At 43.1% G+C, this 144,179-nt stretch overlaps 1 protein-coding gene and 1 long non-coding RNA gene across 4 annotated transcripts; one reads left to right on the top strand and one right to left on the bottom strand.

Annotated features, from left to right (window-relative positions):
- Positions 1-15,571: 15,571 nt before the first annotated feature.
- Positions 15,572-84,905, top strand: LOC311013481 (uncharacterized protein). 3 transcript variants are annotated; one of them, XM_084009583.1, is made up of 4 exons: positions 15,572-15,832; positions 16,279-16,293; positions 84,294-84,387; positions 84,512-84,903. In XM_084009583.1, the coding sequence occupies exons 1-4, from the start codon at positions 15,740-15,742 to the stop codon at positions 84,670-84,672; spliced, it is 363 nt and encodes a 120-aa protein (XP_083865709.1). In that variant the 5' UTR covers positions 15,572-15,739; the 3' UTR covers positions 84,673-84,903. The 3 variants fall into 3 exon arrangements, 1 of the variants encoding a protein (XP_083865709.1); XR_014597134.1 differs by lacking the exons at positions 15,572-15,832; positions 16,279-16,293 and adding an exon at positions 83,306-83,847 and having other exon boundaries at positions 84,292-84,403; positions 84,529-84,905; XR_014597135.1 differs by lacking the exons at positions 15,572-15,832; positions 16,279-16,293 and adding an exon at positions 83,306-83,847 and having other exon boundaries at positions 84,292-84,387; positions 84,512-84,900.
- LOC311013485 lies at positions 84,892-86,031 on the bottom strand. The gene is made up of 3 exons (XR_014597139.1): positions 85,709-86,031; positions 85,117-85,171; positions 84,892-85,037 (listed from the first exon to the last, which is right to left on the bottom strand). It is a non-coding gene; the product is annotated as an uncharacterized lncRNA (long non-coding RNA).
- Positions 86,032-144,179: the final 58,148 nt, after the last annotated feature.

The raw sequence follows: 144,179 nt of genomic DNA on the forward strand, positions 1-144,179 counted from the left end.
TGTTATGGATGACTACCGGAGTTAGCGTGCTCGTGGGACTAAACGAAGTGGCTACTTTTGTTCGTTGGACTCTTACCGTTCTCTGGATATAAGGATTAGCATGCTACATGTTGTTTTTGGACTTCCAGACAGCTCGAAATGTAGGGAACGCTTGGCTTGTTGTTGTTATTTTTCTGTGCACTCCTTGCACACATGCTGTGTTTGCTTTTGATGTGTTTTCCGTGAGCCTAAAACGGCTTACTTTGTTCGATTTGCGAGACTCGTAGCTTTCAAATGATGTGTAATATGACGCAGACGCATTTAAAATAATATGCGATTAAACGGAATGAATGCGAAACTAGTGCAAAACGGCCCGCATGAGGGTCCTGGGATAAACCCACAAACACACAAACATAAAAGTACAAGTTCCCCCAAGGGGAAGGAAAGAAAGACAAGGTAAATAATATGTAATAATATAATAATAAATAATAAAAGAATAAAAGAAGAAAGAACGAAAAATAATGAAAATAACGAAGATAACAATAAAAATAATAGAAATAGTAGCAATAATAGCAATAATAATAGTAATGATATGGAGCAGCAATATGAATGTAAGCGTCAGCAAGGTGATGCGTACAATAGCCTAAATGACAGTAATACAATAATACAATAGCATACAGCATTTGGTGTACAGGTTCATGCTCTCGCCATGCCTGAGAGTATAGGACACCAGAATTCCATAAAGAGATGGCCACGATTATATTTCTCCAAAGTCAGTTTTTCTAAAGGTAAAAATAAAGACAGCTGATCAAGGAAAATCTTAAAAGATGGGGAATCATTCTTCCAAAATAAAAGTATACATTTCTTTGCGAAATAAGTTATCAAAATGAGTATCCTGCATTTTTTATGATCTAAGTGTAAATTATTTGTGTCATTTAATAAATATAAGCTGCTGCTTGAATCAAATTGTATGTTCATAACTGATTGAGTAAAAGAATGGATTGAGCTCCAATAACTTTTTAAATGGACGCAGTCCCAAAACATGTGCAAGAATGTCCCCTCCACCTTTTTGCATCTCTGACATACTGCTGAAATGTCTTTTGATATTTTATGCATTTTTATTGGAGTTTAAGTGTTGGTGTAAGTTTTATGAATGAATTTGAAATTAGCTTCCTTGATTTTATTACTTGTAAATGGAAAATACATTTTATTACAGATATTTAACCAGACATTATCTTCAAAGGTTCTCCCCAAGTCCTTCTCCCATATCTTCTTTAGCAATTGGAAAGAAGAATGACCTTCTCCTGTCAGAATATGATAAAATTCACTAATCTTTCCTTTTATTGTGTCTGAGGATAGCCCAAGCCGTAATTTTGTTTCCTTAATGAGAGCGGTTGTAACGCTTCGAATTTGTAGATATTTAAAAAAGTATTTATTCGGGATGTTATATTCTGATCTTAAATCACTAAATGATTTTAACTGCATGTTTATATTTAATAAATCTATAAACTGTATTACCAGAGTAAACCAGAGTCTGTAAACCAGAGTCTGTCCATTGACAAGTGTTGACCAAAGTGATTTGAGTGTTAAGGTCTGGATTTTGAAAGATCGGGGAGTGTATAGAGGTACAAGAAACAATTCCAATTTTTTTTCTACAGTCTTTCCACGTTTGAAGGGTGTTAGTTACCGAGAAACATTTATTCATATTTTTTATCTTTACAAAGTGGTTTATAAATAAGAGGGCGATGAGAGGCAGTGGTTCGAATGGTTTTGATTCCATCTGCACCCACAAAGACTCTTGTCTATCCCAGTGTTTCCCCTACCATTGTACAGGCCTGGCGGGGCGCCAGGCCAAGGAGACCTGCCGCCAGGCCAAAAAAAAAAATCAATACGCCAAAAATAAGCTACCTATTAATTCATTCATAAATCAATCATCATTTACATTAGGAGCGCCTCCGCGCAGCACAGTAGACATGCTCCGCAAGACGCGCGGCCGCAACAATCCTCCCGCTACGTTCTGCTTCGTGTACTTTACATGCTTGATGTTGTTCTGATGCCGCTCTGCCTCGTTAAACCACCACGATGCCGCTTTCTACTTTGAAAACACGGAAAGTTGACACTGTATTTTGATAAGCTGTTGCACTCTTCAGACTCGTGGTGTGAGCAGAACCGGACCGGTACCGGAACCGGACCGGTGCATTTATAAGAAAAATGCCGCTGTGTCTCCGTCCAAAATCCGCTTTCCTCGCGCTGCCTGCTCGCACAGATCCGCTCGTGCGCACATTCGCTGATGCACGCAAGTGTTGTCAAGAAATATATGCAGAGACGGCGCTCCTTAAACAACATCAAGCCATAGGCAGCCTAATAAAATAAGGATTGTTTTTTGATAAGCTGTGGAACTCTGAGTTAACCTATTTCTACCTGAATTTCTATGAACTATTAGGCTGTTGAGTAAACCTATAACTTATATTTTACTTGATAAAATAAGACAATATATGCACTCATATGTCGTTGTAGTGTTTTATAACGTATAAAAGTATCTGTAGCTATTAATGTGATGCTCCTCATTTTCCAGCCATATTTTTCCGGCCCCTAATTTTGGATCATTTCCATCAACCGGCACCTTAATAAGTCACTCTCTCCTTTAATCCTTGAAAACCTTGAATACACTCAGGTTGAACAAAAATGTTGAATGCAAATATAATAATTGCAGAATTGCAGACTGCTTGCTGTGCCACCTGACTTAATCCAACTGCACCAATACACCATCCCACGCGTCTTGTCTGTTTAGGGTTTTTTCGGTGGGTACCACCGGGCCTGAAAAAAATTCTAGGGGAAACACTGTATCCATTGACCAAGAAATCAGGTTCCTTATTTGGGCCGCCCAGAAATAGTATTGGAGGTTGGGTAAACCCAGTCCTCCCATAGCTTCGGGCTTCATAAGAGTCATTAAACTGATCCGAGGCTTTTTATTTTTCCAAATAAACCTTGAGAGACAACTATTAATTGATTTGAAAAACTCTACTGGTACAGAACATGGAAGCATCTGGAAAAGAAAAATGAATCTTGGTAGAACATTCATTTTAATTATATTTATTCTACCTTAGAGTGACAATGGCAGAGAGGACCACTTAAGCAGCTCTGATTTAACTTTAAGTGAAAGGAGGGTGTAATTTTCTTTAAATAATTCATCCAAATCTGGAGTGATGAATATACCTAAATATTTGAAGCCTTTTGGAGTAGAGTTAAAACCACAGAATGAAAGCATTTTCTCAGTTGGTGTCATATGCAAGAAAACAGCACAGACCCCACATCTTTTACAGATTGTAAACACATCTCTTCTGTTGGGGTAGTAGCAGGAGCAGATTTGGTTATCAACAGCTAATTATTAATGTCAATACGATTATCGATATTAATAATTATATTTAATATATTATTATGACATAATCATGAATATACGGGGCACCACCCTGGGATCAGGGAAAAGATAGCCTAAAACTGTATTCAGTCTCAATATAAAGGTTTTATACTCACATGCCAATCATCGTGATCATTAGCATAGAAGTATAAAAACAATCGAACAATTAAAAAGGCGTGAAATTTGAGCACTAGCCTTCACAACCTGCTGTTATCCAGTGACATATACACAACAAGCACAAGAGACCGCTAGTTATAATATAATAAAATGTATTAAAATCAGTAATAATGATCACAATCAATAACACTGCAATTAACAAAGCCTTATCACCTAACTACCTAACACACAAAGCTTAGCTAAACAAGGAAGAGACACACGTGGAGTGTGTGTGCGTGCGTGTGTGTTACGGCCTAAAAGCCGTCAGTGGTTGTGTGTGGTTGTGTGTGGGTGTGGCTGCTCTCTTCTCTGTGCTCCTGTGTCCTCCAGGTACTACCCTCCCCCGCCGAAGCAGGTGTGCATGGCTGTCTCCAGTTGTTAATCAGGGGAATGATTTAAGCTGGGGCCAGAGCTGTGGCTGGAGCCAGTGGGTCATCCAGCAGCGTCCATGCTGCATGTGTCTTTCGAGAGCGGGAGCAGACTGAACCTTCCAGTGTTTTTGTTGCTAGTGGAAGCTTACTTGTGTGGTGCCACCGGCTTCCCTGTTCTTTTAAAGGGAAGCTTGTTTTCTGTTTGTGTTTTCACTTTGCGTGCTCAAAGCGTGGGTGAGTGTGTTTTCTTGGCAACATAATAAAGCCTTAAACTGATTTGGGAGTTAAGTTTCCTTTTTTTTGTAATGTGTTACTCCCCACAGCCCCTAGACCTCCCAGGGGACGTAACATATTTTGGGGGCTCGTCCGGGATCCTTTTTTTTGAACCGGTAACTCTACTTTTTTGTAGTTTGTTCTTGTGGTAGGTTGTATCTGCCGTGGTCAGCTTGGCGAGTGCTGTTGTCTTGGTGTCCGCTGTCCAGCCTTGAGTGTGAACGAACAGCTTCCTCAGGTAAGATAGGAGTGTCCAGCTGGGTTTAAACCACCTTTCCCTCGAGCACTCATTTGTTATTTTGCCTTTTTTATTTTCGGGGCAAATCCTGGGCGGGGATATAATTCTCCAGTGGGGGTAGGCATTTCAGGGCTCCGGCCGCTGATGTTTTTGCCTTTCAAGTCGCCTCGAGCCCGGCACGCTCCAGAAGACAGATAGGCTTAGGTTGGGTGAGGCAGGATCTGAGGAGTTGTTGTTGGTTGGAGTGTTATTTGTCTGTATGTGTATGCGGCACCTGGCATAAGTACTTGTTTTGTTTGGTCACTGGTAGGTTTGCTCTCAGCCTTAGGAGCTGTCGGTTAGGTTTAAAGGTAACTGTAGCATTACCGGCGAAATTAGCTTAGCTTGCCCCTAACTGACTGTGTTTGCCGGTCACGTAGCATACAGCTGCGGTGTGTTGTGTTGATTGCCTGTCGGTGAGTATGGCAGCTTTTGATTTGGCTCTGTTTGTGGACAATCCTACAATCAGTCAGTTTGAAGCATGTAGGAAATGTGATTTGATGGAAATTGCAAAACACTATGGCATTTCTGTATCTAGCTCCCTGGCTAAAAAAGAAATCAAAACCACCCTCTTTAGTGGCTTGGTTGGTTTGGGTGTTTTTGAATTAGCCGGGGCTATGGCAGCGGGGTCGGCTCCTGGTGGGGGCGAAGGCCGCTCTCTCTCTCCAGTGGGGGAGGCGATCGGACCGCAGGTGATTACGCCAGCCATTAAGGTAAGGGGTAATGGGGGTGTGGAAAAGCCGTTAACGTTGCCACAGTTTGACCCTTTTTATGTGGAGTCATCTCCTGGTTCAAAACTAGATGCTCGTGTAAAAGTCCGCTTGGCTCGCTTTGAGTTAGAAAAGGAGGAGCGAGAATTCCAGTTCCGAAAGGAGTTGGAATTTAGAAGGTTGGAAGCAGATACAGCCGTTAGGATGCGTCAGTTGGAGTTACAGGTAACTGCCGATCCACCTGCCATAGTTCCTGCTGGTGCAAGGCCCTCGTCGGGTTCCGCCGGCACTTTTGATGTGAGTAAGCACATTTCTCTTGTGCCTGTTTTCCGTGAGTCTGAGGTCGAGTCTTATTTCGGTGCATTTGAGCGCATTGCTGCGGCTTTGCATTGGCCGAAAGATGTCTGGGCTATTCTCCTGCAATGCAAGTTAGCTGGTAAGGCTCAAGAGGCTTGTTCTTCTCTATCTGTGGAAGATGGTCTGGTCTATGAAAAGGTTAAAGGCGCTATATTAAGAGCATATGAGTTAGTGCCGGAGGCTTATAGACAGCGTTTCCGAGGCCTTAGAAAATCAATGAACCAGACTCATGCTGACTTTGCCAGGGAGAAGAGTATCCTGTTTGACAGATGGTGTTCGGCCTGTAAGGCGGATGACTTGGCTTCTGTGCGTGAGCTGATGTTAGTGGAGGAGTTTAAAAACTGTATGTCGGAGCGTACAGTGGTATATTTAAATGAGAAAAAAGTAACCACTCTCCAGCAGGCCGCTACTTTGGCGGATGAGTTTGTGTTAACTCACAAAAATGTTTTTGCCAAGCGCGATTCCTCCCACCGTGAGCCTTATCATAGAACAGGCGAAGTGCAGGTCACACGTCCAACTGAGTCATCGTCAGGTCTGAGAGGTGAGAAAGTCTGTTTCTTCTGCCGGAAGTCCGGTCACTTAATTGCTGATTGTGTGGTGTGGAAGCGTAAACAGCAAGGTCAGACTTCAAAGCAGCCAAAAGGAGTGGGCTTAATTAAGACAGTGTCCCCCTGTAGCCATCCCACCTCTCCCATAGCACCTGACGAATGTTTTAAACCTTTCATTTTTAACGGTTTTGTGTCATTCACAGGAAAGGCTGAGGATCAGCGTCCAGTCACTGTGCTACGAGACACTGGTGGCTCGCGATCCTTTATCCTCTCCAGTATCCTGCCTTTGAGTGCTGAGTCTGCTTGTGATGTGAGCGCGGTAGTTAGAGGTATTGGTATGAGTTTTGTGCCCGCACCGCTACACCGTATTCACGTGCAGTCTAAGTTGGTCTCTGGTTTCTTCCCGGTTGCTGTCCACTCATGTTTTCCCATTGATGGTGTTGATTTTATCATGGGAAATGACATAGCTGGGGGTAAAGTTTATCCTGATCCTGAAGTGGTGGATATCCCTATCTCCGTGCCTGAACCTGATGAGCTGGTTCAGAGTCATCCAAAAGTCTTTGCGGTTAGCGTTTTAACCCAAACACAGGCTCGTAAGCAGGCTCTGGAAGTAGATCTGTCTGACTCACTGTTTTCCTCTGTTTTGTCTGAAGACAGGATGCCCTCTGTTGATGAAGTAGGGAACCGTCCTTCAAAAATGTGTGGGAAGGTAGCGGAGCCCATCGCTGCTCCTGAGGAGACACAGCTGCTGAATCGTGAGGCACTCATCAGCGCCCAGAGGAGTGATCCCTCTCTAGAGAAATGTTTTGCTGCAGTTGTTGACTCTCCTAGCGAATGTGCTAAAAAACAGTGTTTCCTTTTAGATGATGGGGTGTTGATGCGCAGGTGGGTTTTGCATTCAGCTGGGGCAGCGGCTAATACTGGTGAGGACTGGGGTACAGTGTACCAGATAGTTGTTCCAGTTGGATGGCGACGGCATGTGCTAGAGCTAGCACATGAGCACTTGTGGTCTGGTCATCTAGGTGTCACTAAAACATATGACCGGATTTTGAAACATTTCTTCTGGCCAGGCATGAAAGCTGAAGTTGTGCGTTTCTGTAAAACCTGCAGTTCATGTCAGATTGTCGGTAAACCAAACCAGGTCGTGCATCCTGCCCCACTGCGCCCAATTCCTGCTGTTGGTGAGCCGTTCGAGCATGTCATTGTAGACCGTGTTGGGCCATTGCCCAGAACAAAGTCTGGTAACCAGTTTCTTTTAACAGTGATGTGTGTGTCAACCCGTTTTCCTGAGGCGATTCCTTTAAAGAAAATCACTGCTTTGGCAGTCACTAAGGCGCTGACAAAGTTCTTCACAACCTTTGGGCTGCCAAGAGTTGTGCAGACAGATCAGGGTACAAACTTCCTGTCTAGAACTTTCAAGCAGACCTTAGAGGTCTTGGGTGTCTCTCACTCGGTGTCTAGTGCGTACCACCCTCAGTCACAGGGTGCTCTTGAGCGCTGGCACCAGACCCTTAAGTCCATGCTAAGAAAATACTGTCACGACACAGGGAAAGATTGGGATGAGGGTGTGCCGTTCGTTCTCTTTGCCATTCGAGATGCAAAGCAGGAGTCCCTGGGTTTTAGTCCTGCTGAGCTTGTGTTTGGTCACAATGTGCGGGGCCCGATGAAGGTGTTGAAAGAGCAGTTTATGTCTGGCTCTGCAAAGACTAATGTGTTGGACTTTGTTTCACAGTGTAGGGAGCGTTTGCATTGTGCAGCTTTGCTGGCGAAGGAGGCCCTTCGCTCCTCACAAGGTAGTATGAAAAAATGGTATGACAGGAAAGCAGTTGAGCGACAGTTTCAGTCAGGTGATAAGGTGCTGGTTTTATTGCCTATGCCTGGATCTGCCCTCACTGCCCGGTTTTCAGGCCCATATGTAGTGGAAAGCAGAGTTTCAGAGACGGATTATGTCATCCACACACCAGAACGCAGAAAGAAAACCCGGATGTGTCATATTAACATGTTGAAGCCTTATCATTCCAGAGAAGCTGCCAACGGGGAGAGGAAAAGCACTCTGGAGATGGCTGTGCCAGACACGAGCTCGGCTTCCATGGTCTGTGGGGTGCCTGTGTCGGAGGATGATTTGTTGGTGCCTTCTGATGGTGTACAGTGTGGTAGGCTGACTAACTCGGAGTGCTTAGCTAACATGGAGCCACGTCTCTCCTATCTTACTGAAGTCCAGCGAGGTGAGGTGCTCGGCTTGTTGTGCTCATACCCCATGCTGGCGGGTGACGTGCCATCATGTACTAGTGTGTTACAGCATGACATCGATGTTGGTTCTGCTCGCCCAATTAAACAGCATGCCTACCGCTGTCCCATAGAAAAGCGAAAGCAAATGGCGAAGGAAGTTGTCTATCTGCTAAGAAATGGCTTAGCCAAGCCTAGTTGTAGCCCATGGAGTTCCCCCTGCTTGCTGGCTCCTAAATCTGATGGTACACCACGGTTTTGCACGGATTTCCGCAAAGTCAGGTGTCTTCCCACAGGCCTTGAAAACTGATGGTATCAAGCATCAGAACAACAACAATTTAGACACTTCACTAATGAGCAATATCAAACCTCCCATTTCTGAGTAAAATCATCGACAAAGCAGTTTTTAAGCAGCTGAGCGACTTCATGGTAATGAACAACTGTTTTGATGTCTTCCAGTCAGGATTTAGACCATCCTTATTAAGGTCTTCAATGACATCCACTTAAACACAGACAATGGTAGAATTTCAGCCTTAGTATTACTGGATCTCAGTGCTGCATTTGACAAGAGTCGATCACAACATACTCGAACGCCTGGAAAACTGGGTGGGACTTTCTGGCACAGTATTAAAATGGTTTGAATCCTACTTGACAGGGACTACTTTGTGTCTATAGATAATTACACATCTGATTGGGCAACAATTACATGTGGAGTTCCCCAAGGCTCCATTCTGGGGCCTCTTCTGTTCAATATCTACAGGCTTCCACCATCTCAGATCATAAAAAAACAACAAAATGTTACCATAACTACGCAGAAATAAACAAGTTTACATAACAATATCACCAGGGGACAATACTGCCCTGCAAAGCCGAACTGCAGTAACAACATTTTTGGTCAAAATTGAGTTATAACTAAAAATGAACTTCTTGATGTCTGTTTTATCTTGTGACAAAGTTTTTTAGATTTCAATTTTGTTTTATTTCAGAGAAATAATGATATACAAATTGCAGTAACTACTAAATCAAACTCAAAACCAATGCAGACCGCAGTAATTGCACTTACCGTGGTCTGCTTTGGTCTGCTTTACCTCATACAATATATCTGTTTGAGATGGCACTGCCCAGAGGAAAGACGCTGGTGGAGATGGCATTAAAAAGAAAATATCCAGAATATGGTAAGTAACGATCACAATCAGCCAGCTGTCATCATCAGCTGTATATGACTTGCAGGCGATGGTGTTTAGCTAACATAAGCTTACCTGCTCCCTGAAAGCTGTAACGTTATCCTCTGTAACTTCACCAACATCACTGATGCCGTGTCATCTACGTTTTGTCCTTCACATCACAAAGTTAATCCAGCTAGTGGCGGAAAACTATATTAAAAACTCTCCATTTTAGTAACGTGTTTACTGACAGTTTAATGCCGGTAATGTGATAAACTGCCCAGCATCAAATGAGTGTGACCCGATATACCGGGGTATCTGTCACGTTGTTGATGCAGATGCAAGTGTTTCCAAGCACTTTAGGCTGCATGATTGTATGAAAGGTGCTTTATAAATAAAGTTGAGTTAAGTTGAGTTGACTAGTGTGTTTGCAGACTCTCTAAACTCCACCTTCCCCACAGTGGACAGGTTGTAAACGAATTCTGTGACCTGTTCATTTAAAACCTCACAACCACTTTTTAATTGAAATAACTCACCAAGCACTTGCACATACAAATTGTCACTAGTCAACAAAGCACTCTCGACAGAACCCCCCCCCCCCCCCCCCCAACTAACTAACTCACTCACTCCTGAAGGAAACAATATGGCTACTGCATGGCCAGCTGACTCAATGGAAAGAACGAAACTTTGGACTGCAGCTTTTGGAAAACATTAAAAAAAAAAACACCACAAAGAAAAAAGCCTTTGTCAAATTCAAAGCCGCAACAACCAACACAAGAGAGAACTAATTCTATTTTTCAGAGTGTCCAAGCAGTACGCAGCTTCATCACCACTGCACTACAAGACCTGGAAACAATGGACCCCAGTGCACGCCCAGAACTCACCTCACCCACAACAGGAAAAAAAGTGCCACCTCAGAAATTACCCAAACATCCCAAAACTGACCAACGAGCGACCAGTGCACCTAATCCAAAACCCAATCCGTCCACTACTGCGGACCCACCAGCCCCCCCGACCACAGAGAAAATCGACAGTCTCATCATTAAGAATATCTTTGACCAAATCAACCACCTGTTTTCTGAACTCTGAGTAAAGTCTACCCCTCTCAACAATATCACTACTCAGATGCAGGCCACTATAAGCACTATGGAACAAATCCTCCTGAATGATCAAGACCTACCACTCTCTGCCAGCTACTCAGACATAGTAAGCAAAAACATGTATAAATATCAAACCTTCAACTCCGGTACCAGAAAAAGAGCAAGACGGGAATCAGCACAAAACCAAAATATCCTATCTGTTGTCAGAGAGAAACCACAAAAACCCTCCCTCAACAAACCAATCCATCCTTAAATAAATCCAAAGACTCAAATCACAATCCCAATTCCAGAAACTGGTTCACATGAGAAATGGTACATCCTCATCTTTGCCAAGGACATCCCCTCCCTGAACTCCCTGCTCTCACCATGGCCCAAAGGAGCATTCAATTCAATTCAATTCAATTTTATTTATTTATATGGCACCTTTCATGCAGGGAAATGCAACACAAAGTGCCGTACAGAAAATACAAAATTAGAAAATAAAAACAAAACAACAACAACAATAAAAACAACAACATCAGAAAGAAAGAAAGACCCGACCCCCCACCCGGAACACACTCGCACACTCACACTAACATGCACGCAACTCGGGTATGGACACCACACACACACACACACACACACACACACCCACGCACTGCATTGGCTAAAACTGTAGAGACATGGCTCGGCACTGAGACATCGGTGAGTGAAAGGCCATCCACACCATGAGGGACTCTGGTTCCCGTCAGTCGACGGTAAAAGAGATAAAATAATGTAAAATAGAACAAGATAGCAGTAATAAAAATAAATAGCAAAAACTAGACAAAAAGCTAAATAGGATAGAATAAAATCAGTATAAACTACTAAAATAAGCAAACTTAAAATAATGGATTAAAAGTTGGGGAGCACAGTTCTCCTGCAGACTAGCCGGGAAACAAAACAGTAAGCCCCTATCTGAACCTCCTACAAAACTCCTGGTCATCAAAGGCATTCACATCAACATCACCAACACACAGGTCCAAGAAAAACTGGAAAAACAAGGAATCAACATCTCCAAAATCTATAGAATTGTAAGCAGAGGCACTCAACAGCCAACCACCTTCATCAAGATCCCCCTCACCAACCCAGACCTAGCTGCTGACCTTCTTCATGAAGGTTTCTACGTGGATCTTTTCCAATACAGAGTGGAGAAGTCACAGCCCCCACCCTCCATCAAACAATGCTATACATGCCTACAGTTCAACCATATATCCAACCACTGCACCAACCCAGTCATCTGCCTGAGATGTGGAGAAAACCACCACCACAAAACCTGTACGAAACAAAAATCAGATACAAAATATGCCAACTGTGCAGGTGAACACGCCGCTGCCCAGTCTACCTGTCACACATCGACCACCTGCCTAAAAGCCCACCAGCACCCCCAGCCTGCCCCCCAAAGATGGTACCCACCTCACCCAACTGTGTGATGAAAAAACTCACCATGGATGAAACAAAATAGAGGAAATACTCCAAAGCATCAGGAACCACACACATCTCCCAGTGTAGAACCCAGACACAAGACCCCCCCCCCACACACACACACACACACACACACACATACACACACACACTAATATATCCAACATCCTTCGCTATGGCCCTCACAACTTTTTTACAAAGACAAGAGGAGCCAGATCTGTCAGACACACCCAGCTAATGATTTTTTATATTTTGTATCGCCATACAGAGACCCAGTACTGCCTTGTGCGTCCTTATTATCCCAGAGCATGACACAGAGTCACCATCAACAGACATAACACACCTGTTACATGTGCCTTATGAAGCAGAATTTTGACTGTGTGTTTGTGTGTGTGTTTTGTCTTTTGTCTAGCTCAGGGATGCCAGGGTTACGGCCCGCAGGCCGGACCCGGCCCGACTGTACGTCACATCCGGCCCGCGGGTGATAAGGGGAGAATATTTTTTTTATTATTATTTTATCTATTTAAAAAAATAAATAAATATACCGTAAATCCTCTAATACTGGCCTGTATTCTATTACCGGCCAGTCACATTGGCCGGGGCAAGTGTCGTCAGGCAGCGTTATTTCCACCCTTCCCATTCATTGTCAGGTTCGCGTCGCAAAGATTTTGGCTGAGTTCTATATTAAAGGATTTACGGTATGCCCTGCAATGCATTCAACTCACGGCGAGTGTGGACAGACGGTGTGCCGCTGCCTCCCGCAAGCTCTCGAAAATCTTTTAAACTGAATGTTGTCCATGTAAAATCAAGACAGATTCAGCAACTGCATAGCTTATTTCTCGCTTAAAATGTTTTCAGAAACACGTTTCGGTGAACTATTGTCGTAAAATAAGAGAGAGTTTTCAAACAAGCCGCCATGTTGGTCGGTTTGAAATCCGGGAGCAGACAGGACAGCTGTGAAAGCGATCGTCCAATCAGGTGCAGCCATGTAGTGTGCACGTGATTGTATGAAGGAGAGCGCCTGTCAATCATCCTCCTTTGTAATGTATGTAATTTAGGCCTCATTGTGAGGCTATTTTGGTGCCAATGCAATTTCTTTTTGATGTGTAGGCCTTCATGAATAATTTCAAATAGCCTACCTATCCATGTGTTGAGTCAATGTTTGGCCTTTTCAGTCCGAAAGTGTAATCCGGCCCCCTGAGGTCTCACTTGAAAAAAATCAGGCCCCCTGTCCAATTTCACCCTGGCATCCCTGGTCTAGCTCCTGCTATTCCTGCCCATGGTTGCATTGTTTCTAGTATAGCCATCTGCTCGCACATTCCCACATATTGTTTATCCGGCTGTGTTGATTTAAACACCCAATAATAGGGTGGGGCACCAGACCCGCAAACATTGGCTGAGACCGCTGTTGTGCGTCCTGTTTTAACACCTCAATTGGTTCATATATAGATGTGATTTAACCTATAGACCGACTTGCATAACCGGTCAAAAATGTCCTTGTTAACCATTGACAAGTATGTCATTTTATCTAACTGCCAGCCTACCACCACCATCTGGCTCCGTAAGGCTGCTGATATGTTGGTACCATTGGTACCCGCTGTGTGTGTGGTAGAGACAGAGGGAACATCAAATTACCCCCCCCAGGAGGTGTCCCAACGTACAGTATACCAGGGCTGCCAACTTTTCAACAAACCTTGGAGTGAGATTTGGTGGGCCAACCGAGATTTTACCGCATACATGGCCATATTTTGTTTGGCCCATCCAACATCATTACCATACAGCAAAAACATTTTTTAATACCGTTTATCAGTGGTTCTCAATGTATTAGCCTAACTCAGAGTACAAATTGACAACCTATTGACCCAACAGTAAGATACAAGACACAACATGGCTCATTTTGTGCATGTTTACTTTGGGATTCTGTATAAAAAATAAAGTAATCAAATACCAAAATCAAGTCCTTGAGAGCTGTGTGCTCTGTTGTACTTCTGTACTTGTTCTGGTCTCTGCTCTATTGCTTATTTTAATACTACCACTACTGCTAATGCTACTACTACTATACTACTTCCAACACCAAATGCAGTTGGAACCCAAGGGCTGCACCAGATTTCTGCCTAAAAGCCTATTAAGGCAGTTTTTTCTGGCCACTGTCGCTGTAACGCTTGCCCCTGGGTGATGTTGGGACTTTGAAAATATATTGACTCTGAACATCATGAGCGTATTCTAGTCCTGCTCAATGTGTTAAGTGTCCTAAGATGACTTCTGTTGTGATATGACACTATAAATAAAATTGAATTAAATTCTGACCATATTGGTTCCAACCAAAGAGTAGGCTGAACAGGGCGAGATCCGAGCTCCACCCCCTATGAACTATGAAATCTGTTTTCATTTTTTCCAGATTCTGTGTTTATTTTTTCCCAAGTTTCGTGTTTTCTGTTTTATTTTTTCTTAATTCTGTGTCTTAAAATGAGCATTCTTTCCATCAAATGGTGTGTAATCATGTGGTTGATGACTAAAAATGCAATAAATCAATAAGAAAATATGAGAAATGTTTTGAAGAAAAATTCTAGTAGTCCTTATCCCTTGTGATTCACAGACAAATGTGCATAAAATATGTAAGTGTATGTTCAATCATTTATGGAGGAGTCACAACATACCACCCACTTTTTCAAATCCCCACAAGGACTTTCACCATGTCTTAAGTCTGCGCATGTGTAGATCCACTCGCCGCTATTTAAGTTTCACTTTCAGTTGTGAATCAGTTCATTTCTGACGACGTGTTTTTTCTTCTCTTTCGGCTGAGGCGCGGTGACAAACACTTATCATGTAGAGAAGACGCTGATGCTCCGAGAAAACAGATAACACAATAGATTTGTTTTGTTGCTGGATGGAAACTTCAGCGTGAGAAACCAGGGTTGTGGGGTGAGAGAGTGTGAAATCAATCAAATACGTGTGTCTCACGGCCAATGCGTGAGAGTTGGCAGCCCTGGTATACAGTTTACATTTACATTTAGGGCATTTAAGTACATTTGTCAAAAGAAAGAAACCACAACACAGCATTGCTGATAAAGTAAGAGCGGAAAAATATTAACAAGTATTAGGTCCTCGTCTGTTTACCCTAGTGAAATCTCAGGAAGGTATGACCGTATGGGGGGAAAAAAATACAGATACCGTCCAAGTCTAATTGGAATGCTAGCAAATTGATGTTTAGCAGGTATAATGTTTACCATCTTAGTTGTAGCATGTTAGCATTAAAGGGGCCCTATTATGAAAAATCGACTTTTCCATGTTTTTCAACCCTAAAATGGGTCCCTGGGGTGTCAATAAGTCCCCACAGTATCAGAAAAGTCCACCATCTCCCTGTTTCACTTTCTCAGTTTGAAAGAAATCCTCCCGATAAAAGAACCGTATGCAGAATGTCCACTAAATGACGTCAGCACCGAATTTTGCTGTGCCTTTATATGGGTCATCTCGGCTCATTAGAATCGCTCCACCTGTGTGGTCCCGCCCACATAATCCCCATACCTGTTAGCTGTCAGTGTGATGTACATACAAACCAGTTAACCAAAATGCCAAAATCAACGGAAAGCGAGTTGGCAGTCCAACTGCTGATATTTACTGGCATCGTCGGAGCATCTACGATGGAAATGTGCGCACACGCGTCCGTAAATGTGTGTTTGTGTGTGCGACGCACTTCACCGACAGGAGCTTTGACAACATGGGTCGCTACAGCTCAGGATATACCTCTAACCTGAGGCTAAAGTTTGGATCAATACCGACAGTCCGAGAGCCAACCACAGACACAGAAGCGGTAAGTTACTAAATATTATGTAATATGCCGTGTTACAGTTTACTTTGCTTTCTTAGCATTGGTGTGTTAGCATTGGCGTGTTGCGCTAAAGTTAGCATTGGCGTGTTGCGTTAAAAGCTTCCATTGTATTGATATTGAGGACCGTTAACGTTACGTAGTACTGCGGGGGCCCAAACCTGTAAAATAACGCTAGACATCAGTTTGCTTGGGAACGTGTTGTAGCTCGAATGCGGCAGCAAGAGCAGCTGATCTGTTTGTTTATACAGCGATGCAAAGACGACGTCACCAAACGTTTGTTTTTGCACCGCTAACGAAGGGATTTTACGAGCTATTGGTGCGTCACAACATCAGTTATAGTGAAATAGTAACGTGTTCCACATTTCAGATGTAGTTGTAAACTCTGACTGTCTGTCTGACTGTCTGTCTGACTGTCTGTCTGCTTACAGAGCAGCAGCTCACATCAGCGTCCCACAGCAGCTACTGTTGACACTCACCTGTCTAGGAGGACTACAGGCTCCTTACCCAAGTAAAGGTGTGTAGCCTGACATGTGGCCTACTTTAGATCAGGTTTAACAGCAACTACTAGTAGTCGTGCAGATGTGTATTTCTATTATGTGATATCATGGGTTTCATTCCTCCATACAACTCTGTTACAGCTACTGTGTCCTGCAAGGACTTTGGTGTTGGCACAGCGATGGTTCCAGACCTGTTTCACAACCACTCCAATAAGGAGACCATCACAGAGAGCTCGCCTGGACCCGGTAGAGGAGGAGGATACCTTGGAGGGCAGCTCTTCCTTGACTTCAGAAGAGCTTGATATGAACCTGCAGAGTCGGCCACAAACAGTTTGCGTTTGTGTTCTGAGATAACTGTGAATTTCAACTGCTGATTAATTTGACAATAAAGTCTTTACAGTAATTGTAAAATGTGTCATGGTTAATATTACTGAAGTAATGGTCAGGAAGACTGCATAATATGTTGCATAGAGGGATTTATTTTTATAAAACACAATTGATAAACAAACAACAGACTGCTGTATTCCTCTTACGTGTAAAGCACCATAACCAGCTTTATGTATATTTCATGCGTTTTGGAGAGAGAACATTCAGACAGACGGTTCCAACCAGGATGTCCCACCATGCAAGCCTCTTCCTCCTCCAGCTGCTGCATCCGTCTTCTTACCTAGTGTGAATCATGATAATCGTCATGTTATGTGAATAATAATCAACAGACAACTTGGTGTAACAAAGTAACATTACCCGTGGTGTCTCCATGCAGTAGACATGTTCTGTGTCTGAAGGCCCACTTAGTCACCTAGATGAATATAGTACAGAATTTGAGCATTTCAACAACAAATCTTGTTAATATGGTAACCTGACGGACTTTGCTGACAAGCTGAGGTGTAAACCTCATGTTTGAATTTTGTAACAGTAAGTTTGGCACGTAATGTTGAGATGGAGCAAATCACGTTATAAAACACAGCACACAGCCTATAATTCACAATTCAGCACATAATTCTGGAGGACGACATGATACTGACCAAATCCCGTTGCTTGTATATCTTTATGTGTAGAGGATCAAGTTTTTAATCCCGTTAATGTGATGTAAACAAACTGCCCGCATACAGGACGCTGTTTTCAGCGGGTTTTCATCCGTTTAAATCAAATGTTACGTCCCCTTTGGAAAACATGCAACTGTGAACTGTCAACAACACGGCACTACTAACGATATTAATTGTTGCCGAAATAGCTCACAGATACGTTACTTATAGAGCGAAGAACGCAGCATTAGCGTCACTGTGGCTAGCGCTAGCTACGCTAACACACATCGAGTTACCGTCCAAAACGTTACACAGACATGTTTACTAACCATTCAGAAACGTCCTGCTGCGTCCGCGGCGTAGAACTTCTACAGGAGCTGGTCCTGGTTCTGGGTCGGAGTCCGGTTCGGTACGGCTGGACCGCTGTTAGTTTGTAGCGTAGAACCATAACCATGGCAACAGGACGCGGACGGCACGGGGCGGAGAGACACAACCACTTCCTCAGTAGGAGCGGGGTCGGGGGTCATCTCATTAGCATAAGGCTACACCCCGACAGAATCACCCGTTTGAAAAAGTGGGGTAAAAAAGCTGAAAATGAGGAGTGTGATCCACTCAAAAATACATGTTCCGATTGTTTTTTCCAGTTGAGGAATTCAAAGACCAGGTTTGGAGACATCAATAACTTATATTAACTTGTGGAAAAATAGCATAATAGGGCCCCTTTAACATTTTGAAAGTTGCACAGAGTAGCATGTAGCCTGATGCAGAACAGAGGCGGGGTGAGACACCTCAACAGCTAGTAACTAATTAGTAACCTGGCTGTAAGTTACGCCAACTGGGAATCTGGGTAGAGATGGGAGAAGATTCACTCACCCACTTGTATCACGGGATCCTTTAACTGATCCAGGTGAGTCGAGTCTGCTGTCTCCATTCACCCAGGTCACTTGCTGCTAATGCCAGTCAAAATACACTAATTCGCTACTCCCTTTAAAACCTGTAAAATCATATTTTAACATGACCTAGTCCATCAGTTTACCCGAGCAAGTGGCTGCAAGAAGTTAACACGGACAAGAGAAGGTGCTTCAATGACTGCCACAGAGTGAAACTTCGGCCGTAGCTTGAAGCAGCGGAGGTTTTATTATTATGTATGATTACAGAGTTACGTTTACTGTTAGAATACGGGGAGCATATTTCGATCTGATACAATATCTTTATTTATTTCTTAAGGATATTTCATTTTGTTTTGTGCTGCATTATAAATTCACAGCCTATATTTTATCAAAATAAAATAAAAGTAAAATGAAATGAATTGATTAATGTCAGTTAGACCCAAGCCAGGTTCCCGTGTCTTGCTTGCCAAACATTTGCTAAAGGCAGGGTAGGTCATTTGGAAAAACCACAGAGACTTTGAATGCATCACCAAACTGAAAAAGTCCCGCCCCCTTCCTTCAAAGCCGCACGCCCAGAACGCCATACGAGTGAGATCTGCAGAGCATGTCAGCATTTAATTTATTCATTGCTGTCACCAGGATTTCCAGTAATATAACAGAAAATGTTTTTGAATAGAATCACCTACTCAACCTTTACCTCAACAGCTGTCTTTCTTTCATTGCAGGTGTGAATTACAGTTTGTTTTCCATTGCTAACAAGGATTGCTAACATGCCTTTGTGTGCTTTTAATTGAATCGGCTAAACATGACAGATAATAACTGCAACAAATGCTATACAAATTGATACATTTATATATAATACAGTAATGAAACTGTGTTTGTGGTTTGTAGGTGTGTGTCACTCTTGTACTCATCAAGGCTTAGCTATTCACAAAAGTGTGAATGCATGACACAATGGTGCAGCGACTGAATCAAAGTATCAAAGAGAGATATTCATTTTAAACATGTGTCAAAGACTGAATGGGTTACATATATATATAGACATTCAGGTGAGTCCTGAATGACATACTGACAATTGTGGAGGGAACCGCAAACCATTATGAAATCATAATGAAAATACTTTCCTCAGTGGCAATGGCATGGTTTTTTTTTTCTCCATTGATCTTATCTCACCTTTGTTGCATACAGGTGTATGTACATAGATCTTACACTTTTCTTTTATTGTCTTTTCTTTTTTTCTTTGTACTTTTTCTTTCTGTTTTGACTCTTGAGCTGCTCTCATGTGAATTTCCCTGTTGCAGGCTCAAATTGATCTTATTTTTATCATCACTAACATGTTGTTGTTGCATATCATAATTGCCTGCTTACACAACCAACAGGTGACTAACTTTCATCCTCTTGAGAAAAGAATATCTGCTCCCAGCTGCTATGTTTCATCTTTGAGCACTCACAAGCTTTATCTGTCTGCTGTGTGTTGCCAGCCAGGCAGACTGGAGTTGATTAGTCAAAGCTTGTTTGCTCTAATCACAGACTGTATGTCAGAAGTGGATGATGTCACCCAGTGGTTTGTGAACTACGGTTTCGCAGCCTCAAGTTCAGCATTTTGGTCACTGCCATCTTGGAATGCAGCCAGGCCAGAAGTGACCATATTTGGACTGTGGAGGAGCGATGGGTGGATCTGACCAAGCAGCAGAGTGGCACCCTGAGAAACAACATTACTGGATCTGGATCCATCTGGGCTCTGGTGTGAAGCTGAGACTGAGATAATAAATCAAGTGAAAGGTAGGGTAATTTTCTCATAGATTTTTTTGCAATAAGAGGAGTCGCCCCCTGATGGCAGGCAGAGAGACTGTACGTTTTAGGCACTTCAGGCTCACTTAAGGTGGGCTAACGTTTATGGTTGACCAGCTATTCTCAATTTAGTGAAAATATTGACTAAACCAGCATAAACATTTTTAACAAACAAATCTATAATATTTAAACTTCTTGTGTTTGATACATACCAGGTCCACACCTGTACATCCTGCTTCCAGGAAATAGCCACAGCCACGAATGTTTGGCACTGAAAGACTTCTCCTCTTCTCCAGCCGACTCAACATTTGTATATTTGAGACTCACTGTTTGGTTAATAGTTACTCATAGCATACTGTATATTAGTGATGTCAATATATTTGTTTTTGTTTAGTTTTTTGGCACATTGATGGTTACAACCATGTGTTTTTTACTCTCACGCCCACAAATGGTGTTGCTGTTGAGTGCTGCAGGTGTGACTGGTTCCCTCAACAACAAGCCAATGGCATTGTTTCCTTTTGATCTTTGACTATTGCAGAAATTCCAGAAATTATTAAGACTTTCACATTTTGTTCAGAAAGATAATAAATACCAAAAAAATACCATTTAATTATTATCACTGTCCACACACATTTATCAACACAATTCCAATTACTATATGTCTGCATGAAAGTAATTGTTAAATATGCAAATGCACATATCGTTTGTTTTCATGATGGGCCGAGGTGTGCGGGACTTTAAATGTTGCTCTCGCAAAGAATTGTGGGTTGGCGTGATCTCCTTTCCTTTCACATAGGAAGGTCCGTTGCATAAAGGATCTCTGAAAGGAAGCATTGGAGCTCCTTTCCTTTGCATTTAGAGAATCCGAACGGATCTTATCATGGTGGCCACTTGTTTACTTCCGGGTCACTTATTCAGTTAAGAACCTTCCTAAGAGAAATAGGCTATTCCACCGCAGCTGAAGATTACCAATCAGAATGGTCATATCTAACAAAATATGCCAACATTTTCTACCATTTATGCTGTGAAACCTCTTCTCACAAATCCCTTCTCTCTAACATTCTCGCAAGAAAAGAATCATTACTTATGAAATCATTGTCTGATTCCTAAAGCTGTGAGTCCTTAGTTCATTTTGCCTTATTCTTGCTTGGAGTGTTTTGCAATATTTGCTGTATCCTGTATCTACTAGTATAACAACCCGATGTCCCCACAGGGATCAATAGAGTTTAGCTTCATGCTATAATGATGACTAATTCAGCTTGCAAATTACACTAAATTGTTTGTCTGAGTACCCCTTTTATGGGTTTTATAGGAAAAGTAATCAAATGTGACAGAAATGGATGAAGCTACATGGCTGGATCGGAGTATCCCACAGAGTTAGATCCTACATTATATTTAAGGCGTAGAGTTATTTGTAATATATTAGATTTGAAAAGTGGCCTGATAAGAGGTCCATCAGGAGAGCAGCTGACTGAGATAGTGGTGAGAAATGAGTGTGGCATCATGATATGGTGTAACATGACGAGGAAATACATGAGAAGACAGACAGTGTTGTAAGAGATGAGTTTAGAGTTGTCCAGTCCATATAGTCACCACGCCAGCCATCCATCAACTTCTCCATCCGTTGCTTCTGAGCTACTTTTCAGCATCAAATTCAAGGATTTTACTTGAAATGTATGAGACATTCCTACATTGTTCCGTCATGCTGCACATGTCGCTTTTGCTCATTGATAAGCACCTGAGTCTCCCAGTTCTTGGGCAGGGAGTCAACAAACATACCAGAGGGCCCTCTTGTATCCTATTTCCATCTAGTTTTATGTGTGATCAGAATCTGGTCGGTGTTTCTAGCTGTACCGAAGTAATGCACTAGGACACAAACACAGAGTAGGCAGGTGGACGTGTGTTGTAAAGGATGTAATCAAAGTAGAACTTAAAAATCTGCTGCTTCATAATAATAATAACAATAATAATAATAATAATGGACTGGCGACCTGTCCAGGGTGTACCCTGCCTTCGCCCAATGACAGCTGGGATCGGCTCCAGCCCCCCCGCAACCCTGAATACAGGATAAGCGGTAGACAATGGATGGATGGATGGATGGATGGATAATAATAATAATAATAATAACCTATATACTTATATGCTAACTGATATAGCACCTTAGGGTAGGTGGAAGGCTGTGGTGAATAGATGGTGGTTGAGGAGTTTTTTGAATGTGAGTAGGTATGAGGCGTTTCTGATGACTGTGGGGGAATGTTCCAGAGGGTGGGGGTTGTCACACTGATTGCTCTGTCTCTGATGATAGGGGGATGGCCGGAGTCTGGAGATGTTTCTGAGGTGAAAGAAGGCGGATTTGGTGATTGATTCGATGTGGAATTGATGGAGATGGATGGAGCACCCATCTATGTTTATGAGGAGATCTCCAACCTCTTTGCTTAAATAATTATCACTAAAATTCTGTGATTTCCAACAATTTTTCAGGAAAACGTTGGCATGATTATGTTTTATTATATACATATTGTTGGCCTGGTGCCAAAATTATAGATATGATTCTGTACTTTTATTGTTCATGTGGGCACAAACGACATCAGACTCGAGGGGCCCTAGTTTCGTAGACTAGGCGTAGTCAGCGCGCAGCGCACGTGTGCCACGCCGACGGGGTGTGTCCGCCTCGACTTTGTAAGTTTTGTGCACCACGTAGGCTCGCGCAGGCACTCCTCCCGTCACTCCCACCTGCGCAAGTGGGAAAGAGGGAGGAGAAGAAGGCGTGAGTGGGAGACAAGGAGGAGACGAGGAGGAGACGAGGCGTGGACCGGGATTAATACAGCCGATTCAGATCTTCACCAATCAAATGAGCTCCTCTCCTCACCTTTAATGCGTTAGGGGAGGTTCAGTGCAAGTTCCGTCACTTGACAACCCAATGACAGAAGCAGCGCCGCCGCTCCCACCACGTGCATCACGCGCTGTGCGTGCGTATCATAGTAATAACAATGCCGATATTATAAAAAACAGGAGAGAGAGAGGGAGATGTTTTGGTCCGAGAGGCTGAGTTTCCGTTACGCGTGCCATCCGCCTTTGATCTGACGTCAGATGTGACGGGACAATCTATATAGATATAAATTCACGTGTTGATTCAATTAGTTGCATTAAATAGTGTTTGTTGTGATTATTTATTGCATTTAAATGTGCCTGGAACTGTGGAAACCTGCCTGTGAGGTCTCGGTGACGTGTGCGCACTGCGCGCCGGTCAGCCAAACTTCCACTCCGCCAGCTGTAATTCACCTTGAATGAATGGACTTTATTTGCGCCTTGCGCCTTACGCCAAAAGTAGACCAGGTTGGAGTCTCGGCGAGGCTTTTTGCCACAAAACTTCCGCTACGCCAAGCTGAATCTGTGACTGCCAAACTGACCGTGGGTCGAAACTTGCATTACGCCGGCTCCGCCACCCTGCGCTGCGCCAAGAAACTAGGGCCCGAGCAGTCAATCAAGCTGCAGCCTTTCCCCCTCTCAGAGGAAAGGTTGTGAACATTTCACTCATCTTTTCAGTGCTTACTATTGGCTTTTGCACTTTTATATTGTCACTGGAATTGTGTTTATTAAAAATGTTGACTATTTCTAGAGCAGAAAGGACAGAAAATCTCTGTACAAAAGAGATAATCTTCATCCGAACCAAGAGGCACAAGTCTGTTTTCCTCCTTTGTCTTTCTTTATGGCTCCAGGATGTCCCTGACGAGGGGAGAATCTCGACGCTGTTTGGCTTTGCGTCAGAGTGCCATAAGCCATGAAACGTGAGTGATTCGTGTCGGGTGCGTAATTGTGTCCTGTGATGTTTGGTGGGAACGCCCCTTCAGATCCTTAACTGAAAAGGCTGCACTGGTTAGCAACCTACCCATCATAAGCTGGACATGAAACTTGGCTGGACCTTTAAGCCAAAATGGTTTTAGGTGTGAAAGGAGAGGTGGAGGTGTAGCAGCACTCGTCTCTGATCTGTTTCTGTGCAGGCAACTCACTTTTGATGAGTACACTTCTTTGAGTATCTTGCAATGACACAGAGAGAGCTCAACGACCTTCTAGAGGTCTATGGTTTCTCTCGGCATAACTGGACCCATTCTTAACCTGGGCTGTAGACCAATTAAGAGGATCCAATTGGCCCAGAGCAGCGCCTGACAGGCAGTGGTCCAGGGTTCGAATTACACAGTGGCTATTGGGGGAGCCCCATTTTCCGGGGTGCACCACGACTTCCGAAGTCACGCTTTAAGAGGTAGACATACACATTTTTTTTTAAAAGATACACATTTAATACAGTAACTGTCAAACTTACTTATGTGCTATGATACTACCTCAACAGCAGATACACTACTGTACCTTTATAGTGTTTTATATATGTATATTATATTCATACAGAATTGATATTTATTGGCATTATTTTATACTTTATATTTTCATACTTATTTGACTCTTTCTTCTCTTTCTCTTATAACTGCAGCTGTACAATTTCCTGAGGGGTTACTAAATTATTCTTATTCTGATTTCCACAGATATTTATGAACAAATATAAAAAAATGCAATTGTGGTTGCAAACTACAGCTTTTAGGCTCCGCCTCCTGCTGCTCTCGTCTACTTTCCAGGCGAGGCGCAGTTCATCTCAAAAGAGCCTATTGCTACTGGCAGGCAGTAATAATGTTGGTAACATATTTCATATGGGCACAATAATAACATATTTGGAATCAGGCAAGGGTAATGGTCTAATCAGAGCAAACAAAAAGCATAAACACAAAACCGAGAACCCATGTAACATACACTATATTGCCAAAAGTATTCACTCACACATCCAAATAATATAAATCAGGTGTTCCAATCACTTCCATGGCCACAGGTGTATAAAAGCAGCACCTAGGCATGCAGACTGTTTCTACAAACTGTTCTCCCAACTTTGTGGAACAGTTTGGGGATGGCCCCTTCCTGTTCCAACATGACTGTGCACAAGTGCACAAAGCAAGGTCCATAAAGACATGGATGAGAGAGTTTGGTGTGGATGAACTTGACTGGCCTGCACAGACCTCAACCCGATAGAACACCTTTGGGATGAATTAAAGTGGAGACTGAGAGCCAGGCCTTCCTGTCCAACATCAGTGTGTGACCTCACAAATACACTTCTGGAAGAATGGTCAAAAAGTCCCATAAACACACTCCTAAACCTTGTTGAAAGCCTTCCAGAAGAGATGAAACTGTTATAGCTGCAAAGGGCGGACCGACGTCATATTAAACCCTATGGATTAAGAATGGGATGTCACTGAAGTTCATATGCGAGTCAAGGCAGGTGAGCGAATACTTTTGGCAATATAGTGTACATCTGCTTCTCAACACACCACTTCAACAACAACACAAAACTTGAACAAAAATGCTGACAATTATTTCTACTTTGAGGCTAACAACTCCTCTCATTGCAACAAAAACATGGAATATTGAATTAGGGTCGAAAGTATCGACACAAAGCGAGTATGCTACAAAATCGACCCAAGTGACCTTCGTGACAAAGGTTCAAAACCCACAACAGCTCAGGTCTGGTTCGAGGAGACGCTTCTTCAAATTGTCGATTATTGACTGAGTGAACTTGAGACTCTTCGGCCTGCTCTTGATCAGTTCAACATCTTTGAACAAGCCAGCCGAAATTTGTTGCTCACCTTTTTGCATTGATTTCCCTCCTGTTGCTTTCATAGCTGTCAGGACCTCAATGGTCTGGTTAGCGCAGCAGCTCGCATCTACTAAAAATGTGTCTCTTCTTTGCAGTTTTAGCAAGAGGCTTTGTAGTTTGCAAAGAATATTTTTCATACATGCTATATCAGCCAAGAATCCTGTGCCTCTCAAGAGTTTGTGCAGAGTTTGTGCCTCTCTGTGTCACAGCGAGACATATCTTCCATCGCTGCCGTGAACTGGCGTGCCAATGCGGGAAAATCTTTCCATTACGCTTCCATGGTGTTAAAGGTACTAGTTACCCAGCAGATGGTGATGATTTGGCCAATTTTTAGGATTTGTATGCTTAAATCTGGAGCTGCTTTTTGGAGGTTATCCTTCTGGCTGGTCGCTGAAATAAAGGAACCTTTCGTTCCTCTTCTGCAGGCAAACAAAGAATTGCGTGGGTGCGGCGATCTCTCAGGATCCAAAAACGAGTAAAGGAAAAGGGGCGAGTCGCGGAAAACGGGGGAAAACAGTCTGTCGCTCGTCCAGCGAGTTTGGGGAAAAGACTGTGGCCTAAGACAAAGGAAACGCTGCAGACGTTAGAAGTTCGCCTCCTGTTGCAACGGTGTGCTGCGGTGGAGGAGAGAGTTTTTAAGGCGGCGCCAGGTTTTATACCATACGGCTGCTCCCGAGGGCCCCCTGGGGTACCTGTGGTTGTCAGCCAATAGTGCACCAGTTGTGTGACGTTGCACTTCGCACCTTGGTGAGAAGTAAAGCCAAAATTAGCGGTTGTAGTTCTTTATCCCCTTTGTCCCTTTGTTCTGACCGCATGTGAAGGCTTCTGGGCCTCTGTGTAGTCCTGATGGTGAGGTCCCTACACATTTTTTTACATATTTATTTATTTGTGTGAATGTAAAAAATAACGAAGAAAAATTTTGGGATATATAATTGTCCTTGCACACAAAATGTGTATCGAAACAGAACTGAAACCGTAACTCAAGAAGGTACGTATTGAACCATGGGTTAACTGTATTGCATCCGTAGTATCTTGTCAGTTAAATACATTTTCCATGGCTGTAAATATCAGTTAAAACTGTCAAGAGTTTTCAAAGACTTTGTGTGAAAGTATGATGTAATCAGGTTTGCTGAATGTAGTAAAGTGTGTGAGCGAATTTCCGTTGCCACTTTGTGTCAGCTGTGAATGTACACATTTTGTTGTATATTGTGCACTTTTATCAATGTAATATTGTTTTACACTCTTAACTGACTTGTATTAGAGCAGGGGTCTCAAACTCGTGGCCCGCGGGCCAATTGCGGCCCCTGGAACGATATTTTGCGGCCCCCTACCTGAAATCAAAGCTTGGTGTTGGTGCGGCCCGCACATTTTTTTTCTTCACTTTATCTGCGTGAGTCGTTGCCTTGTGCATTTTGTATTTAACACTTGTGAGCTACCATAGCTCAGGCTCGTGACAACAACACAAATTAGCAACGTTGGTCATTTGTAACATAATTTTCCGGACTATTGAGCACACCTGAATATAAGCCACACCCACTAACATTGGTCCCCCTTTTTTGTGGAATACTTGATGTGACCCAGCCTCACCCAGACTCTACCTTTAGCGGCCCACAAGTTAGTTGAGTTTGAGACCCCTGTATTAGAGGTTCCAAAGCTGGATCTACTTTTTGGTGGCAGTAATATTATTGACTGTATACAATACTGTGTATGTACTGTTTACGGAAATAATGATTTTCTGTTGTACATTGAATATTGCTGTACTTTTGTAAAAGCTTGTCATTACAGTAAAGTTCTCACTGAAATCAACATCGCTATCTCACTAGTTATTCCTCACCATTTTTCAGGATTGTAACACAAAGAAAATGTTCTGGTAGGTAATAGTGTATGTCAACAAAATAAAAGCATGGGAAATAGAGACGGTTTCTGGTTGGGGGAACAACTACTCATTCTATTTCTGTATCATCTCACTCAAATTCTGTTTTGACAACAGAATACATTTCTAGAGTGCCAAAGAAATGCTTCAGGTCAAAGGGATACTATTACATTTCCATCCACTTATATGTACGTTTCATTAATGTATAAGAAAACCTTGATGGAAATATCTGTAATTAAAAAAAGCCTCATTAAGAACGACATTGTGGGTCTTGTACTGCTGCTGCTTTGCATTTTATTCCAGTTGAGATGAATCATCGGCATATTGCTGCCAGCCACTATTACAAGCCACCATTACAACTTACAGGGCAAAACAATAAATTAAGAGCATACATGTAAATTCATTAAAATGCCATACAGGAAATGCCACATTAGGTGGAAAGCAGCAGTAAAATGCCAATTTGTATCATGTTTACTTGGCCTCGCTGGAACATTTTTAATTAGGTGAACTTTCAAGAATATTTACTATTTGACAGAAACGCAGACTGATTTAATATCATTTAAATGTGGCCTCAAAATGTTTAACCAACTGTGAAATGCATGTCCATGATGCTGCATGTGTTGCCTCTACATTGTGATTGTGTATTGTGAGCTAACTGAAACATGAATATTGTAATGTATATGGGAGTGAGATGTTCAGATTGATATCAGTTCTATGTCTGTGTGTTAAGTACAGAACTGGAGTAAGTCTGTGGTTAGCCTAGCTTAGCATAGGGACTAGAAGTAGGGGATTCAGCTAGCCCGGCTCTATTCAAAAGTGTCTGTATTTTTTTATGTTATTGGATTGTTATAATACTTAAATGCATTCCATATTACAATAGATAAACACAAACTGGTGAGTTACAATTCAGAACATTCACAGTAAGGCATCATCTTAAAGGTTGTATCAGCGATTCTGGTTGCCCTTACTTCCGTTGCGAGATCCAAAACAAACAGAGCCAGCTAGCCCCTCCCTCCCGTGTTTTGAAAATGATAACGCATTTTCATGAACGTGCCGTGCCACCCACCCCTTGTCACATATAGCAGATTGGTTGGAACACTGTTTATTTTGCTTTTGAGGTGTTGGTAGTACCATTTGTTTTTGTGTGCGATCTCGGAGCCTAGGTTGCCTAGAGAGACGCGTTTTTTGATGGCCTGCTTATGGGGCGGGCAGCTAGCGGATCGTGAGGTAAAAACAGATGAATGTGATCATTTGTTTCGGCCCAGAATCGCTGATACAACCTTTAATATGCAAGACTTTTAATTTTTGAGGAGATTTGGGAGCCGATGTTGAATAGGTCTGCAATTTTGAAGCCCATATATTGCTTACCTGGATTTGGATTGGTTTGTTTAATATGTATGCAAACACAAATGTAAACATATCAATTGGTTTTAGGGGGAGTTAAGTGCTGAAACTATTTCATGACAAACAACAGCAAGAAGCAAATTCCTGAGGTAGAAATCATGCAGGCAGCAATCTAACAAGCCCTATAGCTGAGCTACATATATTTACGCAGGCAGAAATCTGCTGAAATCAAGGTCTGTCTGAATAATTTTGACCCTGCATGAATGATCTGCAGAGGTGAGCAAGCATTCACAACCCACACTGTTTTTAAGTATTTCAATTTACACAAAAATTCATGCTTGGTTTGAAGCAGCTTGACATGATGTATTTTCCAGTTCTGGACAACTGCCAGACTAGCTGCTAATCTGCAGTGTGCTGCTATTTTCCCAACAGTTCTACTTCTACAACATTTACAGTGTTACACTGGCTAACCATGATGCTGTTTTAAAAAAATACATTTAAGCTTATGTTTGACATGTTATACAGCAGGGCTATTCAATTGGCGGCCCCCGGGCCTGCCCGCAAAGGTATATTTACTGGGCCTTTTTGTGGAAAAAATGAAGAAAAAAAAATGCTGAAAACAACATCAAGCCATGCGTGTGTCGTATTAAAACGTGAAGATGTAAGTCCAACAGGCTTTCGGGCCGAGGCCCGTTTGGGCTGGAGCAGAGTGAGTTCAAAGCGGTGGGGAAACACTGTGGGGGGGCAATCATGCCGAAGCACGGTACGGATGGCCCCGGTGTGAGTACGCCCTTAGTTAACACTAGCATTTTCAGATTTTTCCGGACCCTCATTTTGGATCATTTCCATCAACCGCCCCTGATTCAAAACTGATTGAATAGCCCTGGTATACCACATGAAGTTCATATGTGCTAAACAAATAAAATGACCTCCTCATAAGTTATACAATTACAATTCACCAAGCACCTCGGGATGATGTCATGAACCCAGAAGTCTGGTTTCCCAGTGTATCTGGGACTTCAACATGTACAAAGCAGCAACAGTGGTGATTTCTGTGTCTACGTGAAGGAAAGCCCCACCTCTTCTGTTGCATCTAACTGAATACACACAAATAATCCCAAAGTGAAAACATGAGGTGAAAATGCGCTTTGTGTTTGTTTTAACATAGCATAAGAAGCCACACATACCTGCTGCTGGGTGTCCGAACAGCTCAGACACTGTGAGTGCAGGCAGACAGCCTCATCTCTCATGTGAAGCATTAGAATGAAGGCATATCTTTAGGTGGACCTGAACACGTACTGAGCCAATCATTGGCTCTGTACCCAGATCAGGTCATGTTGAGCGTGTATTTGCCTGACGTCTGAGGAGAGGTTCATGTTTCGAAGACTCCAAGTCGATTTTCTGGTTGAGAAAAAGCATGTATTGACATCTTTGCATTTGGCCACTGAATCGTTACTCTAAATCTATATGATGTTTTGCACCTTTGATTGCTGTGGTATTTACTCAGTGTGTTAGCTAGCGTTGGTAGATGGCCGCCAACCTGGCCTAATGGGAGTCTAGCATGAGCAGAGAAAAGCCGACCTCACAAGCCAAGTGTGTAGGAGTCCTTTTAAAGAGGCCACAATGGCCATCTGATAATTGTCAAGCAGCAGACACCGTCTCCATCTCCCTTAACCAAACCTCACCTCTCTGTCCGTCGCTCCTCTCCCCTCTCTTCATCCTCCTTTCTCTCGTTAGGCTGAAGAGAGGGGTCAGGAGTCAGGAGGCGAGGTCAAGAATAGGCACCAGTGCTCCGGGCCAAAACGGGAAAACAGTTAAGATTCCATGATCCTCTCCAATACTGTAATTAAGAAAGGGGGCACCACTCATCACATTTCCCAATGACGGAAGCTTTTCACCTTCCCATTTCTTCGGCTCCGATGAGGTCAAAAGGAAGGGAAAGGAAATGGAGACATCTTGGCCAAGCCACCGAGCAAATATTGACTTCTCCCCACACTGCCGAGCAAACCGGCCGAATTAGATTTGAGCAGATATTCAATTAAAGGTTTCGAGTTAATTTGTTTCTCCGCCACTATTCAAAAAGTTATCAGACATAAATTGAATGTGCGGGGGTTATGCCAACACTGTCGTCTTGATGGAAGAAAAAGAAAATGTCTCATTTCACACAGGGTTCAGGGTTCTGATACATTTAAATATCGTGTTTCTCTCATTACTCTCTGCTTCTCCCTCGCACTAGTGGCAATGTCATCTGTGTTGTCATGGTTAGAATGCATTCTTTCCTTTCAGCAGCCCTAAAAACGGTTTCAAACTCAATAAGCGGTTCAATACATCAATGTGGTAGAAGAAATGTCCTCTCACAAATTTTATGGAAATGTCATTTGTCTGCATAGCATTTGGAGAAAATCAGATGTACATGTGCTTAAAAGTCAGTGGCCATGATTGGATAAGGGCCAAGCATACCTCAGCATGTGCCACTCTGCTATATGTGGATTTTAATTTTACAAGGACAGATCCAAACACAATGACAGATTATAGGCAACTACCAGGAAGTACAGCCACTGACCAGAGAGTTAGAGAAACTGCTCCTGCAGCAAAACCGGAGCCTGGGTTCCATTTGTAAATACATAGAAAGCAGGGACATTTGTGAGGGATGGCTTGGACATAGTTATTGGACTTTTTGAAAGCAACAGGGTAAAAGGTGAAAGGACCAAATCACAAGTCCCTTCATCAAAACACTGGCTCTGTGGGCGTTATTTCTTTGGAAACTAACATGGGAGATGTCAGGAGGCAAGAGCCAAAACTAGTGACCCAGTCCACAACACAGTTCACTGTACAGCCGGGGGCTACTGTGAAGCACACAACGGCTTAATGAAAAAACATTTTTGTATTCTTAACTTTCTCTGACTCATAGTATGAGGTTGCCTTTCTTCATATGACTGTGTAAATGACCAGGGAAAACATCATGAACTATGCCTAAAGGAGCTAATGTTGAAAAAAAATAGGTGAATAAGTAAATACCCCAATAGGTGAGAGTAAGGCCCCTTCCTGTGTTCTTCACAGGACCTTTTTTCAGATAAATGCTTGGTAGTCAAAGGCAACAGACAAATATCCATCATCGTCTACCAGTTATCCTGTATTCAGGGTCGTGGGGGCAGGGTACACCTGGACAGGTAACCAGTCTTTTACAGGGCTGACATGTAGAGACAGACAGGTAACCAGTCTTTCACAGGGCTGACATGTAGAGACAGACAGGTAACCAGTCTATCACAGGGCTGACACTTAGAGACAGACAGGTAACCAGTCTATCACAGGGCTGACATGTAGAGACAGACAGGTAACCAGTCTTTCACAGGGCCGACATGTAGAGATAGACAGGTAACCAGTCTATCACAGGGAGACATGTAGAGACAGACAGGTAACCAGTCTATCACAGGGCCGACATGTAGAGATAGACAGGTAACCAGTCTATCACAGGGAGACATGTAGAGACACACAGGTAACCAGTCTATCACAGGGCCAACATGTAGAGACAGACAGGTAACCAGTCTATCACAGGGCTGACACTTAGAGACAGACAGGTAACCAGTCTATCACAGGGCTGACATGTAGAGACAGACAGGTAACCAGTCTATCACAGGGAGACATGTAGAGACAGACAGGTAACCAGTCTATCACAGGGCCGACATGTAGAGATAGACAGGTAACCAGTCTATCACAGGGAGACATGTAGAGACAGACAGGTAACCAGTCTATCACAGGGCCGACATGTAGAGACAGACAGGTAACCAGTCTATCACAGGGCTGACACTTAGAGACAGACAGGTAACCAGTCTATCACAGGGCTGACATGTAGAGACAGACAGGTAACCAGTCTATCACAGGGCTGACATGTAGAGACAGACAGGTAACCAGTCTATCACAGGGCCGACATGTAGAGATAGACAGGTAACCAGTCTATCACAGGGAGACATGTAGAGACAGACAGGTAACCAGTCTATCACAGGGCCGACATGTAGAGACAGACAGGTAACCAGTCTATCACAGGGCTGACACTTAGAGACAGACAGGTAACCAGTCTATCACAGGGCTGACATGTAGAGACAGACAGGTAACCAGTCTATCACAGGGCTGACATGTAGAGACAGACAGGTAACCAGTCTATCACAGGGCTGACATGTAGAGACAGACAGGTAACCAGTCTATCACAGGGAGACATGTAGAGACAGACAGGTAACCAGTCTATCACAGGGCTGACATGTAGAGACAGACAGGTAACCAGTCTTTCACAGGGCCGACATGTAGAGATAGACAGGTAACCAGTCTATCACAGGGAGACATGTAGAGACAGACAGGTAACCAGTCTATCACAGGGCCGACATGTAGAGACAGACAGGTAACCAGTCTATCACAGGGCCGACATGTAGAGACAGACAGGTAACCAGTCTATCACAGGGCTGACACTTAGAGACAGACAGGTAACCAGTCTATCACAGGGCTGACATGTAGAGACAGACAGGTAACCAGTCTATCACAGGGCTGACATGTAGAGACAGACAGGTAACCAGTCTATCACAGGGCCGACATGTAGAGATAGACAGGTAACCAGTCTATCACAGGGAGACATGTAGAGACAGACAGGTAACCAGTCTATCACAGGGCCGACATGTAGAGACAGACAGGTAACCAGTCTATCACAGGGCTGACACTTAGAGACAGACAGGTAACCAGTCTATCACAGGGCTGACATGTAGAGACAGACAGGTAACCAGTCTATCACAGGGCTGACATGTAGAGACAGACAGGTAACCAGTCTATCACAGGGCTGACATGTAGAGACAGACAGGTAACCAGTCTATCACAGGGAGACATGTAGAGACAGACAGGTAACCAGTCTATCACAGGGCTGACATGTAGAGACAGACAGGTAACCAGTCTTTCACAGGGCCGACATGTAGAGATAGACAGGTAACCAGTCTATCACAGGGAGACATGTAGAGACAGACAGGTAACCAGTCTATCACAGGGCCGACATGTAGAGACAGACAGGTAACCAGTCTATCACAGGGCCGACATGTAGAGACAGACAGGTAACCAGTCTATCACAGGGCTGACATGTAGAGACAGACAGGTAACCAGTCTATCACAGGGCCGACATGTAGAGACAGACAGGTAACCAATCTATCACAGGGCTGACACTTAGAGACAGACAGGTAACCAGTCTATCACAGGGAGACATGTAGAGACAGACAGGTAACCAGTCTATCACAGGGCCGACATGTAGAGATAGACAGGTAACCAGTCTATCACAGGGAGACATGTAGAGACACACAGGTAACCAGTCTATCACAGGGCCGACATGTAGAGACAGACAGGTAACCAGTCTATCACAGGGCTGACACTTAGAGACAGACAGGTAACCAGTCTATCACAGGGCTGACATGTAGAGACAGACAGGTAACCAGTCTATCACAGGGAGACATGTAGAGACAGACAGGTAACCAGTCTATCACAGGGCCGACATGTAGAGATAGACAGGTAACCAGTCTATCACAGGGAGACATGTAGAGACAGACAGGTAACCAGTCTATCACAGGGCCGACATGTAGAGACAGACAGGTAACCAGTCTATCACAGGGCTGACACTTAGAGACAGACAGGTAACCAGTCTATCACAGGGCTGACATGTAGAGACAGACAGGTAACCAGTCTATCACAGGGCTGACATGTAGAGACAGACAGGTAACCAGTCTATCACAGGGCTGACATGTAGAGACAGACAGGTAACCAGTCTATCACAGGGAGACATGTAGAGACAGACAGGTAACCAGTCTATCACAGGGCTGACATGTAGAGACAGACAGGTAACCAGTCTATCACAGGGCCGACATGTAGAGACAGACAGGTAACCAATCTATCACAGGGCTGACACTTAGAGACAGACAGGTAACCAGTCTATCACAGGGCTGACATGTAGAGACAGACAGGTAACCAGTCTATCACAGGGCTGACATGTAGAGACAGACAGGTAACCAGTCTATCACAGGGCTGACATGTAGAGACAGACAGGTAACCAGTCTATCACAGGGAGACATGTAGTGACAGACAGGTAACCAGTCTATCACAGGGCTGACATGTAGAGACAGACAGGTAACCAGTCTATCACAGGGCTGACATGTAGAGACAGACAGGTAACCAGTCTATCACAGGGCTGACACTTAGAGACAGACAGGTAACCAGTCTATCACAGGGCTGACATGTAGAGACAGACAGGTAACCAGTCTATCACAGGGCTGACATGTAGAGACAGACAGGTAACCAGTCTATCACAGGGCTGACATGTAGAGACAGACAGGTAACCAGTCTATCACAGGGCCGACATGTAGAGACAGACAGGTAACCAGTCTATCACAGGGGCTGACATGTAGAGACAGACAGGTAACCAGTCTATCACAGGGCTGACATGTAGAGACAGACAGGTAACCAGTCTATCACAGGGCCGACATGTAGAGACAGACAGGTAACCAGTCTATCACAGGGCCGACATGTAGAGACAGACAGGTAACCAGTCTATCACAGGGCTGACACTTAGAGACAGACAGGTAACCAGTCTATCACAGGGCCGACATGTAGAGACAGACAGGTAACCAATCTATCACAGGGCTGACACTTAGAGACAGACAGGTAACCAGTCTATCACAGGGAGACATGTAGAGACAGACAGGTAACCAGTCTATCACAGGGCCGACATGTAGAGATAGACAGGTAACCAGTCTATCACAGGGAGACATGTAGAGACACACAGGTAACCAGTCTATCACAGGGCCGACATGTAGAGACAGACAGGTAACCAGTCTATCACAGGGCTGACACTTAGAGACAGACAGGTAACCAGTCTATCACAGGGCTGACATGTAGAGACAGACAGGTAACCAGTCTATCACAGGGAGACATGTAGAGACAGACAGGTAACCAGTCTATCACAGGGCCGACATGTAGAGATAGACAGGTAACCAGTCTATCACAGGGAGACATGTAGAGACAGACAGGTAACCAGTCTATCACAGGGCCGACATGTAGAGACAGACAGGTAACCAGTCTATCACAGGGCTGACACTTAGAGACAGACAGGTAACCAGTCTATCACAGGGCTGACATGTAGAGACAGACAGGTAACCAGTCTATCACAGGGCTGACATGTAGAGACAGACAGGTAACCAGTCTATCACAGGGCTGACATGTAGAGACAGACAGGTAACCAGTCTATCACAGGGCTGACATGTAGAGACAGACAGGTAACCAGTCTATCACAGGGAGACATGTAGAGACAGACAGGTAACCAGTCTATCACAGGGCTGACATGTAGAGACAGACAGGTAACCAGTCTATCACAGGGCCGACATGTAGAGACAGACAGGTAACCAATCTATCACAGGGCTGACACTTAGAGACAGACAGGTAACCAGTCTATCACAGGGCTGACATGTAGAGACAGACAGGTAACCAGTCTATCACAGGGCTGACATGTAGAGACAGACAGGTAACCAGTCTATCACAGGGCTGACATGTAGAGACAGACAGGTAACCAGTCTATCACAGGGAGACATGTAGAGACAGACAGGTAACCAGTCTATCACAGGGCTGACATGTAGAGACAGACAGGTAACCAGTCTATCACAGGGCTGACATGTAGAGACAGACAGGTAACCAGTCTATCACAGGGCTGACACTTAGAGACAGACAGGTAACCAGTCTATCACAGGGCTGACATGTAGAGACAGACAGGTAACCAGTCTATCACAGGGCTGACATGTAGAGACAGACAGGTAACCAGTCTATCACAGGGCCGACATGTAGAGACAGACAGGTAACCAGTCTATCACAGGGGCTGACATGTAGAGACAGACAGGTAACCAGTCTATCACAGGGCTGACATGTAGAGACAGACAGGTAACCAGTCTATCACAGGGCCGACATGTAGAGACAGACAGGTAACCAGTCTATCACAGGGCCGACATGTAGAGACAGACAGGTAACCAGTCTATCACAGGGCTGACACTTAGAGACAGACAGGTAACCAGTCTATCACAGGGCCGACATGTAGAGACAGACAGGTAACCAATCTATCACAGGGCTGACACTTAGAGACAGACAGGTAACCAGTCTATCACAGGGAGACATGTAGAGACAGACAGGTAACCAGTCTATCACAGGGCCGACATGTAGAGATAGACAGGTAACCAGTCTATCACAGGGAGACATGTAGAGACACACAGGTAACCAGTCTATCACAGGGCCGACATGTAGAGACAGACAGGTAACCAGTCTATCACAGGGCTGACACTTAGAGACAGACAGGTAACCAGTCTATCACAGGGCTGACATGTAGAGACAGACAGGTAACCAGTCTATCACAGGGAGACATGTAGAGACAGACAGGTAACCAGTCTATCACAGGGCCGACATGTAGAGATAGACAGGTAACCAGTCTATCACAGGGAGACATGTAGAGACAGACAGGTAACCAGTCTATCACAGGGCCGACATGTAGAGACAGACAGGTAACCAGTCTATCACAGGGCTGACACTTAGAGACAGACAGGTAACCAGTCTATCACAGGGCTGACATGTAGAGACAGACAGGTAACCAGTCTATCACAGGGCCGACATGTAGAGATAGACAGGTAACCAGTCTATCACAGGGCCGACATGTAGAGATAGACAGGTAACCAGTCTATCACAGGGAGACATGTAGAGACACACAGGTAACCAGTCTATCACAGGGCCGACATGTAGAGACAGACAGGTAACCAGTCTATCACAGGGCTGACACTTAGAGACAGACAGGTAACCAGTCTATCACAGGGCTGACATGTAGAGACAGACAGGTAACCAGTCTATCACAGGGAGACATGTAGAGACAGACAGGTAACCAGTCTATCACAGGGCCGACATGTAGAGATAGACAGGTAACCAGTCTATCACAGGGAGACATGTAGAGACAGACAGGTAACCAGTCTATCACAGGGCCGACATGTAGAGACAGACAGGTAACCAGTCTATCACAGGGCTGACACTTAGAGACAGACAGGTAACCAGTCTATCACAGGGCTGACATGTAGAGACAGACAGGTAACCAGTCTATCACAGGGCTGACATGTAGAGACAGACAGGTAACCAGTCTATCACAGGGCTGACATGTAGAGACAGACAGGTAACCAGTCTATCACAGGGAGACATGTAGAGACAGACAGGTAACCAGTCTATCACAGGGGCTGACATGTAGAGACAGACAGGTAACCAGTCTATCACAGGGCTGACATGTAGAGATAGACAGGTAACCAGTCTATCACAGGGAGACATGTAGAGACAGACAGGTAACCAGTCTATCACAGGGCCGACATGTAGAGACAGACAGGTAACCAGTCTATCACAGGGCTGACATGTAGAGACAGACAGGTCCATCATGCATGTCTTTGGACTGTGGGAGGACGCTGGAGAACCCGGAGAGAACCAACACGGGAAGAACATACAAACTCGACACTGAGAGCTGAGAGCAGCCAAGGGAATGAGTAGTTTCTGTTTCACAACTGAGACACTTCAATATTATACAATTTAATATAAAATTATAAAAGAAAATACCCTCTTTGTGTCCAAAAAAATCAGCTTCTCATTCAATGTCTATGGAGCGGCTCCACACATACTCTACTGTACTCTTCTATCTGAGACTTTTAATACTATTTTATAGTACTAGTACTCATGGGCGTAGCCACCATAAATTGATGGGGGTCGGGTGCTTTCCTACACACACACACACACACACACACTCCTGCAGCACACGAGCACCAAAGGAAGCGTGCTTCTTGCAGCTACTTGGTCAACGAGTTGATGCCAGCAACACGGGCGGACTGGCCATCGGTCATATTTTAATGTTACAATGTTTTTTTTTAAAGATTATTTTTTTGGCTAGAGTGCCATGCAAGCCTTTTTATTGTTTTTGTAGAGAGAGACAGTGTGGAAAGGGGAGATAGAGGGGGAAGACATGCGCGAAAGAGATCGCCGGGCCGGGAGTCGAACCCCTGATCTCCACGCCAAGGCCGAGCCTCCGTACATGGGGCATCCACTGCGCCACCGACCGCCCCAATGTTACAATGTTTAATGTTACAATCATGAATCATTGACGTATGAAAACAGGTGACGGCCCTCAGCCGCAACGCCGCCATTTAATGCATCCACAGACAGCGTTAAAAGCCAGAGCTCTGGTCCGGCAGTCAGACTGGGCCAGTTTCATGCTGTCAATTAGAGGGGGTGATACGAATGGGCCCCTCCCAACTTGGACTACTCCACTTACTTCTCTCTGAAGTTACACAGAGAAAACAAAATAATGTTGAAACAAAAATCAAGGTGGTGAGAAAGAAATGGGTGGTGCGGATAATATAAAAACAAATGAACAATGCACTCTCAGATCAATATTTAGGCTATCATGAGTGTATATGCCACTATGCGATATACACTGTGCAAAAGCTTGTTTTGATTCTGTAGTTTTTATTGCAAAGGGATTATAAAGAATGTCAGTATAACAATGATAGGCCTATATAATTCTCATTTTCATGTCTAGGAACAAGAGACATTAGATACACAAGCGACATGTTCTAAAAACATGTTAGAATGCACCAGAATGTGGGAAATTGCATCTTCATTCAAAATTGTATGGGGGAGGACATGTTGACATATCAAATGCTGCTGACAGCCCTGCTAGTACTAAGTCTGAGACTATCGTCCTGGCCACACTGCATGTGTGAGCAAAGCGGCTTTACTGCATTTCTTCTACAGTTTGAAGGTCATGCATACTCAGGGTGGTATCGACGATACTGATCCGATACCAATACTTTATACAAAATTTGAATGTGTTTGTCTCTGTATATTTTAAAGACACCTAGTCTATGTCATTCACTTTAAAGGATCTACTCTACAGGCAACCCTAGCTGACTAAATTGAACATCACTGTTTGCGTTCGGCCATCTGAGTGAGCGGCATGCAGCTGTATGAAAAGCAGTTTTTTTCATATGACTGTGACAGGCGGAAGAATAAGTAGTTCCTACCAACTGGGTATCATTTAGATGAGATCCTGACAGTAAAGTTACTTTCCACTGTGTTCCTGTTAATGTAAAACTAGTCATTTACCCCAAATGACTAAAATATCGATATTTTTATATGAGAATTTATTCTAGAACATACTTTTCTGGTATCGGAAGTATCGATATTTCCGTATGGATCAATGTCTATATCTGTAGAACAGTTTACAGAGAAAAAAGAAAAAAAATTTAACACAACACTATCTACCTTCCTTCAGTTTCAAAATAAAAGCCTTCCACTATTTTTCTGTGGACAGAATCCTTTTTGAAAATACATTTCTTTCCATGGCTCCATAAATGAAGAGTCCAATTTATCATGTGATTATTAAGAACAAATGAGCAGACGGTTGTTTACATGTTTCTGTCTAAAGTAAATATAAATGAAATAGCAGTAAATTAAGTTATGGCAGCCAACCTATGTAGAAAGAAGGATGACAGTGTGGAGTCCAGTTCTGGCTTTCAGAGAGTAGCTCATGTTCACTAATATTGATTGAACTTGCCTAGGCCAATAAAAATTACATTCTTAATTAAGATGGTGTTCCACTTTAAACACCTTTTGTAATGAACTTAAATGCCTGCCATTAGTGCACCTGTAATGTCCCCAATACACGCTCATGGCACAAACAGAGAAAACATACACAACTAGGTATGGTAAACTGTACCACCATGATGGATGTTTACAGTTCAGGTAATCATGTACATTTCTGACTAAACAGGCACAATTGGGAAATTTACTTATTCACATTCAGCAAAAACATGACAGGATTATTTGACTTATATGGTGCTTGGGTCCCTGATAGTTTACAGGAGAGGAGGTTGGCTGATCCTGCTTGTAGAGGAGGAGAGGAGCCAATTACAAATATGAAAGTAAACTGGAAAACTGTAGCTTATCAGGCATTCTCATTCACGGTTTGTACTTATTCTACTTAAATGGAATGCACTCAATATAATCTTTGGATAACCAATGTAATCATGAGCCAGGTCTTTAAAGGACCATCAGTGTTACTGCTGCAAACATCCATATTTAAGCCAAAACCACAATCATTTCCCAAAACTTCAACAAGTAGTTGTGTTACCTAAAATCATTGTGTTCTGCACAGGAACTGTGTAAGAACCATTGTATGAGTTGAGCCGGTACTGTAACCAATTACTCTTACCAAGGGAGCAATAAATCAAATATTTCAATTAAAAAATGAGTGATGCGTTGAGTAACAAACCCAGCAGTGCTAATCAACCTGCTAATCTGCCAGCCACGTGTATTGGCAGTGACTAAGTGTCAAACCTGTCCAGGCACTGGAGTCACTAATAAACATATCTGTTGGTTCATTATTTTCTTCTCTTTGGAGTTTAGCGTGTGTGTGGGTGTGGGTGTGTTGATGCTGAGGAACTGTGACTGATGATGTGATTATGAGGCAGGTGATCAGTATGAAATGTAGCATCTCTGTCAACAGATGGCAGGAGGACACAGAAACACACAAACACAGATATATGAGTGTCAAGGTTTCCATTTCCTGCCATATTCATTATATTCAAGCTCTAGCTGTATTTTCACAAAAGCCTTGTGGTGCTTTAAAATGTGTTAAAAAATGAGAAATAGATGAAGAGGATGGTTCACAAGTTTTTGTGTCACATTATTATATAAAACCTTAGTTTATTGGGCTTACCAATCGTTAAGACGACCCACCAGGAAACAAGACAGCATCAGTCACATGCCACATTCAAACATACATTTGATGTGGATTCATTCATTGATTCATTTTATTCATGGATTAACCGACAAAGAAAAAATATCAAAAGGATAACATGATAGTATTTCCAACATGGTTCCAAGATATTTTAAGACAAAGTAAACAGAATTAAGCACAAGAAATCCAACAAAAAAAAAAAGAAAAAAAAAAAAGAAATTGATATTTGAAAATACCTCACCTGTTATACACCTAAGAGGGCAGTTAAATTACAATGGCATTGCAGAAAGCACTAGTAACTAGCAGTTACCCTGCTCCACAAAAATGTTCAAACCTGACCAACTCTCTCAACTCACTCGCTCCTGTAAAAACTTGGCTTGTCTCATTCACCCACGGTTCTCACCCCATCTACGACAACTCAAAGCCAAAGGACGTCAACTTACAGGCAACTACAGATCACTGTAATTCATTAATGTCATTTTTTAATGCAAAAATAATCAAGATCCACCACCACCTGACCTCCCACTCCACCTGCAGTCCATCTCCTCCACATTTCCATGCCCCCCTTTCTCAATCATTCTCAAGCTTCCAACTGCCCCCTGCTGCTGACATCTCGGACCTCATCCTAAAATCCCCAAAATCCACTTGTCAGTTTAACCCCCTACCAACTTCTTTAGTCACTGCCTGCCTCCCCTCTCTGTTGCCCCTGATAACTGCCATTATTCACTCCTCTCTCACCACTGGTTCTGTTCCTTCATCTCTCAAATCTGCAGCTGTAACATCTATACTTAAGAAACCTGGCTCTGATCCCAATAATTTCAATAACCTCCGTCCGATCTTAAACTTACCATTTCTCTCCTAAATCTTGGAAAAGACAGTGGCATTTCAGTTCCATGCTCATCTTCACAATAATACCCTTTATGAACAGTTCCAGTCTGGTTTCCGCCCACGTCACAGCACAAAAACAGCTCTCAGAAAAATCACCACCAACCTCCTGATGGCAGCTGACTCCGGTTTATTGTCCATCCTCGTTCTTCTTGACCTCAGTGTCGCATTCAACACCATCTCCCACACTATTCTCCTGGACAGACTACAATCAGTTGGTATATCTGACACAGCCTGGGACTGGTTCAAATCATATCTCTCTGGCCGCACTCAGTTCATCCAGTTAAAATCATTCACATCCCAACCATCTCCCCTCTCCTCTGGCATTCCCCAAGGCTCTGTCCTTGGTCCCATCCTCTTCATTATCTATCTCCTCCCTCTTGGTCTCATATTCCATAAACACAACATTCTTTTTCACTGTTATGCAGCGAAACTCAGCTTTACCTTTCTACCAAACCTACCTCTACCTTCCCCCCTACTGGAAATAAAATACTGGTTCTCATTTAATTTCCTACAACTCAACAGTGATAAAACGGAGGTTCTCCTCATTGGTTCAAAATCCACCCTCAACAATACTCCAAGTCTCACTATCCCCATCGATAACTCCTCTGTTTCCCCCTCCCCATAAGTCAAGAGCTTGGGCGTCGTCCTCGACAGCACTCTGTCTTTCCAAGCACACATCAATAACACTACACGGTCAGCCTACTTACATCCCACCTGGACTACTGTAACTACTTTCTCTTTGGACTCCACAAAGTCATCCATGAACTGCAGTTAGTTCAGAACTCTGCTGCTCGTATTATTACATCACACCTGTTCTTCAACAACTCCACTGGCTTCCGGTCAAATACCATTCAATAGAGTTCAAAATTCTACTCCAGACATACAAGGACATCCACAACCCTGCTCCCCCGTACCTGTCTGATCTCCTCCACATCAACACCCCCTCCCGGACACTGAGGTCATCCTCTTCCATCAGCCTCATTGTTCCCTCTGCCCATCTTTCAACCATGGGGTCCAGAGCCTTAAGCTGCTCTGACCTCCGCCTCTGGAACTCCCTCCCGACATCAGAAACATTGACTCACTCCCAACCTTCAAATCCCGCTTAGAGACCCACCTTTTTAAACTGGCTTATTCCCTCCCATTGTAATCACTCTGCTGCAGATTTTAAGATTTTCTTGATTTTAAGATTTACTTGTGCTGTGTTGTTCATGTGTCTTTAAAAATTGTAACTGTCGTTTTTGATTGTTTTTGTAAGGTGACCCTGTGTCCTGAAAGGCGCCTCCAATAAAATGAATTATTATATGTAAATACTTGTTGTGTAGGAGAAGGTTCATCCAAAGTTGTGGCTTTATTATTCACATGAACACAATCTGGCCCTGGTATTACGGTGAGTGTTAAACAGTGTGACACGATTGTTCTTCCTCCATTGGGAGAAACGGCCTTCCTGATCTAAACCCAAGTAGCCTTTTGTTACTGGACTTCTGTGCTGGTCATGGACTGTCCATAACAAACTCCCCCTGTCCGAGAGATCAACTCACACCTTTTCTGGCACCCCTGTGGAGGTTGGAGGGATCAAACCGGAGTGGACGATGTTCAAAGCTTCCATTGCTGAACCTGCAGCAGTGAGCTGTGTCTTAGGTGCATCAAGGGGCGGTAACCCTCGAACAACGTGACGGACACCTGTGGTCAGGAAAGCTGTCCGACTGAAGAAGGATTCCTTCTGGGCTATGTTATCTTGGAAGACTCCAGAGGCGGTGGCAAGGTACCGACAGGCCCGAAGGGCTGAAGCCTCTGCCGCGAGGGAGGCAAAGTTGGTAATAAGCTCGTCAGCGCTGAGAGCACAGTATCCATCCAGTGTACAAATCATACATGCATTAAAAAAACGAGAACTGCGATGCAGCGTACGGGAGCGTCTTAACGCTCAAACAAGGTATTGAGACAGTAAATAGAACAGGCAAAATGTCTGACAGACATGGACAGATCTCATTTACAAAAACAGATAAACCATACAACAAAATAAGATCCAGGTGTGGCGCTTTTCATGTGTTGGTTCAGTCACACACTGGATGAGATTTAAAGAGTCAATGAGATTTAAAAAGTCCTTGGCCAGACAGTTTGATTCACAGCACACATGGACATTAAAATCACCAGAAATTATGAAATGGTCATATTTCACTGTAATCCCACACAAAAAGTCAGCAAAGTCATGTATAAAGTCCTAAAGGACGATATACTAAAGCTAGCAGCACGGGAGTGGACAGAGATAATTAAAAAAGCTCCAGCTCAAAGCTGGAGTAAATGTCTAATTGAATCTGTCGGCACTGGAACCTGGATTTGAAACAGAGGCTAGTCCTCTGCCTTTGCCGGTGGTCCGAGGGGAGCTAAAGGAAGTACAGTCGGGAGGAAGAAGTTCGGAAAACGGAGTATACTCCCCAGCCAGGTCTCAAAAATAAAAATCCATTTCATGAGAGGTAAAGAAGTCATTCAGCAGAAAAGTCGTGTTTGCTAGCTATCCAGCATTTAGCAACGCCATGCGAAGATTGAGCTCCAGGCTATCTGATGGTGCAGCACGTCTCAGCGGGGGAAGGTTAGGGTGGCTAATCCCACTTCTGCAGACCCACTATTGCCAGCGTTGAGCAGGTGGAGCAGCAACAACAGGAAGGAGCCAACGGGCCCTGTGTGGAGATGAGTGTCGAACAGCAGAAAGGAAGCATCCGTCAGAGAGGAGGCAAGGACCCGTCACACAGGAGGAGGTCGGCGGGTAGGCCTTAAGTCTCACTGGCACACCACACCGTTTTCCCCGTCTTCTTAAGCGCTTCCTCTGTGGAAGGATGCAGGGATGGTGGCGTAGGCATGCGGGAATATCCAAAAGCACAGGAGGAGGGGTAGCTAACCTCCCAAAATGCATCCAGAGGCTTGGATATGACAGACATCCCGTTAACAAACACAGAGGAAGCGAGCAGTAGGTAACAGTAAGCTGAGCAAGGCAGACGGCTTGCCGACATAGGAGCCCTGCCGACACAGGCGCCATCTTGCAACAGGAAGTCTGTTTACTGATGAACAGGATCAGTATGTTTGATGATAGTAAATCCAAACTAACCATTTTAAACACAAAGGAAGGATAAGACCAGCAACGTTTGTGTTCTCTGTGTAAAATTACTGTTTTTGTCAAAATAATCTGGTGGCTTTGGAGAGAGTATATATGACGTCTAACAGCAAGGAAAAAACATGAAAATACTACTAAATATAGTGCCTAGTTGAATTGAATTTGATGGTTTTAGGTGCCTAACATACGTCCGCAGCAGTACATTGCTCACATACTGGGACTATCTGTAATACACTGACTGTATCCATTAATCTCAACACCTACAAGAATAACGGCATACAGCGCAACTCTAATTGATAATATCTTTTCCAATATTATGGACAATAAAATAGCTAGCGGGCTACTCCTGAATGACATCAGTGATCATTTCCCTGTGTTCATGGTTTATGAGTTGAACTACAAAATCATTAGAGAAAATGGATACACTTACAAAAGGGTTAAAACAGATCAAGCACTGGAAAATCTAAAAACCGACTTGGCCTCTTACAACTGGTCATTTATTTATGAGGAGTCGGATGTAAACACAGCATATAACGCTTTTATGAACATACTTATTGCTCTCTATGACAAGAATTGTCCAATTAGGAAATGCAGAAGGAAAAGGGGATCAAATACTCCTTGGATAACAAAAGGATTAGTAAATTCTTGCAAAAAGAAAAACAATTTACACAAAAATGTCCTTAAGTCCAGGACTACTGAGGCCGAACTGAAGTACAAAAAATACAAAAATAAATTAACAAGTATTCTTAGAGGATGCAAAAAAGATTACTATGCAAAGTTACTTCATAGTAAGAAAAATAATATCCAGGGTATTTGGAAGGTACTGAATAATATAATTGGGAGCAGTGCAAGTGGCCCATGTTATCCAGAGTATTTTATAGAGAATGACAAGGAAATCAATGATAAAAAAGACATTGCAGAAAAATTTAATCATTTTTTTGTGAATATTGGACCTGAGCTAGCGGCAAAAATTCCAGCTGACAGGGAAACCGTGTACCCTTTGTTTGAGAAGAATCCAAATTCTATGTTTCTTACTCCCACCGATGAGAATGAAGTATTGTCAACCATAAAAAAATGTAACAACAAAACTTCACAGGATGTTCATGATATGGACATGAAAACAATTAGAAATATTTCTGAAGCAATTGTCAAACCACTAACCCATATCTGCAACCTGTCATTTAAATATGGCCAATTTCCCACTAAAATGAAAATAGCCAAAGTAATTCCTCTATTCAAATCAGGCGATAAACATTCCTTCACAAACTACCGTCCTGTCTCTCTTTTACCCCAGCTTTCAAAAATACTGGAAAAATTATTCAACTCAAGACTGGTGGATTTTATCGAAAATAAACAATTTGTTGTCAAACAGCCAATATGGCTTTAGACAAGGGCGATCAACATCACTAGCTCTAATTGAACTTGTTGAAGAAATCACAAACTGTATAGAAAAAAAGAAATTTACTATTGGCATTTTTATTGATTTACAAAAGGCGTTCGACACAATTGATCATCATATTTTATTACATAAATTGGACAACTATGGTATTAGAGGAATAACACAAAACTGGTTGGAGAGCTACTTGGGAGATAGGCAGCAGTTTGTACAGCTTGACCAATACAAATCTTCATGCAGTAAGATCATGTGTGGGGTACCTCAAGGTTCAATCCTTGGGCCAACATTGTTTTTACTCTATATTAATGAAAGTATCCAAACTAATGAAATTTATTGTATTTGCGGATGACACTACTATCCTTTGCTCGGGTGGGGATTTGGAGAATCTTCTCAATCAAATAACTCAAGAAATGTATAAATTTAAAAAATGGTTTGATATGAATAAATTATCACTTAACTTAAAAAAGACTAAACCTATGCTGTTTGGAAAGCGGAATACAGACATGACAGTACAAATAACAATTAATGATACAATTATTGGAAGAGTACAGCAAAATGTGTTTTTAGGAGTAATTATTGAGGAAAAGCTGTCTTGGCAACCCCATATAAATTATTTGAGATCCAAAATAGCAAAGTGTGTTGGTGTGATGAAAAGATGTAGTCCAATCCTAAATCAAAATGCCTTATTTATCTTGTATCACTCTTTTATAATGTCTTACCTGAATTACTGTATTGAAGTTTGGGGGAACTGATATAAAACAAATCTGTTACCTTTAGTTACTCTCCAAAAAAGAGCTATCAGAATTGTTCATAAAGTAAAATATAATGATCATACCCATCCACTGTTTTATATCACATTTAACTTAAAATTGCATGACTTAGTAAACTATAAAACAGCTCAGCTTATGCATCAAAAAACTCTCTTCCTGATCACATCCAGAATCTTTTTCAAGATCGAGATGCTCATCACACACATAATCTCAGAGGAATCAACAAACTATATCAACCAAAAGTAAGGACAACCCTTAAATCTATGTGCATTTCAGTTAAAGGAGTCATATTGTGGAACAGCCTAAGTGAGGAAATAAAAACATGTACAAATCTTAGTCAATTTAAAAAAATGTTTAAAAAATGCATAATGAGTAAGTATCAGGAAGAGATTTGAGAGCGTGATGCCCTCATAAACAGGCACATGCACACTGCATGTGTATGGGTCTGGGTATGTGTGATAAACCAATTTGATAACTGTATTCATAATGTAGAAATATTGTATTTATTACTTTGTATTTGTGTGTAGTGGATTTCATATGTACATTTAACTGTACAGGTACAAATGAATGAATATTTTAAATATAAATGTTTTGATATATATAATATATGTTTTGTATAGTGTGGTGTGAGTGGGGGTTTGGAATTGAATAAGCGCAAGGTTCTTCCATCTCCCTTTCAAGTGACATGATTGTAATTGACTGTGAATGTTATTCCTTTTTTCCCTTGAAATAAACAAACAAACAAACAAACAAGTACCTCATACACCAACAATGAAGATGTTGTACCTAAAGATAATCAAAGCTCAAGGAAGTGTCAAAGAAGTCATTTTTGTAATGGCCATTTGTACAATTCTCATAAGTCAGGTACAAAAACAGTTATGCCATCCAGTGTGAAGGACTTTCAAATTCCCATCAGTGTGGTCTGTCTGTGCAAAACATAGCAATGACCAAATAACAAATCATCTCCAAGGTCTAGTCAGAATGTGTCAGAGAAGTCAGAGTGAGAAAAGAAAATGTGACAGAAACATGAGAATAAAACAGAGGAGAATCATGGGCGGAGGGCGACGCTGGAATTGTACAAGCTTGTTGTTTTGACAGTTGACATTCAGTGCTCTGCTTCCTCACAGCTCCTCTGATAAACAGTCGTGCCAATAAAGCAGCAGAGTTGAAATGAGAGAATGACGAGGCGTGCAGAGCGGCTGCCTCTCCTGCATCCTGACCCAACGCTCTGCTCCTCTTTCACGTTTAATGTCGCTGCAATCCATCAGAGCCTCCATCTGTTCACTGTCACTCTGCCATCCATCCATCCATCAGGACTCCCGCCTCTCTCTCACTACACACACACACACACACACACACACACACACACACACACACACCAAGTAGACAGCCACAGGCGCGGCTACGAACCAGTTCACCATATACACTTTTTTTTTTTAAGCAACACCATTGGTCATGTCTGTGTTTACGTCTGTGGGTTTTACAAATATTAAAATAATTACACATATTAAAAAGAGCTTGTGGATAAACCTGTTATCTCCATCGGACCCTCAAACTTACAATTACAACCTACAACTACAAAGTCAATGCAAATAGGCGAATGGACTCCAACAGATGTGAAGTTGTTCAAGCATTTTAAAAGCTGTTTGCTCAATGTTTGGCATCATTACTGAGTTATTTCAGCATCCTTTTTCATCTGGTTATTGGTATTCAATCAGAGCTAAATAGTTTATTCTGGTTCCTCCAGCTGTGGTAAACCAGCCCATGTGGGTCTTGCTAGATCCAGTGAATTCAACTTGTGAAATGTGAAATCCACCGAGCACCTCTGGATGATGTCTTGAACCCAGACAGGACTATTACTATTACCATTATTACTATGGGGGATTCAACTCATGAGACGTCTCGCCCCAGCTGGCTGGCCCTCTAGGAGGCACCGCCCCCACCGACTCTTGGTTGGCTTGGTGGTGGTTCTGACCCTGAGCTTGACAGCATCCCTCGCTGCATACCCGGGTCATTGATTGATGTTAATATTATGATCACAGATGGAAGTGGTTGCTAAGGAGACTAATGTAGCTGGATAGTCATGTGATCTCAGCCGCTGAGCAGCTGTTCTAATCAATCGCTGGTCGAAAACCTTGTAACTCCATGCAAGCTTGATTTTGGTCAAATATGAATGATACAATGACGCATCAAGTGTGTAACCATAGAGACGCAATGCCAACTTTGTTATTTTAAAAACGGTGACTTTTCATGCATCCTTTCAACCAATTACAGAGTTCATGAGTCGTTGCAGAATTCACGATCAGCCTTCGCAACTTGTATTCTCTCTTCACTTTATTGGTCAGCGTTGTGCACGACGATGACTGAGTGAACCAGACTTTACCAACAATGAAGCATATTGACACTTTTGAAAAAAAGGAGAAAGATTCAGCGTAAAAGTGAATTCCTGACCTCGATGAATTCATCAGTCTGGTTCTCTGATGAAGACCTTGAAGTGCATTGGAAAACTGGAAAAAGCTAGATAATTAGACTTTAAATTAAGATGACCATGTCCAACACATCCAGGCTTAATCAGCATGCACATTCTCCTTTGGGGTGGTGCTGGGAACAGATCCCCAGTCAAGTTCAACATAAAAAATCAACACTTGCTCCCGCACTCACTTGAAGCTCTTTTATTTAATCAGTCAATGTTTCGGTCTATTGACCTTCATCAGGACCCAGTCCTTTTAAAAAAATAAGCACACTCATGCAAACTGATCACAGGTGTGTGTGGTTGTCAGAGGAAGTGACATCATTAAACACAGGGAGAGAAACTTAGAGCTTGACACATTCAAACATGATCCTTTTGGACCACAATAGAACACATGTAGTAATCTAGAAAAGAAGAAATGTCCAACACATCAAAATTAACTTGATGAATATACATTTAATAATTCAATTTTTGTTCTAAATTATTTTGTCAAGAACAATTTGCATATTGCATCTCCCTACAGCTGCACAACAAGCTTTTTATGATCCTGATAAGACTTTTTGATGGTTTTGTTTGAGACTAGACAATTCCCCAGGATGTTCGAACATGATATCTGGAATAGTATTTGGATGACATCGTCTCAACTAACTGGATGGAGAAACAAGATTCATTTGTCTGAATCAATGACTTCTACTTCTTTCCATTCGTCCTCTTTCTGGATGAGTTAATTCTGCTCTTTGACCTTCAGTCCTCTCCAGCTCGCTCCGTCCGCCGGTGTGATAGCAACAAGAGTTGTATTTTCAGTTTGGACGGATCCATTGAGCTCCTCTGCAGGCACTGTGTAGTCATGCATTAATCAAGGTCTGCCAATTATAGAAGTGTGTCTGTTGAGTCCAGGGGCTTCCCTAGACCGAGAGTTGGGATGAGGGGAGCAGAGTGGTGCTATGGACTCTGGGGCCGCACTGCCTTAGACGAATATTCCTGCAGAAGAAACTGCATTATTGCCCTACATTATTACTTTTTCATTAAGGTCGTTTTTTTCCAGACTTGAAGCCTTTTGCAGTTAATTGTGTATATTTTTATTTAAATAAATGTCGGTTTATTGCCAAATGAGATAACACAATGGTGATGAGCCTGTGGCCCACTGATCATTTGCAGTTGTACACACTGTGTCTGTCTGTGACACTGTTTGATCTCTGTGAGTTACCACCATAGCTGCTGCCCAAGACAACAAAACAGAGGTCTTGACATCACTAAAAGCTACAAGCTTCTATTCTACTATTAAATCCATCTGCTGGTTGTGAACGGTCATCCAAAGCCAAAGGGGCCTCAGCACCATGTTGGGCGTTTATGAGTGTCATATATCAAATTAAAGCTCTCAGTGTGATTTTTTCAGTGCCAGAAGTTCACTACTGGAATGATGACCCAGTGGTTGGAACACTGGGGTTTTGTTTAAGCGAGCTTACACCCTTCTGGCACTGAGCAAAGCATCGTGGGTAGAGCATGCTAATAAGACTTGGGCTTGGAGCCAAATACTTGGAAAGTATTCAACACAATAAGGGATCTTATCATATTGAGCATCACATTAAAAAATATATTGCTACAGTTTAAAATATTTATCAAACATCAAGACAAAGAGTACATTTTTTGTAGTTCACATAGTCATAGTCTTATAGTTGGTATAATATATATACCAAAATCAAACCTAGAAGAAACATAAGCCCAAATAAATTGTTATGGCAAAAACCTTCTGTGTCTCAAAATATCATCATTCTCATCATTTTTCTATTTCCAGCTGATTAGTTTTGAACATGCTCTGATCTCATTTCATTATGTCTGTGTACTAAATATTAACTGAGAGTGTAATGCCTAAGTGCCTTTTTTCTACATTGTCTCCTTGGATTTATTTATTTATTTATTTGCCATCAATCTAGAAAATTCTGTGTTGGAGTTGTAACGTTGAAGGAATCGACAGCGCGGTTCTTTTCGACTCTTTTGAAGCCGCCAGCACACGTGAAATGAAATAGCCTATTGATTGAGGAGTGTTTGGTGCTGAATGGAGTCACTGTCAGCCTTCACACACCTCGACGTCTGAAGCTGCTGTTCATCAGCTCATAACACAGACCATTATATTTTGATGAATCCTATCATACCTAGTCATCCCTGTGATGTCTCAGGGCCATAATGGCCTGATCACTAACTAGTGCATATAGGTAAGATGCTACTAATGACTTCAGACTCCACTTAAACTGAAAGTTCAATCAAAATCAATTCAGCTGGAGAATAACAGAGTAAGTTGATTACAGATTTAACCAATCAGGAGTGTTTAATGTTACTGGCTAGACCTCTATACAGTCCTAAATATAGTCCTCTACACAGTCCTCTACATAGTCCTCTATATAGACCTCTATATAGTCCTATACATAGTCCTCTATATAGTCCTCTACACAGTCCTCTATATCATCCTCTACATAGTCCTCTATATAGACCTCTATACAGTCCTAAATATAGTCCTCTACACAGTCCTCTACATAGTCCTCTATATAGACCTCTATATAGTCCTATACATAGTCCTCTATATAGTCCTCTACACAGTCCTCTATATCATCCTCTACATAGTCCTCTATATAGACCTCTATATAGTCCTATACATAGTCCTCTACACAGTCCTCTACATAGTCCTCTATATAGACCTCTATATAGTCCTATACATAGTCCTCTACACAGCCCTCTACACAGTCCTCTATATCGTCCTCTACATAGTCCTCTATATAGACCTCTATATAGTCCTATACATAGTCCTCTACACAGTCCTCTACATAGTCCTCTATATAGACCTCTATATAGTCCTATACATAGTCCTCTACACAGCCCTCTACACAGTCCTCTATATCGTCCTCTACATAGTCCTCTATATAGACCTCTACATCGTCCTCTACACAGTCCTCTATATCGTCCTCTACATAGTCCTCTATATAGACCTCTATATAGTCCTCTACATAGTCCTCTACACAGTCCTCTACATAGTCCTTTATATAGTCCTCTACATAGTCCTCTACACAGTCCTCTACATAGTCCTTTATATAGTCCTCTACATAGTCCTCTACACAGTCCTCTACATAGTCCTTTATATAGTCCTCTACATAGTCCTCTACTCAGTCATCTACACAGTCCTCTACATAGTCCTCTACTCAGTCATCTACACAGTCCTCTACACAGTCCTCTACATAGTCCTTTATATAGTCCTCTACATAGTCCTCTACACAGTCCTTTATATAGTCCTCTACATAGTCCTCTACACAGTCCTCTACATAGTCCTTTATATAGTCCTCTACATAGTCCTCTACTCAGTCATCTACATAGTCCTCTACATAGTCCTCTATGTCACAAATTCACCCTGATTGACTGTTTTTTCATTCATATTAACACTCCTGTCACTGTAGGTCCTGACTCCATCTGCCCAGCAATCAGCTCATTCCTCTCAACTGAACTTCCCTGCCCGTTTCCACACCTGAGCTCAATTTGCTTCATCAGCCACTTTCTATATACCAGCCCAGATTCACCATCTCCCTGCCACATTGTCTAGTGTGTTGTGCTTAGTATTCCAGCTGTTTCCAGCCTGTTCTGTCCTGCCTGTAGGATCCCTTGCCTGCTACCCGGTCTATAGATTTTGGCTGCCTCTTCTCAGATTTGTCTGCCTTGTCTGCCTGTCTTCCTGCTTTTTTAACCCCTGCCTGTATTATGGAATAAACCTTTTGGACTCTGCCTCTTAAGTCGTGCATTTAGGTTCTCTGGTTCTGAGTCGCCACAGCTCTATAGTCCTCTACAAAGTCCTTTTTATATAGTTTTGAGGAACAATGATCATGGAAATATTTATTCTGTGGTAATCTTAGTGTTAAAAAAGAGAGTGCACATGCTACAGGAAAATAATTGATCATATGCCAGGAACGAGAGATTTTAGGCGGGTATCTCATTTACATGACCTGAAATGGGCCATTCTCTACCATGAATATTTGTAAAAATAAAGTATGTTTTGATAATGATAATGTTGTTAATGATATTTTTTACATCTACTTAATAAACCTATACATGTATAAATAAGATTACCTTATAATAAATCGATTTTTACTTCTTCCAGAGTAATTTTACACTGTAGAACTGCTTGGCTAGCTTTACTCAAATATATGAATCTACCACTGCTCATTTCAGCTGAATGAGTTTGACACAAAAAACACTCATGTTATTCCAGCTCTTCATTACTGTCAGGATGTTAATACTGACTGAAATATTCAAACCAAATAATCAATATGTTCATAACATTATTCTATTTATTCTTACTCCCTCTCTCCCATCCACTGCATGAAAAGTGGGATTTTCGTCAGTTAGCGGCCCTGTAAATTGCCGTGGAAGTTCAGGTTTACGACTGCACACGGCAATTTGCAGGAAACACCGAAAACTGACGTGAATTACCGGGAATTGACGTGGGCCTTGCTTGGCAGTTGTCCCCCCATGACCCCCCTCCCCGTAATCCTAGGGGAGGCTTTAACATGTAAATGAAAATGCTGTGAGCTATACAAATGCAAATCAGGGTAGCAGGGGGAGTTTTACCCCAGGTGACATTTTTCTGAAAGGTGTTAACTTCATTTCATCTTCATTCAAAGATATAACTTCATTTCATCTTCATTCAAAGATACACAAAACAATTTGCTTCAACAATTACTTTTAATCAGGCTTTGCCACAAAGGTAAAATGTACATTCATGCAAAGGTAAAATGTACATTCATGCAAACAACATCACAGTCTCCTAGAGCTCAACCACTGTGCATAGTGGCATGACTACAGTGACCCTTTCTTTGGTCTTGCTTAAATGCACAGTGGATTTGTTAACCACACATCTCCCAGCAATGCGCTCAACAGGCAGAAATGATGCTGGGTATGACGTGTCTGTTCCCTGAAAGCTCCAAACTTCTATTGGCTTTCCATAAAAATGTCTGTCCGGATGGGGATGAAGCCAGGAAACTTGCGCAATAACATGTTTAAATGCAGTACCTGCTTTTATAAACTGCTTTATAATGGCTGGTCGTAGTTCTGCTAGAGGGTCAAGGATGGGTTCATAGATCATAGATCTCGGCTGTGTTCGAAATGCCATACTAACGTCCTACTCGTACTTAATTGTGACGTAAATTTGAGTACGTGGCAAGAATTTCTGAGTATACAGCGGACCTTGGTAAATCTACTCAACTTCCCCAAAATGCATTGCGGCTCGTCTGACTTCTGAAAAGTTTTGGATAATGGCGGACAACTGCGGTGATTCTGGCGACAGCCCGACACAAACCGCGTACACATGTAAGTATACCGTAACATGATTTTTATGTTTCCAGCTGACTTTTAAATCGTATTGATAATGAACGTTACTTTATTGTTGTTGGCATTGTATGTTAACGTTACGAATCGAAGGTCCTGCCAGCCGGCTAGCCTACTGACGGTAATTTACCATAGGGGTTAGCGAGCGCAAGCGAAGCGGAAAATGTGCCGTTTTTACAGACGTTAACTAATAATATAGTGCTTATGTTAAACCGTGGTTATATATTTACTAACGGTGATTAATAACGCCGTGCAGACACCGGGCACCTCATTCAGTGGAGGGAACGATGAGGAGAAGTTCACCGGCAGGAGGAATGCTGCTCTGAGAGGCTTCACTTAAGAAAATGTGGTTTAAATGTTATAATTCTTATATCCAGGACTGCTGGAGACTCTGAGGATGTCCCAGGACTGCTGGAGTGGCTGGGCTTCGTCGCTGTCACCCCCATCACCACCGTGGAACTATGGACATGGAACCCATCTGTTCTGTTAGTAAGCAGTGGACGAGGTTCTCCGTGGAACGCCTTGAAAGACAGAAGTCCTTCCTTAAAGAGACTAACGTTAACTCGAAGAAGAGAAGACGGGTGAACAATCCCAAGATTGCGGTAAGAATATGTTCGGTGACTGCTAGCTAAGCTAAAATTAGCAAAGCAAGCCCAAGCTAAAAGTAGCTTAAAAGCTAATAGTCCAAGCTAAAAGTAGCATAGTAGCCTTGTAAAAGAACAAGAGAGAGGAACCAGTGTAACGTTAAGTTGCTTTGTTAAGTGTATGTTGTTGGTTTTTTACAGGAAGCAGTACGCCGTCTTCACAACTCGGAGACGAATTGTAGGCGCTACGAACCGGAGCAAGGGTAAGATTTAAAGAATATGCTTTCATTCTGCTGTATAAGGAAATAGATGCGTTAACAGTAGATACCGATCTTAACTGTTCATTTTGTTTTCACAGACGAACCTCGCCTCATAACGAAGCTGTGACCTCTTACTTGCTCGGAGCTTTGTCCGCAAGTCCGGATTTCTATGACGCTGATAGTGACGCCATTGTGTGTAAGTAACTTTTACTGTTTTCTTCTTCCTTGTTTTAATTTTACTGTGACTTAAGTTTTCTTATTCATACCACTCATTTAATTGTTTTCCAGCTGCCTGTAAGACATACTATGAAACGGTACGCAGGAGCTTCAGACACACACAGCCTGATCTCACATCGCAGGCGGAAGCTGTGAAGAGGTCAGCTCGGAGTCGTTCCAGGAGAAAGAGACTTATTCGATTTATTAGATCCGTTTTTGGTCAATGTGACCAAACCTACCTAAACCTATTTTTCAGGTGCATTAATAGATGTGTTGTGTCCATGCGCAGTGCATCGCGCAGTACTGATTGTCTTTATTGATTGTTTTACAGCTGCTGGAAGCGAGACGGAGTGTGCTTGCTGGCGATGAGGTGGACCGTTGGAAGTGCGCCACCACAGACATGATGTCTGATGAGGAGGACGGCGTCGTTGGCGGGGTGTCTGGATGGATTGTGCGACCTCCATCCTCTCGTAGCCAGGAGCTCACCGAGCTCTGTGCGACTCTACAGTCGCGATTAGAGAAGACTCCCAAGTACAGGGCCACGCACCGCAGGCGGCTGTAAAATTGACCAAATTCGGACAGAATGTCGCCAGTTCATTTGTTTGTTGTGTGGGCAAATTTGTACAGTTGTTATTTGTGTTGTCAATAAAGCTCTTTCTTTGAATACTTCCTCCTGGCAATTTTTCCTTTCCTCAATAAATTCATTCATATTTATATTTATAAATATATAAATAAATAAAAATAAATATATGTGTGTGTATATATATGTATAAATATACATAAACATATATGTATATATATATATATCTGTGTATATTTATATATATGTATATATACAGTATATAGTGATAGATCTGCTAACCAATCACTAGTGATTATTCTTGTTTAAAAGACCCAGTGTGACCAATAGTAACACATCTGCCAACGGGGGTGGGGTTTACATTTATAATGACTCATCAGGTTGACCAATAGTGACAGATCTGCCAACGTGGGTTGGCTTTACATTTATAATGACCAGATCTGCCAACCAATCACAAGCGATTATACTTGTTTAAAACTAGTGGTTTCATCCAATCCTGAGTGAGGATATTCAAGCCATCTCTGGCCAGGCGCGGTTTCGCTGCTATTCATAAGCTAATTAGAGCCTTCGCTGTGGTCCGTTTCCGACCATTTTCGGCACAGACGAACGCAGCGTTCGCAGCCTGTAAATTGTCGTTAACTCCCGAAAATTAGGGAGATTTCCGGGCGTTTACAGGGACGAAAATCCAACTTTTCATGCAGTGATCTCTCCCTCGTCTTGAAGCGATCAATGGGTTTTAACTGTTTTTTTGATCGATATATGACCTTTATATACAGTAACATTTCTTGCTTTGCTTTTGTTAATCAGTAGGCCTATACACACGGCGTTTTCAACATTTTCCACGGTCCGCTATCTATCCAAATTCTATTTCAAAGTGTTGATTTCAATATTTCACACTGTCCATTTCAACTAGGGCTGTGTATGCCTTCTGAATAATTTGAAGCTCCATTCATAACCTTGATGGTCAAATTATTATTGACTAAATAAATGTTTCACACTTTCTCTTCTCCTCGCCGACACACAGTGAGTGAACCAGCGCCACAATATGAGTCGGCTTCGCCATGACATAACTCAGGATCGCCATTCAGTCAAAGTCCCGGCACGGATCTGCCACAGACCCACCTGGACCTTACCATAGAGGAGGGTAAATTCTAGATGGCTGGTGAGTCAGTCCACTACTTTGGTTCATTATGTTCCCATGACATTCTGACATTCATGTTCTCCAGAGAATAAATCCTACCTTGGTGATCCACTCATGTTTAATTTATGGCCATCATGAATGAAGTATTACAACAACAATTTCTACGATTGTCTTTACCATTGGGAATGTTTCCATGGTGACCAGAAGACAAATCCACATTGGTTGGACTTATTGATTTCCATTTCCTCATTGCTTATCCCATTGAGGAAAATTTAACAAGATGGATGTGTTTTAGGCTAAAGTTCAGATGCTGGTTCTAATTGTGGCCAGTGTTAATTACATGTAGCTAATTTGGAAGACTGGTTCTCTGTGGGGACTAGGCAGACAGAGGACCAGCTTAGAGCTATTTAATTAATTCTATTTGAAAAATGGACCATGTCGAGGGACATTCTCTATTCTACAACCACTAGTATTTATGTTCCTGTCAGGGTCAGAGGTCAGGAGATGGTAGAAGTCATTATGAAGCATTAAGAAAATTCCTGTGAGGGCAGAAATAAGCAGTAGTCATTTTGGATTTCAACCTGCCTGATTAGATCATTCTTCCTGGTGTTTTACTGATAAATACCAAAGAGTTTTGAATTTAAAAAAAAGTAGCAATTACTCGGAGACTGTAGGGTGCATTGCTGTTGTTTCCATGGCCCATTATTCCAACACCCAAATGTTCTCCTGTTCTTAAAAGACCATACCAGTCTAATTCTGACTTCTCAAGCTCAGCCTCCCTGTTTTAAACTCCGTTCACTGACTCTCATGTTGAAACACTGTAAAAACACTCTAGACTGTTAAGTATCTGTGTTTATGTAATTCAACCCTGAGAAAATCACTGCACTGTTCATTTTTTCTAAAATGATTGTATAATAAAAGCCATTTAACTTCACATGTTGATATCAAAAAAGCCAAAAAGGCCAAAAGTTCTCTGGCTGGCTCTGATAGGATTTTGTAACTAGACCAACTTCCCAACATGTCCCAGTATGAATTTGTGGAAGATATACTGGGAGAAGTTTGAAATCATTAATTTATGGCGACTATTGAGTCATATCAGCACAAGCCTGAAATTCATACAAGCCAGAGGTCTTACTTTCAGCCAATAGTTGACCTCCTTTAAATTTTGGTTCCGCCCTCTGTGCTGTCAATCACAACAGAGCCAAGAGAGCTGTTGAGCTGAATGTTATTACGCCTGGAAAAATAGTCCTTACAACAACTGAATTTGCTAACCATGACAAACATTTTCAGGAACATTCTTTAACATTTATTGAATATGGACAAAACATAGACGAACAAAATATCTCACAATATCTAAAACAATAAGCAATTTTTGTAACCATGGTAGAGGTTTACTTAAACTAGGTGGCCGATTTTGTCAAAGGACTATGACATTAAGTTACACTGCTATGGTCCTTTAAGTCATAAACACAGAAGATAAAATAATTTAAATCAGAGAAATGGATCACAAGATTTTCTTTTCACACATGCCGCTCAGGGCTTCCATATAGTTGCCAACTCTACAATCTAAAAGTTTGAATTGACTTGAGTGGAAAAGCCTTTAGGCTACACCAGCAGGCCCTGAGAAATAAGTAGATTTAGAGTTTAACCAGTATCTCTATGTCTATGTCATGTTTTAAAACCTGAAGACACCCACTGTCCCTTTTTGAATGTGTAACTCTAGATGCCACCCGTGGGTTCTGCCATTCTTGTCAGTATTGTTGATCTCCTTCCCGTTATTCTTCCATCATTTCTCCATTTGACGTAAACCTGGCATTCAGGGATCATGATAAGAAAACACCTTCTAACCAGAACAGATCTGATGAGAAAACGGCTCAATATAGCATCTGAGTATAATATGAAAAAATCAATGACGGAAAGATCTAGATAGTATGGGTAATAACAGGACAGGATCTCATGAGAGAAGGTGTAATGAGAAAAGATGGCTTTATTACAAGGAAACCTGATACAATGAAACAAAGCCCGTCATCCAGCAGCGTCTCTGCGAGGTTAACTCTCTAGGTGATGTCTGGGAATCACTGAGACACATTTTGTTTGCTCAGTCATAAAAGGTATTACAATATCGAGTGAATATGGATTACAACACACATGTTTACAATAGCAGAGCTGATTATTCCCTTTGTGCTGCAGAGAGGCAAAACTGCTGCGATGCATACTAAACCCGCTCAGCTCTGAAGACTCGCCCTCAGTGTGCTCACACTAAACTGTTTAGGAAGACAAAGCAATTATATGAATATCTTAATCTCTTGACAAGGCCCAGGTGCCATTCCTGCCGCTAGAAGCATGCAATATGAATTAATATCAAAAATAAAGGTACTGACAAACACTCCCTACGATGCAGTAATGTAAGGTGGGAGTGTGTGGAATTGTCCTTGGTGATAAAATGTCACCTCTTTCATGGCAAATCCTATTTATAATTACCACACGATGTACCAAGTCTGTGGGTGGACATTACTTTACCATGGAAAGGTCATTACTACCTTACTTTGACTTCCTGTCTTATGTTGGCAGATTCAGTATTTCATGTGACAGCTGATGAAGTGTGTCCTCGTAGATTGCATTCATTAAGTTCCATTGTTGATTTCAATTTGAAGTTGGGCAGTTTTTATGACAGAATAAGACCCTTCCAAACGTTTTCGTATGTATTGTTACGAGGGGTGTTTATCACCAGAGCCCCTGGGATACAATAATATCACCATACTCAAGCAGCAATATGATCTTATTGTGATTTGAAACATTTGTGATATGTGATAACTTATAACCTTGTAAACTGCAAATTCTGCAAATTCTGCAACTTCAATTTGGTCTTATAAGATAACGTTTTCACAAACTTCCATCTTAATTTGTATTTATATATTCATAATTGATATATTCAAATACATGGTATCTATGTATTGATACAATATTGTCACAGAAAATATTGTGATACTATGCTGTATCGATTTTTCTGGGATTTGGACTGGTGTCCACCAGTTGACCCCCGATGTAAAACATACTGCTAGAGGCCAAATTGAGTGCAGCAGGCTGGGTCTGAAGGCGTGTTCACACCACGCAAAGCCAATCTTTCACACTGCGCTACTACTTACAAAGGCAATGCTATGAGAATAAGAAGGTGTCAAAACATGTCAACAATTACAACATCCGCAATCCACACAGTAAACATGACATGGGGATGTACAAAGTGAGAGAGTCTTCCCAGACTTCTCAAACGCCATGCAGAGACGGACAGTATACATGCTCTCGTCAATGCCAATAGATGTTCAATGGCAGGATGTGGACAGTTTGGTTGTATACTGAGCCTTCATTAGCTTTGTCCAGATGCTTTTAAAAGATATATTGACATGGGCATTAGAGGAGAAATCCGATGAGTTACTGAGTCAAATCTAGCTCTCAATTTGTGAAAGTGTTTTAGTCTAGCTGCATGTATGTGTGTCTATGTATATATGCATGTTTGCATGTATGTGTATATGTGTGTAAGTATGTATTTTCCTGACTGTTTTCATGGAACACCAGGCAAAGGGTAACTTCACTATCATTAACCTGAACCCTATCTCCATGTTTCTGTAAGTGGTTCAGTATTGAGGGAGAATGAATCTCCATTAAACATAATTTCGACAATGTCTTTGTCTCAATTGTTTGTATGTTTTCATACAAACAGAGCTTTGCACAGAAACAACATTGCAGCTTTCAAAGCAGATTTACAGGTGAACTTAGAAACAACATGTGGCTTGTGAAAAAGCTCAGTGGCTTGTAGCACTCCAGTCTCCCAGAAATGACACATAACTAAACTGCATCATGAATTACAAAATGTATTTTTTCCTGGATTACATTTGCTCTCGATGCGTCCAAATGAGTTTTGAATGAGTCTGTGGAAGTCCACGTAGAGAGGAGAATGTTCCAACCAAGAAAATAATGCTTACCCGTAACTGTAATTTAGCGAGCAGTTCAGCTGTATGGGACCGTAACTCTACAGGAGAAAGGGTCGTGTCAGCTTTAGTCAATCGGGTTGCTGCCGTGGTTGTGTTTTTGCCATCGTCCAGCGGGGCGGCCCCTCTGGGGTTCCAGGGTGTTTCTCAATTGCCATCGTGTGAGTTCATTTCCGTAGAATGGAGCAATGGATCCTTTTATTTCCCAAACATATCCCCTCCATCTCAACGGGAGTGTGTATGTTGCTGTGCAGAGAGAAAATTGAATTCCCAATGTTTCTGCTTGAGCAGGAAGGCATGCATGTATAATTAGGGGCCTGTAGGCAACAGATAAGAAAAATAAAGACTCACTTTGATGTTGATCACAAATTATTTCACGCTTTGAGAACACGCACACACACACACACACACACACACACACACAGAGTACAATACACACTAATGTGCCCCAGCTCTCACACACAGACAGGATGTACACGTATACTGTATATTTGCAGAATAAATATTTCAAACTGACAGAATATTATAAATAATTTGTCCACACCATTAATACTACATCTCTCAGTGTAGAGACTTTTGCTTGGTGTTTCCTCTCTTGTTCCTCTCATTCCATCAGCCTGGTGGTCACTTCTGGAATTGTTCCGTCTGCGTCCTTTTATTCAAAGCCGGCTCTACAAATTAGCTTGTATATTATCTTCATATTAGACTCGTGATGCCAACAGTCGAAACAATGAATTGGGTTTGAGAGAAATAAACATGCTAACCTAAGATGGTGTATTACTGCCATTTCAAATTCAAATAAATAAATAGAAATTACCAGGGGAGGATAATTTACAGACAACAACCAAGAATAAAAGGAGTCTTTCTCCTGAGTAGGTCCAATTTAAAGCAATGTCTCTACAGAGTCTGATGTTTTGTTACAGTTAAGAAGTTTGTGATTTTTCTAGGTATTTTTCTATTTATCTGTGTTTACGCCGTGGCCCCCCTTTAATAGATCAGAGTTTCAGTTAAACCTGCTTTCTGGTACACACCCCTGATCGCTGCTAAATTAATCCAGCACCATCTGCATACATCGTATGCCTTTTGGTTGCATCTTCGTATGTTGATTTGGTTAACGTGCACTTTACATTCTCTGTTGTTTATTTTATTTAAGTTAAGCTGTTCTGAGTCTGTCATACACATTTACACTACTCACAAGAAGTTAGGGATATTCGGATTTCAGGTGAAATTTCAGGATAAACCTAAAATGCACTTTAAACTTTACAGGTGACCTTCTCTAAACGTTTGAATGCACATGTCCAACTGTTCAGTGTTCCAGTACTTTTTGCACAACTTGCTGTTCTCTAACAAGGAACTGAACGGCAAAATTCACAACAGATGTTTGATCCTTGAATCGACCAATCAATGTCCTGGTTCAATTAGAATCTGTACTTAAACATCGTCTTCACCATGCTGGTCACATGTTGACATCATGAGACCAAGACGACACCTAACAAGTGATCAATAGCAGCTCGCCATGCGAGGCTTCAAACAGGATGTTGTCAGAGGGAAGTGGCCAATGAGCTTAGAGAGTCACAGAGTGTCATCAGCACAGCAGGTTGCTACGGCGACACACAGAGACTGGAAGAGTCCCAGAAAGCAGAGACGTGGCCGCCCTTTGGTCACATGACACGTTATTGAGACATTGGCATGTTTTGTTGTGGTATACCCACCACTGCTGCTGGCTTTTGTTTCAATAAATAGTTTGAGATGAGGAAATCACCATTGAATGCTCCCTTTTTGGGAGTAGTGTGTGTGTGTATGTGTGTGTATATATATATATACACATGTAAATAAGTACATCAATAATTAATGATAACAATGACACAGTTCATTTGAGGTTAAAATGTTATAAATAGGTTAAAGTAGGAACGATATAAAAACGTATGACTTTAATGCATATTGGTAATTTAGCCAGTACATTTCCATTGCTCATTGTGTGTTTATGTTGATATTAAATCACAGTCATATTTTCTTGTGTGTTTAGTTTCACTTTTCTTTACGCCTATAAACCTGTGGACAAAGGAACGACGTCTTGATGTGGAGAAAGACTTTATCTGACTGCCAAGTTATACACTCCACACATAAAGCGAGGGCAGCACACTGGATGATTATGATATGCCATATACCAATTCTGGGATAGAAACACGAGTATGTTGTTATTGCTGAATATATTGCAAAGAAAAATATCATAAGGTCATCCACTGCAGGAATAATACAGGACCAAACAGTGTCTGCAATGCAATGAGCTTGATCCAACGTTGCAAAGTAAAGCCATGTGCTTCCGTTCCGTTACAAATGTTTTTTTGCAGAGAGCTTATTCTGCACCTTCTAGGGTTTAACCTATAGCTACTTGCTTCAGAAGTAGATGTGGTTTATATCAAAAGTTAATTAACTTGGACATGTATGTAGTGTGGTTGCCAACACAGTAAACATGTACCTGAATTTATAAAAATGATATAGCATTTGTACAAAAAAAATTAAATAAAAAATGTGGATTTACAATGAGAGGTCAGAGTTGAGTCTTTACTTAATTCTGTATTTCCACTTAAACTCCAAAAGCAAAACAGACCGTTTTAATTAGTCATTCATAGATGAGCTGAAACATAATTTGGGGTGAAACAGGACCGGCTGATGGGACTTAACATTGGGAGTCATTTTAATTGGTCTTCGAAAAGATTAGCTAACGACCTTCTCCGTCAAAAAATGTGATTGATTGATGGATGGATGTCATGATATTCTTGGTTGGTACTAGCTGATGTAAGCCAGAGAGTCAAGTGTAAGCAATACAAGGAGATGTGACATCTTCTTTTCCAGGGAGAATAACTTTTTCTTGTAATGTTTCCAGCATATAATGAGATTAAAGCATGTTGCTCGTTGCTTTTGCATTGCATAGCGCCAATGTCAATGTGGTGTCAGTCAAATGGCAACAACGGGTTTTGTGCTAAGCCAACGTAAATGCAAGCTGTAAGACACATCTGAACAAATGGTAGGAATCTCATTTTAAGGTTTATGGACCTGAAAGTAATTTCCTGGGTTCCTGACACCTGGAGGACACTCCTGCATCTCCATAGCAACGCAAAACACCTCAGTTACTGCTGCGCTTAAACCCACAACTGCATGTTTTTCATGATTTAGTTCCGTCTCCATGATCATCATGGACTGTACATACTGTCTGTCTTCTATACTGTCTGTCTTCTGTATATACTTTCTGTCTTCTATACTGTCTGTCTTCTGTACATACTGTCTGTCTTCTATACTGTCTGTCTTCTGTACATACTTTCTGTCTTCTATACTGTCTGTCTTCTGTACATACTGTCTGTCTTCTATACTGTCTGTCTTCTGTACATACTGTATGACATTCTCCAGTAAGTGTGCACCACGTACATCCTGGGAGGTTCCACAAATGCATGTTAAAACTACACAGAGCTGAAAGACTAAAGAAACACAGCTGATTGATTAATAAGCTTCACCAGTTGCTGAAGTTTTACACACCTGTCAAGGCCAATTGTGCTATATGCTTCCTAATATATATGTCAGTCATGGATGGCTTTGGATAAAAGCACTTTACAGGAATGACTGACATTCACCCATTCATGCACACATTCACACACCGACGGGGCGACAGGGCGTCAGGAGCAATTAGGGTGAGGTGTCTTGCTCAGGGACACCAGGCACTCAGCTAGGAGGAGCCAGGGATCGAACCGGCAATCTTGCAGTTGCCAGCCAACCCGCTCTACCTCCTGAGCTAAACCCCCCCTTCCTCACTGATTAATGTGTTGCAGCACCAGTACACAAGCTAGCAAAAAAGATTGTATTTGTCTGTCTGAAGACTAAAATACACTTGATTTAAAATACGCGAACACATGCGATCAGCTTTGTGAGAAGAAGTTTGGAGCTTTGGTTGTGTACTGAAATTAACGCTCCGCATACTCGAGGTGCAATATGCAATATAACCACTAGGGATAATGTGGAGCTTGTGTGGTGATGTGCCTGGTTGTGTCAAAATCGTTCAGAAGGAACCGAAATGACAACAATAGTGGAAAGTTGAAAGCTGATTTCTGTGGTGCGCCCTCTAGAGGAACCATGAGTAACCATGAGTAACCAGTGTTGTACCTATGCAAGTATGTTCACAATGCAGCTGGTTGTTTACTCGTATAGACACGTGTGTATATATATATATATATACGGTATACACACACAGTGAATCAGCATTTCCCCACAGGGACGACATTTCCATTCATCAGCTGTGGGCGGAGGCTGCTCTCCGTGTGGTTCACGGGCCATCACATCTAACGATGTTTGAAAGGCTGTCTACCTGTTTCCCGACAAAACAAAACCCTTTCATTCACTCCCCCTTCGTTAATAGCATTGTATAAGGCCATGGGCCAGCATGTAATGCCTTCCAAACATATTCAATTTCATCATAATTACGAATAGATTATCTATCCAGCTAAGCACAATTCATCATAATCATCATTCCAACCTTTTAGGGGTTTAAATAATCTGATGCAGGGATCCATAACTCCTTGCGACACCACAATAATTTGTTTACAGCCACATCCATTTGGTATACCATCCTTTAATCAATAGCAGTAAATCTAAAGTCCATTTTGCTGCACATTTCTCTTCTTGGGGGGGAAAAAAGCCTTGTTGAGAAAATAGCAGTTTAGCAGTTTGAGCTCAAGAATTGCACTCACCTCCCCTGGCGAATGCTCTCACAAATTTAAATGAGATTGGATCAGATTGTTAATTGTAAACAGTGTCGAGTATAGCGGGGCAGTCCATGGGGCACCGATGGATTAAGATAACACAAGTGATGGTGTCATAACTGGAGATAATCAACTGATTCATTAAGATAAGAGAGGGGATGATATCTCGGAGGGATCTGTTCCACAGCTTGTTCACCATCTCGCTCATTAAATGGAAACGTAGCGGCGAGCTGTTGTATTTGTTTGGCCTTCCCACACTGAAGTCTGTCACCGAGCCGCCAAACCTCCGGTGGATCTCCGAACAGAGAAAGAAGTAACGCAGCACAGAGCCAGGTGTACTTCCACCGGTGACAAACAAGACTAGGGGCTGTTTCCACTAACATGCTGCTCTAATGTGGGACCTTTGAGTCCAGAAGAGCAGATAGTATATCATGTAACCTAAAACCTATATTATTATATATGATTTAGTTTGTCAACATCTTACCGATAGCACTTTGATCATAGCACTGTTGTTCTTAAGGTATGTTTGCTGAGACGAGGACCTAACACTTGTTTCTATTTTTAGCTCTTACTTTATCAGCAATGATATGTTGTGGTTTCTTTCTTTTGACAAATGTACTTATTGTAAGTCGCTTTGGACAAAAGTGTCTGCTAAATGCCCTAAAAGTAAATGTTATCCAATGACGTTTTCACTGTGTTCATCTCACTTCAATCACTTTATTGCAGTAAAAATGTGTTTGTCAATCAAGTAGACGGACTTGTCTCTATTTGTTTGTCTGAACTGTGCCTTTATATTTGTACTTCCCAGTATGATTTCTGTGTGTGTGGCTTTTGTACTCTACTTCAGCTGGCCGGCTGGTACCACCATCGCTGAAATCAAAACAAATGTCGCTCAGCAAAGTCCAGACTCTTCTCTGTTTTGGCGCCTCAGTGGTGGAACGAACTCCCGACCAACGTCAGGACAGCAGAGTCACTTGCCATGTTCCGAAAAAAGCTCAAGACTCACCTGTTCAGACTTCACCTCGACTTTGCATACCATGAGCACTTTGATCATAGCATAGCACAGTGGCAGCCTTAGGCATCTGGGGGCCCGTTTCAATACTATGTATGAGGCCCTATCCCATGAAACATTTAATTACCGATATGTTTGCGCCCATGCGTCTCTGATGCATTGAAACCTGAAAGGATGCAGCGGCCGCTACTTTCAAATTAAAAGCCCCCCGCTAAGAACCCAGTTCTAAAGTCCGATAGGGTGCAATGTAACGCTCTTATTTTGAAGACACATTCGTTGTCTAAATCGTTTCCTCCGCCGCAACAACTTCACTTGCAGAAGGATGCCAGAGAATTCACAGAGACGCTGGAGAAGTTTGTGATATTTTCATCCCGGATTTTTGAGATGAAGGAATTTAAACGCCTGTCCCAAATAAATGCCTTGTCTGTTATGAGATTGAAACAAATTATTATTTGGTATTTTACAGTATGATAACTCCCCGCCCGGGGAGAGAGACACGCATCACAGTGCTCAGCTGCAGACACAGCAGAGAGGTGACGAGACGCGACGCATCATGACTGACAGGCATCAAGGCCACTCAGCGTTACCTGACCGCCCCGCCCCCAGATACTTCATTCACAAAAACAGGGCCTGTGGAAATGCAGGGATAAGTCTCATACATTCACTTGCTCACCTGTCTTGCCAAATGCATTGCTTGTCTTTTTGTTGTTGAACAGATTGCAAAGTGGCACTTTTATTTTCTCTATTTTTGACCTTGCTGTTATTTCATGTTATTGCGTTAGAATTTAGATACAGCATGATGTTATTTGATAATCTGGAGGCACGGAGCGAGCGTGCATCGGTCTGACAGTCTGATAACTGCACAGGTCCTTCGCTCAACTAAATACAGAGAAATGTCTCACACAGCAAAATTACAGAACCAAACAACAGTAACGTAGTAACTGTAACTGTCTTTGACAACTTATATGAGGGAAAAAAATACCACAGCTGTACGTGGAGAAGCGTCCGTCCTCCCGCCTGTCCTGCCGACTCTTCCTCACACTTCTGCCCGAAAAACAGCGTCTGTCACCGGCAAAAAACTTTAACTCACTGAGTGTTTGTGATGGAAATGTATTTTCACCACAAACACAAACATCCCGGTGAGTTAAAATCGACGGTTGTGGTGATCTGTTTTAAATAAATGTATTTATTTATTTTATTTTAAATAAATCACCGCGACTGTCAGCCCTCCCGACTTCAGGGAACTTTCCCCCAGCCTCCCCGAGTGACAGAGTCAGACAGCGACCTGATGCCGATTATGTAATTATGTACTTTAGCGAGAAAAACCTAACTTTGTCACTTTCCAGGATGTTAACACCTAACAAACACCAACGTCATCATCATGACGTGTACCATTGCGCCTCATTAGGAGCCTAACTTTCTGTGGGAATCACAGGCGATCGGCAGAGATGCTTCGCTCTGTGTAAATCACCATCTGCAGAGAATTGCCGAACCACCGCTCCTGAGATAATGCGGAGACGCTGTTTAAAAAGGGCTAGCCTACAGTTTCACCACAAGTTTAATTTATTCACTCTTTTTTTTTTTTTTTTTTATCGGCCATCCCATCATTTTTGGGGGCCCCCCAGGCTGCCGGGGCCCATTTCAATTGAAACGGCTGAAACATAGGTAAGGACGCCTATGATCATAGCACTGTTGTTCTTAAGATATGTTTGCTGAACAAGAGGACCTAACACTTGTTTCTATTTTTTCGCTCTTACCTTATCGGCAATGATATGTTGTGGTTTCTTTCTTTCGACAAATGTACTTAACTAAGTTATTAGTAAGTTGCTTAGGACAAAAGCGTCTGCTAAATGCGCTTAATGTAAATGTATCTGTAGTATGCTGCTCTGATGTGTTTGTGGCTGAGCCGGCCGGCATCACATGAGCGGATGGATGATGGATGGATGGATGGATGGATTGATTGAGCTTCGGGACCCAACAGCTTGTGTCACTTTTGAGAGCTAATAATACAAAAATCGATATGTGCTGCAAGGCTGTGTGGTTAACCAGAAGGTGCTACAGGAGACACAAAGGAGTCCAGGAGGCGGGTGTTTGTAGACTTTCTGTTCCTCCATCTCCTTCCACTCTCTCCATCTCCATTCAACGTTTGGAAGTGATGTTGATAGTATTTACTCTGCCCATGCTGAGGCTGGGCTCTGCAGGCTCCAGAGCCATTTAATTGCCTGTCACATGAAAAGCTTTGTCTTTTGTCACCATGGATCAACTGGAGATCAATACCGCCAACAGAGAGTGAGGGGTGTGTGTGTGTGTGTGTGAGACAAATGAGTTTGAATACCTGTGAGGAAAGGGAAGCTTTAAAGGATGCAGCAGCATTACTGTCATCTTGTCGCCAAGTGTGCACAGGAGAGAAGGCTTTTGGGCGTACGTACGCGCATCTTCCATCACACACAATCTGGCACATACACACTGTGACACACTGCCTCGCAGCACTGCCAAGTGCAGGGTTAAAAAGTGGGTGGACTCTAGCTGGAAAACCTCATTAAGTTTTAATTCCTTTCTGTATCCTATTTCTATAATGGGGAATTGATTTTTACTTAGTGCACTGGACCAGAAATAATTCTATTTCAAATCGTTTTATTCTCCTCTGTTTGTCTTTGTGCGTGTATGGCTCTGTGTGTGTCTTTAAATGTGTGTGTGCGTGTGTGTGTGTGTGGGGTGTGTGTGTGTGTTCGGCTTCCCACATTTAGCAGAGACATTTTTCCTTAATCCGTTTGGAGCAGGAGAAAGAGTGTGTCATTCTATTTGATCACACACTGTTTAGCTGCTTTAATGGATGCAGACTCGCTAATGCTTCCACTGAGTGCATACCTGTAATACCTTCAGTATTGGAACATGTCAGGTGGTGCTTTGAAGAATGACAGCATGTCATCACTGAGTAAAACCACCGTGTCATGTGCTTTGTACGATATCGGCCTAATGTCCTCGTTAAATCAACAAGCTCTTCATTATTACATCAGTGTAACTTCTGGAGATGAAAGTCTTGTATGATGAAGCCTGGCTGAGCCACAAACATATTTGATCAGCTCACACAAGCTAGAAAGAACACCTCTGCTTTGTTGTAGAAAAGTTGAACAGGTTAGCTTCTGTACAGCTGGTGTGGAAGGTAAACACTATATGGGTTTCTTTTGCAAAATGCAGAATGAATATGGCGAAGTATTTTTACTGCCCAGGGACTATAGACGTAAATTAGCTCATAGCTACCGCTGGTACAGCTAAGAAGCTGTGCACTTTCCCTGTTAAAGAAAGAAAGAAAGAAAGAAAGAAAGAAAGAAAGAAAGAAAGAAAGAAAGAAAGTGAACGAAAGAGAGTAGCAGCAGCTAGCAGCTCTGTATGCTAACATCAGCATGCTAACATGGTCACATGACAATGTGAACATGCTGATGCTAGTGGGTGTGATGTTTAGCGAGGTCATCTTAGTTTAGTGTGTTAGCATGCTAACAGAACACCAAAGACAAAGTGCAGCTAAGCTTTGATTAAGCTTTGATTACCATTCATCATCGTCAACGATAGCTGTTGGTGGCGCTAGAGGGAACATCACAGGCCTCCTCTGGGGAGAATGAATGTTCTGGTTCTGTCCTGACTTGGAGGAGTACTGGATAAATATTGTTATTGGAAGGGTATTTTCAAAGCTCTCGCTATAGTACCTTTTTATGTCAGTGTTGTTATTTTATATCTAAAGGGGATGCGGTTTCCTGTGGGTGGCCATGAAGTCATTGCCTTTGCTACCCTACTGGCACATGCGCCTGATACTTAGAAGGAGGCAGACACGCCCCTTTGAAGCTTCTAGTATTTTCTCTGGAAGAGTAGAGCCATCTTTGAGTTACAGCAGGGGGTAAGGGATGTCTGTCCTGAGGTGGGAAAGGTTATGTCAACTTTGAAGAACAGTGAAAGAATACATGGCAATGAATCCAATAATTGTGGATATTTTTTCAGTTTGGACCAAAGTAGTAAACCAAAACATTTTAGTCAAGTAGTAATGAGTTTTAAGCAAACATGAGTGTGACATTTCTGTAATAACCCCACAAACAGTAACATCAAGACTTGTTGCAGTGTTGTGGGTGTTTGGCAGACAAGTTATTATAATATATTATTAGTAATAACTTCATGCAACCATTTTTGCAGCTTTAGACCTCACTCACATTGCTTATAATGGATTCATTGCTGACTATGAATGTGACAATGAGGAACACAGATCCCCAGGTCCGCTTCATGCTGTGTTCATACACGCAGTGAATTTTTTTACAAAGCACGGTTATATACAGAGTCAACAATGTGCAACAGGTGATACAAATGACAGGAAATGAATGACACTGCATGAATGAGGGAAACATGCAAACATTTGTGGCATGATCCATGAGCATAGAGCTCTATTCTGACCTTGCTGAATCAGAGATGGAAGACCTGTTGTCTCCTGTCTCTGTGGTCCCCCAGAGGTCTACAATAGTAGCTCACATTAGTCCAGAGACCAGACCAGACTATGTGGAGAAACCAGAGACTGTCTTCTGTGGTCCCAACAACAAGGTCTCTGTCATATTTATGTCAAGATGACCTTATTTGGAGCGTTGGTGGGGCAGCTACACTGTTAGCATAGCCTAGCCCCCATCAATCCAGATTAATAACCATCATTATGGAGTTATTAAATAACAACAAAATTGTTTATTCTGGGTTCTCCAGCTGTGGTAAACCAACCGACATTGGTCTTGCTAGATCCAGTGAATCCGGCTTGGTGAAATCCACCGAGCACCTCAGGATGATGTCATGAACCCAGACAGGATGGGGTCTGATGTCCTGGTATATCTGGAACTTCAACATTAGTGGTGGCTTCAGTCATGACGGTTGGTGAATACATGGTGAATGGTACTACTCTTGTGCATCTAGCACGAGCGACGTGGATGAACACCAAATGTTCCTGCAGGGGCACTGCAAGGTGAATTCGCCGCTCTTCGTTCTTTGTAAAGATCTGGCCCTCCATTTTCCATTATGGGTTTAAGATTTTTTTATTTTTTTTTTTGGGGGGGGGGGTACTTTCCTTGCATGCTCAGCGTTCCGTAAGTGACACAGTATCGATGATGCTTACCGTATGTGTATTAAAGTGGCACTGCTTACGGGCATGATAAACAGGATCACTGACACAATCAATCTTGATGGAGTTAAGGAGGCTTCCAGCTCCTCATCAGACATTTACTCTCTGTGGGTGTGAAACTGCAGCTCTGGCTTCAGTTACCGAGACGACTAATAGGCCGATGCCCCAACACATTGTGTTATGATTGATTGGGATTCATACTGTGCTCTTATATCAAATTCATAGTGATGATGATCCTCTCCTCCAAGTGAGAAATAGCTGCACTATCTTATCTCCCCTCTGACATTAAAACAGTGCTGCTTATTATAATAAATCCAGATATCAGTTTTTTTTAGTCTGCTTTCTCAAATCACTTCCCCTCGCAACCTATTTGTCTTCTCTTCCTCTCACTCAATCTCCCCTGATTTCCTACCAAACCAGACGATCTTATTGAAGCTGAACTCCTTCGGTATGTTCCTCCCTCTACCTTCATCTTGCCCTTATCTGCTCCCACAGCTTCTCATCGGCTGCCCAATTTCACCAACCTGGGTTTGTGAGTTCCACCTTTGGTGCAGAGTCCTCCTCTGGGGATCCCAAAGCAATAATACAGCTTCAGAGGCAAAGGCAATAATCAAATTTAAGACACTCACTGATCTGACTTCCTGAACTCGGCTTATTCCTTAATTTATTAGACATGTGAGAGCGAGAGAGGAATTCAGCGTGCATCTGGCTCATGAGATGCTTTCAGGAGACATGTTGTTTATTACTTTGGGTTATTACATGACATACAGCCCTCAATCTGTTTAAAAAAGAGATGCACTTTGAGGATCTTTTGGAGAGTCCATATTGTTTCTGGTTAAGTTCCAGGTTGTCGGGAAAAAAAAGCCTTTAAAGCCTCAACCCAAAGGACACAAACTGACTGTTGGCAGTGACAGATAGACCATGAAGGAGGGATGGAGGAAATGCTGTACTCTCAGCTTAATTGAAAATAAATGGTCGAGGCAAAGAACTTAACTGGATATATTGGTTGATCTGACCGTTCTGAAGGCCTCCATTTCCTTCTCGGTGCCTCACTTATTCACCATCACTCAGTTTTCCTTCTACAATGGCCAACATTCACTGCTGAATTAATTTACTAAGCCAGAGACACACCATCTACGTCACCAACACAACGTTTAGCTTGTCTTGCTAGCAAGCTAGCTAAGTTAGCTACGTTCCATCACTAATGTAACGTTATCTTCTGATGTGTTTCATTCCATTGTTAGTGTGAGTAATGTTACATCCTGGTACCCAACACACAGAGAGGCCTGTTTTTAGTGTGATTAACGTTACATCCTGGTACCCAACACACAGAGAGGCCTGTTGTTATAGTAACGTTACATCCTGGTACCCAACACACAGAGAGACCTGTTGTTATAGTAACGTTACATCCTGGTAGCGAACACACTGAGAGACACTGTGTCCGCCTGGACTTGCAAGTTTCGTGCACCGCGCAGGCTCGCGCAGGCACACCTCCCGTCTCGCCCAACCGCGCAAGTGGGAATGAGGGAGGAGAAGAAGGCGTGAGTGGGAGACGAGGAGGAGACGAGGCGTGGACTGGGATTAATACAGCCGATTCAGATCTTCACCAATCAAATGAGCTCCTCTCCTCACCTTTAATGCGTTAGGGGAGGTTCAGTGCAAGTTCCGTCACTTGACAACCCGATGACAGAAGGAGCGCCACCGCTCCCACCACGCTCATCACGCGCTGTGTGTGCGTATCATAATAATAACAATGCCGATATTATAAAAAACAGGAGAGAGAGAGGATGATGTTTTGGTCCGAGAGGCTGAGTTTCCGTTACGCGTGCGATCTGACGTCAGATGTGACGGGACAATCTATATAGATTTAAATTCACGTGTTGATTCAATTAAACGCCACGAAACTAGGGCCCATATAGTTTATTGTGACTTTGATAATGTGAATGAACTCATGTTGACAATGGCAATTGCATATCACTTTCACCTACACAGGACACACAGCTAAGTAGTTAGCTTTCTATTAGCACTTTATTTTTTAATTTTACATTAATTTCCATATTGTGTAACGGATCCGAGTGAAAATAAGGCAGATATAGAAGGCGATGAGACCAATATAAGATCAGAGTGGGGCAATAAGGCAAACTTTGACACACAGATCACCCAATTCAACACCGCACATTTTCTCCAGTTGTCCTAAAACCATATACGGTAGCTACTCTACCACACAACAGCCAAGAGTCAAAACACATCTCCAACAAATAAATATGCGAATTAGGCGACAAAACCGCAGCAAGGAAGAGCATGAAACAGGCAACACGCAAAACGCAATAACAAAGTCAGCAAAGTTTTCAAAAACAATAAAAACAATATTAAAACTCACCAGGTTGAGATTTTCAAATGAGTACAATCCGCCGGTTTTTGTGATTTGAGGCAAAGATGTCGATGATGCGCTGAACATCCAAAGTCTTTGTCCTTTGTTTGTTGATGGACAACAGGGCCAAGTTGCTGTTTTGGGAATCACCACTGCTGCTCCGCAGATAGTTCTTAATCCGACGGAGGCAGGAGAAACTCCGTTCGCACGAAGCAGAGGTCACGGAGCATACACTAAAAGCGGGCTCACATGAGTGACGTTGACGTACGGACAGTACAGTCTGTTAATGAACCCAGATCAGTGACAGTTAATCGCAGCTGCCTGAATGCCGTTACGACGTGGTGGTGCTGTTGGACTCTGCACTTTTCTTGGTTATTTTGTTGTTGTTTTTTTCTTGGTGATTTTATGGTAGGGCTAATGGTAGGGCTAACACAATTCTTGATGGGGCTATAGCCCAACCAAGCCCCACCCTGGCGCTGCCGCAGCAGAGAGACCTGTTGATAGTGTGAGTAATGTTACATCACGGTACCCAACACACAGAGACCTGTTGTTATAGTAACGTTACATCCTGGTACCGAACACACAGAGAGACCTGTTGTTATAGTAACGTTACATCCTGGTACTCAACACACAGAGAGACCTGTTGTTATAGTAACGTTACATCCTGGTACCCAACACACAGAGACCTGTTGTTATAGTAACGTTACATCCTGGTACCCAACACACAGAGAGACCTGTTGTTATAGTAACGTTACATCCTGGTACCCAAGACACAGAGACCTGTTGTTATAGTAACGTTACATCCTGGTACCCAACACACACAGATACCTGTTGTTATAGTAACGTTACATCCTGGTACCGAACACACAGAGAGACCTGTTGTTATAGTAACGTTACATCCTGGTACCCAACACACAGAGAGTCCTGTTGTTATAGTAACGTTACATCCTGGTACCGAACACACTGACAGACCTGTTGTTTTAGTAACGTTACATCCTGGTACCCAACACACAGAGAGACCTGTTGTTATAGTAACGTTACATCCTGGTAGCGAACACACTGAGAGACCTGTTGTTAGTGTGAGTAACGTTACATCCTGGTACCCAACACACTGAGAGACCTGTTGTTAGTGTGAGTAACGTTACATCCTGGTACCCAACACACACAGAGACCACTTACCTCCCTGTTGGGTGCAAAATCTTTATTTTGACGTGATTTCACAGTCTGATACTTCCGAAGCTGTACCACAAAATGAAAATGTCTTGACATGAATGATTATCTTTTAAAATAATTTACTTAAACAAATATCATACATGTAATTTGTGGTACATTGTTATTATTATTCTGTGTCTTTTTCTTCATTATCATTAATAATTGTGAGTGAGAATTCGAGTAGTGGTGTGTGGATCTCGATTTGTGCTCTTTATTTTTTGCCACAAAGTCCGTTGTGAAGGGGCAGATGATTTTTGATAGTGCTTTTTAGTGGTTTAATTTCTGTCTGCATATGGAGTGATATACACCTCAGCGTCCTTCTGTGTTTCAGTGTGTTGGAGGAGTTGAGGCACAGCTTCTGTGTTGGTGGCTGGGCAGAGTTTTGAGCTATTGTTTCCTTCCTGGCTTTGGTGAGGAGTTGGCTTAGCAGTGTTAGACTTGTTTTATCGGAGTTTAACATCAGGAAATTGCAGGTCATCCAGGATTTTATGTCATCCACACATGCCTGGAGTTTAACTAGCTGATTGGTTTCTTCAGGCTTGATCAATAGATATAACTGAGTATCATCAGCATAACAATGGAAGTTTATAGAGTGTCCTCTAATAATGTTGCCTAAAGGAAGCATATAAGTTGAAAAGAATTGGTCCGAGCACAGAACCTTGATGAACACCGTATTTAACTTCAGTGTGCCTGGAGGATTTTTCATTGACATGCACAAACTGAGATCGATTGGATAAATAGGACTTAAACCAGCTTAATGCGGTTCCTTTGATGCCAATTCATTTTTCCAGTCTACATATTAGAATCTCATGGTTAATGGTGTCAAATGCAGCACTAAGATCTAGCAGAACAAGTACAGAAACCAGTCCTTTGTCAGAAGCAATAAGAAGGTAATTTGTATTTTTACCAGAGCTGTCTCTGTACTATGATGTACTCTAAATCCTGACTGGAAGTCCTCAAGTAGACTATTATTGTTGAGAAAGTCACACAGCTGATTGGCGACTACTTTCTCAAGGATCTTAGAGAGAAAAGGAAGATTTGATATTGGTCTGTAGTTTGATAAAACCCCTGGATCTAGAGTAGGCTTCTTAAGAAGAGGTTTAATTACAGCTACTTTAAATGACTGTGGCACGTAGCCTGTTAATAAAGACACATTGATCATATCTAATAGCGACGCGCTAACTAAGGGTAAGACTTCTTTCAGTAGCCTGGTTGGTATCGGGTCTAGGAGACAGGTTGAAGGTTTAGAAGAAGAGATCATTGACGTTAGTTGGTTTAGGTTGATTGGAGAAAAGCAGTCTAAATATATATCAGGTCTTAATGCTAGTTCTAAAACTCCTGAGTTTGAGGGTAACGCGGTTCCAATTGAAGGCAAGATGCAAGTAATTTTGTCGCGGATTGCTAGAATTTTATCATTTAAAAAGTTCATAAAGTCGTTACTACTAAGATCTCTAGGAATGCATGGCTCAGTAGAGCTGTGACTCTTTGTCAGCCTGGCTACAGTACTGAAAAGAAATCTATTATTATTTTCCTCTATTAAAGATGAGTAGTAGGCTGCTCTGGCATTACGGAGAGCCTTCTTATACGTTTTAAGACAGTCCTGCCAAACTAGGCGGGATTCTTCTAGTTTGGTGGAGCGCCAGATGGTTTCAAGTTTACGCAGTTTTGTTTTAATTTACGAGTTTGGGAGTTTTACCAGGGAGCTAACTTCCTATGCTTTATAGTTTTCTGTTTTAGCGGAGCAACAGAGTCGAGAGTCGTTCGCAGTAGGCTTCCAGATTCATCTATAAGAGAGTCGATCTGGGAGGGACTAAGATTAACATAAAAGTCCTCCGTTTCATTAAGACATGGAAGTGAACTCAAGACTGGCGGAATTACTTCCTTAAACTTAGCTACTGCTCTATCCGATAGACACCGAGAGTAGTAGCTTTTTCCTAGAGGAGCGAAGTCTAGCAGCAATAATTCAAAGGTTATCAAGTAATGGTCAGATAAAGAAGAATTTTGAGGAAAGATTATTAAGTTTTCGATTTCAACACCATAAGATAAGACGAGGTCGAGAGTGTGGCTATGACAGTGAGTTGGTTTCTGTACACTCTGACTGAAGCCAATAGAATCTATTAAGGAAGTAAATGCTACACTAAGGCTGTCATTTAAAACGTCCACATGGACATTAAAATCCCCCACAATGATTACTTCATCTGATTTAAGGACTAAACTTGATAGCAACTCAGAGAATTCAGATAGGAATTCAGAGTATGGACCAGGAGCACGATACACAATAACAAACTGAATTGGCTGCATTGTTTTCCAGTTTGTGTGCGAAAGGCTGAGAATCAGACTCTCAAATGAGTTATAGTTTAGTTTTGGCTTAGGATTGATTGACAGGCTTGAATCAAAAATGGCTGCAACTCCTCCTCCACGTCTGCTGCCTCGAGATATATGAGTATTAATATGGCTGGGAGGACTAGCTTCGTTTAAGCAAACATAGTCTTCATCACGCAGCCAGGTTTCAGTCAGGCAGAATAAATCAATATGATTATCTGATATTAAGTCGTTGACTTTTGTTTTACTACATTTGCTGCTAATTTTTATTAGGTTTTCATGTGAAATCTCTCTTCTGTTTGACCTAATTAATTTGGTTGGTCGGGGGGCAGACACCGTTCTTATGTGGTTTTGGTTTTGGGTGGGTGACTGCTCTAAAGGAGGCGCAGAGAAGTGTGTAAGACTGCAACTCTGCTTCCTGGTCTCAACACTGGTTTGTCATGTTCTAGGACTACCAATGAGATCAGCGATGTTTCTAGAAAGGAGAGCAGCTCCATCCAAAGTGGGGTGGATGCCATCTCTCCTGATCAGACCAGGTTTTCCCCAGAAAGGCTGCCAATTATTAACGAAGCCCACATCGTTATCTGGACACCACCTCGACAGCCAGTGGTGGAAAGATGACATGCGGCTATACATGACATCACTAGTAAAGTTTGGCAGGGGACCAGAGAAAACTACAGAGTCCGACATCGTTTTTGCATATTCGCAAAAACGATGTCAAAATGTTGCAATATATTTATGTATAACATAAATAGAACAACAAGATATATACTGTACAGAATATATATATATGTGTGTGTGTGTATATATACTGTATATGAACAGTGGGAAACTCCATACATGTTTCCATACAACTTCCTTCAAATTTTTTTTTAGTAGTCATTTTAATCCGAACCATGATGTTTTTTCCCAAACCTAACCAAGTAGTTTTGTTGCCTAAACCTAAATATGTCGTTTTGGAGTATTTTTTCTTTTGTTCAGTTCATTAACCTGACATTTGTGTTTCAAACTGTGAGCTTTCAGACTGGGAAAAAACAAACAGTTTCCCTGGAAACTAGTTTCCCTGGTTTCTAGTTAAATGTGCAAGTTAGTCGTATTATTAAAAATGTCATATATATATACATATATATATATGCATATATTCATATTTCATCCATTCAACAACAAAGTGCACAATACAGATATGTGAAACTTAAAGATAGATTGTGACTATCTCTACTATTTGAGATTGTGAATTTAGAACAGGTTGGAAGCAGGATCCCAAAACAAAGGATGTATGAAAGGTGAGACAGCACTATTGTGCTCTAGGCAGCTAAACGGCTGCTTCTTTCTAATTTCATTTATTAATGAGCTTTTTGTTGGACTTACACTAGCATGTTAGCATTGATGCAACAGACCTCATTTGTACAATGGCACACTATGTGAACAGACGGATGAACTGTGGGAAATGGATGATGAAATTGTTGGATTTATATGATAAACGTTCACATATTGAGTTATACATATTGGTAAATTGACAAAGAATGGACAACTGATAGCGCCATGCATTGCCCATAATTACTTCCACTATCACAGCATTTTTCACTAAAGTGATTGTGCTCATGATATTGTAACATACCAATTAAATTTTGCAGCTGAGTGCAATTTGCCCCGTATTTGCATCTGATTGCAATTATCCATGTGGCAAAGTACAAATGTTGCCTTTGATGATGGGTGATGGTAGAGAGAAAAAGACAAATGAGGTTGAGATGGCGAGCTACAGGTCCTGAGACGGATCCTTGCAGAATTATTCCTCAAAACTTAAGATCAGTTTCCACTGGGATGTTTGGGAATAGTCTGTTTTTAAGATCATAGAAAAAGAAATGTCCAAATAGCACAGCATAATCGTGATGCTATTGGCTTAACAGGATAGAAGTTAATTTGCGGCGTTTTCTCCGCTGCTGTCCTGGGATCAGTATGTTTGGATGTCATTTTTCTGGAGCCTCCACAGATGTCTTTTCCCAAACTGAGATTTTACACCATCCAAGCCTGTAAGATTGGCAGCTGTTGGTGTGCAATGTTGTTATGTGTTTGCATTTATTATTATATTATGAATGTCTTTTTTTTTTTTTACTTTCGTGGTATAGTAAATTAAATGTATTGCAGTAAAGCTGATCCTCTTCCATCTCTTCTTTGGGTTTTAAGATGGTTGGATGCACAAAGTAACTAGTGTGAAAACATCACCTTCGTTAAGGTCGTTTTTGACATGTTAAAAACCAAATAACTCAGGCATGAGAGTAGTTCATTTTAAAGGGTTTCAACTTAATCAATGTTAAATGAAAATAGACTCACAAGTACATTGTTCTCCCTACCAAACCTGAAATAGTGTTAGTTGTTGCAGTTTGATTTGTCTTTTCTACTTTTATTTTCAGTAACACTTCCTACTGTACATGTCTATAATGCATCAAAAACACGTTTTATATTTTACCCTCTGTAGGAAAACAAGGTAGCCTAATACCTAATGGTACCTACGTAAACTGTGTGTGTAAGGAAACTAAGGACTATATTAAAATATGTATATCAATGTATATTAATCTACAATTTCAATACCTGCTCTCGTAAAAGGGGCACCATCTGTTGGTCAGACAGAACTTTATAGAATTCACGTTAATGACTCTAATGACCACTTATTAATTAATTAACAATTAATCAATATAATTGAATAAATCCGTCTCATTTCCTTAGATCATAAGTTCTTGAAATAGGGATCTTTGTATTCTGCACAGAAAAAATATCCACAACGACTTTATGCTTTAGGAGAATTTATTGATTAACTAGGGATTAAACAAAAGTGAATAAAACAATAACAGATGTAATAAACAAAACACCAATACAACGCCAGAAATATAACTGAAATGTGATTAACAGCTCATCTAGCACGTTTGGCGATAAAGGCGAGAGTGTTCTTCCTAAGAATTTGGACTCCTTAGTAAGAGGAAAAGGTGAATAATGGGATAAATGACCTCACAGATATTAGATATTAACAGACGCTATACTCATTTTCACCCTGCAACTCGGTCATTACTGTTGAATGCGGATTCGGTCTTGCTTTGGGACGCTTCTTCTCGGCTTACTGAAACTCCAAGCAGTCACTCTTCTGTCGGTGACGTAGACCCGAAGGGATCTTCCTTGCCGTGGCCCGAGGGAACCGTTAGCGCCGATCTGCGGTAGTGTCGTAGCGGGCGTCCTTCTTTGCCGTAATCCGTCTTAGTTAAACAGCTGTCTTCTCCTTGAGTTCAGCCTTGGGTGACTTAGGTTTAAGCGTTAGTCAATATGCCAAATCTTGCGGCCGCCGGTTGAGTTAGCATTGATCAAAAATTCTTGCGGAAAAAGAAAAGCTAAAAATGCAAAAATGAAGAATCTTACGACGAACGAACTATTCTAATAAAAGTAGTAAAAGTTAGGAGCTAAGAAAGGGACTAAATTCGAAGAGGGTAAGAGCAAAGGCGTAGAGCCGGGAGGCCAGAGCCCGGGAGGAAAGAAGCTACGGGTGTCTGTAACACGCAGCTTTTATGCTGACCGAGGGGGCCTGTGCAGGAGGGACCCGTTCGAGTTACAGTACGAAATCTTTGTGATTTAAACTGTTAAACAAAACGAAATGCAATCCTATGACTAGAACGTTTGAACACCATCTCGCCGTTATGGTCAAAGTTGGCACATTGCATATAGTTCTCACACAGAATGATAGGTCAAAACAAATGAAACATGAACTGGAAACATTTCTCTGTACAAATCATTTTTGGTAGAGTTGAAAGGAACTTTGATCCAACACATACAATGTAAACCTATCAAGCTAGCCCAAACAAGTTTGGTAACTTAGTAAGCATTTTGTCCTCGGTGATGCGGGCAGATTAATGAGCAAACATATTTTCGTCTGACTGCGTGAGTGCAGAAGTTAAAGGGGCCCTATTATGAAAAATCGACTTTTCCATGTTTTTCAACCCTAAAATGGGTCCCTGGGGTGTCAATAAGTCCCCACAGTATCAGAAAAGACCACCATCTCCCTGTTTCACTTTCTCAGTTTGAAAGAAATCCTCCCGATAAACGAACGGTTTGCAGAATGTCCACTAAATGACGTCAGCACCGAATTTTCCTGTGCCTTATATGGGTCATCTCGGCTCATTAGAATTGCTCCACCTGTGTGGTCCCGCCCACATAATCCCCATACCTGTTGGCTGTCAGTGTGATGTACATACAAACCAGTGAACCAAAATGCCAAAATCAACGGAAAGCGAGTTGGCAGTCCAATTGCTGATATTTACTGGCATCGTCGGAGCATCTACGATGGAAATGTGCGCACACGCGTCCGTAAATGTGTGTTTGTGTGTGCGACGCACTTCACCGACAGGAGCTTTGACAACATGGGTCGCTACAGCTCAGGATATGCCTCTAACCTGAGGCTAAAGTTTGGATCAGTACCGACAGTCCGAGAGCCAACCACAGACACAGAAGCGGTAAGTTTCAAAATATTATGTAATATGCCGTGTTACAGTTTACCGTTGCTTTCTTAGCATTGGTGTGTTAGCATTGGCGTGTTGCGCTAAAGTTAGCATTGGCGTGTTGCGTTAAAAGCTTCCATTGTATTGATATTGAGGACCGTTAACGATACTACTACGATAGTACTGCGGGGGCCCAAACCTGTAAAATAACGCTAGACATCAGTTTGCTTGGGAACGTTTTGTAGCTTGAATGCGGCAGCAAGAGCAGCTGATCTGTTTGTTTATACACGCCGATGCAAAGACGGCGTCACCAAACGTTTGTTTTTGCACCGCTAACGAAGGGATTTTACGAGCTATTGGTGCGTCACCACATCAGTTATAGTGAAATAGTAACGTGTTCCACATTTCAGATGTAGTGGTAAACTCTGACTGTCTGTCTGACTGTCTGTCTGCTTACAGAGCAGCAGCTCACATCAGCGTCCCACAGCGACCCACCACAGCTACTGTTGGCAGTCACCTGTCTAGGAGGACTACAGGCTCCTTACCCAAGTAAAGGTGTGTAGCCTGACATGTGGCCTACTTTAGATCAGGTTTAACAGCAACTACTAGTAGTTGTGCAGATGTGTATTTCTATTATGTGATATCATGGGTTTCATTCGTCCATACAACTCTGTTACAGCTACTGTGTCCTGCAAGGACTTTGGTGTTGGCACAGCGATGGTTCCAGACCTGTTTCACAACCACTCCAATAAGGAGACCATCAAAGAGAGCTCGCCTGGACCCGGTAGAGGAGGAGGATACTTTGGAGGGCAGCTCTTCCTTGACTTCAGAAGAGCTTGATATGACCCTGCAGAGTCGGCCACAAACAGTTTGCGTTTGTGTTCTGAGATAACTGTGAACTTCAACTGCTGATTAATTTGACAATAAAGTCTTTACAGTAATTGTAAAATGTGTCATGGTTAATATTACTGAAGTAATGGTCAGGAAGACTGCATAATATGTTGCATAGAGGGATTTATTTTTATAAAACACAATTGATGAACAAACAACAGACTGCTGTATTCCTCTTACGTGTAAAGCACCATAACCAGCTTTATGTATATTTCATGCGTTTTGGAGAGAGAACATTCAGACAGACGGTTCCAGCCAGGATGTTCCACCATGCAAGCCTCTTCCTCCTCCAGCTGCTGCATCCGTCTTCTTACCTAGTGTGAATCATGATTATCGTCATGTTATGTGAATAATAATCTCAACAGACAACTTGGTGTAACAAAGTAACATTACCCGTGGTGTCTCCATGCAGCAGACATGTTCTGTGTCTGAAGGCCCACTTAGTCACCTAGATGAATATAGTACAGAATTTGAGCATTTCAACAACAAATCTTGTTAATATGGTAACCTGACGGACTTTGCTGACAAGTTGAGGTGTAAACCTCATGTTTGAATTTTGTAACAGTAAGTTTAGCACGTAATGTTGAGATGGAGCAAATCACGTTATAAAACACAGCACACAGCCTATAATTCACAATTCAGCACATAATTCTGGAGGACGACATGATACTGACCAAGTCCTGTTGCTTGTATATCTTTATGTGTAGAGGATCAAGTTTTTAATCCTGTTAATGTGATGTAAACAAACTGGCCGCATACAGGACGCTGTTTTCATCCGTTTAAATATAATGTTGCGTCCCCATTTGGAAAACATGCAACTGTGAACTGTCAACAACACGGCACTACTAACGATATTAATTGTTGCCGAAATAGCTCACAGATACGTTACTTATAGAGCGAAGAACGCAGCATTAGCGTCATTGTGCTTAGTGCTAGCTACGCTAACACACATCGAGTTACCGTCCAAAACGTTACACAAACTAACCATTCAGAAACGTCCTGCTGCATCCGCGGCGTAGAACTTCTACAGGAGCTGGTCCTGGTTCTGGGTCGGAGTCCGGTTCGAAGCGGTACGGCTGGACCGCTGTTTGCTTGTAGCGTAGAACCATAACCATGGCAACAAGCTGGACGCGGACAGCACGGGGCGGAGAGACACAACCACTTCCTCAGTAGGAGCGGGGTCGGGGGTCATCTCATTAGCATAAGGCTACACCCCGACAGAATCACCCGTTTGAAAAAGTGGGGTAAAAAAGCTGAAAATGAGGAGTGTGATCCACTCCGAAATACATGTTCCGATTGTTTTTTCCAGTTGAGGAATTCAAAGACAAGGTTTGGAGACATCAATAACTAGCATAATAATAGGGCCCCTTTAAGTCCATTACAATGACAATGTTAATTTTTAGCATTTTTGGTAACTACTCTGTCCTTCGGTGTAGAACGACAGGAAGTTCGCCAGTATGCTTATAATTCTTCAATGATTATTATGGATAGTTTTAAACTAATGTTGAACACATATCTCATCCTTTTCTTGGATTGGTCAAAATGTGAACATGATTTCCTGCAGAGTTCATGTGACCTCTCTCTGCATGCCAGCAGACCAGGTCGTTCAATTATTCCCTTTGGAAAATTGGAAATTGTGTTTCTCTTCTGATTTAACTGTGAAGCGCTTTGTAATGTGTTAAGTAGGTGCTCTATAAATTAAGTTTGAATTACTGTGCTAAAGAATGCATCTTATTAAAATAATGTGCAAAACATAGACTGGCTGTTTTTTTGGTTGTTGTTTTTTAACAACGGCATATAAGGGTCATTGTAGTAAAAAAAATGGAGAGGGTAGCAGGAGGGGGTGATGACGATGCAAATTGCTGGACGATGGTAGCACTTACCCATAAGTGTGGGTGCAAGGAAGTTACAACTTGTTGGAAATTTGGATATAACTGTATGGCAGTGGTTATCAAATATTGATAAAGTTAGCACACTGTGTACATCCTCTCACTGGGCTCCACTAAGTGGTTAACCTTCAAAGACCATGAGTCATTTTCCAAACCACAAAACTCATAATAATCAGCTATGTGTCTTTGTATGTTCTCCTGAGGAAATAGTTGCCAAGTGTTTATTGTATTAATTAGTTAGTGGTTAGTGAGTTTCATTGGCTTGGTGATATATAGGTGAGATTGCCCCCCCCCCCCCCCCCCCCCCCCCCACAGTGGGGTGTCCATGCCGACTTGCACTCACACTGCTCCGGCCCAAACGGGCCCGATTGCGTCCTACATAGTCATCAATAGTATCTTCAGTCATAAATCGCCTCGATAGTGGGGGGAGATCTGAGCTGAACACAGAGTGATAATGAGATTGGAGGGCTTTCTGCCCACCTCCGCACACTCAAACACATACAGGCTCCTTTCACCTCAGTGAGAGAAGAAGTGGATTTGACCGAATGAGAAATGGAGATAAATAGCAGACCTTATTCAACAAGTTGAAGATATTATGAATGTAAATTTTCCAACCTGTAGATGCAGTGAAAAAAGAGTTTGTATAAGACTTGTTAAGTTAACAACTCACTGTGTAAAGCTTAGAAAAGCTACAGAGAGAGAGAGAGTTGTGTTAGCATCAGTGTTTCGCTGTGTCACCTGGGAGATGATGTTTGACTGGGATTTTTATCTGTCCACTTTCAGTCGATCATCATGCTTAGCTAAGAAATATATAGTCTATTTGGAGGCTCGCTTATAATAATAAAGTTAGAAATAGCTTTACCAGTAATTTAAAGACCCAGTCAGTTCTATTAATAGACTTGAAATAGATTAAAAAAGTACACAACACCATCAGTGTGTGTGTGTGTGTGTGTGTGTGTGGGGGGGGGGGGGGGGTGTTGCTGATGACTGAGCACTTTTGACATCATATTTTTTCTCCACGTCGCCATGGCGAGTAATCAATGACTATTGATTTTGTATGAAAGAACCTGAAATAAAACACCTATATATATATATATATGCTCACACTATGAACTTAATTGACATCCCATTCTTAATCCATAGGGTTTAATATGACGTTGGTCCACCCTTTGCAGCTATAACAGCTTCAACTCTTCTGGAAGGCTTTCCACAAGGTTTAGGAGTGTGTTTATGGGACTTTTTGACCATTCTTCCAGAAGTGTATTTGTGAAACATTTCTGATGTTGGAGGGAAGGCCTGGCTCTCAGTCTCCACTCTAATTCATCCCAAAGGTGTTCTATCGGGTTGAGGTCAGGACTCTGTGCAGGCCAGTCAAGTTCATCCACACCAAACTCTCTCATCCATGTCTTTATGGACCTTGCTTTGTGCACTGGTGTACAGTCATGTTGGAACAGGAAGGGGCCGTCCCCAAACTGTTCCACAAAGTTGGGAGTATGGAATTGCCCAACATCTCTTGGTTTGCTGAAGCATTCAGAGTTCCTTTCACTGGAACTAAGGGGCCAAGCCCAGCTCCTGAAAAACAACCCCACACCATAATCCCCCTCCACCAAACTTTACACGTGGCACAATGCAGTCAGACAAGTACTGTTGTCCTGGCAACCGCCATAACCCAGACTCGTCCATCAGATTGCGAGATGGAGAAGCGTGATTGGTCACTCCAGAGAACTTCTCCACTGCTCTAGAGTCCAGTGGCAGCGTGCTTTACACCACTGCATCCGACGCTTTGCATTGCACTTGCTGATGTATGGCTTGCTGTCGTTCCCAATCACTTCCACTTTGTTCTAATCCCACTGACAGTTGACTGGAATATTTAGGAGTGAGGACATTTCACGACTGAACTTGTTGCACAGGTGGCATCCTATCACAGTACCACGCTGGAATTCACTGAGCTCCTGAGAGCGACCCATTCTTTCACACGTTTGTAGAAACAGTCTGCATGCCTTTGTACTTGCTTTTATACACCACTATGTGAACAGTGATTTATAAACCATGTGTTAAATGTGAAAATACCTGGCCATTTAAAGAGACTCATCTTTTAAATAGAAATGCATGCTAATTATTTATTTATTAAATATTGTATTTTTTATTTTTAATGAAATTATATCTGATTATTTCTCTGCAAAATGTTCTAAAGTGTGGGACATGTATATACTTTACTAGAAACAATAAATGTGCATTTAGAAGTGTTCTTTGTTTTTTTTTTGTGTTAACAAGAGTGACGTCAGATAGATTTGGTTGTCCACCATCTTGCCCTCTGGCTCCATCCTCCGCTGTCCATCCCATGAGTGAAAGTAGTTAACAGTCCAGTTATTGGTCTCTGATCCCAGGGTGGTTATTCTTCATGTTTTATTAATGATCATATTGATATAAATAATTAGTATTAATGATTATTTATCAGAAGCAGACCTTGCTCTCTATTGAAGCCACATATGGAGTACATGGAAATGTGTCTCTCTTCTTCCTACTGATAGTGTGTCAAACTTCACATGCAGGATTCATGGTTGACATAAGATCTGTAACATATCATCTAATCTATTCATCTATTTAAACTGCATTGGCTGTTTTTGAGTGTGACACTGACTCTTCTCCTTAAAAAGCACTAATTCAAACAGAAAGAGAAAACAACGGCATGAAATCAAAAGAAACAAACTGATGAAGAATCTGAACGACAGAGGTGAATGCACCTGTGAGATATGAGGAGCATACCAGTTGGTAGGAGAGTATATATTATGTGGGATTATTGTTACAGTCTGAATCAATCCAGAACTGACTGATGTTTGGAGAGCAGCGCCGCAGGAGGAGTAATAATGTATCCTGATGTAATAAGTCTCTGTCGAAATGGGAGGAATACTGGCTGCTGTCCAGAGAGGCGCCGTCAGTTGTTGAAACACAGATGGGATTCATGATATATCAATACTTTCTCTCCATTCTTATGCGTCTAGTCTCACTCGTCTCTCAATCTGCACAGATTTGTTAAGCGATAGATCACCGCTGCTACACAGCACCCATCAACATGAAGGCTGGGAGGAAAGTTTCTCAGAAGGGGACACTTCTATTTCCTACTTCATGACATTTACTAAATAGTCTGCAATTAACTTAATATATGTAATTTCTGTACAAATAGAGTGTTTGATCGCCGCAAAACTGTGATTGTGGGTTGTGTTTCAAAATTATAGAGCATGTTTCCACTTTGTTGGGAGGATTTAGTGCAACCCTGTATGCAAACACTTTGGATCCAGCACCTCCTCACATCCCACCAGGGTCCTGCCCTCTGGCCTGTAGTCCACCATCAAGGTCAGTTTGATACTGGGACCAAGTTCAGCGACCTCCCGCTGCTGGTTACCCTGAAGTTTTATTTCATCCATCTTATTTTCCTCAGTCCATTTTTCGTTCTATAACTGCGGGTTCGCAGTGGCACGCCAATATTTTGGGAGAAACGCTGCCTGCGTCCTTTTCGGAGCCCACGTAATCCAGTTGGATTATGGGTTCACGCAGGATGCATTGTGGAGGTCTTCAGCAATAGTTTTGGCACCTGGTCTTTTTTCATAAATGTTCAAATATATCTATCCCACGCTTTTGACTTTCCTCCCCTCTCTCTCCACTGTTCTCCTGGAGTTTCAATTCCCCACAGTAAGATTCAGAAACATGTTCTCCTGGCTGGCAACAGAATAGAATGTATGGAGATACAGACAAGATACATAGATGACCTCCTAAACTTGTATGATTGGATGAAGTGAGGTTGAAGTTTAATCAGGCCAGTATTATGAGGAATATGGGTAAATAAGGGAAATAGGACGATTTGGGCAGCCAGGTCTATTTGTCCACATTAGTTAGCCAATATTGGTACACACACACACACACACACACACACACACACACACACACACACACACACACACACAAACACACACAGTTGGTTATATGATACCAATATTTCTTTCTCTGCTAGAGCCAGATATAACCACGTTAAATGCATCAGAATACATGAAATGACATCTACTCTGTAGTGTTTAACAGAGTCCTCCTCTTTTAAACAGGTTCTTCCAATGTTACACCAAGTCTCTGACGCTGACGCACCAAACCAAAAACACAACCTCCCCAGTGAAGTAATGAATGAAAACGGAGCTTTCTGCACTCAAAGTGGTTTTATAATCTCCCTTAGAATACAGCTGGCCTCAGGCTCAATGCAAGGAGATTTGTAAAGCAAAGTTTAATTTGATATACTCAGTGTAGTCGCAGCATCATCAATCGCGGGTGTGTTTGGCTTATAAATGTGCATGTTGTTATTTACTTAATAACTGTTTGTGCTGTCGTAATTCCAAAGCTTTGCTGTTGAGACTGTGTGCTTGTTGAAATGAGGCCCATAAAGTCACTGATTCCATTTCCACAGCCAACTCAGAAATGGCTTTGGCCGAGGCTCATGCCTCTCAGCATCTCTGCTTTAATCACAGCACTCAGCTCCCAAACACACCCAAAAGCCTGTCAGTGTGAGGCCCCGAGGGGGAGGCAGCGGTGGGATTAAATGGATGACACAGGTGACTCCTCACACTTCTTAGTTCAACAAATCACTCTGTTGCTCTTCATCTGCAAAAGAAAAAAAAAAAGGTTAAGCAATTCCAGTCCCCAGGGCCATGGCAAAGAAGACACAGGCCAGGTTTGATGAATCACATTTCAGGCCCATCACTGTGTGTGTGCATGTGTGTGCATGTGTGTGTTTGTGTGCGTGTGTGGTCATTGGCAGGCAATCACTCTGACTTGAATATTCAGAGATTGAAGCCATATAACAGCACTGACTGCACCTAAATATTTATCTTATCTCCAAACACATGGAGATGTATACAGACGTGCTCCCGCAGCCCACCGGCCTTCCCAGATAGCTATCAGTCAAAGTGTCCATGTGGCAGACTCGCACCTCAGTCCTTAGACCACTAATGACACTAAACACTCGTGCAAGTTCAGCTGCAGGATCATTTTTGTTTCTTCATTCCCTCTAGACGTGCCAGAGAGGCTTACCTCCACGTAGACACCAACCAGGTTTCATCCATCAAGGCTGAAATCAACATTATTGCTGCTTTGTACATGTTGTGAAGACCCAGATCCACCAGGAAATCAAACGCTATCCTGTCTGGTTTCATGACATCCTCTAGAACGGGGTTCCCAAAGTGGGGGTCGGGACGTCAGATGCCGAGTAGGGGTCGCAAGATGATTTTCATGACTTGACTGAGATGTTCTTCTGGTAACATGGAAATTTAAGTATTGTGTCAAAATGAAGTTTGCACATGAAAGCAACAATGTTCACTCATAAGTTCCATGGAGATGACTGACTGAGATATTCTGCTTTTATCTGATAGTAAACTGTTGATGTAAAATCATATCATGGTTGTCAGGCTGTTCTGTTCTTCTGTGTTGTCGTTATGCCCGTGTTTGGATATGCCTATGAGGCCGCACACTTTCTTATGCTTCAGTCACCTCTGGGGATAGTGGGGGTCGCCAGTCTCTGGCACCATCATTTTGGGAACCCCTGATCTAGACGTGCTCGGTGAACTTCACTAAGCTGGATTCACTAGACCATCTGCTGTATCTGGGACTTCACAACATGTACAACGCAGCAATAGTGGTGAGCCATGATGGATGAAACATTCTACAAAATAAAGTATGAATGCAGCTTTAGTGTCTTAGATACAGCTACATGGATTCATCCATCATACACCGATACTGAAAACACAATGTGTTGGCTAAACATTAGCAAGAGCTAGAAATCTGCTAGCTAAGACCACAGTGTGTCCCAAGGCTTATATTTCGCAATGCTAAACACAGTTAAATAAAATTAAATTTAAATAAATTTGTATTTAAATACAAATTTTATGTTAGCGAAGAAAATCTGAAGAGATTATGCATACACTGCTCAAACAATTTAGGAAACACTTCATCATCACAGAATAACAGTAAGTCAGTTAAACTTCAGGGAGATCAATCTGTCCATTTAGAAAGCACACTTGTTTATTTTATTTCTTTTTCTTTAGCCGAGTGTATTTTATTTCTGTACTTGCAACCGGAAGTCTTATTTTGGAAAACATTTAACATCCATCCATCCATTGTCTACCGCTTATCCTGTATTCAGGGTCACGGGGGGCTGGAGCCGATCCCAGCTGTCATTGGGCGAAGGCAGGGTACACCCTGGACAGGTAACCAGTCTATCACAGGGCCAACATGTAGAGACAGACAACCATTCACGCTCACATTCACACCTACGGGCAATTTAGAGTCATCAATTAACCTATCTCCATCCTGCGTGTCTTTGGACTGTGGGAGGAAGCCGGAGAACCCGGAGAGAACCCACGCTTACACGGGGAGAACATGCAAACTCCACACAGAAGGAATCCAGGCTCGGGAATCGAAACCAGGACCCTCTCACTGTGAGGCGACAGTGCTAACCACTACACTACCGTGCAGCCCAACATTTAACATATTTTATGTAATTAGCTTCTATTTTCCATCAATGCAGAGACAGATATGTTCGCTGTTCCTGATACCTTTAAAAAAATAGGGTAACACTTGTAATTCTGTACTGTGATATGCACTTTGTGTCCCTTAAAAAATAAAGAAAAGAAATCACACTGTTGTAAACCATTAACATGATGAGATTCATATATAATGTGTATTCAATGTAACATTGCATTGTAGGTTATGAGTAACAGAATCTGTGTATATGGAACTCAGGGTGTGAAGTGCTTATGTTAACTATTTTTTGTGCACTTTAAAATCAAATGATGTCTTTAAAATATGGCATCAAACCAGGTTTTATGAAGCTGCCGAATCAAAATGACTGAAATGACGGCTTGTAAAAGTAATGTTAGATATTTTTATACCTGGTTTATCTGGACATTAGAGGAGATTGGTGCCATTAATAATTAATATGCATGTGTTGTTTTTCTTTTCTGCTATGACAAGATGAAATGAAATGTAAAAAATAGGCAGAATACAACTGTCATGGGAACCGACTGATGTTTGAAGCTTCGACATTGATTCCACTAATATGTAACTAAAATAGAAAGAGAAAGAGAGAAATATCTACAATAGCTCTAGTTTCACACAAAAAGTTAGAATAATTCAAATTCCAGTCCAACTTTAAGAAATACGCCAAAAACCACCTCAATGGCCCAGCTTAACAATGCAACTGTAAACAATGACTCGGTAAAAAATGACTGACTCGGACTGGAGACAAACTGAGACAGTGGGGGGGGGTCGTCCAGTAAGGCTGGGCCAAACAAAGTGGCAGACAGACAGAGGCCATGAGTGAGACAGCAGGGAGACTCGCGATCAATTATTCAGTTCAGCACCAGGGTTTCCTGGAACGGATGGATATGCGGCTGTCAGGGGTGTCTGTTTGGTGGAGGGAGCTACAACATTGCACCCAGTACACCACCACAAACCACCAGCACTATTAATAATAACCGAAATGCACTGTAATTCCTATAGAACACCTGTAATCATGAGCCAGGAAGTGCAGGCTGCCTCTAAGCACGCCATGTGATGTAGTAGAAAGGGTACTGATAGACAGCCAAACAAACACAGAACTTTCACCCAGGCGACCACTGTTCATGTACCCTTGAAACCAAAAGTCAAAATTGTCTTATTTGACCTTACTTTTAAATTGTTTATATGATGATTGTACTATGTACAATACAGTCTCAAAGCAGTTTGTGAAATAGTTATTGAAAACATTTAGCCACGAAAAGAAAATTAGGTTTAAGTAAGAAAAAAATTCCATGGTTGGGCTCAAAGTAACGATGAACATACTGTATATTTAAGCAACATAAGGAAGGTTGACTTTGTGACACACACTATTTAATACATTTAATACTACATCATTAGCTCTGGATGTTACATGATTACATGGATGAAACCACTATATGAGGATACTGACTGATTAAAACCACCCACATTCTTGTATATTTGTGTGTGTGTGTGTGTGTGTGTTGATTACAACATGAGATCGAGGAGTCCTCACTAAACAACATTAATCATCCCCTTTGCTTTGATCAATCACTTAATGTAGCAAACCTATTTTCATAAAAAAAAAAAAGAAGAACAAAAAGTCCCATTCTATTTGTTTCTCCCCCGGTCATTAATTTGAATAGATGCATTTTCCAATTAAATTATCAATTATGGGCTCTATTAAATATGCCCGAAGAGGATGTTAAATGATTTAATTCACCTTTGTTTTTTGTTTTCCCATGCAAAACAAGTCTAATACATTTCTGAATATTCATCCAATTTTAAAATGTTTTCTCTTGTATATCATGCAGAGCTGAAGTCCCGCCGGCTCAGTGGAAGGTTATTTAGTCCCTGTTCATTGACTTCATCATCAGACCGTCTCAAAGCCTCCCCTCTTCGGCCTATTTGGAGTGTAAGAGTGTGTGCCAAAGGTCCAGGATGTAGCCAGGATACACATGAACATAATCTTTTACAATTTCAAAATTAGAACTAAATCTAGCGAAGCTCGGACATGGAAGGATGGATAGAGCTGCTGCATTTGAATAAACTGCAGTCTGCTATTGATTTGTCAGCAAGGCCTGAGAAGGAGCGTTGCAGTAATCCAGTCTGCATGTGACGGAGGCATGCATAATAGCCTCTCAGCATCTGACAGGGCAGGGTGCAGCCTGACCTTTGCAGTGTCTTCTGAGCTGATAAAAGGCAGTTTTAGTCAAGAGGGTGAAGTGTGCTGAAAGAAAGGTCAGGACCCACCTGCTGATTAGAATCAAGACAATGATTTAGTAATTACATAATGCGTTCTGGGATGGTTTCCAAAGAAAATGGTGCTACGCTGCAGTGTGTTGCAGTCAGCGTCTACGGCCGACTCATCTAACACTTACAGATATACAAGTACATGTTGACATTATGGCACCTGAGGAATAAATCGTTAGTGTTGTTAATCATACGAGTCATTAAGCCAGTCATCACGTCAATCCCACTCTTTTCCCTAAACGTAAGTGGTTTGGTGTGTGGGGGTTATAATTGATATTATCTCTCTTTGTCTCCCGACCACACACACAGCGGGCACCAATGGTAGCGACACATCAGTGGGTTGAACGGAGCAGATGGGGGTGGCAGACTGGCGGTTGAATAAATCATACACATTCTACAATGCTACAAATACAAACTAAAGACAACGGTTAACAATGTTATGCAAGTTTGTCCATAGGTTAAATAACGTCTATATATTAAACAGCTGATTTCAGAATCAATGATCCATCTTATTGGCTCTTCGATCAGCCTTTAGAGAGACCAGATCAAACTGTTTAGTTATCAGCTGATTGCCAAAGAATATCAGCTGAGCACTGACTGCACCTGGAACCTGATCAAAATAAAATAAGATATTTAAGAAACAAAACATGGATAAAAAAACAACAACAACTGAATGAATATGGCTCTTCAAAATGTGGCGGCAAAGCTTATTGAGTCAATGGAGCAACGGAGTAACAGGAGAGTGAATCTGAACGTCACGTCATGAAAGGTGGCAACACTGAAGGGTTGTATGTTTTAACAGGTGGAAGGGCGTACATTAATGTATTGTTTATGTATATGTATGAATGTATCATGCTTTTGGAAGTGAAGACGGGGGTCTGTAAGGCGTAGGTGGAATAATTACCAGCAAGGATTTCAATTTTTTTTAATACCTCACTCTACGCTTATACAAAAAAGGAAAAAACTGTGAAAAAGTATCCCAAAAGTATTTGTGTTTGTTTTTTTGTAAAATTGTCTTTTCCAAATAAAAATAAAGTCTTCCTCTTTCTGTGTTGAGTTCTTCGACCAACACATCACATCAACACAGCATTCCAGCAATCATCTGTGTTTAAGACAGTATTGAAAATGATACGGTGGTGTACTCTAATACAGCCCACGTTGACTGAGCTACTAAATCATGTGAGACGTAGGGCAATAACGGGACACAACATAATACAATTGTGCCTTCATCAGCGTTATTGGACCAAATTGATCAAATTCTGTAATTAGTTAATTCACAAAGGTTGTAACGCTCAAAACAATGACTTGATTTTTCTGTTTTACAGGACAACAGCAGGGCTAGCTTGAAGTGGCGGAGCCCATGCTAGGAGTTAAAAGGTTGACGTCATAAAATATGTGGTTTTGTGTGACCAACGAATTGTTACGACGTACAAATGAGGAAAGCAGCAACGTTAATCATTCAGAGGCTGGAATGGTTGAATAGCATTACGCTTGGAAGACGCATTTTAATTAGAAATTCAAGATACTTATGATATTTTTTACATCGTAACGCTGTTGAAACAGTGGTTGAGTGTGTGCTTAATGTGTGTGTGTGTGTGTGTTTGTATACTAACAGGTGGGTCCGGCTCACACAGAGGAGGCAGGGATCTGGGTCAGTGTGTTGTCTCTGGTTCAGGGAGCAGCAATGAGGGAATGGCTGTGAACTCTCAACACGAGCCACTGCTCAGCGGGCCGTCTGCTGCCTGGGGTGAGACACACCAACACAATGGGGTCGGGATGAGCGCCTGCCTGGGGGAACACGCTGAATGACAAGGGACTGGACATGCAACTGAAACACACCATGTGCTGTCGTACACGCTGCACTGAACACACAGAATACATACAGTCACTCACACCACAACAGGAGGCTGCACTCTCCTCCAAAAAGTAAATGCATAAATAAACACGTCTAAAATCACTTATTGATAGAGCTGGGTTTGTTGCCTTTCAGTGTGTGTTCAAAAAGAAGTAACTGTTTAAAAATTTTAGCTAAATTGGTAAATAAATGTAATTATGAAAAACGTATATATGTATATATGTATATATATATAGCACCAATAAAAGTCAACACTTCCATCATAAATGTTTTTTTATTAAAAGGCTTCCAGCAAGTCTTCACTTTTTTTTTTCCTGAAAAGTATTTCATTTTAAAGATCGGCAGGAAGTGTTGAATCTCATTATGGTTAACTTAACAGCAGACAAAGTAGTACTAATCTCATAATCTCCTCTCACCGGATATCATCAGCCTTATTTGCTCGTGCTGATCACCTAGCAGCTTTCATTAGAGAGTTGATGATCATCAAATTGAAATCATTGATATCATACATTTGGGCCTTTTGGTGCTCTCTCCCATCTCCCTCCCATTATGTCTCAGATGGTAATGGAAGCTTAGCTGCTGCGTTAAAAGTGAAACCGATACACTTCTACATATACAACATTAAAGACATATGTCAGGTAGTGTTTGCTTTTTTTGTCATTACTTGACTTTGAATTTGAATGTTGATTGTTATTGAAGTCAATCTCTCACATACTGTATATCCTATTATATCTGTATATCCCATAGAGTATTCTCTATGACATCAACACATTCATGTGCCACTCTTCAGGGCTGTCGTATCCAACACATGAGAGCAAGAGGGCAATGAAGTCAAAGCACATAACGAGCAGTTGGACAAAGTCACCATTCACATTGCTGCGTTGTAACTGGGGGAACACAGAGGCCTGGTACACACACCCGTATACGCAGGTGAAAGGCCTGATCTGTCAAACTGAGGTCTTGGAACAGGATCGGCAGTGTAAAGAAGCCTTTATCTGCTATTCTTCTTTTACACAGAAGTACACTCTCCCCACCTTCACCAGACCCCTTCCTGTTTGTCCTCCACCATGTCTGTTGTACACTTACGCCCAATTTCCACTGCATGCGTCTCCGTTGCGGTGCGTCTCCGATCTGGCTTCGGTCCGCCGTCCGCCAATCCCCACAGGATGCGTCGCGAGACCTCGCGATGATACGTAATCGCACGAGACTGCAGTTAAAGAACTCTGAAAACCTCTGACCTGTTGACTCCGTACCTGGCCCCGCCCATTCTGACATTTCTGTGACGTAGTTAACTGAAATATGATCCGTCGTCAAGAGGTTTTATTAACACAAGTGTTTTATTTTGAAGTAACCGGATGTTTTATTGTTGAGTATGTACCGAACTTCCTGTTTCGCTATATGTGCTCTGTGCTGAATTGCTGCGCCGTGGTCCGGCATCCGCCAGAAATAGAAGTCCTGCGTATTTGTTGCGGAGAGCAGCGGACTGCCGGAGCCGAGACGCAGCGGACACGCAGCACAGCGGACCTGGTGGGGATTCACCCATAGACTAAAGTGAAACGTATCTGCTCCGCTGGCGTGGCGGAGACGCAACGCAGCGGAGACGCATGCAGTGGAAATTGGGGGTTAATAGACGGGAACTGGAGGTGATGGGGTTGGAGGAGGGTCACATCCACTTTGCACTAAGAGGACAAGTACAACAGCAAAGAAAGTAATGCTTTAGAGGGCGGAATATGATTGGCTCAGGGGAATTGAAAGATAGTCAGCTGATTGAGTAGAGTAGATAAAGAATGAAAGAGAACTTATAGGTTCTCTTTTGAATATTTAGAGCATTAATGTAGCATCAAACAACTATATGTAAAGATAGAGTTGGGTAATGTCGACCTGAGCAGAGGATGAAGTCTCTTTCCCTCTGTGTGTGTTGTTATCAGAGCTTCTCCTTGCATTGTTGACATCGCCTGCCAGCTACTCGCCTGTTGGTGCATGTGAGCGTTGTTAGTACTGTTAACCTTGTTAGCACTGTTAGCTGCAAGCTTCCAAAATGATCTGTGCTCTCCAGGATGACCCGTTCTTTTTGCATTTGTATCCTCATCTACATTAACGGATTATATGAAACAATATTAGGCTACATAACTAGGATACAAAAAGGTCACTGTTTTCAGTTACTGTTACAGAAAAGAGATTTCATAAAATAAATCATATTACGATTTCAAAATAAAGAATTGCATTGGCTTGTAATGTTGCATTCACTGGATGAAATCAACCGATGAAAGCTCCCACTATCTAGTCAAGATTATATTTTTGTTGAGGACCATCCCATCGCCAAAAGACAATTCATACGAAACAAACTTCAAAATTTCTGCTCCAGCAAACATAATACAGGACAAACTGGGTTCATTCAACCTATTTGGGTTCTGCAGCTGCTGCAAGTTATAGTCTGGTATCACTAATGTGTCAAATGACCGGAGTCCTTGGATGACGGCAGCATTTCAACAGCTGGAAGGGAGAACTTGAACTGTGATGTTGTTTCCCTTTTCTGCTTTATATACAAAGTAATATTTGATCTTTTATCTATTCTCTTGTCTTTCTTTGCATATTTGGTATTGAGTTATTTCAAAGGTAATCGTGAATATTATTTGTATGATGATATTATGTAACATTAATGGTGTTATGGTGATACTTGGATCAGTACATTTTAACAGGTATTTATTAGTAATTGTATCATAATAAAGTTCTAAATGAACTCTCCAAAACTTGCTCAACTATCATCTTCATATTACATTTCATCTTAGTTAAATTACCACAAACAATATGACAGATTGTTGAGACAATTGATTTGATTCAGCTTTATTTTTAGTGCTCAATGTAACGATATCTCCCATAAAGCCTGCTGCTCTCTTCCTCTCTCAGCTCTCAGATGGTTTTGTCTTCCCTTTAAGAACATCAACACGGTGACTAATTGTTAGCTCGGCCTCCGCATTAGCAGAGGCTGCCAACCTTTCAGCTGATTGTTTCATTTGTTTATCCCCAATTATGCTTCTGTCATAATTCTGTTCATCTCATTAGGAATAGATTGGTGATTAACTGATGTGTAAATGAGTCACAGGACCTTTATTATAAGACCTCTGTTTATTGTTGTATTTAGGGATCAGAAGACAGCCAACTGAATACCAAACATTTCATTTAATAACACACCTATTACTGACAAATGGTGGTGTTGGACCCAAGAGCAGTCCACAAAACTCCACACCGCAAAAAGCTTGGTTGTCGGGCGATGAATCTTCCCCCACCGGGGGCAAGTCCCTCTGGTCAGGGTTTTGTTGATGAAACTCCCAGATGAGCTGGGAGTTTCATCAACAAAACCCTGAGTATGTGTCGAGCAGGGACCCATGACCTCTCTTCAGGACCGTAACCCTCCCAATCGACTAGGTACTGGAGGCCCCTGCCACGATGGCGGGATCGGAATAGGCGGCAAACAGTATAGGTGAGGCCCCTGTCAATGAAGCGAGGAGGCGTTGGAGTGGAGAGGCAGGGATCAGCGGGCTCTCTCGGACTGGCTTGACTTTGGAGACATGAAAGGTGGGGTGAACCTGCATGGCCTGTGGCAGTTTTAGCTTCAGCGCCACCGGATTGACAATTTTCTCAATGGCGAAGGGACCGATGAATCTAGGTGCCAGTTTCTTGGAGTCGACCTACAGAGGGAGGTCTGGGGTGGATAGCCACACCATCTGTCCACCTTGGTAGGGGGGAGCTTTGGAGCGCCGTCGGTTGGCAGAAATGGTGTAATGTTCAGCCCAGGTTCAGCGGCAGTGGCGGATGAAGGCCTGGACGGATAGGTAGGAGACCTCTTTTTCTGACACAATGAAGAAAGGGGGTTGGTAATCATAGGCACATTGGAAGGGAGAGAGGTTACTGGCAGAGCTGGTCAGGGTGTTGTGGGCATATTCAACCCGGAGGGCTGTCTCAATTTCCTGGTTCTCTGGCCATTAGATTGGGGGTGGAACCCGGAGGACAGACTGACGGTGGCCCCGAGCTGGATGCAGACCTCCTCCAGAAAATGGATGAAATGGATGTTAACCTCAATCTGAGACCACAGCGACAGGGAGACCATGGAGGCGGAAGGTGTGGAGGAGGATCAGGCTAGCAGTTTATGTGGCAGAAGGGAGCTTGGGTAGGGCATTTGTGCATAACCAAATATTCATAATGTCCACTGTCGCCTTCTCAGATATGGACCAGATGGTAGGCGTTGCAGAGGTCGACGAAGTGCCCAGGCTGACCACAGTACAGGCAGAGATTAGCCTGTCGGCAGTGATCTCGCTCCTCCGAGGAGAGGCAGGTGCGTCCCAACTGCATGGGTTCAGATCCCGCAGGCTGCGAGGCAGGGGGGATGCCAGCTGGTGGATCTCGTTGTAGCTGTCCCGGTGCCCCAAGTCTCTTCTCCTGTCTCCAGGCCTAGATAAGGAGGTCCACTCGAGTTTACAGCTCAACCAACTCATCCAGTGTGGTCAGGAGATTGTACAACACCAGTCCATAATCGGCCAACCCATGGTGAAAAGCTTTGCAGAGGGATGGTGTATTCCAGTAACTTTGTCTGGCTTTATTGCGAAAGTCTATGTCTATGTGTCTATATGAATAGTCAGCCACAGTCCGACTACCATGTTAGATGCTCATCAGGCCCTGAGCAGCGTGGGCACCAACAGCCCCCATGCCGAAAACCTTGTGGAGCTCTTGGGAGACCAGCAGGAAGGAGGGGCAGGCATCAGTCTGTTTCTCCCACTCAGCGGTTCCCCATAGGCGCGCTCTCGCCGTCAGATGGTTAATGGCAAAAGCGACCCTGTGTCAAAGTTATGGGGTTGCAGGTGAAACAGCAGTGAGAAGTTGGTGAGGAGCGGGTTACAGTTCTCAGGTTCCCCAGACTAGCGTTCAGGGGTCCCCACCCGGGGCTCGGGAGCGTACCTTGGCAGAGAGGGTGCAGAGGCTGGCAGAGCTGGGGCAGGAGGCTGGGCAGCTAACTGGTTCATGGTGGCACTTAGCTGCTGCATCTGGGCAGCCAGTGTGGTGAAGGCATGAGCTTGTGCCGCTACTGACTGTCTTGCTTCAGTGGCGGCAGCAGCCATTATTGCCTCGTGCTGGTGGAGGACACCCTTAATCCTCTCAAAGTGATCCTGCTGAGTTCTGGATGGTGCTGGGTCCATTTCTGGCCAGATGGTACTGACAAGGGGTAGTGTTGGACCCAAAAGTAGTCCAGAAAACTCCACACCACAAAAAGTCTCAGAGGTGAAACCACCGGAGCAGTAATCCAGAAACCAGAGTGGGAAGGTCAGGCATAGATGCGAGGACAATCTGGCAGTGTATGAGAGAGTGAGGGCAGTTTAAAGACTGAGCTGATTTAACAAGCTGCAGCTGAGAGAGCAGGTGGGGAGAGTTGGACTGATTAGGGGGGTGTGGCTGGCTGGCTGAACAGAGGTGAGTTGAAAAGTACTGGGGCAGAGGTGAGGATGAGAGCAGACTGTGACAATTACACACATTATTACACTGAAATGGGCTGCTCATAATAAGTTTAAAATACAACCTATGAATGCAGCTGTGTAATGTGTATGAATAACTATTTCAGCCCTGACTCCCCTGGAATGAATGTTTACACATCTTGGTCCATTCTGCCAATACAGAAAGTAGTAGTACTAGTGTAGCTTGGTGGTGTAGTAGGTTGTACTAACGTGGTAGAGTTTACTTCATCTTAAAGGTTGGGCTGGTCCAAGGCAAGCCTGAGCCAGCCCTAAGTATAAGCCTTAAGAGGAAAGTCCTAATCCAACTGTTAAATGTGGGAAGGGTTCCACAGGAGGGGAACGTGATAGCTGAAGGCTCCATCATAACCTTCTCTGCCTGTTTAAGGGTTGAGCAACTTTACAACCCCACTGAGATGGGTTGTCACCATAACAACTAAGAAAAATTGCAATTCTGACCTTGTCAAATGACCTTGTCCAATAATGCAATAGGGTTCATGCAAGAAATGCTCATAAGAACATATTTTTTCTTGAGTGACTTGTATGAGTGATATAGGAGAGCTTCACACAATGTCATAAATAAAATGTTCTCTTGAGTGTGAATACAATTTAAAAGTCATACGAATGTCTCATAAGAGTCATGTACAATCTGTTGTTATCCAAACTAAGTTTTTATATTATGGAAATGTATATTTTATTATCTTAAAGCAATTTTCCATGACAAAATTATTTTATGAATATGATTATGTTGACTGTATTTCAAACTTTAATATATTGCTAAATGAATTTGTACATAATCATTGATTCAAATTGGCTATTGATGTTCTTGTATAATATAACTGTCATTATGAATATCTGAAGCTGAAAAACAACTTAAATCATGCACTAATTGAAGGTTTCTCTGCATATAATAAGAAGAGTAAGGAGAAATGTAACCAGGTGCATCATGGCTGACTTACTTCTTCTGGACGCTGAGTGCATCCATAAATGGATCATAATTTACTAAATGAACATCATGCTGGTTTTAAGAACACTTCAAACTAGCAATTAGACCACTAGACCATAAACTCATGTTTACAATGTTTACGATAATAAATCATGTGAGAAGTAGAATAATTTTCTCATTGACTTTAATTCAAAGATCTTTTTTTTTCTTTGTGCGATTTCATGAATCTTTGGGGCCGGACCTCATATGGTATTATTGGGGCATTAATAATGCTAATTTGAACATGTTTCAGCTGGTCATTTTCACATTTATCTGAAGTTGGGAGTGTTTGCTGAATCTCCTATTCTGTTTCTATGGCGTGTATCAAATTCTGATATATCTTCTCCCTCTGTGCCACAGAGCTCCATTATGGTGCAAAACTATTAAAACACATCATTGAGTCACACTGTTGCCCTGTGTTACATGTTCCTTCATTACCATGAACTTAATCCTGCCCCAAATATTCATTAGACCACCAAATTGGATTCATCAACTGCTGGAAATAGTCTCAAAAAGTTTCCTCCTATCCGTTAAAAACTTTCAACTTTACAGAAATTACTTTCCTTTTAAACGATCCTATATCTTTGTGAGAAGTTATTTTCAGTAGGAATCAATGAGCTTGGAGCTGAGAGCCAAGGAGGGTCAGAATATTTCTGAAAGGCCTATACTGTTGGTTTGAGTCTTTTTATGGGATTTTAGAAGAAAGAAAAATACATACTGTAAATGTGCATATAAACGGTTGGAGGACACAATCACAAAAAATAGCCAGCACAAACAAATGAATGCTGGTTAAAACGATTAACAAAATGAATTCAAATGGAAAAATGACAAAAGAAAAGTAATTTGCAAAAAACGTAACTTTTTTGTAGTGACATACAAAATGAAAAGCAGCTTTATCTTTAATTGCATTTACTTCTTAATTTTGTTTTATTTTTAAAATACAAATCAATAACAGATTATCTGATGAAACCTAGACCCGTTCCATAGGCCACATTTCATATTTTTATCTTATTATGAAAGTTAAACCTCCTCCGTCATAATGTCTAATTAGATGATTTGAATAATATCATTTGTTAGATAATTTTCAGCCTGGATCTAATTTTGAACTTTATTGCAAAGGAGGCAAATGGGTGTAATAAATATCAGAATAAAATAATTTCATGTCCCCTTGCCTATTACTTATGTCTCCATAAAAGTAGGGGAGTGTATTAAGCTGGCAATTAGGATTTCATTAAAATCTATAAATGGAGATTCATTTATAGTGGATGAATTATCATAGACATCTTTACACACTGTCTCCAGGGCAGATTGGGATGTCTGATAATTACACACACACACACACACACACACACACACACGCACACAAACTCATCTTCCTATCAAAGCTGATCAGTTTACTCTCTGTTATTGAACCAAATCTATCTTGGCGCCATTTAGTTCTCGGAAGCCCAGCTGTACCTTGCTGGCTGAAAAACCAAGCCACTGTTTGTGTGTGCTATAAGATACACAAATACACACACACACGCACACGCACACACACACACACACACACACGCACACACACACACACACACACAGACAATCAGTTGCTGCCAGTAAACTCGGATACAATAGCCTCCATTAATATTTCACCATTCCCCTTGGTCTTCATTGACCACTAGAAATTCTTTGAATGGCTGCTTCAAACAAGTGGGTGTATGGACGGAGGGCTGGATACAGCTGCTGGGGGGGGGGGGGTCCCTCCATAGCCCACCCCTCTTCCCCAGCTTGAACTCTGTGTACTCAAATTGATTCAAATGAGTAGTGCTCAGCCTCAGGCTTACTGGGTATCATCTGAATTTTATTTTCATCATTAGTTTTAATGCTAATGTTCAGCAGGTCCTATTTACCTTGTTCTTCTTCTCACCTTATCATTTGCTAATAAGCATTTAACACAAAGGTGACGGCCCATTACTTTAGATAAAAAGAAAAAATGGATAAATTAACATTTTGACACATGAAATGTTAAAGAGGTCTTATTATGTGTTTCCTTCATTTCTGTTTCATACTATTGTTATAAAGTCAGATACTCATGCGACCAAAAGTTTAAACTGAGGTTAACTGTAGAAATAACCCCCAGGAGCAGATCTGCTCAGGATTCAGACTGCTATGAACGCCTCGTTTCAGATTTTCTATTTACGGATTTTCAAATAGGTTCATCTGCCACAGACACAGAGCACCACACTAGGAGACGTGCTGTGAGAGCTAGTTGTTACATACAATATAGCTAACGTTAGCAATGTTATCAGCCGTTATAGACAACACTCGTCACAAGTGTGTTTCTCCTCATTGCTCCACAGGTATGAATATCATTTGAATTATGCTTGTGTGAGATGTCATCAAAGTATTTTGTCAAGGGTTTGGAAGACAGCTGTGTGAAAAGAATGGGAATGTGCCTATGTTCCCACAGCCTTATGTTCCCTCATTTCTAAGAATTTTTCGAAATTAGTTCCCACAATTCCTTTTTTATAAATTTGTATCAGATTTTATCCCCCTTTCTCCAAATGTGGTAGCCAATTACACCCAACCTATTATCTAGTAGCAATGGACTACAGATGGAATGTAATTTTTAGCTAAATCTGCTGCACCCATCTCTTTGTTTATTGCAAACATTTAATGTAAGTGCACATTGTCCTTTTAAATAAACAAACTAAACTAAGTAGCACAGAGGCCTCGCATTGACTAGTTTCTGGTCAGATCAGTTGAGTGAAGCTCAGCTATAAATAAACCTTACTATATAGTGCTTCAAAAAAATCTTGTGAGAGGATAGGGCTTAAATTAAAAGGAAATGTAGGAACACAAGACCTAATTTTGACAATGTCCTAGAAATGTGGGAACATAGGGCCTAATTTTGAGAAGAATGTGGGAATATAGGGCTGTGGGAACGTAGGGATGACCCTGTAAAGATTGTCTGGCAGCTTTGTTTGGTAAGCTAACTTCAAAGGTGTGCTGGCGTACTGTACGCCATTATAGTCAGGTTTATGAGTTGAATCCATGTTCGGGAATAAAGGATGTGCTACAACAAGCAAGTTATTGATTTTAGATGAGTATAGTTAAGGCACATTGGTCTTGGTTCATGTAATCGCTGCCTCGATATACACATTTCAAGGACAAAAGCTCTGCTTTTGTTTAATGTGATGATTTAATCAGTTAAAAAAAAGTTGAACTTAATCAGTCATATGGTGCAGCTCAGTAATGGTATTGTGTTATTATGTGGACTGTATGATGATGCTGAGTGAATGTTGAAGTGCATGGCATTTTATTTGTTATATTTTTCTATGATCGCTAAAACAATGTTTTCAGTACAATGTTCCAAAACTCTTAACGCACCAACACACCTAACACACACAATTGGCAAAACAGTTAATTTCATGCTCAAAATCACACATTGTAAACTAAACTCCAACATTAATTTTCAAAATACAATTATAACGTAACACAATACTCTATATCTACCAAACACTAACACATGTTCTTTTCCAACAGGAACATTTAGCCAATCATAACACAATATCATAAAAACACTAACATCAGATGGAATTACAGAAACTGCATTATTGTATAAGTGTCAGGTCTGCCCTTCTACAATAGACAGTATATTGTAGAGATCATAGATTGTGTTTTGTTGGGATTAATAAATGCATGCAGTTTGTTTCTTTTGCTGCAGAAATTCAATACCTTGTCCTGGGACTCGTCTTCCTCTCTCTTGTCCTGGCACTCATCTTCCTCTCCCTTGTCCTGGCACTCGTCTTCCTCTCCCTTGGCCTGGTACTAGTCTTCCTCTCCCTTGTCCTGGTACATTTCTTTCTCTCCCTTGTCCTTGTACTCATCTTCCTCTCCCTTGTCCCGGTACCTGTCTTCACCTCTCTCATCCTGTTACTCATCTTCCTCTCCCTTGTCCTGGGACTCGTCTTCCTCTCCCTTGTCCTGGTACTTGTCTTCCTCTTCCTTGTCCTGGTACTCATCTTCCTCTCCCTTGTCCTGGTACTCATCTTCCTCTCCCTTGTCCTGGCACTCGTCTTACTTTCTTTGTCTTACTCTATATAGTTCCTTTTCCACACAAGATCAGCCCAAAGAGGTTCTCTTCTACTGGATCCCATATGGTCATGTGATTGAAGGAACCTCAACACCTGAGTGTGTTTCCTCACTGAGATTATCTGTGATTGATCTATTTGCAATTTCAATCAGCTGTTTCTCAGTAGCTATAGAAAAAATACAGGCAATATTTTTTTTTGAAATATTAGTTTTTTTAAATCACTAACAAGCACTTACCCATACTTCAGATACTTTTTCTAAACTCTTAACACAGACTCACACCTACAAAACACAATTGGCCAAATGGATAATTTTCTTCTCAAAAACACATTTTGTTAAATATATACTAACCAGGCCCGGACTGGCCATCGGGAGAACCGGGAGGTTTCCCGAAGCGCCGGCCTATGATTGGCCTGCGTCTCTCTCTCTCTTTTTTTTTTTTTTTTTTTTTTTAAGTCTGCCGGTCAGCCGGCGCCGCGGCTATCTGACTTTTTTTTTTCTAAGTCAGAGATGCAGGCCTGGCCAATCAGAGGCCACTCAGGCCAGTAGCATGTGAGGAGGACAAGGCGATTGGTTTGTTTTGATTAACACCTGCCCCAACAGTCCGTATCAACCACACAGACAGCGTGCGGAGGAAGGGGTGTGTGTGACACTGATGCTGCAGTCGCGGTGTGTGTGTAGTGAGCGCCGAGCAGAGAGGGAGAGTCGAGGCTTCGACTAGTACTGTAAACCATGGACCCCAACCCCCCGGGTAAAAAAAAAAGAAAAGGCGGAGCCGAGAGGGGGAGAGAGAAAAAAAGAAAGGCACTGGAGGAGGATGCGGCCAAATGCCGTAAACTGACAAATTTATTCAGGCCCCCGCCCCCCCCCCCCCCAGCCAAGATACCTCTGCAAGTAAGTTATGTAAAAAACAACAACAACAACAACAACAACAACAACAACAAAAAAACACTGGTTCTTGAGGTCCAGGGACCTGGGTCCTTGAGGCTGTACACTTTTACACAGTAGGCTATAGGTCCTGGCCATGAAATTAAACAAGCCACTTTTTTATTTACTGTTATCATTCCATTATTATGTATATGAATACAAGGGCACATTAAGTGAGACATAGGCTACACTATCTTACTGTATGAACCATAGTGTATGGAAAAACACTGTAAGCATATGTTTGCTATTCAAAGGTGGTGATGGTGATGACACAAGTCCTGCTGGTACTTCAGGAGAAGCCAGTGCAGAGCAGTTGGCAGAAGGTACAGAATCATTTCTAGAGCAACAACATGCAAGTTGCAGACATAACACCAACAGGCACTGCCATTTGACATAAATGGCTCTCATTTGTAATACGGTAATAGCTGCCATTCTATTAAGCACTAGTGGTGTTGAATTTTGCTGTCTGTTGCTGACTTGCTGTTATGTATCCCAGCCCTATATTAGAATATGAGTCAATATTATGTGATTGCTTATTAGGAACTATACTCTCGGACTGTATTATACATTGCGTCTATCAGTGTGAGCATGTTCTGTGAACATGTATTTAAAGGCTGTCCCCTCATAGCTGATTAATTGTTTGATTTGGACTGTGTTGTCTTTGTTTATTGTAGGCTACACATAAAAATTATGCCAAAGAGGCAGTTGACATTCCACATGATATGATGTTTAAGTAACCTTGGCACTGCGTTAAACCTTTATTCTCTTCTAGTAAGTGTGTTAGTGGATTTTGCTGAGGATTGTTGTGTTACTGTATTTTACCAGCCCGGCCCCAAACACAAAAGTTACTGTATATTCCTAACTTAGTTTGTACATAGGTCCCATATTTGAACTTCTATTTGGAATGCAGTGTGTGTGTGTGTGTGTGTGTGTGTGTGTTCGTGCGTGCATGTGCGTGTACATGCGTGCCAATGCATGTAGGTGTAGGCGTGAACGTGCGCGTGTGGGCAAGGCCAGGGTGGCCTGGTTACATGACTGACTCCTGGCCTGAAAAAGTCTCCCAGTCCGGCCCTGATACTAACTCTTCATTTCAAAATATGACACATCTTTCTCTGCACACACACACTTTACCAAAACACTGGAAATCTGACTCAAGATGAAATTATTCTGTCAAAGAATAACACTTGTTTTTACTTAACAAGGTACATGCAGTCAATCAAAGTACACCAGGTTTCAAAATACTGGCTATTGTTGACATTACAAAAACTGCATAGACTTTTATGTTTCGGTTTGACAGGTATTTGCATGCGAAAAATACAATCGACCGTTTTATACTACATTTCTTGGTTGGGAACTGTATGTCTACATGTAATGTTTACATTCAAAAGCATTCCAGTAAAAAGCAAATCAGTTTTTTTCCTTTACTTTTTACTACAGGAGATACAGTAGAAATACTGTTTACAGTATGATAGAACAGAAAACGTTTTACAGTATTGCTTACATTGAACAAATATCCATGGAACACACAAGAGCATTCTGAACAAAAAAACAACAGCAGAAAGCCCAGATAAAAAGTTTGTCTTTTTCTGTTTCCGAAAACACCACTCCTCAAAGTCCTCCTTTCACTGTATAAGTGTCAGTGTAATAGAAAAAACAGCCCCTGCCACTGAGTCTAAACCAGCCCGATTTAGACAACATAAATCAGCTGTGTGTCAATTATTCAATTGTTTGTTTATTATCAGCTGACATATAGGGCCCTAGTTTCGTGGCGCAGCGCAGGGCGGCGGAGGGTGTCAGAGCCGGCGTAATGCAAGATTCGACCCGCGCAGCCTTGCACAGTCAGTTTGGCAGTTTGGTGGATCACCTGCGCCAAGATGGGTGTGGCGGCGCAGCAGGGGGAGGCGTCACAGATTCAGCTTGGCGTAGTGGAAGTTTCGTGGCAAAAAGCCTCACCGAGACTGCGCTGAAAGCCCGCCAGCTCCAACCTGGTCTACTCTCGGCGCAAGGCGCAAATAAAGTCCATTCATTCAAGGCGGAGTGGGGCAGTGCGCACACGTCACCGAGACCTCACAGGCAGGTTTCCACAGTTCCAGCCACATTTAAATGCAATAAATAATCACAACAAACACTATTTAATGCAACTAACTGAATCAACACGTGAATTTATATCTATATAGATTGTCCCGTCACATCTGACGTCAGATCAAAGGCGGATGGCACTCGTAACGAAACCAAAACATCTCCCTCTCTCTCTCCTGTTTTTTATAATATTGGAATTGTTATTATTATGATGCGCACGCACAGCGCCTGATGCGCGTGGTGGGAGCGGCGGCGCTGCTGCTGTCATCGGGTTGTCAAGTGACGGAACTTGCACTGAACCTCCCCTAACGCATTAAAGGTGAGGAGAGGAGCTCATTTGATTGGTGAAGATCTGAATCGGCTGTATTACAGTTTTTTTACAATTGTTTACAATTTCCACACAATTTGCGAAATTCTACTCCAAGGAGCAAAACACCTCCACAGATTTGCACAACATTACACACAATGTCTGCTTCACCCTTTTTGCAAAGCATTACACAGGGATTTGTAAAACTCTACACACATTTTCACACCTTAGACACAGATAAGGATTGTGAGGTTACTTCCTTGTCATTACAAAGCCCCGGATTGCCAATGACCACACTAATGAACAAATTGGATAATCACATCCACCAAGTGTGGAAGCAAACATGTGTTTATTTGAAAACACAGCACTCAGGTGTGCTATAAAAGGCAGCAGGTGAGTTCACCTGTCTTCAACAAAAATGGAAGGAGCTAGAAGAAGAAGAAGAGTGAGAATGAGAGGGGGAGCTCAAAGAGGAGATGAAGGAGGTAGAGGAGGAGGCCCAGGCAGAGGAAGAGGAGAAGAAGGAGGTAGAGGAAGAGGAGAAGAAGGAGGTAGAGGAAGAGGCCCAGGTAGAGGAAGAGGAGAAGAAGGAGGTAGAGGAAGAGGCCTAGGTAGAGGAAGAGGAGAAGAAGGAGGTAGAGGAAGAGGTAGAGAAGGACTTGAAGAGTTGATAGAACCTGAACAAAGAAGACGAGGACCAAATTTGACTCAAGAAATCCGTGCAACACTTATTGACCATGTTATCAACCATGGACTGACACTGATGGAAGCTCGACAAAGAGTTCAACCAAATCTCAGCAGAAATACTGTTGCGTCAGTAATTCGGACATTTCATCGAGAAAACAGGTAAGCTAACCACACAGTACATTGAAACTGAAGCTTGCTGTACTTATCATCAGCTGCATGTGTATTTTTTTTATATTTTCTTTTTACATAGGATTGAGGGTCGAGGACACCAAGGTGGAAGGCGCCCTATGTTCACTCGTGCACAAGAGGCCGCCATTGTGAACATGGTTTTGACCAATAATTGTATCAGGCTGCGAGAAATCCAAGCCAATATCATCAATGATGACCATATTTTCAATAACATCCAACGAGTCTCTGTCAACATTAGGTCGAATCCTCAGAAAAATCAAATGTACATGAAGCAACTGTATCGGGTACCATTTGACAGAAATTCAGAGAGAGTGAAACCTCTGCGCAATGAGTATGTGAGGTATGTATTGTTCATCTTACTATGGTGTGGTATTGTGCACTGCTCATAATGTTCTGGCACAAAAAATACTGTGCAATAGATATTGAATAGCATCCTATTGTCTTTTACTGTGTTTCAGAGAGTCTTGCAAATGGATGCTGAAGAAATTCGACATGAATTTATATATGTGGATGAGGCTGGATATAACCTTGCGAAAACAAGAAGAAGAGGGAGAAATGTAATTGGACACAGGGCAATCACCAATGTGCCAGGGCAGCGAGGGGGTAACATCACCCTTTGCGCTGCTATTACACAAAATGGGGTCTCCTCCACCACCATGCAAATCTGGGACCCTATAATGCAAATCTAATACTTGCATTTCTTGACAGATTGCATGAGATTGACACAGCATTAAACCAAGTGGACCAGATGCGGTACATTGTCGTTTGGGACAATGTCTCATTCCATCGGGCTGCTCTGGTCCAGAATTGGTTCCATGAGCACCCTGAATTTGAAGTCTTATACCTTCCCCCATACTCCCCCTTCCTGAATCCAATAGAAGAGTTTTTTTCAGCATGGCGGTGGAAGGTATACGACCTGCGGCCCTATGACCGTTTGCCCCTCATTCAGGCCATTGAGCTGGCCTGTGATCATATCGAAGCAGCTTCTGTGCAGGGGTGGATTCGTCACACGAGGCGATTCTTCCAACGGTGCCTTGCCAATGAAGACATAGCCTGTGATGTGGATGAAATCTTATGGCCTGATCCAGCCAGACGAAGAGATGAATAGTTACAGTATTCTTGTTGCTTTTACAGTAGTTTTTCTTCAGAGTCAAGTGTATTTGTTTCATTGATTTCATTGTTGGTTTATTACTGTAACGGATTATGATAAGAAATACTGTAAGTATTGAAATAAATACTTGAAATATTCAGTCTGCAGCATCAGTGTTGTGCAGTGCTTGGTAAGTTTATAGTAGGCCTATTTGTGTACATTCTCCCTATATCTCAAACTAATCATGAAGAATGTTGTGGGTTTGTCACTATTTTTTTTTATATCTAAATTATCCTTTACAAAACAATGTCTGGCCAAAAATCTAGCACATGCTATTTCCTAAAATTAGTTTTTTTACAAATGTGTTTTTTATTTATCACAGCAGTGTGAAACTGGCTGCAATAGTGTCTGATCATTGAGGACTGTGTTGGTTAAATGAAAACTAATAGCATTTTCACAGATATGTGTATATGTTTTGACTGAAGTGTGTCATTTTGCAAACAATCTAGGAATTATGCAAATTGAGTGTGGTGTTTGGATAATTGTGATTATATTTTGAAAAAAGAACCCGGTTTTCAAAATTGCGTGTAAACAATTGAAAAAAACTGTAATCCCAGTCCACGCCTCGTCTCCTCCTTGTCTCCCACTCACGCCTTCTTCTCCTCCCTCTTTCCCACTTGCGCGGGTGGGCGAGACGGGAGGTGTGCCTGCGCGAGCCTGCGCGGTGCATGAAACTTGCAAAGTCCAGGCGGACACATCCCGAGTCCTGACTGCGCCTGGTCTATGAAACTAGGGCCCATATTGTTTTTGAACTGATATCATTGCAGAATCAGAGGTTTTATACTGTATCTAAGGTTTGGAATATTGTTTTTGCTATTGTGGGATGTTGTGTGTTAACATTCGTAAATAATACAAAAGCAATCCATAATTTTGTTGGGAGGTATAGCTTGTCTGTTAAGAAAATGTAAGCATTGTGGAAGTGTGTTCACTGACTGCATATTGTGTGAAAACGACATGAAATGTGTGAATGGTATGGCCACAGAAGACCGTGGCTGTGCTTATTGTGTTCAGAGTTTTGAAAATGTGACAACTGGTTGGACAAACGCTTGTTAGCGACTGAAAAAAACTGTATTTTATTTTAATCTACAATATGAACAGCTGTTCACTTTTGACTTTAGCCTATGAATTGTTTAAATTAGATTAGATTCAGCAAGTACACAATGCAGTTAGCTTCTAACCAGAAGTACAAAAAGCAGAAAGTGCAACGTAAATCACAGTATACTACACGTTGTTGAACAGGATGTCATCTGTTCTGCCATACTGTGTGAAAGCATTTGTAAATGTGGCAGTAAAGATCCATTGTTTTGTTCTTGGTTGAGCTTGTGTGTAAAAGAAGCATTTTATATTTGTGTTACCTGTATGCATTTTGGGTCAAAGCAACAAGAAATGTGTTAATTGTATAGCTTACACTGACAGAGGTTGCACTAACTGTGTTAAGAGTTTAGGAAACTTGTTAAAAGTATTGAAAAATGTGTCATAGCAATTAGGGATTAGCGAGTACAGCATTATCTGTATCTGTATCTGTATCTGTTAACCATATGAATTATCTGTATCTGTACTCGGAATGGGCGGGGCCTAACCCGGAAGTGGGTCTGGTTGTCTTGAAATGAGCGAGGTTTTAACTGGTATGTTATTTTAAGCATGCAATTGATATGGGCTGATCAGAAATTGTTATTTATTGCTGATTAGAAAACTATTTACAGGACAGCATCAGCATTGAGCTTCAGATCAATGGTTTTGATCACGATAGCAAACGAACTATTTACAGAACAAGTTTTGCAACAATGAATACAACACATGCGGTTGCAATTATCAAGTAAAATGTAATGAACAAGAGTTTTCATACTCAACAATAACTTTTTTCTTTTAACTTTAATTTTTTTTATGATCAGTGTGATCTTTTTTATATATATATATATATATATTTTTTCCCACACCAGGTGTGTGTGTGTGTGTGTGAGTGAATAAGAGAGTGACAGAGACATAGAGGGAGAGAGACAGAGAGAGAGAGGTGGAGGGAGAGAGAGAGAGAGTGTGTGTGTGTGTGTGTGTGTGTGTGTAGCTTGATTTCCAATATTTATACCACTACCAGCTTTATTTTTTCACGAAATACAGCAAGAAAGTGTTAGAGCCAGGCAGCCAGATGACGGTTAAAAAAAGAAAAAGAAAAATCTCCGACAGGCAGAGACGCAACGCGAGTCGGCACCACGTCTGAACGAAGTACCAGAACTCTACTAGTTCATAAGTAAGTACCAACCTAAGTAATAACAAACCTGAAGCTGAAGAAAGAAACCCTAAACATTAACGGAAAACGACCCGCGAACCTGAGTGACTGAGGGAGAGACAGAGAGCTGTTCTGTGTGTGAGTGATCAGAGCGGACACAACAACACATCTGCGAGTGTGTAGGGGAGGGGCTGTAGCATATCACAGGACGCAGACACAGTCAGCTACCCAATGAGGATTTTTATTTAATCCGAGCACAGATATTGACTCGTATTACTCGTATAATACTCGTACTCGGCAAAAGTGCTTTATCCGTACCGGATACTCGTTTCAGCCGAGTATCCGGCTCAACTCTAATAGCAATCGTAAAAACTGTAAATTGAATTCATATCTTTGTATTCGTGAATGGCAAATGTAACTGTAAAAAGGCATTTCATATTAAATAAACAAGTGTGTTTTCCCTAATTGCTCCACAGGCTCTGTAGGGTCAGTGTTAGTGTGTTTGCTACTGGTCCAGGTACCCTAGGCCTGAGGCCAGTAACATCCGCATTGTTTTTTCATTTATGAATGATATTATACAACTATTATCTTGTTCTCTTTATGTTGCAAATAGAGTTGCAGAAGGATGTGTATGTTTTAGAGCCTTATTTTATCTATAAACACCGTTGTTTTAGGTGGACCACCAAGTTGTGCAGAGCAAACACCAATATTTTTGAAGACTAAACATATTCTTTTTGTTGTCTTTTCCCAAATAGACTAATACCTGTTTGACTACATGGCATTAAAATGTCCTGTGGCATGCACATTGAAGAGCCAATTTTAAAATTTTAATATACATTTCTGTTGTGTGTATTCAGCCTACAGAGACATGTACTTTTGAAAATCATGTATGTCTTCATGAATGACACTGGCTTGCTCACTTCTTTCAGGCTGAACCTGGCTGGCATGTATTTTAATGAGAATGCACAGCAAGGACAAGCAGCGGCATCAGAGGGCAAAGCTGTGTTCAGGATGATGTTCCCGCCGTCAAAGAAGGAGAATGTACTGCAAAGCCCAATAAGGCAGAGCCTACATTCAGTTAAAAAAAATTTTTATTAGAAGTGTATCGTTTTTAGAAGAGTGTTTCATTTTGCCAAATAAAGTAGGTATTCTGCAAATGGGGTGTGTGATTCTGTTAGTTGTGTGTGGTGTTTTGAATAAACAAACACTGTTTTCAAAATTGTGTTTCAGCAATTGAAAAACTATAAAAGCTGGATTCAAAATCACATTGAAAATCAAAGAATCAAAACAGTGAAATTACAGGCTGATCCAACTTGCATGAATTATGTCAACTCATAATGAGACTCCTGTGTGTGGCCCCTGCGTTCCTGTACACACTCCCGACAGTTATATGACGTGGCTGTGATTCACTGGATGATCCAAGAAAGTAGCAGAAGGATCTGCTTGCTTTTAGAACATCAATAGCACAAGCACTCTGCATGCAAGGCAAGGATATGTCAAGGAAGAAGAGGGGGTGGCCTCCATCTGATGTTGAAAGTGAATTTAAAAAGAAGAAACATTAAGGTCCAGCTAAGGCTATTCCAAAACTGGAAGTCTGTTCAGATTCTGTGGGTCACTGGCCAGTGGTTGAAGGTGGGAGGAAGAATTCCGCGGTACCACTGTTTTTCATCATATAACTGCTGGTTTTCTTCTTGTGAACAAGGGGATACCAACCCTTGGGACTGTGCAACAGTGATTTTGCAGTATGAAGCTGTATGTGAAATACAGTGATGATGCAACAGCAATGATTGTACAGAAATTGAGGTTGTCATTCAATTTCAAAGCTATGTTTCAGCAATAGCAGCATCAATAAAATAATCTACATACCTGAGACTGGGAAATTTGTTTTATTAGTATGATGCCCAGTTATGCCTAATATCACAAATTTGCATCAAAGCTACATTTCTATCTATTGTATGTGCTATATTCAAATGAACATTTTTCAATTCAAGTTGAAGTCTTTGATGAGAGTGGCAACCTGAAATCAAGTTTCAAGTCTATGACCTAGGGCCCTAGTTTCGTAGAGCAGGCGTAGTCGGGGCGCGGCGCACCTGCGCCACGCCGACGGGGTGTCTGTCTGGACTTCGCAAGTTTCGTGCACGGCGAAGTCGGGCGCAGACACTCCTCCCGTCACTCCTACCCCCGCAAGCAGGGTATAAAATTAGATTTTTGACCCACCTGCCAATGGCAGGTAGGGTCTGAAATTTTACCGGCCAAAATGTATTTTTACCGGCCACTGAACTGAGCAGGAACGGTTGGACGAGTGCCGTTGACAGATGTTGCACTTCATTGTATTCGCACCGCTGTTGTACACTAGCCACTCTCTTCTCACCCCCATTTCATTGAACCGCCACTTTTCATTAAATTTTCTTTTAGGCTGTGTTCCTCCACAGCTCTCCTCCTGAGGTCTCTTTGTCGCCACATCTTTAATTTCTTCTGTTTAAACCTCTTCGTATTCGATTCGTAGTCGTCGTCTTCTTCTTCGTCTCCTTTCTTCTTCTTCTCTTTTGATACATTTTTAAATGTTGAATGACGGTGGACAGCGAGGGACAAATTTGAAATTCGAAACGCAATCAGTAGATCTGCAGCCTGTAGAATTGTGTCTGTCACTGTTTGGAATTTATGTTTAAAGTTACATAGCAAAGTCGGCATATTTCAGCAGCCTGCCAATGGCGTGTGACCTATTTATTTTACTCGCCAAAACCTATTTTTACCCACATTTGGCGAGTGGCGGGTGCCAATTTTAAACCCTGCCCGCAAGGGGAAAAGAGGGAGGAGAGAAGGCGTGAGTGGGAGACGAGGAGGAGACAAGGCGTGGAGTGGGATTGACACAGCCGATTCAGATCTTCACCAATCAAATGAGCTCCTCTCCTCCCCTTTCATTTTTCGTTTTAGTTTCGTCACTTGACAACCCAATGACAGAAGCAGCGCCGGCGCTCCCACCACGTGCATCACGCGCTGTGCGTAGGGCACCAAGTGCTGAGGGGGCACCAAAAATATTATGAAAAATCATCATAGTCATAATAATTATAATGCCGATATTATATCACTATAGAAATTGTAGGCACATTTTAGGCATGTCTATCACAAAAAGGGTCAGGGCGTATAGTAGTAGACATAATAGTGGCGAGAACCCGGTGCCTGCACGAGCCGGCTGGGCCATTCATCATCATCATCATCACCGTCTTCATCATCTGCGCTCCACAGCTGCACCGGATTCCCTGTCCAACAGGAGAACGGCGGGACACCGGGACCTCGCGGGCCGCTCAGACCAGCTGCAGCCCCAACTCCGGTTCCAGCTCGCGGCAAAGTTGTGCGTTTCTCCACGGACACGGACAACAGGCTGCTGAGGCGCGAGACCAGCGCACAAGCAGAACACGATCCCCAAAAGTGCTGTAGTTTTTTTAAAGATTTTTTCAGGCATAGACGCATTTTATTAGCAGTGGATAGATATGAAAAACAGGAGAGAGAGAGGGAGGTGTGACATGCAGCAAAGGACCTTCAGATGGGATTCGAACCGGGGTTGCAGCGTTTGAGTACGTGTAACATATATGGCATGCGCTCTAACCACTCTGCCACCGATATAAATTCACGTGTTGATTCAATTGCATTAAAGGTCCATATATTATACTGTTTTCATCAATTTCACCAGCCGGATCACCCAGCGCAATGACCGGTAAGTTGGGCTGCACTCTCCGTGCACGCTGTGGTCCGTGCGCGCTGTCTGCCCGTGCTCTTCGTGCGCACTCTCCGTGCGTGCTCTCACTGCATGCTATGGGTCTGGGGCTGTTGGTCGCGCTCTCCTGCGCTGTCTGTCCGTGATGTTGGTCCACACTCTCCGTGCGTGCTGTGGGTCCGTGCTTGCTGTGGGTCCATGTGTGCTGTCGGTGCGTGCCTGCTGTCTGTCCGTGTTGGTCCCTGCTGCTGTCGGCCCGGGCTGTCAGTCCTGCTGTCGGTCTGTCCGTGCTCTCCGTCAGTGCTCCGTCTGGGTCTCTCTGCTTGGCACTGTCTGTCCGCTTTCTCTGTCCGCGCTGTCGGCTCTCAGCGCTGTGTTGCGAAACGCCCCCCTTTCGGATCTCCTATAATCATGCAGAGGAGTTCGGTCTTATGCAAATGACTCCTTTCGTTACGTAAATATAGGAGCTGAATCTGAACAGCCTGTAGAAGCACTGTTTTACCAGAGGGTGGGCTGCAGAGACCATGCAGGAATTGCTTGTTTTTTTCATCCTGGGAGTTGGCAGGCTCAGGGAGGACCAGTTTATAGGTGTAGAGACCAAAGAAAACCTGTTTTTCATAATATGGCCCCTTTAAATAGTATTTATTGCATTTAAATGTGCCTGGAACTGTGGAAACCTGCCTGTGAGGTCTTGGTGACGTGTGCGCACTGCCCCTGCTGCGCCGCCACACCCATCTTGGCGCAGGCAATCCACCAAACTGCCAAACTGACCGTGCGCAAGGCTGCGCTAGTTGAAACTTGCATTGCGCCGGCTCCGCCACCCTGCACTGCGCCACGAAACTAGGGCCCTTAGAGTCAAATCCCAGGTTATGGAGGTGGGTGGGGTGCAGCATCAAGCTGCAGGAGAGAGAGGTGTGTGGAGGCGGCACATGGGAGCAGCGTCAGCTGATTAGCGCAGCTGCAGGTGATGAATTGATGAGCAAACGGATATATACTCCACGGCTGGAGGCCGGAGGAGACACGAGCAGAGCTTGGACTGGAGCGGCCCGAGTGTGGCCTACATGTGTGTGTGTGTTTTGCACACACCAAATAAAGAAGAACTGCCAAATAAAGAACCAGAAAGGTTCAACGGTGACCTGTCTCTCTCTGGAGCTGTACGAACCTCGGGTGGCAACAATCAAATCGGGGCAAGTCCAAGTCAAGTGTCAAGTCTTTGTGCTACAGTTCAAATCAAGTATTTTTGGGCAATGTCCTAGTCAAGTCTCAAGTTTTGGGGAAGAAGTCCATAACAAATGGACGTGCAAGTCTTTTAGGGCCAAGTCCAAGTATTTGACCTACAGCAGAAGTCTCATCCTTTGAGCTAGAGTCCACGGCAAGCATTCGAGCACCAAGTCCAAGTCCAACCTTAAGTCTTTGAGTTAGGGTCCACGTCAAATCCAAAGTCTTTGAAGGGCAAGTCCAAGTTTCAGGTCTTTGAGCGAGTCCCCCATCTCTGGTGTGCACACATTCCTTCTTGACTGCTAACTACAGACAAACCTTTCTGGGCTCATCACAACCTCAGAGCTGCAGCACTTCCTCCAACTACATTCTGTTGTGTCTATTTATGTCCCATTGATATGTGTTAAAAATGTTTGCTGGTGCTAATTGCAATGTGAACTGTACTTAAGTGACAAGGACTCATTCTCAGTTTATCAGACGCAGTGTCATGCATCTAATTACAGACACGCACATGCACTCACTTCCCACACTAACCTTTCACCACATAACACAAAATGCATGCAGCCTGCCAGTCAAACAGACACTCTTTAAAATAAGTGTGACCTTTTCAGGCTTTTTGTGTGCACTGGAAGACCAAGCCAGCATCCAGAAAACAATTACAGGCGGAAAGTACTCCCACACTTTAACGATGCATGCTGGGGATATACCATGGTTTAGATTTTGTTGTTTGATGATATCATCATCATTCCTCCTATGCCAACAGTTTAATGGCAGTTCTCCAGCTATCTGAATCATCACTGCTATATGTCTGTTCATGTTTCCTGAAATAATTCAGCTTTGAGATATGAAAACATTTATATTTTTATATGAGTAGTTTAAAAAACAAAACGTATGATATATTATATTTCTTCTACAAATTATGCAATTTTTCTACATTTGTTTCACTCAGTTAATATAACAACAATCATTTCTATTTCAGTAAAATGTTATCAAGCTATCAAGATCAAGAGCTGCATTGATAATTTTATCGCACCTGTTGGGGATGTAGCAGGAGCAGATTTGGTTATCAACAGCTAATTATTAATGTCAATATGATTATCGATAATAATTATATTTAATATATTATTATGATATTATCATGAATATATGGGGCACCACCCTGGGATCAGGGAAAAGATAACCAAAAACTATTTAGTCTCAATGGTGAGGTCCCAACATTCCCCCTTTTGGTCAGAAGGTTGAGGTGTGGGAAAGAGGTTTCCATGCTCCCACCTGGATTGGGGCATGTGTCAAGTTTTGGACCAGGATGTAGGTTGAACGATTGTTCAACTCAAGCAGGGGCGTGCCGCAGACTGTAATGCGGCGTTCACGCCGGACGCGATAGACGCGAATAGAATCGCGTGAGACGCGTGTATCGCGCCGCTTGATCATTTTGGACTATTCGCTTCATTCACGTCATTCGCTTCATTCGCGCATGATGCTCATTTTTGAACCGGTGCCCCTCTAGCGGGGAAACGAGGGCAGCGCCGGCGGGGAGCCGGCGGGCAGCCTCGGGGTACCTGATGCCAGAGTCCGTGAGCCTCCTCCGGGAGCCACGTCCCCCTCGCACCTCTCCCCAGGGAGAGTCGGGGCCACATTCGACTACGATCTCAGAACAGACGAGACAACCCGCTGAATTTAAGCATATTACTAAGCGGAGGAAAATAAACTATCTAGGATTCCCTCAGTAGAAGAGGGAAGAGCCCAGCGCCGAATCCCCGTCCGACGGGCGGACGTGGGAAATGTGGCGTACGGAAGACCGCTTGCCCGCTGTCACTCGGGGGCCTGAGTCCTTCTGATCGAGGCTCAGCCCATGGACGGTGTGAGGCCGGTAAGGTCTTCCCGAGTCGGGTTTGGGAATGCAGCCCGTCCATCTCAGCTCATCTGTCTGTCGGCTTGAACTCGTCGCTGATTGGATGTCGCGGCGCGATGCCGCCTGAAAAGTTCGATATTTTCAACTTCAGACGCGTCTCATCGCGCCAGACGCGCCATTCGCGCCACCTCCGCCTGAATCACGTGTCATCGCGCCATTTACATTGATTTTCAATGTAGAGTCACCGCTCAATTCGCGTCTATTGCGTCCGGTGTGAACGCCCCTTAAGGTTAAGTTCCCAGGTAAGGGCTGGAAGAATGCTTGGGAGCAAGGCATCTTCTGTCCCTTAAGGATGGGGAGCTGGATGGGGACACCTGTGGTCCTGGCAGGGACCATCATGTCAACTTCGCTGGCAACCTGACATGCCTCCGGGATGGTTTGGCCTGATGTCATGTGTTCCAGTTCAATGGACAGGGGCTCGCTCTTAGCATTAGCCTGGGACCACAGAATCTGATTGAACCGGTCCAGTTTGGTGCCAAGTCTGACCAGAATATCAGCGCCTAAAAGGAGTGGTGGATGTAGTTTGGGCACTACGCTTATGAAATGGTCAACCTGTTCCTTCCCAATACGGATCAAGAGGGCGCACACTCCTACCGCCTTAAGGAGAGTCTGCGGTGATTCTGCAGAAAGGAGGTGGTGGTTGAGAGGCGCGAAAGCTGGGAGGGGTTGGTGCTGGCACAGATGGTGGTACGGATCTTGACTGACGGCCGTTTTCTCTGACCAAAGCCCCAGGATCGCTTCCGGCACATGGGTGTCATTGAGATGCAGGCCGCCAACCAGATGAGGGCTGTACAGCGCCGGGTTTCTGTTCTCCAGCGGACACAGGAAAGATCCGTGGTGTCGGAAGGAACTCAAGTCGCCGGCTTGGAGTTGTGGGCTCGCAAGCGGTGTGGTTAGAGCAGAGCCAGGATTAGGCTCTGGAAAAGGCATCCGCATTGGTAGAGGGTCTCTAGACTCTTGGATGACGCCGACTCGTTCGTTGGAGGCCATCAGGCCACCTGAGGGGTGGAGCGGTTTTGGCTTCTCGACCTGAGCCCAGATGCGCCCCTGATGGCAGTCGATAAGCGGTGCCAATCGGTCCAGGAGATCCTGACTAATGAGAAGTGGTTCTGTGTCAAGGGCACAAATGTGGATGGGGGAAAGACTGCGGCCTAGGACAAAGGAAAATATTGCAGACGTAAAAGTTCACCTCCTGTTGTAACGCGTCACGGTGGAGAGAGGAAGTTCTTAAGGCGGCGCCGGGTTATATACCTCACGGCTGCTCCCGGGGACCCCCCTTGGGCTACCTGTGGTTGTCAGCCAATAGGGCACCAGTTGTGTGACGTTGCACTTCACACCTCGGTGAGAAGTGAAACTAAAATGGCGGTTGTAGTTTTTAATCCCCTTTGTCCCTTTGTTCTGACCGCATGTGAAGGCTTTTGGTCTCTGTGTAGGCCGCATTGTGTAGTCTCAATAGTGAGGTAAACTAAGGTACATGAACCACTTCCTGACTTCAGGATTTAACACACACAGACAGACTCTCAGAAACAACGTGTACTTCCAAAGTGTGAGTGCCATCAAGTTACTGAGCACTGAGAATTATTTCTTTTTTCCATTTTGGATTTTCTGTGAATCTTCCTTAAAGGTCCCATATTATACTGTTTTTCATCAATTCCACACAGCTGTCAGAGATCCAACAACACTGTATTCGATATGCATTGCCTCAAACCCATCCGTGGTCCTGAATTTCAGCTGTCTAAAAGTTGCTCAAATGACCTCTCCTGAGAACAGGCTGTTTCCGTGCCTGCACCTTTAAATGCTAATGAGCTCCATCTGTCATCGCCTACTTGGAGAGAGAGGGAGACGATGCGCTACGCTTACGCTAGCGGCAGCATGCGCCAATGTTTAAGTGGATGTATGGCTCCTGTAGAAGAAAATGTGTTACCTTACAATTCTTTTTTGTATCTCATATAATGTTCCTTTCTCTCGGAACATCAAATGTCCTGCTGAGCTGTTTTTTTTATTGTGTTTAACCCTTGCCGTCTTGATGAAAAGACTCTTTGATCTTTCCCTCTTCCTGAACTGTCAAAATTATGGAATCACCAGTCTAGGAGACAACATTCAGTTGTTTAATTTTGTAGAAAAAAAGCAGATCACAGACATGACACAAAACTAAAGTCATTTCAAATGGCAACTTTCTGGCTTTAAGAAACACTAAAAGAAATAAAATAAAAATTGTGGTAGTCATTAACAGTTACTTTTTTAGACCAAGCAGAGGGGAAAACTTATGGAATAACTCAATTCTGAGGAAAAACATAAGGAATCATGAAAAACAAACAAACAAAAGAACACTTCAACACACCACTAGTACTTTGTTGCATCCTTTCAATTGATGGGATAAGAAAAGTGTCCAAAATGTCAACGTAAACTTGTGCATTTATTGAAGATGTAATGACAGCCATCTCCCCAGTCCCTTTACCTGACATGCAGCCCCATTTCATCAATGACTGTGTTCTTCAGGCAGTCGTCTTCATAAATCTCATTGGAACGGCACCAACCAAAAGTTCAGGGGCCCGTTCCAGAAAGCAGGTTCAACAAACTCTGAACCTAACCCTGAACTCTGAGTCAACCAACTCTGAGTTGGGCAAAACCGAGTTTTCGGTTCCAGAACAGCAGTTCTGAGTTAGTTCAATCAACTCTGAGTATGTAAACTCTGAGTTACGCGCGTGCCTGCCGACTCTACAAAGCCATCATCAATGGAGCTCCGATACTATGATTCACCATGGCAACTGGGAGAGAGTTATTAGATATTACTGACTGTTTATGTAGAAAACAAGCTCATCCTTAGAAAGCGGACTAACGTAACTGCATCAAAGTAGCGATAGTTGGCGTGGCAGACATTTACGGCCCGACTTAATGTGTATAACTGAATGAAACAGTCTATTGATCTAAAGGTGATAACTCTTTATTTTCTTGGTCTTAAATAGTAACTGTTACTGACTACCACAATTTTTTTCTTGATTTCTTTTAGTGTTAAAGCCAGAAAGTTGCCTTTTGAAATGACTATAGTTTTGTGTCATGTCTGTGATCTGCTTTTTTTCTACAGAATTAAACAACTGAATGAACATCCTCCAAGACTGGTGATTCCATAATTTTTGCCAGGGGTTGTATGAGGTGCAGCATGGTACAAACTGGGTGACCCTGGTTGCTATGCGGACATGGGACATATAATTTGAGCTTTGATTAAACTGGAGGCCCTATTTTGTAGAAGGACCTTGTTACGGCCACCAAGTCAAAAAGAACACAAAGGCCAATAACATAAGACAAAACCAGGTTCCAAAGCAAAAAGGATTTATTATTGCCTAACAAAGAGGAGATAAACCTGGACGAAAACAACAAAAGGGTCAGATGGGCTGGTGAAAATAAGATTAACAGGTGCTCTGGCCAACCACACAATGGGCCGTCGGACCAGAGACTCTGAACTACCTGGAGAGTTAATTCAACTAGAAACAAAGCCACGAAAACAGTGATGCCAGCCCATCCTTACCAAGACTAAATGAAACCTACAGAAAGAACATTATGTCATGAATCAAACCAAAAAACACCAGGCTGCTGCCACCAGTCAGGGAGGGGATGAAGAGAGAGGGCCAGACTGTGAGGGCACAGCTCTCTTTATAGGCTGTGGCCTCATTAGGCCCAACATGATGCAGCTTGGGCCAGGAGCCTCCAATCAGCCAATCAGTGTGCAGGATCAGCAAGGCAGCCTAAGGTACCAATGGAGCAGAGAGACAGGTTAGTATTATTAACAGAACAGAGGGAGCGCGTAACAGACCTGTTGTCAGATAGTTCTTCAAATCATATTTAGTGTGCAATCTGCTGACATTGTGCATGCTGTTACATTAACACAGTAATATTTCAAATATTGAATTATAAAACTACCATATGTACTATTGTATGCTTCATTTTAAATTACTCTTAAATTCAATTTCTGGTGTAAGAATGTTTGAAACAAAGACTGTAATTTAGATTTGTGAAGCCTGCAGATCTGCTGACACCCACCAGCTTCTGAGCCTTCATCCAAAGCCGGAGTCGACACCATCTGTCCCATCCAGAGACCAGTGCATGTCAAACAGTGCCAAGAACACTGCAGAGCTCTGCAGAGAAGATCAAACCGCTCTCTGTACCGTCTGTACTCAGCGTCTACATGGATCGCAGAGTTTGGAAGGAAAGGAAGATAAAGAGCAGGGAAGGAAACCGGCGAGATGGAGAGATAGACATAGACGAGCCGGGGTTTGAGCTGCTCTGATAAAGGTGGCAGGAAGTCCAAAGACAGCGGATCACCATAGTTGTATTTCCCTATAAAGTAGGTGTTCTGCACTTTACCCACGCAATCTTTATGCACACACACACACACACACACTCAGGGACAACCTTGAGGCACTCAGACACCCACTCGAAAACAAAAGACGACAGGAAAGCACTCAAACAAAACATTGCGTAAAACCTCAGAAGAGAGAACAGACTGCAACATTTATGACCTGGACTCACATTGTTTGCATCCTGTGTGTGTGTGTGTGCTTGTGTGTGTGTGCGTGTGTGTGTGTGTGTGCACGTGTGTGCACGTGTGGACAAGCAGGCAGAGAGAAGACAGAAAAGGCTGCAGGATAGAGAAGCAAGCAGCTCAACACAGCACAGCTTCACCTTCTTATAAACTTAACAATCTCAGTCATGTGGCCAAAACAAAATGAGGACTTCCCTGCACTACACGGGGAGATCAGTGTCAAAAAGCCCGCTTGATCAGCCATGTTGGGAACATGGACATAACGTGTCCATTTCATACACATTTAGGTGTTTTATTAATTTGTCCATAAGTAACTGTAGATTTAGTATTAGTTACTAGTACTAGTTTCAAGTCTTCAATCCAGCATGATGTTCATTTAGTACATTATGGTCCATTTAGAGTCCAACAGACCAGAAAGCAGGGGATGCTTTAGGGGGCGGGGCTACCTTGTTTACAGGTTGCTACCACAGCTACCGTCGCTACCATGTTAGTACATGTGAGTGTGCACTAACTGGCTGTGTTTCAATTGTTATACGGTGGTTACAGCTGTTGTTGCTGTTTGAAACATAGTGCCCACCCTCTGGTTCCCCCTCATGTTAACATTAGCCCCTTTTAGACAGACGGTTCCACCTAATAGCTAACTTTGTTTGCGGCGAAACGCAGCAACGGTGTCTACGTTTAGATAGCACAGGAGGGCGTGACGTGCCGTGTCGGCGCAGGTGTGACGTGTAAAATAAGCGTCGGACCCCAGCAAACCATAACAACAATGGAAGGGGAACTGAGAGTGGAGGTACTTTTGATTGTCGTGTACATTTACACGGCTCTTCAAGCACAAGTGAAGTTGCTGTTGATCATAAACAACATGTTGATTCATACAATGGCGGCCACATGCAGCAGCATGTTTTTGCCATTAGAAATGCGTTGGATGAGAAGTTGCAGATAAGTAGGGCGCGATTCGATGCAGAAAGACACACAGACGCTGTAGACGGAGATGTTTGGTGCTTCTAAATTAATTTACGCTGGTCAGGGGAAGAAAAATGTGGAGTAGGGAGAGACCACAAGGGCCCGTGCTCTGGTCTAATGTCCTGAACAATTCAATGAGGATGAGTGGTTGAGTCATTTTCGTATGTTTCGGAACACTCTGACTTCATTTTGGAACTGGTTGAAGCACACCTGAGATGCAAGACAACACTCTGGCGACAACTGTGGGAACCATGACTAAGACTTGCCGTAGCTTTGTGGTGGTATGCTACACCATGTGAATACAGGTATATAAGTTGAAGTTTTGGTGTCGGTGTTGCCATTGTGTGTGTGTACTGGTACGCCAAGTTACCGTAGCATAGAAGAGGGTCCTTTTAAAACGTTTCGTCGGCCTGCTTACTGGCACACGCCTTCAGGACTCTGGACAGATTTGCAGAGCGTGGGTTTCCAGTGTGTGGAGGCGCCACCGATGGTACACATAACCCCATAACCGCACCTCGTGAAGACGCTGCTGCGTACTACAACAGGGTTGCCAACTCTTACGCTCCTGGCGTGACACTCGCGCTTTCACCATCAATCTCACGCTGTCACGCACACAAACGAAATGGGAGTGTCACGCCAGGAGCGTGAGAGAGGATCGTGAGAGTTGGCAACGCTGGATACAATCGAAAGGGGTGGCACTCCATTTTTCTCCAAGCTGTTGGGAAGGATCGGCCCGCATTATAATTATAACTGTAACCAACAAATGCGTTTCATATGTCGATATTTCAGTTTGTTTTTACAGCCAGTTGAAATGTACTTAATAGTTCTTATTTGTACATTTAAGAGCCTGTACTTTTAGTTCAGTAAACAAGTTGAATCAGTACAGTATGACAAAGAAAGAAAGAAAAGCATATGTAGGTGCTTGCATGTTGCAAAAATAGATAATAAAAATATATTTGCATACCTAAATACACGCTCAAATACACATGTACAAGAATAAACAATGAATCAGTCTTTTTTAACACTGTATCTGTACTTATACTTAAGTGCCCTCCCACATCATTGGAGACCCTCCTGAGGAAATGGCTGATGAAGGGGTTTACCAATCACTAAGCACTTGATCGACAACAACGCAACTTCAACTACCGCCTGAGCTTGGCACGGATGGTTGTAGAAAATGTATTTGGACGCCTGATAGGTCGCTGGAAGTGCCTTGTCAAGAAAAATGTTTGTACAGCTTTTGTATCTGATGTTGTTGTGTCCTACACAACATATGTGAAATCAACAAAGATCACTTCTTGCCAGAGTGGAACATTGTGTTGCTCAATCTCCCAAGCCTGACAGAGTTGCTTACCAGGGTGGACAAGCACACAGTCATCAAGCTGTCCGTGAAGCTATTATGTCTATTTTGTAAGGTCAATAATGTTTTGTACATTGTACGGTGTCTGTGTATTTGTTTATGGCTGACGTGAGCATGTTTTTGCAAGGTTAAAAGACACTAAAAAGGGATCACTTTAGTGCAATAAACTGTACAGTGCAACGATGTGCCAGCAGTGGATGCAACTAGTCAGGCTGCTGGAGGAAGGAGGAGCTAGATGGTGAGTCGAACCCTGCTTCGTCCGTGTTGGTAAGTTGGCTGTAAGAATGTCAATAGTAGTCCATCGTGCTGGCAGGAGCTGTGTATCGAGGTCTGGGATGTGGGTGCTGTGGAGCGGGAGGCGGGCGATGTGGAGGTGGGTGCTGTGGAGCGGGAGGTGGGTACTGTGGCGCGGGAGGTGAGTGATGTGGAGGTGGGTGCTGTGGAGCGGGAGGTGAGTGATGTGGAGGTGGGTGCTGTGGACAGTGGTGGACAGTAACGGAGTAAATTTACTTAAGTACTGTACTTAAGTACATATCCAGAGGATTTGTACTTTGCTTGAGTGTTAGATTTCTTTGGTACTTATTACTCTTACTTAAATACATTTCCAAGACAAATACTTTTACTTTTACTCAAGTTAATTTCTAGAAAGGCTGAAAAGTACTTGTTACTTTCAGGTCTGGTCTTTTTTTTAAGTACTATTGAACACAAGCTGTGTTTGTCAAAGAAGGAAACCTATCACAGTGCACACTCTCCTATGAGGGGCCGTCTGGGACATAATTCAGAATTACCTCTCACACACACATGTGAAACGCTCTCACACACACTACTAAAATGCTCTCATACATACAAGTAAAACTGTCTCACACACACTACTAAAATGCTCTCATACACACTACTGAAACACTCTCACACACTACTGAAACGCTCTCATACACACTACTGAAACGCTCTCACACACACTACTGAAACGCTCTCATACACACTACTGAAACACTTTCATACACACTACTGAAACGCTCTCACACACACTACTAAAATGCTCTCATACATACAAGTAAAACTGTCTCACACACACTACTAAAATTATCTCATACACACTACTAAAACGCTCTCACACACACTACTAAAACACTCTCATATAACCAAGTAAAATCCTCTTACAAATTAAAGTGAAGTGGTGTGTACGAGAGCATTTTAGTAGTGTATGTGAGAGAGTTTTACTTGTATGTATGAAAGCATTTTAGTAGTGTGTGTGAGAGCGTTTTAGTAGTGTGTGTGAGAGCGTTTCAGTAGTGTGTGTGAGAGCGTTTCAGTAGTGTGTGTGAGAGCGTTTTACTTGTATGTATGAGAGCGTTTTAGTAGTGTGTGTGTGACGCCCTGCCCCTCTCTCTGCCTATTGGTTGTGGGTGGAGATTGGGACAGGGCGTCAGGCCAATTGGCCACACCTGTGGGGGTATAGGGATCCAGAGATTTAAGGGCTGGGTAGCCATGTGTTCAGACGCTCTTTGCTGCTTCTAGGCTGAGCTTTGGGCTCAGTCTTCCACCCGCCATGTGGTCTTAAGTATAATTATTTATGTTTACTTTAACCAGTAAAAATGAGTTACTAATAAATTAGTTTTTGTTTATTTCATGTGTGGACTCCCTTTATTTTGCCACTACCTGACCCAGTGTGTGACAAAATGGGGGCTCGTCCGATTGTTAAGTTCATTTTGTAGACAAGTGTAAGTCTGTTTAGTTTGGCAAGGGTCATTTGGTCAAATTCAGCCTGGTTGGTCTGAATATGGTTTGTGTGCTGGCATTTGCTTTGTGTTCCTGTTAGGAATTGTAGTTTTGCATTAGTAAGTTGTTTGGTTTCAAAGGATTGATTGGCTTATTGGTAGCACCTGTTGAAGCCAATTCAGTAGCTGCCAGTGTTGGGAGTTCCACATGTGACTGTTGTCTTTTGGATTTCAGTTTTTAGGAGGGATTTGGTCGGTGGAGTTTGGAAGTAGTAGAGCATTGTGTCCTTATGTTTTGTTTTTTTGCTTAAAGGTTAATGTTTTGGTTGTAATCAATAAAATAAAGGTTGGAACTTTGAGTTTGGTTATTGGGGACAGTCTTGTAATGTGGTATGGAACCATGAATCCCCTGTGAGGCTAAGAAGACTGGTTTCCAATAGGGGGACTGGTCTTGGGGAATTTTAGTGTGGCTGCAAAAGTGGGTAGAGCGGTTGTCTCTGGAGCACATCCCGAGTAAGAGAGGGTCGCTGGTAACAGTTGCCTTTTTCTTCCCAGTGGGCTAAAGTGCATAAATACCCCCCATCAGTAGCGGCACGAAGACTAGGGATGGAGCTAAGGTAGTTATGGGGTCGCTAATGTCTTAGTTAGTCAGGGCTGGGGAGGTTCCATTTTGGTTTGGCTGTCCCAGACTTTGTTAGTGCTTCCAGCTGATATTGTTTTTGTTTTTTTCTTTCTCCTATTCTATTTTGTCAGTGAGTGTAGGTAGTCCAGGTATGGCATCTACAGTGGATAAATTTGTTGACTCACCGTCAGTAGCACTACTGGATCAGTGTACTAAAGACCAGTTACTGCTAATTGCTGAGAAATATGAGATTGAGATATTGGATAAAAAGTTAAAGGAGTCTGTTAAGGGAAGTTTGATGGCAGGTTTGCTGGAACAGAGAATTATTCAACCCGTTGGGGGGACTCAGTCTTCGGCGTCTGCAGGTACTGTTTTGAGTTTTGAACAGCAAAAGGAACTTTTGTTGTTAAAGCAAACTCATGAATTACAGCTACAAGTACAACTTCAGAATATAAAACAGCAAAATGACTTGGCTTTGGAAGAGATGAAGCAAAAAACTGAGTTGGTTAGGTTAGAGCTACAGAATAAAAAGCTGAACTTAATTCAACAGGGTATATTGCCAGGTTCAGCGGATAGTGACAACCCTGTGTTTCAGTCTGGTGCACCAGTGGCATCTTTTGATATATTCAATAACTTGAGCTTGCTTCCGAAATTCAATGAAAAAGACCCTGATTCATTCTTTTCATTATTTGAGCGAATAGCGGAGTCTAGGAAATGGCCGGAGGGTGATCAGGCGTTAATGTTACAATGCGTCCTGACCGGTAGAGCCCAGGAGGCGTACTCAACTTTGAGTGCTGCTGATTGTAAAGTGTACAAGCGAGTCAAGTCTGCGGTGCTTAAAGCATATGAGTTGGTGCCTGAGGCGTACCGGCAGCGGTTCCGTGGTTGGAAAAGAGGAGATAAACAGTCTCATGTGGAGTTTGTGCGAGATCTGACTGCCCATTTTGGTCGTTGGTGTGCAGCGTCTGAGGTGGACACGTTTGAGAAACTGTGCGACCTGGTAATATTAGAACAGTTTAAAAACTCTGTACCTAAAAATGTGGCTACTTACCTCACAGAGAATAAAGTAGGTACTCCTGGTCAGGCGGCCGTGTTGGCCGATGAGTACGTGTTGATTCATAAAAGCAATTTCAATGCGTTAAGTTCAGATAATGTGCGCAGAGAGAGTTATGGTCATCAAAAAGGTGCATCAGACTCTTATGCTAAGAGTGAGCATGGCATGCGAGAAAGGCAGGCAGAAGGTAGAACGTGTAATTACTGCAAAGGCAGTGGGCATTGGAAGAGTGAGTGTCCAGTCCTCAAATCAAAAAATAAATTCTCCGGTACGCAAGTAAGACCAGCGGCTTTGGCCAGTTCACTCAGCCCAGCGGTAGTGGTTGAGGAGCAGGTTGAAGCCAGGCAGCAGAAGAGCATGGAGGATTTTGGACCATTCATTTCTGAGGGTTTGGTCTCTTTGCCGGGTAGTGTTGAACAGGTGCCAGTAAAGATACTGCGGGATACCGGCTCATTGGACTCATTTGTGTGCAAGTCTGTTTTACCCTTCTCGTCGGAGACTGACACAGGAGACTTTGTGCTGGTCAGAGGAATGGGGATGGTGGTGTTCCCTGCACCTGTGCATAGGCTGTGTCTTGACTCAGGTTTGGTGAAGGGAGATGTTGAGATGGGTGTGCGCACTGAGTTGCCGGTGGATGGGGTGGACATAATTCTGGGGAACGGTCTTGCTGGGGTGCAGGTGTGGGCTGATGGTCCTTCTCCCAATATAGTCACTAAAAGTGTGCCTGGTCAAGGTCAACCAGACAGTGTATCAGATGTTGCCGTTGTGTATCCGGTCTGTGCTGTGACGCGTGCCATGACCACTGCGTGTGACGCACAGAGTCTTGCTACCAAGAAGTCAGAGTTGACTTTGCCTGATCAGTTTAAGTCTATGTCACAATCTGAGTTGGTTGCAGAGCAGGAAAATGATGATAGTTTAAAAGAACTGTTTGACAAAGTATTTTCGCTTGGTGAGATACTTAGTTCTGCTCAAGGCTATTTTATTCAGGGAGGCTTATTGTTTAGGAAATGGGTGCCTCATGGAGAAGCTTTTGTTGGGGAACCTGTTTTTCAGTTTGTAGTGCCGAGAAGGTTTCGGGACTTGGTGTTGCAAACTTGTCATGATAATGTAGCTGGGCATCCAGGGGTAAAGAAAACATATGACCGGGTGTTGCGGTACTGTTTTTGGCCCCGCCTGCGTGATGTCTCAGCATATGTCAAAACGTGTCATACATGTCAGTTAACCGGCAAGCCAAACCAGTCAATCAGACCGGCTCCACTTTGTCCAATTCCTGTGGGTGAGCAGCCATTTGCACATTTGATTATTGACTGTGTCGGGCCGTTGCCTTGTTCAAAACTAGGTCATAATTATTTGCTGACTGTCATGTGCCAGGTAACCAGGTATCCAGCGGCGTATCCACTCCGAAATATATCTACTAAATCGGTGGTGAAAGCTTTGACACAGTTCATTTCGGTGTTTGGGATTCCAAAAATTATTCAGAGCGATCAAGGCTCGAATTTTACATCCGGTATGTTTGCCGAAATACTGCAGCAGCTTCACATTAAGCATAATAAAGCTTCGGCTTATCATGCGCAATCACAGGGCGCCCTAGAGCGTTTTCATCAAACGCTGAAGTCTTTACTGCGCTCTTATTGTACAGAGCTGGGGTGTGACTGGGGGGAGGGGTTGCCGTGGCTCCTGTTGGCAGCCAGAGAAGTGGTTCAGGAGAGCACAGGTTTTAGCCCCAATGATTTGGTGTTTGGTCACAAGGTACGGGGTCCCATGGCTGTGTTGGGAGATAGCTGGGAAATAACAAATCCTCCCCAAAATTTGCTTGACTATGTCAATGGCTTCAGGCATAGGTTGGTTTTGGCGGTTGAAAGTGCAAAAGAGAAATTGGTAAAGTCACAGCACAAAATGAAAGCTCTGTATGACAGGCGTGCAGAGCCTAAGCGGTTTCAGGCTGGTGACCAGGTTTTGTTTCTGCAACCTATTGTGACTTCTCCCTTTGAGGCAAAATTCTCCGGTCCGTACACTGTAGTACGGCAGGCTTCAGACTTGAATTACATCATTGCCACTCCAAACTCTAGGAAAGCCACTAGACTGTGTCATGTGAATTTGTTAAAACCTTTTTACGGACGTCAGACAGTGGGGAAAGGGGAAAGTGGGAGTGGTATTGTTAATGCTTCTGTTTGTACATCTGCAGTTCTGAGCTCATCTCCGGCAGTCAGCATGGAGGAGAGTTCGACCACTGATGTGGTTTTGCAAGGGCGATTGAAAAATTCAGAGTCACTGAAAAATTTGGATTACATGTTGGCAAATTTGGATGATAAAAAACGTGCTGAGTTGGGTGCCCTTATTAAAAGCTATCCTGTTCTGTTTTCGGATGTACCTTCTCGCACACATCTTATTGAGCATGATGTGGATATTGGTGATGCAGCACCTATAAAGCAGCGTTTTTATCGGGTTTCATCAGATAAGCGCAAGCTTTTAGACAAAGAAGTTCAGTATATGTTGGACAATCATATTGCTGAGCCGTGCGTTTCAAGTTGGGCATCGCCGTGTCTGTTGGTCAGTAAGCCGGACACAACTTTTAGGCCATGTACTGACTTTCGTAAAGTTAATAACGTTACGAAGCCAGATGTGTTTCCTCTTCCCCGCATGGAAGACTGTATAGATCAGGTGGGGTCTGCCGTTTATGTGACTAAGTTTGACCTTTTGAAAGGTTATTGGCAGGTTCCCCTGTCTAAGCGGGCAAAGGAAATTTGTGCATTTATTACACCTTCTGGTCTGTACAAGTACATTGTTATGCCATTTGGCCTGCGTAATGCGCCTGCAACATTTCAGCGCCTCATGAACCAGGTTGTGGCGGGGCTGGATGGCTGCGCAGTGTACCTTGATGACGTGGTAATATACAGTGATACATGGTCTGAACATATTCAGCGCATTCGCGCATTGTTGGACAAGTTGGTCTGGGCAGGGTTGACTGTTAATTTGGCAAAATGCGAATTTGCGAAGGCCACAGTCACCTATTTGGGTAAGGAGGTCGGTCAGGGCAAGGTGCGTATGTTACAGGATAAGGTGGATACAATAGTAAGATATCCCCCTCCAACCACCAAGAAAGGGCTAATGCGCTTTTTAGGGATGGTGGGATACTACCGAAGCTTTTGTCAGAATTTTTCATCAGTTGTAGATCCTCTGACTGCACTTTTGAAAAAAGAGGCACACTTTGTGTGGTCAGATAGATGTAGACTGGCATTTGAAAAGGTCAAGGCACTTTTGTGTGCAGCACCTGTGTTGGATGCCCCCCGGCTGAATGATGTTTTTTCCCTGCAGGTGGATGCATCTAACGTGGGGGCAGGAGCTGTACTTATGCAGGCAGGAGACCACGGGGTTGAAAAACCTGTGGCCTTCTTCTCTAGGAAGTTTAATAAGTACCAGCTCAATTACTCGGTGATCGAGAAGGAGGCACTAGCATTAATATGGGCATTGCAGCATTTTGATGTTTATTTGGGATCTGGTCTAACTCCGTTGGTTGTTTATACCCACTGACTTTCCTGCGGTCACTTCAAAATCCAAATCAGCAATCACCTGTGGGGGTATAGGGATCCAGAGATTTAAGGGCTGGGTAGCCATGTGTTCAGACGCTCTTTGCTGCTTCTAGGCTGAGCTTTGGGCTCAGTCTTCCACCCGCCATGTGGTCTTAAGTATAATATTTATGTTTACTTTAACCAGTAAAAATGAGTTACTAATAAATTCGTTTTTGTTTATTTCATGTGTGGACTCCCTTTATTTTGCCACTACCTGACCCGGTGTGTGACATGTGTGAGAGCGTTTTAGTAGTGTGTGTGAGAGCGTTTTAGTAGTGTGTGTGGGAGAGTTTTACTTGTATGTATGAGAGCATTTTAGAAGTGTGTGTGAGAGCGTTTTAGTAGTGTGTATGAGAGCGTTTCAGTAGGGTGTGTGAGAGCGTTTCAGTAGTGTGTGTGAGTGCGTTTCAGTAGTGTGTGTGAGCAAATACTTTTTCAGTTGTTTATGTGAGAGTGTTTCAGTAGTGTATATGAGAGCATTTCACGTGTGTGTGAGAGGTAATTCTGAATTATGTCCCAGACGGCCCCTCATACTCTCCACTGGGATCTACGTAAAAGCGGAAATACGTAATCCCTCCCCATAAGGATACATGGGGAGACAGAGTTTGTTGTGCTCCTATATTGTCCTTCCTGTAAAGACAAGTGACTTCAACATTGAGTTATTGAAAGCACAGATGTAGTTTTTTGTAAAAAAGTGATTCTCAACCAGTGGTGTGGGGACAACATTGGTCTTTGAGGGGGTTCCAGTTCCCAATGATAGAGAGTTAGTTGGACGGTGCAGGTTCATTTGGTTACAATTTCAATGATGGTTAATAAACATCTGCATCTGCAACATCTGCTGTAATCCTGTGATCCCATTCATTTTATTTGAAATTTACTCTTACTCTTACTTTTACTTAAAGTACATTTAAAAGCATGTACTTTTGGATAATTAAGTACCTTTAAAAGCAAGTACTTTTTTACTCTTACTCGAGTACCATGTCGACTGAGCTACTTTTTGTAACGACCTGAAGCCGGCAAGGGAAGGACCCAATCGCACAACTCAGAAAAGTTTCAAATCAATAGAATTTATTTCACAAAGCAAAACAAAGGGAAGCAGAAGCTACAAAATATGGTATTAACATAAAGCGCCTCCAAAAGGGAGGGAGGAAAGAAAACAGAATAACACTGGCCTAATCTGGCTAACACTATATTGACAGGAACAAGGGATCTATGTCTAAACTATTTACAGAGGGAACAAAGCTAAATACAAAGTACCAAATAAGAGGGCTAAGCTAGAAAAGAGCAACGAGGGGGAAACTAAACAAGGCTGACCTAACAAAGTAACAAACAAGCAAAAGGATCTATGAACAAAGTGACAACGAAACAAACCGTCAGCAGGAGTCATGAACGAGGTAACAAGGGAACAAGAACGCTGGTTGAAATGACGGGACATAACGAACTGGCACAGGACAAGGGGAGATGCTGACAATATATACACACACGAGGTAATGGGAACAGGTGACACAATCAGGAAGAGGGCGGGACATCACAGACGGCGGAAACAGAGGGGCAGGAAGTAAACATGCCTGAAACGAGAGGGAACACAGTTACTTCAAAATAAAAGACGAGACAACACCCAAGACAGGACAAAAACGGCAAACTTAACAGACAGATGTGGATCATGACAGTACCCCCCCCTCAAGGGACGGCTCCAGACGGCCCAGGAGCTTCAGGATGGTCCTTATGAAAGTCCCTGATTAAGGACCCATCCACGATGAACGAGGGGCGCACCCAACACCTCTCCTCTGGTCCGTAGCCTTCCCAGTCCACTAGGTACTGACTGCCCCTTCCTCTTCTGCGGACCGCTAGGAGCTTCTTGACCGTGAAGACCGGGCCGCCTTCTACCATCCGGGGGGGGGGGGTGGAGGAGCCAGAGCGGGGACTAGGGGGCTTTCCTGGACCGGCTTGACTCGGCTGACGTGAAGCGTGGGGTGGATCCTCAGGGAACGGGGAAGGCGAAGACGGACTGAGGCCAGGTTAACCACCTTGGAGACAGGAAAGGGCCCCACAAAGTGCGGAGCCAACTTCTTAAAGGGAACTTGGAGCGGCAGGTCTCTGGAGGATAACCAAACCCTCTGGCCGGGGATGTAACCGGGGGCCGCTCTCCTGCGGCGGTCAGCTGCCTTCTTCATACGTTCCCTGGCTGCGCCGGAGAATCCGGCGGGTAGCGTCCCAGACTCTGCGGCACCGACGGATCGGGGCTTGCACCGACGGAACCACCACCTCTCCTTCGTTGGCCGGGAACAGCGGAGGTTGGTAGCCGAACACACAGTGGAAGGGGGAGATGCTACTCCCCCTTCTTCAAATTAGAAGAATTAAAAATGTTACTTCAAAATAAAAGACGAGACAACACCGAAGACAGGACAAAAATGGTAAACTTAACAGACAGATTCGGATCATGACACTTTTACTTGCAACGGAGTAAATTTTGAGCAGTAGTATTTGTACTCTTACTCAAGTACTGGGGTTGACTACTCTGTCCATCTCTGGCTGTGGAGTTGGGTGCTGTGGAGCGGGAGGTGGGTGATGTGGAGTTGGGTGCTGTGAAACGGGAGGTGGGTGATGTGGAGATGGGTGCTGTGGCGCGGGAGGTGGGTGCTGTGGAGCGGGAGGTGGGTGATGTGGAGGTGGGTGCTGTGGCACAGGAGCTGCTATGCGCGCCACCAAGTCCCGCAGAAGAGAGCCCTGGTTTTCCATCTCCTTTTGAACATTTTTAAAAATGTTACCAAAAACATCCATCTGCTGAGCCCGCGTATGTCTGTCGTGCCTCTCTCCTCAGCTGTACTTCTTAGGCCGTTTGTCGGGCCACACAAACACGCTCCCTCTCCTCGTCATTATGGTCCATCCCGAGCAGCAGGGTCTTAATCTATCAGGTCACCACCTGGGCCCTTGTCATATACAGTCTTTTGTGCAGCAGTTGGTGTACTAGAGAACAATAGAACACAAGCTAAAGTAGCGAGATGGTTTTTATGGGTATACACACACTCATTATTAGAAAACAAGCAACGTCGCTTGTTGAAGAGTCGTGTAAATATGCGAGACGAGCAAAAGTTCACCTTTCGTATTGATGCATCGAGCTAATCAGATTTCCAACACTCATTGAGTGCATCACATGGCCAACGAGTCCATAAACGAGACCGCAGCCACACTGTGGGACATCTTACTCCTGCAAAGCCGGGGAGTTCCATCTAAACACAGACAAACAAAGTTCTATCTAAGCGCAGACCCCGTTGTGATGTTACGTCACAAACAAAGTTCTATTGAAACTTCCGGTTTGTGGCATATTTTGACTCGCCTTTCCGCCATGACGGAATTGTCTAAATAATTAATAAAGGCAAAAGAGAGATCTTAAAGCTAAGGTGACCAGAGTTGTATTAAGAAGTGACATAAAGATAGATGAGCACTTGAGACCAATGTTCTCTCACAGTCTGGTGACCTATGACTAATCATTCATAATGCAATAAGTCATCCCTCCAGCTTGGTCTCAGATGTCCAGTCTGCACAAGCACTTTAGTGGCAAAAATGTAGATGTCAGTTTATCTTCTATTCCTTTCTCTCATCTTTTCAGTCCTTTTACAGCATTTCTAACACACACACACACACACACGCACTCACACACACACACACACACACACACACACGTGTATATATTTACCACATATATCCAATAAAGCAGGTTGAGAAGTTCTGCATCCTGAAAGACAGGCATTCATTGATATGAAGGATATACTAATCTGTGTAATACCCAGAGAGGAGAATTAGATGCCAAGGAGACGGATTTCTTCCTTTTGTCCGCTCCTCTATAAGTCACTGCTGTTGGAGAGTCTATGTATGTGAGTGTGTGTTAACATGTCCTTGACCACATTCAAATTGGAACTCTTGAGACTCATTTCATTTATTGCTGAGCCCTTTTTCATTTTCCCCTGGTTGTTTATGTGAGTTAACATAACACATAGAGATGCAAACAATCACTATTGAAAATGCATGTGCTGATATACACTCAACAAAAATATAAACGCAACACTTTTGTTTTTGCTCCCATTTTTCATGAGATGGACTTAAAGATCTAAAATTCATTCCAGCTACACAATATTACCATTCCTCTCAAACATTGTTCACAAATCTGTCTAAATGTGTGATAGTGAGCACTTCTGCTTTGCTGAGATAATCCATCCCACCTCACAGGTGTGCCACATCAAGATGCTGATCTGACATCATGATTAGTGCACAGGTGTACCTTATACTGCCCACAATAAAAAGCCACTCTGAAATGTGCAGTTTTGTCTCACAGCAAAATGCCACAAGCATTGAGGGAGCGTGCAATTGGCATGCTGACAGCAGGAATGTCAACCAGATCTGTTGCTCGTGCATTGAATGTTCATTTCTCCACCATAAGCCGTCTCCAAAGGCGTTTCAGAGAATATGGCAGTACATCCAACCGGCCTCACAACTGCAGACCAAAAAAACGAAGGTTACGAATGTAACCACGGTTCTATGAATCCTGGATGACCGCCAGAGGCGGTGCTTAAAGCACTGGATATCTCCACCTCGCGCATGCGCATTTCGAGTACCAATAACAACATAGTCACCTGTGACCCCCACGTGACACCGGGAGGGCTATATCTTCCGGTGTCGTAAGAGGATCTGTTCCCAGAATCTTCTCGCGAAAACACACGGATTCTGAGTGACAAGATGCTCTGGCGGTCATCCAGGATTCATAGAACCGTGGTTACATTCGTAACCTTCGTTCTATTTCATCCTTACTGACCGCCAGAGGCGGTGCTTAAAGCACTGGATGACCCATACCAACAAGGTCACAAAGAATCCAACACCCACCTCATTCATTGGGGGCAGCAGCGCTTGGACACAGGACCACACCCATCGGATGGGGAGCAGCGACGTTGACCCGATAAAAACGTGCAAATGTGCCAGGTGACGTCCATGATGCCGCAGCACAGATCGCCTCCAGGGGCACCCCTTTTAGTGCCGCCCATGACGTTGAAACACTCCTGGTGGAGTGACACCTTACCCCGGATGGCGGGGGGCGGCCACTGGCCCCATAGGCATGCGTGATCGCATCCACAACCCAGTGGGACAGCCGCTGCTTGGAAAGCGCACGGCCTCTGTTAGGGCCACTATGACACACGAACAGCTGTTCCGACTGCCGCATGCCGGCAGTGGCGGCAATGTAAGCCTCAAGAGCCCGTACCGGGCACAGCAGCTCCGACTGGCCATCCTCAGACAGGGAGTCAAAGCGTGCGAGCTGGATAGGCTGGTTAAGATGGGCACGTGAAAGCACCTTTGGTAGGAACGCCACATTCGGCCACAGGACCACCCCTGAGCCATCAGGGTTCCACCGCAGGCAGGTATCAGCCACGGAGAGGGCATGCAACTCCCCGACTCGCTTCGCAGAGGTAATGGCAAGCAGAAAAGCTGTCTTCATAGAAAGCCATTTCAACCCTACCTGGGTCAAAGGCTCAAAGGGAGGAGCGGACACGGCCTCCAGCACCAGGGGCAGGTCCCATGCTGGGGCCCTCAGGGTCCTAGGGGGACGCAGCCTCAGAGCCCCTCTAAGGAAGAGGGACACCAACCTGTGGCACCCCACTGTGGCTCCGTCGACCATCTCGTGTCGGGAAGAAATAGCAGCCACATAGACCCTCAAGGTGGAAGGAGCGCGACCACCATCCAGCAGAGACTGCAGAAACTCCAGAACAGTGGCCACAGAGCAACGTGTTGGATCTACTGCCTTATCCACACACCAGTTAGAGAACAGCCTCCATCTGTTCTCATATTGAACCCGGGTAGATGGTGCCCTGGCGTTCAGAATAGTATGCCTGACGTCCGCAGGGCAAGCCCTCAGCAGTGGGTCGGGCCCTGTAGCGGCCAGGCCCAGAGCTGGAGGCGACCGGGGTCCGGATGCCAAATCAGACCCCCCAGCTGTGAAAGGAGGTCCGTCCTGTAGGGGAGGCGCCACGGAGAGCTGCAGCAGAGCCTGCGCAGCAATGGAAACCACAGTCTCCCTGGCCAAAAGGGGGCCACCAGAAGGAGCCTGTGGCCCTGCAGAAGTACCCGCTGGAGTGTTGGAAGAATCAGGGGCAGCGGTGGGAAGGCGTACAGAGGACACTGCGGCCAGTCGTGAGCCAGAGCGTCCTGGCCAAGGGGGCTGGTCACCTCCGTCCAGGAGAACCAGAGGGGGCAATGTGTTGACTCCGCCGAAGCGAAGAGGTCCACTTCCGCCCTGCCGAAAAGACCCCACAACATCTCCACCACTTCCGGATGAAGCCGCCACTCCCCTGGTGGGGGCTTCCGCCGCGACAGAAAATCTGCGGCCAGATTCCGTTCCCCTGGTATAAAAGCTGCCCGCAGGCTGGCCAGACGGGGATACGCCCAAGTCAACAGGCTCCGAGCTACCTGGAGAAGCTGTGCAGACCGGGTGCCCCCTTGGTGGTTGATCTGGGCAACAGTGGACATGTTGTCCGAACGAACCAGCACATGCTTGCCCAACAGGTGAGGCAGAAAGTGAACAAGCGCCAGATGCACAGCACGGAGCTCTAGCGCATTGATATGCGTGTGGTGCTGGGCCGGCCACTGCCCCTGGGCAGTCCTGCCCTGCCACACCGCGCCCCATCCCGAGAGGCAAGCGTCGGTCGTGACCATCTCCCTGCGGGATGGAATGGCGCCCAGGGGTACACCCACAGACAGAAATGACCTCTGTCTCCATGGGGACAGAGAAATGAGGCACCGCCGAGACACCCTGACCTTCCGGTAGCCATGCCACTTGGGGTCCAAGTGGAGGCTGTTCAGCCACATCTGTAGTGGGCGCAGAGACAGCAAGCCCAACGGCACCACAGCTGAAGCAGCTGTCAGTTTGCCCAGGAGCTGGAGGAACCGAAGGAATGGCACCATCCTGCCACCCCTGAAGAGGGGAAGGCGAAGGAGGATGTCGTCTACACGCCGAGGCGACAGATACGCCCTCATAGTGACTGAGTCCAGGACCATCCCCAGGTATACTACCCGTTGGGATGGGTCCAGGACACTCTTGGGAAAGTTTACTGTCAGGCCCAGCCGGGCCACGTGCTGAAGCAGCCGAGCCGTATCCCGGGCCACCAGACACTGGGATGGTGCACAGACCAACCAGTCGTCCAAATATGGCAGAACCTTCATGCCCTGCTTCTGCAGGGGTGCCAGAGCTGCCGAGACAACCCTGGTGAACACCCGCGGGGAGAGGGAGAGGCCAAAGGGAAGAACCCTGAACTGAAAATGCCGGCCGCGAAAAGCAAATCTCAGGAAGCATCGATGGTGCGACGCAATTGGGACATGGAAGTACGCATCCTTCAGATCTACAGTGGTGAACCACTCCCCCCTGGTCACCACACGAAGCGTGTCTGACGTGGTCAGCATGTGAAATGGGAGCACCTTCAGGAACCTGTTGAGTCCCCTCAGGTCGAGAATGGGGCGAAACCCGCCACCTTTCTTTGCTACCAGAAAGTACCTGGAGTAGAACCCCCTGGGGTGTAGCAGAGGGTCCACTGGCTCGATCGCACCCTTGGCCAGGAGGGCGGACAACTCCTGGCTTAGAGCTAAGGCCTTCGCCGGGTCGCTGACAACCGTCGTTTTGACCCGGCTGAAGGCTAGGGGCCGGCGTCGGAACTGCAACTCGTACCCCTGGGTTAAGGTGGAAACCACCCAGGGGTCTGAAGTACAGGCAGCCCAGTAACTGAGCTGCTGTTGGGAAAAACATCCGACGACCGGCCCCGTGGCCCTAGCGCCTGCCCCCCCCGCCTCTCGAGGCTCTGGGGGGGCGACGGTCAGGCTGCGGGGCACGAGGCTGCCGGGAAGGTAGGCGCCCGGGGGGCCGAAAGCCATCCACAGGCTGCTGAGCAGGCCGCTGAGACCTCCGCAGGCCACCAGGGTAACCAGGTGGCTGAGAGCGCTGCCGGGGGACAGCCGAGGGGCCCCTGGGCCTGCTAGGAGCGGACACACTCCTGCGTAGACCGGATAGCCGCTGCCTGGTCTGAGTAGCCTGGGCAGCTCTCTCCAGCGCCTCCAGGGCAGCAGAACCAAAGAG

This window comes from Eutrigla gurnardus (genome assembly GCF_963514095.1).
Source record: "Eutrigla gurnardus genome assembly, chromosome: 5".
Taxonomy (NCBI): domain Eukaryota; kingdom Metazoa; phylum Chordata; class Actinopteri; order Perciformes; family Triglidae; genus Eutrigla; species Eutrigla gurnardus.

Excerpts from the sequence above, each read along its gene's own strand:
- LOC311013481 (XM_084009583.1), top strand. The coding sequence starts at position 15,740 with ATGGGTCGCTACAGCTCAGGATATACCTCTAACCTGAGGCTAAAGTTT. Across the intron at positions 84,388-84,511 it reads GGCTCCTTACCCAAGTAAAG|CTACTGTGTCCTGCAAGGAC; the intron begins GTGTGTAGCCTG and ends ACTCTGTTACAG.